Source organism: Diadema setosum, chromosome 6 (genome assembly GCF_964275005.1).
Source record: "Diadema setosum chromosome 6, eeDiaSeto1, whole genome shotgun sequence".
Lineage (NCBI taxonomy): Eukaryota > Metazoa > Echinodermata > Echinoidea > Diadematoida > Diadematidae > Diadema > Diadema setosum.
Genome location: NC_092690.1, coordinates 5,052,147 through 5,196,325, shown reverse-complemented (window position 1 = coordinate 5,196,325; position 144,179 = coordinate 5,052,147). Strand labels below are relative to the sequence as shown.

The window sequence follows — 144,179 nt, the reverse complement described above, 5'->3', positions numbered from 1 at the left end:
TTCTATTGACATTCTGTACCTGAGGGGCCCACATTCTACAAGCATTGCCTTTTTAGTGGATCACTCCATTTTTCGATATTTTGTGTAATGTTATATCGTCTATATCACTTCAATCAATTTTCATTACAACATAATTATTTGTTACACCAAGGTTCCACAATTATGTTTTCTCAATTACTTTGGTTTGATTATATGTAACCTTATTCTGTTTCCAAAGAAAGTGAAATGTTTATGTTCTTTTCGAAAAATGAAATGAAGTTTGAATTGAATTGAATTGAATTAAATATGTCTCACTTTCGAGAAAAAAAAAAGATCCCTCGTGTGGGAGAGGAGTATCCCTCCTCCATGTACCAATAACTATGCGTGCCATATTCTCTGATTTCTATCTATTATATAATTTTACCTAATCTACACGAAGTGAATAAGATAATTTAGAAACTCTACACTGTAAAAACATCGGTGTTAGATTTAACACCACGGGTGTTAAATCTAACACCGATCAAACTTCAATAAAGGACCACACCCACAGGTGTTAAAAATGCACTGTGATGGTGTTGAAAAGTGTTCACCTGACACTTCGTGGTGTTAATTTGACACTGTACCTGGTGTTATTTTGACACTGTACTGGTGTTAATTCAAAAATGACACTACATGGTGTCGATTTGATATTTGCTGGTGTTAATATCAATGGTTTAACACCCGTCCAGCTTCAATAAGGGACCACACCAGCTGGTGTTACTTTGGTGTAAATTCATTTTCACATTTTTTCAAAAATCTAGTATTTTAATGTAAAATTCTTGATCGTCTTGTTTAAATTAAAAATCAACAAGAAGTGCAGTTACTAAGAAACTCTTCAAAAAACAGTTTAAAATTTGGAAATGACACCCGTAGGTGTTAATTTAACACCATAAATGAGCACCGAAAATTTAACACCAGCTCGGTGTTCACTATTTAACACCGGACTTTTTGCAGTGTATGTTTAGGTGGAGCAATATGGTGCATCAAAGAAATTCACTGTCATGTGATGAACTACACATTATTTTGTAGCACATGTAGATGAAGAGTCGTAATCACTTACCAAGGAATAATTGACATTTTTAACTGGAACTCACCTCATGGTAGTCATCAAATGCGTTGGTAATTAAAAGGGGCTAGCACTAAATTTTTTATCTCATGTGCTTGAGGTAACGAAAATAGACCATGTGGCAAAAAGATACAGATTGCCTCCTAGTAGCCTCTCTGTTTAGCAACAAATCTGATGGTGAAATGTTTCTCTCGTAACAATGACACACTCCCTGAGCTTATCACCCAAATGTTTTATTTGTATACTTTTATACAATTTTTTACTATTCTGACATTTATTTACATGATTGTGAGAAAAAATTATGACTGCCGGCCATTTTGCACGCCATTTTGCATTTTAGGAAGAGCTCGAGAGGTTTAGTCGGTATATGCGTGCGTCAAAATCTCTTAATATGTATTTTATTGAGTTTTCATGTTTCGAAACATTAGACTCTTAAATTGTGTGTTGGGTTTCCTAGTTGGAAGGTTATAAAGATATCAGAAAATGGCGGCCAATTTGGACGCCATCTTGGATTTTGGAACTTGTGTACGTCAAAATCTCTTAATAATTATGTATTTTACTGAGTTCTTCATCCTTCAAAACATTGGACATTTAAATTTTGTATTTTGGTTCTCTAGTTAAAAAGTTGTAAGAATTTCTGGAAACAGCGGCCATTTTTGGACGCCATCTTGGATTGCAGAAAACACTCATAGAGGATTTATTACCACTTTTAGTATGTTTTCTATACATTTTTCTGGACCTATCCTGAAAAAAAATCAGCTTGTTACCAAAAATGTCCAGGTTTAAGCCTTTTTTGACCTAATGCTCTTGGACTAGAATGAATATGTTTGGACTTCACACTTTGCCGATATAAGTTTTTCTCAAGCGAATTCGACTATAAAGCGTATGCTTCATGTTACTATCGATTCATAAAAAGTGTATACTTTCAATGATTATTGTTAGTATTGTAAGCTACATGTATGTATTGATGTATTGTAGTAATGTTACGTAAGTGAGGGGACTACACTATACAAGTTCTCTCTTTAGCAGCCCCTCAAAACATGGATGAATGAATGAATTAATACGTTGTTCACTTTATTGTAGTACATGTATAATTTACATTGATTTGATTACTGCATCACACCAAGGAGGTATGAGGCCAGGCTCGCCTATAGTACTTACACTATACTCATACGATCACACCAAACATAATAATAATCGTTTCATAACGGTAGACTTATTCTATTCAAAACACCAGTATTCATGTCGGCCATAAGGGGGGGGGGAATGGGGCTTCCAAAATAACAACAACAAATGATTCAATGGGATATGCAATGAATCAGGCGTATTTTAATGCCGCAGTGCATAAAACATTGTTGGCATAATGACACTGACTCACCCCCCCCCTTATGTCTGAAATAGACATTGAAAAAAAAAAAGAAGAAGAAGAAAAAAACTGCAGCCAAACCGAACAGCTCTACACACTCCACCCTGTACTCCGGCTCCGCGCTGTGGTACATGACATACGCGGAACGTAATTAATGAATTTGTTAATTAGTGTTCTGTCAAGAGGCGTTGTGATTGATTCACAAAATTCTAGCAACCTAATCAGCCTCTTTTCGTTACCTCAATCACTGGTATACCGAGACCATGAATCCGCTCATCTGTATATTCCACAGCCAAGCTCAATGATAGTCACTTCATTCGCTCGATGATGATTTCTTGCAAACCATAGCACTAGATTGACTGGCTTCGGAAGAGGCTTTGCCAGAACTATTAAATAAAAACAATTTGGACGTGAGAAAAACCGGTCTTCAAGACGAGAATAAAGAAGCAGACAGGATTATGTGTGTCTTTGGATCTTGGTAATAGAGTTTCGTTTGGATGCATCTTCAGTTCGTTTTTGGTCCAGTCGGAAAGTGTGGTGAATCACAAAAATGTTGTTTTCCGAATCATATTTGTAATCGGAAGAGCCTGAATAAACAAGCTCTTGTAACTCATGGAAGGGTGTATACATGGATTAAGTGAACAGAAAGTGGAACTATCACCAGTCACCTTCCCAAGCGATTGTTCGTATAATGTCGGGTATCCATACACATCATCAACTCTAACAAACAGGTTTGTTTGGTAGAAGGCAAACGTTTGTTCAGAACAGAAGCTGGCAAGTCTGCATGTAAGACGAACAAACAAACAAACAAGCAAACAAAACACTCTTTCTAATGGCGCAGTTATTTTTGCTACCAGTATACTTCAAAGGAACTTTGAGACAGAATCCAGAGTTACGATAGTTCTTAAGTTTACTGAGAACACAATATGGAATTTTCTAACACCTCTAGCTTCCACAGGAAATACATTCCAACCTGATAGAAACTCCCCTACATCGATCTCTGATGATTGTCGCTTTCACACCTCTCGCCATCGTAATCGTAATCGGCAACGCTCTAGTCATGCTCGCCATACGAAGGGAACCGATGCTGAGGGAACCAAGCTACCTTCTCTTGGCTTGTCTGGCCCTAGCGGATCTCCTGACGGGTCTGGTTGCCATACCTGTAGAAGTCTTCAAAAGACTTGTTCGAACCCACGCTACTTGCACTGTGGAAACGGAAGTATATTTCACAATGTGGTCCTACATCTTCACATGGGTATCATATGTGGTCATCGTACTAGTGAATGTAGACAGATATGTCGCCATAACTCGACCCCTGCGGTACGTCTCCATGGTGACATCCAGACGGGTGGTCATAGTGATTGTTGGGGTGTGGGTGGCTTGTTTGACGAATGGTTTCACGTTTCTTTATTTCACCGAGGACCAATCCGTAGTTGAGTATTGCGACGCAGAGCCGAACAGGATGTTGTCCGGCAGAGCTCATGGCCTCATCATCAGTGGTATGATCGTCGTGTTCAGCGTCGTCGTCATTTGTAGCAACCTCCGGATTCTGTCCATCGCCAAATCCCAGGCTCGCCGCATTCAGATGGCGGCTCCTCACCCACCCATGGGTATCCCTCCTCCGGGACAAAAGCTCAAGCAAGAGGTGAAAGCAATACGCGCTATCCTACTCCTGGTGGTAATCTTCTGCGTCAGCTTATTCCCGACATGCGTTTGGTTCGCTGTCAAATATTTCTTTGAAGTAAGTTGTCTTGCTTTTGTACTCACAAATGACATCAGATTTTTCTTCCTTAAAATCAGTTCTGCAGCGAACCCCATCATCTACAGCACTAAAAATCCTTTCTTCATGAAGGCGTTTAGAAAGATGTTCCCCTCCTTGTGGATCAATGGTAACAAAATCAACGTCGATCTTGAGCAGAATGATCAAAATCTACATTGATTGAGCTTGAAGAAAAATTGTGATGTGTCAGCATCATTAAATGATGGGGTGGGGGGGGGGGGGGGCTCTCGGCCACAAAGGGTTTGAAATCACATTTTGGGTTGTTTTTTTTTTCCTGATATTATCTACCTGAGTGCATCACGTCATTTTGATTGTCTGTTTCAGCGGGTCATGGTGCTGCTATAATTTGCTTGATTTGTTTCTATTCTGATAGACTGATTTATTAATTGTGTTTTTTTAATCATTTTGATTATCTGCTCAGTGTGTTATGGCGTATATATTTCAGCGCACAACATACCCACATAAAATGCATTCAAATACACACAAACACTCTAAACACACTGAAACTAAAAATCCTAGCTCATTACTGGATAATAATCTTACAGTAAAACTTATTACCGATAATGATAATAACCATGATAAAGGCAGTGATACTTTTTCTCACATTATTACACCTTTCTGCTTTCTATTTGATACACAAATTATTTATATGTAATCATTTTATTCCTACAATAGTAGCCTTAGTTTCAATTAACATAACTGTAGAAACAATAATCAACGGTAATAAAAATCGTATGTTGTAAAAAAAAAAATCATTTTGACCATTAATATAAACTTGTTAATCCGCTCTGTATACGGGAACCTTGTGGCCTGCGTATTTATCATCAAAGTCTATGGGTATATGGAACGGGTTAATGATGAAGTCATAGACTTTCCATGATTATTTACATCATTGCAACACGTTTGAAATCACAATGCATTACAAAGATGAATATGCACGCATCTGTATATCTTGCTTCCATACAGGTTTGCGTTTGTATCATTTCATAAACTTACATGAACGGTATACTATGTATACGTTCATGTTTCTTTCTATCTTATGTGCTGAACTCCTGGATACTATTAACTATTAAACTTGCTATGATCAAATATTTCCCCTGAAATCAACATTTGAATGGGATTTATGAGAAATTTAATCAATTTAATCAGTATAATTTGCTTATAATGACTTGACACTTAAACTTTTTCTTGCTCCCTCTTGTCAAGGTCCGACAGGACAAATAGGCACCATACATCCATTTCTTCTTTCCCCCTCATGTTCCCATGCTCTCTTTGTAAATACCCCCCCCCCTCCCCCATTCCTATCAAGTATCATTTAAACTATTTGCAAGCATAGATAGATTGTGTGCACGGGGGTTGCAACGATTTTCAAGCTTTAAGCTTATGTTGCAATTCCTTTGCGTGTTCGTTACCTTGAATAATGTAGCTCTCTTAGTGGAGTTGTATACTATCTTGTAACTGCTTCTTATCAAATGTATACTTATTGTATATTATATTCTGTCTTGGCTATATGAGATGTACTTGCATACATTTGTATGCATTCCTATTTTGTGAACACGCATGAAATCTTGAATAAATAAATAAATGAATAAATAAACAGCAATTAAATGAATACATACTGGAAAATAAGTATAAGAACAAACTTTACCTATACTAATATCCTTAATACACAAAATATAATATATTGTTCAAAACGCATGTCTGACCGAACAACGTAGTTGATATCAAAACAATTTAGACGTTGGCACAATTTGTGTGTACATCGAGATGGGGAAAAATAAATTTTGTCTGACAAATGAGTCTGTGTCACTGTAACCAAGAGGATGATAATTTTCGGTTAAAGGAAGGACCCCCCCCAAAAAAAAAAAAAAAAAAATGAACTGAATAGAAAGACAGAGAGAGAGAGAGAGAACTTAAATTTTTGCAGATAAAATTTTGCAATTCATTTTGTTTACATGCTATATAACTGCATAATAATGTCATTACATGAATTTCTACTTTGAGGAGAAAGGAGAAATCGAAGGATTATTGTATATGTTATCTAGATATCAAAAGAGTGAATTACATCAGATTCTCTGATCACGATCGACAGTTGAATTTATACAGCACGAAAACAAGTAACTAGAATTGAATGATAATAAAGTAAATCATCGTAGAATACACCGTGGCCCTCTTGTTTCATGTTCTTATGGTACAGAAAGCTTCTCCTCAATTCTCTGCTGTATTATTTCATTTTAACTTGCCATATTCATCCTTACCGAACCAGAAACGCTGATATTTTTTTTCACATGCCCAGAGCAAGAACATCATTATAAAAAAATAAAAATAAAAGAAATCTGTGTTATATCTACGTCCGCTTATGAAATATGGAATTCAATACCAGACGATATTCCTAAAGCTAACTCTTTCAATGTATTCAAACATAAACTTAAGGAGAATTTTATACAAAATCATCATTCATCACTTCTCAATATGCTTGGATGGCATTATTTCATCTAACGGGTGTGTTTCCAGAACAAATGAAAGTAGCTAAAGTTATTCCTATATATAAGAATGGAGATAAGTTAGATATAAGTAATTATAGGCCTATTTCTTTATTATCTTGTTTGTCCAAGATTTTAGAGAAAATTATATATAAAAGAACGTTGAATTTTTTGAAAATGTATGGTGTTTTTACAAATTCGCAGTTTGGGTTCCGAGAAAAGCATAGCACCTGTCATGCTTTGTTAAATTTTGTTGATAAAGTAGCACATGCTTTAGATAATCACTCTCATATGATTGGTATCTTCCTGGACTTCTCCAAGGCCTTTGAAACTATAAATCATGATATTTTACTATACAAGTTGTCTCACTATGGTATACGTGGGAAGGCCTTGGAGTGGTTCAGGAGTTATTTAACTGATCGCAAACAATATGTTTTTTGAATAATCATAACTCTGATATGAGAGAATTTAAGTGTGGCGTCCCACAAGGTAGTTTGTTGGGCCCGCTGTTGTTTATTGTTTACATTAATGATTTTTGTGTTTCTTCCGATGTTTTATCTTTCATACTTTTTGCCGACGATTCAAATGTATTTTATTCGCATGAAGACCCAAAAACCCTTGTGCAGACAGTTAATTCTGAGTTAAATAAAGTATGTGAGTGGATACGAGCAAATAAGTTGTCTTTAAATATCAAAAAAACTAAATATATGCTTTTCAGTAATACTTTAGATAATTTGAATATGGATATTTGTTTTGGTGATGCTGTTTTAGAAAGTGTTTCCCATATTAAGTTTCTCGGAATTACAGTCGATAATAAACTCTCTTGGAAATTTCATATTGATAATGTCTGTAAGAAAATTTCACGTAACATAGGTGTTATCAATAGACTAAAATTTTCTATTCCTCAACATTCGTTGTTTACATTGTATTCATCTTTGATATTACCCTATTTGAATTATGGAATTTTAGTGTGGGGAAACACTCATCAAATATTATTGGATAGGGTTTTACTGCTACAAAAGAAGGCTCTTCGCATTATTTGTAACACCGTTCCATATTCTCATACAGATCCTTTGTTTTTTCATAATAAGATTCTGAAAATTAAAGATTTGTTTTTGTTTCAACTCGGGCAATTTATGTATACTTATAATAATAACTGTCTTCCGTCTATCTTTAACTCCATGTTCATGCGCAACCGGACATATCATGGATATCCAACCAGACAGTCAAATGAATTTCATTTACCTTTATTAAGAACCGTGCTTGCTCAACAAACTTATTTATGTAGGTCCAAGATTCTGGAACTCCCTTCCCATGGACATACAAAATGCACCGTCATTGAATTCTTTTAAAAAGAGATTGAAGAGTTTTCTTTTGAAGTCTTATAATGCAACCGAATAAATATAATTCTGTAATGTATTTTCTTTCACTATAGGCAGCATTCTCTTGAGGCATCGACCACTTTTTTACCGCGTTTAGTATTTTTGTATTCTTCACGTGCCCTCACGGTTGCAGTCTGTTCCGCTGGAAAGCAGCTCAAGACTGTTTCACTCTCGAAAACGCGTGGCTATTTGTCTCTGTGGGCTTCGCCCCTTTGTGTATGCATCAAAATAATTTAGGTTTTTTCTCTCTCTTTCTCTCTCTTCTCCCCATTTTCTGTTCCCTATTTTCACACTTTTGCTTTCTTTTTCTTCTTTCTTTCTTTCTTTCTTTTTTCTATTCCCGACTTTCCCAGTTTCCCGCAATCTTTATAGTTGTAAGTTTTTCACCCCCTTTACTTCCCCTCTTTCCCACTTTTCCCTCAGAGGTGCCCACATGTTACAAGCATAGTCTTTTGAGTGGGTACCTCCACTTTTTTTTCACAGAATGTATGAATAGAGTGTATGTTTCTTTTTGTACCAAACATAAGGACATGAGCATGTTGTTATCCCTGTCTGACTATTATGTATGTATATAATCAACGACTCGCATGCCAAATGTATCATATTGTTTTTTTGTACATTCTGTTGGAAAAAGAGTGAAAAAATAAAGTTTGAAAGTTTTGAAAGTTTGATTATAATTCACTTTGGTTTTTTTTTTTTACTTTCTCTGTAATGTAAATGTATAGTGTTCGAGTATCATTGCCGTAGATTTTTTTCTTTTTTATTCTCTTCTTACATCTGTATAATTACTCATCACTTTAAAAAAAAAAAAGAATATGAAAATGATTACCACAAAGACATTTTTTTTTCATTGTTTACGTGTGTCGGCTAGATTTTAAGGAAACTTTTAATTCGTCGTTGGCTGCTTCCCTTAGCAGATATTATGTATTCCATAGATCCGCCTTTACTCTGTGCTTTGTCATTATTGGTTATCATTGTCATGATTGCTTATCATTGCCATTCTTTGATAATTTTTTGTGCTGATCAAATAAATTCAATTCAATTCAATATCAATACCTCTCAACGCTATCCAGGGTAATAATATTGGTAGAGCCTTCTGGCAATACAGTGTCAACACTGAAAAATCTACCCTGAATAAAGAAGACCATAATTACTATTATATCCGTTATCGTTTTCATGATGATGATTATTATCGTTATCATTATCATCATTGTTGTTCCAACAGCATTAATACTAGGTGTTTCAAAAAACATTTCCCACTTTTTATCATTAATAGCTCAAAAAGTATTCATCCGATAAAACTGTCATTGACATAAATAATAGCTGAATAATGTACAATTTGGTTGAAGGTAATTTGAATGTGAAAGCAGAAATCAGTTTCATTAAATCTAAGATTGATTTTGATGTAAGGTTTCAGATTTTGGTCAAATTTTAACCCTCTGTACAAAAATTGAACCTTGCACAGGAACCAATGATGTGTATGTGAGTGTGTGCTGACAATGGCCCTGAACAATGGACATGCCTGAACCACCTGTTGACTATAGGCGTGAGTCTCGTGCTCCCAGGCACATGAATGCTTAATCAATAATAATATTCATGTGGATTGCCCTGGGCACTGCTAGTCTGGATTCATGCACGGTAAAGGGTAAACTGCATGCACATGGAAAAAGGAAGCACACGTTTCCATGTGCTTGCAAACACCACATTCCATTCCAGCTGGCAATCATTTTCAATTTTTGCTTCACATGTCACTAAATTTGGGATATAAATAAGCATTAATGATCTGAAGTTCCTCATTTTAATACAACTGTCTACTAATTAAATAGTATGACAAATTTTTCGCTTTTTGATAACAAGAAATCATTTTTGGTAAAGAGTTCAGCAGCATTTATCATTGGGGCGATATGTTTCACAGTAGATTTATTCAAGGCTCCATTTACACAAGTGTATACTCTAATTGATTTTCTTTGCTTCCTGTCACCATGTTTACGATAGAACAGAAGGTATTCATTGTAATTTCGTTTTTCAGAAGTAGACTGGAGAGCACTGTCGAGACCCAACGACAGTATCGGCAGGCGTTTGACTTTACACAGATACTGCCAGAGGCTGAATAAAGACTAGTAGTGATAGTGGAATTTCTCATGAATAAATAATGAAGCATTCAAACCCTAACCATTGTTTAGGACCATTGTCAGGGTGTTAACCACACACTCCCATACACACTCATTGACCCCTGTGCAAAGTGATATTTTGTACAGAGGGTTGAAAATAGAGCAAAATCTGGAACCTAACTGTGAAAGTAATCATGGATTTCATGAAATTGATTTATGTTTTCATATTTAAACCACCTTCAACCAAATTGTACACTATTCAGCTATTACTCACATCAATGACAGTGTTATCTGATATATAGTTTATGAATTATTAAGAATCAAAAGTGGGAAATGTTTTTTGAAACACCTAGTATTATTGTTAACATTGATATCAATATTACCATTCATATTAATGCTGTTATTGTTATCACTATTACTATTACAACTACAACTTCTATCCCTTGGAGCATAACACCTGGATTAATACATTAAAAAAAAAGAAACAAAATGAAGTCAGAAATTGGAGGGAAAATTGTTGATAAGTTTCCATAAAAGTGAAGTAAATGATATGACATACGTGGGAGCTAGATGCAATAAATCGGATTCTAATGCCTCGACGAGTTAACGCTGTAGATACTGATTTTTCATTATTTCGTCTCTATCCATGCTCCGTGATGTAAACATTTAATGAAATCCATGACATGTGGAATTAATACAGGCATGAGCAGGAAAAGAACGAAACTAACAGGCTGTTTATATGCTAATAGCAAACAGCTAGGCTCTGCCTTCATCTGCTGGAGTGAATTGCTGCTGAATTATAAATCTATAGTTTATAATTGTGGCAAAGACATAAAACATAAACAATCCCTGTTCCCTCCTGTTGATGGAATACCGTGAATCCGAATGTGCAACGCATTTATCGACATTCATTCATGATTCATTCATACATTTCAACGCGGGAAAGTGTCACTCTGCATAAGCTGTTTCCCACGGTTCCGTGCATAGAAATTATAACGATTAAAGATTCAAAAGTACAAACGAAACAACAGAAATAGTAAAGTTAAAAGTAAAAATATATATATACAGCACAACAATGCAATCATAAACACAAAATAATAAAAACAATATGCAAGTATTATAGATTGGGTTGAAAATGAATGTCAAAAAGGAAAACAACGAAGAATAATGTTATGACGGAACATCATAATTAATACAAATCGCGAAACACTCAAGATTCGTTAGCAAGTACCAGCACAAATAGATATTCATTATATCAGTGTATATTCCAGGTAGAGAGTAAACAATTATTAAGGAGAATCATGTGATACACAACATGTGATAATTCATTTCATACATGATCACATGCATGTAATGATACATAATTTTCGTATGCATAGAGTTACATGTATATAATTAAAAACACTTAGATCTAAGATTATTTTTTCGGAAAATATTATTTATAAGATTAAGATAACACATTAGTTTCAAGTTAATCGGTAACGAATTTCGAACATGGACCCACGGTAAGAACGGCTTCTGGGCATACACTCCTGCAATTGTTCACACGCATCGCTTGAACCTCTTCTCTGCTGAACGGCTGTTAACATGCACAAGTTGATCGTCTTGCTAAACAATCAGGCTTAGATTCTGAATTATTGAGAAGCTATACAGACCAACAACAAGGCTTCCAAAGTTTAACGTAGAGCGAGCACGTGCCAATCAAATACCAAATCAATCAAATCAGTCAAATCACGCATACCTGGAATCAAATGAGTTGTGCATTGTTGAGACAGGCATGATAATACGCATTTACAATGACCTAAGGTACTTCTTGCTACGGACAGGGGTCAAGAGAAAGTATATGTAGGTGCAAATATTTGTATACAGTGTATTATCTAAATGAAAACCTTTTTTTTTTTTATTTCAACACCTTTTGGCATTTTTTCATCACACTCTACAGTGTGAAGTGAAACAGATATAGTAGATTATTTGTTGGAAAATATGCATGATCAGGAATATCTTATAGGGGCAATTTTGCTTGACCTAAGGAAAAAAAAAGGCGATCGATGTTATTACTCACAATTGGATACCTAAAGAAATACAATATTTGGAATTTCAAGTTGTGAGTATGATTGATTTATATGCGGTATCATTTTTTATGAAAGAATACAGTGTGTGTCTTTCAATCAAAATACGGATCACATGTTGTTATGAAATCTGGGGTTTCCCAATGGTCCATTCTGGACCCTCTGATTTCTTGAAAAATTTCAAACGTGATATTTTATTCTCTTACGAAAGTGTCGTTACATGCGGATGATACATTAACTGCAAGCGCCTTGAGCAACCATGAGTGGATATATTCCGCGTTAATGTCTAACATTTTTATTATCATTATCATTACTACAACACGTTGTACTATTTTTAGAGAAAACTTGAGTGAATGGATAAACAAATCGACCATAGTCAATGATCGTTGGCATTTATACTGTAGCTTCAATTATATCTGAAATAGACCTTAACATAAAGTGAAAAATCATGTCTATTTTAGACATAACTGAGTGTGCCGTATGTATGCAAACAATGGTTGATGAAAAAACAACAACACCCAAACAGAACAGGTCTATTTACATGCTCTGCCTATTCTGATTGGTTTATTCAATTCGAGCAATCTAATCAACCCCTTTTCGTTACCTTATGAATGCACTTCAGTGAACAGAGTCCTTTCATTACGTATGCTCCATGGTCTCGCCAGCTCAAGGATTTTAATTAAACTAGCTAGACGATTATTCTTGTCGGAGTGCAACTATGTCATCATGCAAAGACTACTGATCAGTTGGTTTCGCCATGCAGAGGCTTTACCCTCAGAGGCTTCGCCAGAATAAATTTCATGGAAACAATCTTGGTGTGAGAGATCGAGTCATTCTTCCAAACGGCTTTCAAACTACTGGATCACTTCTGTATTATGGCAAGCAATGGCAGCATACTCTTTTGATCCCGACGTCGCGAACAAACTGATATATTTACTGTTAAATTGCGAGAATCAATAAGTACGAGAGATTCTTTAATATACGTGGCTTTGGACCTCTGTGATAAGTTTTCGTTTGACTGCCTCTTCCGTTTGTTTTTGCTCTGTCAGTGGAGTAAGTGGTGTGACTCGCAGATGTATTATTCAGAGGAATCATATTCGTAATCGGATGAGCCTATATCAACCATTCTTGTGATTCTTGGATGTCCAGGATCCAACAAGACAACTCTTGAGAGCAAAGATGCTGTTCGCTTTCTTGTATGGCAGATGGTGTACACTGGTAAAAAGTCTTAATGTGCTGCATGAGAACCACGAGGTAGAACTATAGGCCACCTTCACAAACAATAATTGTTCTTATGATGTCGGGTATGATATCTTCGCTGTTAAGTGTTACAAAATAAAAAGATTGGATTAGCAATATCATGAATATGCAAGCAGATGGCAAGAGCAGAAACCGGAAAATCTGATAAGAAAAAAAAGACACCAATATTATTGTATGAGGCCTGAACAGCGCGAATATTTTTCCAGTATAGGCCCTACATAATGTACGCCTCCTCCAAAGGAACTTGAGGCAGAGTGATAGATAGCAAATAGTCATTGTGTTTACTGGTACCATACAAGACAACAGAAAATGGAATTTTCTAACAACTCAAGCTTACCACAGCACATAGATTTCGTCTTTATGGAAACTCCTCTCCATCGGTCTCTGATGATTGTCGCATTCGCACCTCTCGCTATCGTCATCGTTATCGGCAACGCTCTCGTCATGCTCGCTGTACGGAGGGAACCGACGCTGAGGGAACCAAGCCACCTTCTCTTGGCTTGTCTGGCCCTAGCGGATCTCTTGACGGGTCTAGTTGCCATACCTGTAGAAGTCTTCAGCAGAATTGTGCGAAGTCACGTTACATGCACTTTGGGAACTGCAGTATATTTCACAATGTGGTCCCCCATCTTCTCCGGGGTATCTTATGTGGTCATCGTACTGGTGAATGTAGACAGATATGTCGCCATAAGTCGACCCTTGCGATACGTCTCAATGGTTACCTCTAGACGGGTGGTCATGGTGATTGTTGCTGTGTGGGTGATTAATTTGATGCACGGTTTCATGTTTGCCCTTTGGTTCAGCGGGGACCAATTCGTAATTAAGTATTGCACTCTAGGCACGCTAGAGCCAACAGGAAGAGAGAACATGGAGATCAGGCAGTTACCCCGCAAATTTGTCGACGTCCTCACCACCATCGGCACTGTCATTGCCATGATTAGCCTCGTCGTCATCTGCAGCTGCAACCTCCGCATCCTCACAATCGCCAAAGCCCAGGCGCGGCGAATCCAGATGGCGGCTCGTGACCACCCCATGGGCTTCCCTCCTCCGGGACCAAAGCTCAAGAAAGAGGTGAAAGCAATACGCGCCATCCTACTCATTCTTTTCATCTTCTGCATCACCTCATCCCCTTCATGGATTTGGGGCGTAGTCGAATATTTCTTTGACGTGAGTTATCTTGCTTCCTTTCTCGCAAGCAATATCAACTTTTTCCTCCAAAGCATCAGTTCAGCAGCGAACCCCTTCATCTACTGCGTTAAAAATCCCTTCTTCCGAAAGGCGTTGAGAAAGATGTTGACCTCCTTGTTCAGGTGGCTCGATGGTAACAAAGTCAACGTCGATCTGGAGCAGAGTAGTCAAAATCTACGTTAAATGAGCTTGAAAAAAAGTGTAACAGCGCTGGGGGGGGGGGGGGGCTTATTGAAGGTAAAATAGACATTGCAAACAGAGGGATTCAAATCAAGCAGGGTTGATTAAAGGCCGTGTTACACCTTTTCGAGCAAGCTACGCGGGCTTGTTGAGAATAGGGATTTTCCAGCACGCAGGAGAATTTTCCACGGGCGGTCAAGAAGGTTTGCAAGTTTCGCACTGTGTCTTACCTGCTAGACGCGTGCTACTTACCTTCTACTTGCGTGTATTCCATGTGACCTGCGTGAGAGCTTTGAAACCGACCCGTTTTCTGTTACGAGCGACTTACAGGTACTGCGAAGTACCTGCGTTCGAGTAGCCTGCGTGGTGCTTCCGGTAAGGGTGTCCTACTGGTGTTCTGCGTGTACCTCTGCGAGCGAACCCCCACGATTAACTCGGAACAAGTTTTGAGCATGCTCAAGGCCTTTTCATACCTTATCTGGGGAAGTTTTGTGGATTGACTTGCGAAGAAACAAATTAAGAAGGTTTGCAAGTTTCGCACTGTGTCTTACCTGCTAGACGCGTGCTACTTACCTTCTACTTGCGTGTATTCCATGTGACCTGCGTGAGAGCTTTGAAACCGACCCGTTTTCTGTTACGAGCGACTTACAGGTACTGCGAAGTACCTGCGTTCGAGTAGCCTGCGTGGTGCTTCCGGTAAGGGTGTCCTACTGGTGTTCTGCGTGTACCTCTGCGAGCGAACCCCCACGATTAACTCGGAACAAGTTTTGAGCATGCTCAAGGCCTTTTCATACCTTATCTGGGGAAGTTTTGTGGATTGACTTGCGAAGAAACAAATTTGCTACCCGAAGCTCTCCGCAGCTGGTCCGCACCTGACAGTACCTAGCGCGTATCTCGCCCGTAGTTGCCCGGAGGTGCGCACACAAGTCCTATTTACCCGCAGCCAAGTTTTGAGCATGACCAAAACTTTTTCCGGGTGAGTCGCGGGGAATGCCCGCAGAGGTTCAAGCAGAACGCCAGCAGGAGGCCCTTAGCGGCAGCACCTCGCAGGCAACTCCCACGCAGGTACTTCGCAATCCCCGTATGTGGCCAAGATAATGACATTCTGTGGGACTTCTGCCATTCCTTCAGAGGAATTCCTTCACTGAGTTGTCAGCCCCCGCGCGCCTGGCACACAGGTCACACAGTATACCCGCGAGTAGAACTTAAGTAGAACGCGTCCAGCAAGTCAGACACATGCACCGACTCGCCCAAATCCTTGTCCGACCTCAGAAATTGTCCGGTATGCTGGAAAATCCCCACACGCAACAAGCCCGCGTATCTTGCCTGGAAAGGTGTGACAGGGTTGCGGGTAAAAAGATTTGCGTGCGCCCCTCCGGGCGACTACGGATGAGTTACGTGCTATGCACTGTCATGTGCAGGTTATCTGCGGGGACCTCCGGGTCGTTAAAATTGTTTTCCGCAAGTCGCACGCAAGTCTTGCCCGGAAAGGTGTGACACGGCCTTTACAAAATTTGTAATGGCGAATTATAAATGGCGAATTAAAGCGAGTTTCCTGAAAAAGGCACTCGCCATAACTCGCATAAACCTCTTCATGTAACTCGGGATAACTCGCGACAACTCAACATAGATCGGTGTGTATGGGTATAAATTTGTTTGAAGTCTCATGCACGTCCTTAATTTTTCAACATGTTTAATATGCTAAAAAAATACTTACTCGTTGCAGCTCACCACAACTCGTGCTAAACTCGCAGTACAGTCGCATTATACTCGTAACAAGCTGGCGATGGACTCTATATTTTTTTATAGCTCGTATTAACTCGCCACCTGACGTATATCCGAGTGCTATACGAGATTCAAACAGCGGAGTTTCCATTGAATGCTATCGGACCTACTATTGCTTCAACCAATCCTCAGACACATATTGCAGATTACAAACCGAAATCACGTGATCTCACGCGAGTTCAAAGGGGATGGCTAGTAACTGATCAGTGGGAATCAGTGGGAAAGCTAGGGGATGATTGTTCCAATCCTTGTGGGATTCATTTAAGAGTACATTACACATCTACTGTTGTGTGAAAATTATTTGCTTCAGAATGGTCTCATATTCAAGTAATGTGCAGTTAATCGTTAACGATCGCCTCGTCACTGTACAGGCATCCTAACCTGGAAACATTAAAATATCATACTCTTCTACCGCGAGTTCTGACCATTAATAGGGGTTCTTCATACAGTGCCATAATAACCCCCTTGTTCATGTTCTGTGATGTGAAAACTCAAGAATATAGATTAAAGAAGAAATAATTTGCACCCGAGAAAAACGAAACTGACCTGCTCCAGACTGATTCTCTGTTGACTGAACAAAACTATTATGCGCTTTGCCTTCATGTACTTAAGTGAATTGCTGTTGAATCATAAATCTATGATCAGTGAGGTACACCAACTGCTGCCGCTTTTCCGACATCAAGGAGTATCTCGCGCGGAATAGCGGGATTTGCACAGTCATGAACCAATTCCGTTGCGGCACGGTTCGGTGCGTCTCTCTCCCTCTCTCTCTCTCTCTCTCTCTCTCTCCTGTACAAGGTGAATAGGTTTGTCCCTCCTCTTCGAAACATATCGCTGTAAAATGATCACCCCCCCCCAAAAAAAAAAAAACAACAACAACAACAACAACAACAAACAAACAAATCAAAAACATAAATAAAAACCCTGGGTAGACAATTCTAATTATTACATTATTATGTGTAAATACATAAGCACTTAGGTCCCTGCTTAACGAGGGTTGTTTGTTTGTTTGTTTGTTTGTTTTTGTTTTTTTGCGATTCTGACCTTGCGCGATTTTGATGGTGAATGAGTAAACACAAACATTGTTCAAATTAGGCTGTTGCTGGCCTCGTTTCAGGAGCATTAAATTTGCGATCATCCAAGATGCCATACACACCCCTCATGCGAGCATACAGTTCAGCTCAGTTCAAGTTTGCGTTGATATTGTGCGTTCGCTCAATATCAACTTAAGAATGAAAGTATTGTGCAAATTTGAATTCACATAACTTTCTTTGTTGTCGATCAAATTTAATTAAAATTAAGATTCTGTCTGTCTGTTGTTACTCGACTTTTTTTTATTTAAACTTAATCTGGATGTCGAATGCACTTCAGTAGTTGTAGTATTTGAAGATTTTGATCGCTAACTAAAAAGCTAGTCCATCATCAGATAGAGCAGAATAAAACCTTTCAAGTGATGTCTCACTTCTTACATAACACGGAATGTTTTTAAAGCTGTAATATATTCCATAATTATGTTCCATATTTTCTTATTGATTGATTTATTTCTTGATTTGCTTTTTGGTCAACAATGGAGATTTTCATTCTTCACTGATAAGTGAAGATCAGAAAAGGTTTTTATCAGGTAGATTTAGCGGAGAGAATATTCGCCGTTTATATAATTTGATTTTATACACAGATGTCAAGCAATGTCAAGGTTATTCCACCATTGTTATTGTTGATTGATTTTGAAAAAGCTTTTTTTTTTTTATTTGGTCTCTAGATAATTTGTTGGATAAATATTTTTTTTTTTTATGCCGATGCTTTGTCGTCTGCTCAGATTAATAATGATAATAATGATAATGATAATAATGATAATAATGATAATAATAACAATCAGAATAAGAATAAAAATAAGAATAAGAAAAAGAATATATGAAGAACTTGCTTCCAAAAGGCGCTAAATTCATCATTTTTCATTGGATTTAGCGCCTTTTGGTTGCAAGTTCTTGATATATGTTAATATATTTATTAACTTGTTTATTTTTACTGACAGATTAAGGACAAAAGGGGTTGCAGGCAAGGCGACCCCCTTTCTCCAATTTCTTTTGGTGTGTGTAGTGAAGTATTACATTTGATGACTTCCGGACCTAATTCATTTGAAGGGATGAAAATGATTTATGTTTCATAGACTTGTTCGATGTGCAGATGATACAGTGTTGACATTGAATGGTAGAGAGAAGGATTTATTCAACTGCAATGAATATTGTTGATAGATTTGCAAATATGTCTAATTTAAGAATTCATGAACTGATGAAAATGAAACAAAAGTTATATGGAAAGGGAAATGTAAGAAAAGAGAAGATAAATTGCTGCCTAAAAGGAACTCAATATTCAGTGGGTTTATGAAGGAGGCTTTAAGTATTCAGGTATACATTTTTGTTGTCGTTGATTTAGAGAAAACTTGTCAGTATAATTGATATGAAAAATGGAAGTGATTAGGAAACAATGAGCTCTGGCGTAAACGCTCTTTAACAGTTGTACATGTAGTAATAAAGTCATTGTTGTAATACATATTTTTTCTTTTAGTCTTTGCCAAGTCCTAAAGGTAATTCTTTAATGAGATAAATGATGTTTTGTAGCTTTATATAAACAAGGAAGCTTGATAAAATACACAAAATGCAAATGTCTCCGACATTATGCACAAGAAGGAGTGACAATTATTAATATTTACGCACAGGTTACAGGATTAAAGATATGGACTAGATGATTGTTATTTACCAAAGATAAATGGTCAGAAAAAATTATTAAATCTATTTTTACCCCAGACCCATCACTTAGCTATAGCCTCAAAAATGATTTCTTATCTGAGCAAGCCTCGTATACCTGTAATCCTTTTTGGAAAGACGTATGTTCACAGCTCATGGTGACTTACTTTCGATTTTATTGTAGTCATTTCCAGTGTCAACCTTTGTGGAAAAATGATTTCATTACTGTAGGGAATGCGTCGGTATTGAAATGAATGTGGTATAAAAAAAGGAATTGTTTTTTTTAATGCTTTGTTAGACTGAAAGGGAATTGCGTCATTCATTTCTTTGGAGAGGAAATATGATGTTGATGTTATTTTTTTAGATTATTTTGAAATGTGTCAAACGATAAAAAAAGGCAGGTTGTGATAGAGGTGTTAGTAAGATGGACAGGTTTTGTGCTTCGAGGGCGGGCGACAATTTGTGCCGTCAGCCCTCATCACAAATTGTCGCCAGACGACAATTTGTGACGGGGCCACAGTTTGTGCCGCAAACTCCGTCACAAATTGTCGCCCCGAGCCGGGGGCGATAATTTTTGACGGGGCGACAATTTGTGTCGCAACAACATTTTTCTGAACATTTTGTGCGTGTGTGTGTGTGATATTACATATATTCGTCGGCTGAGAGTGATAAGGGCGTTAAGTTGCCACTAAACCCATAGTGTTCACGACCACTTAACGGCCTTCTCATTCTCAACAGACGTATTATGCTATACGTGTCACATTGAATACTGTCATGTTCATAGTGTATGTATATGTACTTTGAATTAATTTGTAAGACAGTATGCTACTTTATGCGTCGTGTAATGTTATTTTCTAAATGTATCTATTCTTTTATGTGTGATTTGGAAAAAGGCAGAAATAAAACAAAACTTGAACCCCCCCCCCCAAAAAAAAAAAAGAAGAGAGTCTTACATACAAATGATAATGTTGAAGAGGAGAATTGGCGTGATTGAAAGAAAAGAATGTTTGTTTTGTAATGCGTACGTTGAAATTGTATTACACTTGTTGAGTGTCAAAATGTTGATAGATTGTGGGTTGAAGTAACAGAATAAATTAATGTTAATGCTGGGTTACAGATAACATTAACGATGAAATATATTTCCGTGTGTGAGAGCGTCACAACTCATGCACGTATTAAAGACCCCACTTCATTCATTTTGTTTGATTTGTTTGATAGATACTTTATTTTCTGCAAATCAATATACATAAGTTACATAATTATGAACATGTGGGAAATATACAAAGTAAAAAACAGAGTCGTTTGACTTGCATAAACAACGATATAATAGGAAATAATATGATATAATATACAGTATGCATGTCTATACAGCAGAGATTACAATAACATTGCAGTTAAGAAGCGATTATACAGAGGGCCGCCATTGTAAGCATTGCTTGAAAAGATGGCCGGCCCGAGGAAAAGGTAGGGACGTACTAGATCCGTAACAATACAAATTCTGCTGCGAAGATAGCAGGGTAAAATAAATTCCGACGTGTGATGGTGGTGAATATGCGTGCAAGTGCTTGAAAGTGCACAAGGGCAGATAGGCTGGAATTTAGAATAATAGAATTGGTTTGCTGGAAGAGGGAACGATATGCGATGTTGTTGTCGGGAGACCAACATTAGTCATATAAATTATTTGTTTTTAATTCGTATTTAAAGTATACTGTAATAAAATGTGCTTCTTTAAGTTTGCTTTGAATGAAAACAAGGAGGCACACTGTTTCAACTCCTCAGGAAGAGTGTTCCATGTATCCGGACCGCGATGTCTGATCGACTTTTGAGCAAGTAAAAGCTTCGGATTGCTTAAATGAAAATCATGGGAACGACGGGTAGGGTATGAGTGAATATGGTCATTGGTTACTAGGCCATTATAAAAAATGTCAATATTCAATGAAAATTTGTTACTTCTAAACCATTTCGAGATATTGCTTAATTCCATATTTAGTGTATCAACCAGTGTTACAACGTCCTTGTGGGAATAAAAAACGTTGGTATATCGTCTTCAAATAAGATGAAGTTTAAACGAGGAGAGGAATTGTTAAATATCAGTAATGTAAATCAAAAAAAGCCGGGGCCCGAGGATAGATCCCTGAGGGAAACCACATGCCACGTTAGAATATGATGAGTGACTAGATTTAAATGCAACATATTGTTTTCGATGACTGAGATAACTTCTGAACCACGACAAAGTAATCCCTCTCACGCCATAGTTTTGTAATTTTTCAAGTAAAATGTCATGATCGATAGTGTCAAATGCTTGACTAAGATCCATAAAGACTTTAATTATGTGCTCCTTTTTCGTAAGCGCATCAATGATATTGTCGACAGATTTGATTATAGCATAATCGGTAGAAAATCCTTTCCTAAAACCAAACTGATTCGCATCTAATATTTCATTTTCAATCATGAACGAGTAGAGACGCTTGTAAACTACTTTTTCTAGAATTGTCGATATTGCAGGTAACAATGAGATGGGTCTATAATTTTTCACCATTGATGGATCTTCTCTTTTATAGATGGGGATAACTTTGGCGATTTTGAAGGAGTCTGGATACTTACCGTTAAGTGGGGATAGATTGAATATATGGGTGAGAGGGGCTGCTAGGGGGTAAATTATTTTTTTCAACAAATTCACCCTTAAGTTATCAGGCCCACAGGATTTACTACATTTCAGAGATCGAACAGTATCAATAATATCCGATCCATTAATTGGAGTAAAAAACAAAGAATTTTGATTACTTTCAGGTAAAGTAATCTTTATTATTTTTAATATCATTTATGGGAATAGATGCTGCTAGAGAAGGCCCAGAAACATTGACAAAGAAATTGTTAAAAATATTTGCAATTTGGTCAGGATTGATAACAACATTATCATTATAAGTAATGCTATCAAGCTATTCCGTAGGTTTCTTTTTGACTATTTCATTAACAGTCCGCCAAAGAGCACTTTTATCGTCCTTATCAGATTCGAGTTTATTTGAAATATATGATTTACGTGAAACTCGAATCAAGGTAGTTAATTTGTTTCTATATGTTTTATACCTTTTCACGTTTTCAGGAGTAGGTTTTCTCAGAGATATTTTATAAAGACGGTTTCGAGTAGGAATGGAATGTATAAGACCTTGAGTAATCCAGGGTTGCCGAGCTCTTTTATTTCCATTTGTTTTTGGAGTTCATCGCAAAGAGCAGGGTGTGTATTAAACCCGGTGAATTGGTCAAGCCTCACATCCAGCTGGACCCCATTGAAGACCAGCTTAGCGTAGCTGAATATGGGATATCCAGCCATCTTATCAGATGGAAATGAACAAACAAACAACAATCAATTATATATATATATATATATATATATATATATATATATATATATATATATATATTGGGAGGGGGTGTTCAGCAATTCGGCATTGAATTGTATTATCATGCTTGTGAGATATGACATTGGAACTGGAGTAAAATAAAAAGGAATACTTCCTCGTTTTATTCTATGTAGAGAGCATAAAGGAATATTAGAATACGGAAAATTTTGTTGCGACAAAATTAATAGTCATAAGCTGCACGTCTTTCAGAAAAATGGTGGCTGTTGAGACACCTGTTCTCTTGGGGAATGTGTGATATGATGGTCTGAGTCACGTTACTTCATTGCCTGTTTTTTTAATTACTTTGTTTGAAATATTATATTTCATTAGACTGATGTTTAAAATATTATATTTCATTACACTGATGTTTAAATGAATACATGTTTGATGTGCTCTCTAAAAAAAAGTCGAGTGAAAACGTTCACTCCTGAAGGAGTGAATAACAGAAAAGAGTGAATTCAGAGTGAAATTGGAGGGAATTTTGAGTGAAAATGTTCATTTTCACTCGACTTTTTTAGAGAGTAGAATAATGAATATCCCAGTGGGGGAAAAAGATGCAGATGTCCACTTTAAAAAAAAAAAATGTTGATTCTTGATAATTTGGATATTACAACTATATATCAAAAGCATTCAAACACACAGAAAAACATTATACAATCTGTAGGCTTACAAACAAATAAACAATACGCTTACACAGAGTTTGATGTTTGTTATTCCAAAGGGTAGAAAGCGAACATGAAACAAGGTTCGTGCATACGAAAATGAAATAAGGCTCCTAATCGTAATTACTCATTGATGTATTGCTTATACGTTTTGCTGTACATTGTAAGGCAATGAAGAAAAAATATTCTGTTAACAACTTATGTTTACGTATGCATTAATACATGTACATGTGCATGTACAATGATAATACAGAAACTAATAAATCAAATCAAATCAAATCCTAAAATACGTAGAGATAGAGGTGCATATCAAGAACCTTTAAAATTACAAACCTTATTTCATTTCTGGATTAACGCATCTTCCAATATTGGCATATCAGGAACTTTTTTTTTTCATTATCGATTAACGAATCTCCGAAATGCCTAACCTTCTTTCATTTTCAAATTAACGAACCTTCTTCAATAACTACACGTGCACTTAAATGTCACTATCACTCAAGATGCCATTTCTAATAATGGATACATACATAATGACACATAGCCTTCCTTTGGAAACCAATACCTCGGTGAAAACAAGAAATCAAGACTATCGTTTTGTGAAATCGTTATTATTATCGTTATTTTTTGTTTGCTCACGAGAAAAAGAAATCATCATTATGCTTCTTTGACAGGCCTTTAAATGGTGATGTATCAGCAAATTTAGTAATCACAATGCATGACAAAGATGAACAATCATCAAATTGTAACTCTTGATATTTTATGTGTTTGTATCATTTCGTAAACATGAGCTGATCGGTAACATTTTATTTCGCATGTATTATAGGCTCATATTCTTTTCTATATTATATTCTAGGTCATACTTTGATATCAGCAAATATCGATTATTGCAATAATTATTGTACGAGGTTTTACTTTTCTAATGAGAATTTTGATCGAATACATAAATTACAAAAACAAGGAGCAAGTATAATAATCAATTCAACTTATGTTTTCCTAAGTTTGCCGCTGTTCTTGGAAATACAGATAATGCCTGTTCAAGATTTAATTTCATTAAGAGTCAGCAATGTCTATGTACAAACGTGATCAAATAATATTGATATCAATATCAATATTTGTAAAAATGAACCTGATGTGCAGAAACTAGTAGAAATAATAAGGAAAAACATTAGTGATGCTGTGTTAATGCTAGGTTTAAACTTAAACTTTGTCAAAAATTGCACACTCTATTCCTTTCATAATTCAAACTCTTATAAATTCCAACTTGTGTTATGAAGACATATTTCCATATTTCAATTGGGATGATCCCCAAATTGTGACCTAAGTAAGCATGTCATGAAGCATTTGCCCATATATATAAAAACTTAATACAACAATCTAGTTACTATAGGGATAGGATTAGGCTAAGGTTAGATTCCAAAGGTACAGTACCTGCAAGATGCCCGTAGCTTCGTTAGATCTTGTAATGATATGCTAATTAATTTGTCTCGGCTTAAAAGAGGTGTCAAACTGACGTCAATTTTCTTTGCTTATTTTCGTCAAAAAATTGATGGCTGTAAAACGTATTTCTTTTTTTCGGTGTCATTATACGAATCTCCGGAATCTCGCCATCGCCAAATCCCAGGTGCGCCGCATCCAGATGGCCGCGCTCCTCACCCGCCCCCCCCCCCCCCGCCCATTGGCGTCCCTCCTCCGGGACGAAAGCTCAAGCAAGAGGTGAAAGTAATACGTGCTATCCTAATTCTCTTGCGTCAGGTTATTCCCAGACATGATTTTGTAATTCAATTGTTTCTCAGTGAATAGTAATGATAACCCATGAATTTTTGCACTGAGGAGAAAGGAGAATTCGAATGAAAACACTTATATTTCGAATATGGAAAGAGTGAGTTAATCATTACATTCTCTGATCACGACCGACAATTCAGTTTACAGCACAAAGAAAAGTAACTCGATGTAGATACATTAAATCACCCCAGAATACACCCTGGCCCTCTCGACTGAATAATAATAAGAGTAATGATAATAATGACAGGACCATCTGAACAGTAGTAGCACTGAAAAAGCTATGGAATAAATTACAATTATTATACTGTTATTATAGTGTTATTATCAATATTAACATCATCGTTATATTATTGTTGTTATTATTCTCAGTACTATTATTATAATAATTATCATTATTGTATTCATTGATATACATTATCCTCGGAGCATAACACGAAGACAATGCACCACATATGAAAACAAAAACTAAATGAAGTCAGAAATACAATCGTATAATTATATAGGAAAAATGTCTATATTATAGAGAAATTAATTAAAAGTGAAGAAGGGAATGGTATTGCCTATGTGGGATCTAGCATATGAATCTGATTCTATAATGTCTTGAGTTTAGACTATAAACACGGTTCTTCATAATGTTGTCCCTGTTCATGCACCGTGATGCACAAGTTTAATGAAATTGTTGGCACATACAGGAGAAGAACGAACCCAACAGACCGATTCTCTGCTGACAGTTAACAGCTACGCTCTGCCTTCATCTGCTAAAGTGAATTGCTGCTGAATTATAAATCAGGGCCGACAGAGCGTTTTCAAGGAAAGGGCCTTCAGGGCAACTGGGTTACTGGCAAGCAATTAAAAAAAAAAAAAAAAAAGGTCTTCAGCGCAAAAACATAACTTCACCGCGCTTACACTTCAAGGTCTCTATACTCAGTATCTATTTCTTTTTAGAACCACTTACGCACTTCCGGGGTGATAAAGAAAGTGTGAGGAGGGAGGAAGGGGGACCCAAAGTGGTGACACCTTATGTATTCCTTTGACTTGCGGAAAGAAAGTGGGGGGGGGGGGCTCGCCCCCCCCCCCCCCTCCAGTTCCGCCGGCCATGTAAATATTATGTGGCCCTCTATAACAAAAAGATACAAAGTCGGGGAGGACAATTTTCTTAAAATGACATGACATTATTCCCTTACTCTTCCACTTTAATTTCATATATAACACGACTCATAAAAGTATTTGGTTGCGGAGATATCGATGATCTCATTAGCGCATGTCGAGTGGCATAGCAAATTAGCATTTCGGGAAAACCGCCTTCAAAGCTTTCCTTCAGATGCCATCATGATCAAGGGGTGGCAAGACAGTTTCTACCTCTGGCAATAGAAAGTCTGCTCCTATAGCAACCTCCGCAATTTTCATTCAAGCTTAGCACCAGCTGCGGTCTACGCACGACCAATCAGTAACCAGGATGCCACGTACTGACCAACAAGATCACTCCCTCGTTGCTAGGAGCAGAGTCTAGCTGCGGTGCTAAATCCAAATATTCGGACACATACATTATCTGTGCATTCATTCATTTCATTTTAATTCATTTCCGGCCAAAGTATGCAATATTACATATAAACAAAGTAAAGTACAATGTAACTTTTACATATCCAAATGAATTTTAAATGCACGTCATTTGTTTACAATGAAACAATAAACATACTTTAGATGAAGAAATACATGGACAAAAATAATGTGACTGAATCACAACAAAGAAAAAGTCGGAAATGGAGGAGACTGCTATAAAAAGCCAAGCTTGTAGAATGCATTCCCCTCGTGACTAGTAAAAAGTGTCGTAATAATGAAACGAGACAATTAGACATATTCCTCGGGAAGCAGAACATAAAAAAACAAGTACGCACACAAAGGAACACACAGACAGGAATAAAGCAGCTCTCTTACATACGCGTGGAAAGAATGAACAGGAGGTCAAAGGTCAGAAAAGGGACAGGAAGTGGACAGAGGAAGGAGCAAAGGAGGAAGAGTTCAAAGGTCGATGCTAAGACATATGAAACTTTGGTCTTACCGAGAAGTGGACTATATATGAATAATGTATTATAACGGTTATGAAATAACAAAGTTAAAGACATTAGCAGCAAAGAAATCAATTAGCAGCTTTCAAAAATGCAAATCCCCAGTGATATAAGAATTAATAAGTTTTCTTTAATTTCAGAGTAAAAGTGTTGAAACTTCAAGATTCTTTTATGCTGCTGTCAAGGGAATTCCAGAATTTAGGTCCAGCGAAAGAGAATATAGTTTTGCAAAAATCGTCCTTAACAGCGGTAAATTAAATTCATTGGTTTGTCTAGTGGGCTTTGAATGTAAAGATCTTTTTTGAATAAACATGGACTCAAACACAAAACGAAGGAAAGAATACAAATCCTTGATTTCTGAAATATTATTTTGATCAAAAAAGTCATTAGTATGACATCTGCACGATTCTTTACAAATAATACGAAGAGGTTTTTTTTTTCTGCAATAATAATATTCTTTCTAGATACGAGGAATAGGACCCTAAGTGTTACTCTAGGCAAGAATGCCATTACTCAGATATGGTAAAATTACAAATGAATATAACACTAATAAAACATTTTTGGGAAAATAAGATTAAACTTTATTGATAATGCTGATATTTCTAGACATTGTACGGCAAAAAGAAAAATGAATCGATATGCGAATCCTCGGCGAGCTTATTATCAAAATCAAACCTAAAAATCTAATTGAGGACACTTCTACGGCTATATTATCCAAGAAAATGTTCTGAGGTAATTTTTCCAAAGAATTACTGAAAGGCATACAATTGGGGTTTTTTAAAATTAATTGACAATTTCTTAGCTCTTATCCAGTAAAGTAACTATTTTTTGACCCGATATTCGAAGTATCAATCAAAAACTCAGGATCAGAACTAGAAAAAAAAAACCGCATTTAAATCATCAGCAAATAATGAAAAGGAAAGAATACTTGATGAATTTTCAATATCATTGATATAAAGAACAAACAAAAGTGGACCAAGAAAACTTCCTTGCGGTACAGCATAAACAATATCATGCATAACAGATGATATGACCATTAATATAAACAAATTGTTTACGATTTATTCCTCAACCACTCCAAGGCCTTGCCTCGAATACCATAATGGAATAATTTGTAAAGAAATATTTTGGGGTCAATTTTATCGGAGGCCTTGGAAAAGTCCAGGAACACACCTATAGTATGATAAAATTCATCAATGGCTGTAGAGACTTTATCTAGGAAAGTAACGACAGCATGAGATGTGTTGTGCTCTTGCCAAAAACCAAACTGATTATCAGAAAATAATATAATGTTTATTAAGAAAATCCAAAAGTATAAAGTAAAACACATTTCAAGTAATATAGAGATGGTATGGATAACAAAGATGTTGGTTTATGATTACAGTCGTCTTCCCTATCCCCTTTCTTAAAAGTTGGAATAACCTTAGATACTTTCATAGCATCGGGGACAATACCATTACTTAGAGACAAATTAAACACATGAACCAAAGGATCGGCAATAAAATGTATGTTTTTTAAAAGAACATTTTAAATATTATCATAACCAACATTTCTTTTCCACTCTTTAAATTCCAAACTATATCAATTACTTGTTAATGTGAGTGGGAGCAAAAAAAAAAAAAAAAAAAAAAAAACAGGAGCTAGAATTACGAGTTTGCAAAAAAAAATAATCAACAAATAACTTTTGGGACTTAGGAATCTTTAAAGCAAGATTATTTCCTATTTGTGAGAAATATTGATTAAAGACATCAGCTATAGACCTTGGATCAGCAAATTGTAAGATCATTATGTTTTGATTTTAGTTATACGGAATGTTTCTTTGTTTCTATTAATGGCTGAATAAATAACTTTTCAAGTATTTTGGATATCATGTTTAAAGTAATATATCTGATCACTGAAACATTTTCGCTTTGCACAACGCAAAATTTTAGTAAGAACATTCTTTTATGAAATACATTCATGACAACATTCCTCAGTACGTTTAATTTTATAAGCATAATACTAATTACTTTTCTGTTAATTGATCTCATCAAGGACTTCGATATTCCCGGGAATCTAGGGGATCTTTTGTAATCACTAGTATATGTCTTAACTAAAAGAAACATACTTATCCAAAAATAATTTCAATTTTCTCATGAATAGTCATAATTAGGGTCCTCAGCATCATATAACTCAGACCAATCCACTTCATTAAAAGCATTTTGCAACCTAGCTACATTATCGGGTGTAACTTTTCGAAAATACACTGCAGAGGAACTCAAATTACGTTTGCGATTAAAAGAAATATGGTTAAATATGGGGTAATGGTCGGACAAATCCAATAAAACAACTCCAGAAAAAGATAAAGGGTTAACATTGCAGAATATACTGTAGATAAGAGTTGATGAATAATTAGTTTGATTTGGCTTGGTTATAAGGGGTAAAAATGATGAGGACATCATAGTTTGTTTGTTTGTTTGTTTGTTTTTTTATTGTTCCATATTCCACATTTCCACAAATACATAAAACATAAACATCACAATGCAAAAGCCTGGATGAATTGTCAAGTACAGCTTATAAGACAATAAAACATGTGAAATATGAGGAATCTACATAGAAGCATTGCTTGTAGGGTGTAGATTCCCAGATGCGGATGTGAGATTATTTCTTACTTGGTTATGTAATTAAAGGAATGACAATTTGTGAATTGGAGAAATATAAACGCCAAAAAGTAAAAAGAAAAAAAAAAAACAAAGAAAACAATGTCCGATAGTATCTGATAAATAACGAGCGGTATTTAATGACTGAAACGTAGATAAACCTTTTACATGTACATTAAAATTTCCCACAAATTTAACAATCTTTATTGTTAAAAATTGGTTTTTACAATAACGATTGCAAATTATAATGAAAAAAACCCAACTTGAACATCAGAATTTGGAGGTCGGTACATGACTATAATACAAGTATATTCTTAGAACAAGGCACGTTAATTTCAATAAAGAGTGATTCAAAAGCTTCACTCATGCAGTTCAATCCACTGTGAATGATAATAATCAAGGTTCTTCTTTACATACAGGGCAACTCCTCTGCCTTTCTTGTGCTGACGACTGTTCTGTTATGTTGAAAGTTGGAAAATCATGGCCCAGAAAAACACCGATTTCTTGCCTTTTCTTTGATTATTTAGCTTCATAATTTCGACAGAGGATAGACGATACATTAGACTACAAAATTATGCCAAAAACAGAAATCCGATCGTTTTGACCGGTCTTGATGATTTGACTGCAAACATGATTTTCTCGGCTCAGCCGTCAGCGACTTCAGGATACTTTTGTTGTGGCGAGTTACATAACTTACAATTCTGGCAACGGCGGAAAAAATCCTTGTTCCCTCCTGTTGATGGAATACCTAGAATCCGAATGTGCGATTCATTTATCGACATTCATTCATTCATGCATGTATTCATTCATTCATTCATTCATTCATTCATTCAATAAACAATTTGATAATTCATTTCAACACGGGAAGTGTCACTCAGTATAAGCGGTTTTTAATGGTACCTTGCATATAATAGAAATCAAAACAATTAAATATTCATAAGTACAGACGAAACAAGACAAAGAAAAAAAATAGAAAAATATATACAGCGCAACAATCCTCCCCCTCAAAAAAAGGACATAATGCAATCATAAACATAAAAATAATGATAACAATATACAGATAATTATTGGCTAGAAAATAAATAAAAGGAAAAGAGCGAAGAATAATGTTACAACGGGCAATCATACTTAACCCGTTCCATACGGGATTCTGGTGGCCTATGAATTAAATCTATGGGGATTTCAGAACTTAGTATTGAAGGGGTTAAAACAAAACACGAATCAATCAAGATTCGCTAGCAAGAACAAGTACAAGTAATCGTACATTACATCAGCAGTGGCAGATCCAGATTTGGTAAAACAAAAGAAATAGAATTTAAAAAAAAAATGAGATGAAACCCGGAAGTAGCATAAAAATTGTTCTTTACGCACCCCCTCCCCCTTTAAGAAATTCCTGGATCCGCCCCTGCATCAGTGTATATTGCAAGGTAGGGAGTAACAATTCTATTACGTAGAAGTGCCTTTGATTGGTTTCAGTCTTTGCAACCGAACTCAAAGTGTGTCAACCAATGACACTGCATCTTAGTGGTTTAAGAGACTCTGAGGGTTCAGTGAAGGGACCACGTGTGTTTCGAAATGCAGGCGAATACTATATAGCTCCATTAGAGATAATGTAATAGAGAAGTGTGGCATAAGTAAAAATATGTATATGCTGATGATACTTAGATTTATGTTTTCATGCCAAAAAGTACAACTTCTGCTGCATTGATTGTTAAAGTTAAATCGTGCTTTCATAATATATGAAAAAATGGTCTTTGCAAAATATTTAATTGAATCTTCAAAAGAAAAATAAAGTTTTGCACGTGAAATCTCGTAACAAATTCTAGTCATTGTGTTCGTCAATGTTTGTGATGTTCCAGGTAGTAAATTTGATCTAAGGCATTGGACTCGGGTATAAAATCATACACGTCTTGGACAAAGACTCCAGGAAAAAGGCGTAGGACGCCACAAATTTCAGTCAAATAAACGTTAATTTTGTTGGCTAAAAACGAGTTATCATGTTTTTTATTGTATTTCTTTGTAGATCCTATACGGGAAATCTCAAAATGTATATTTACATAGAACCGACAATTTTCATTCTTAATCGTTCATCCTCTGAAAATATCTCAAATTGCAACAGATTTAAAAAAGCTCAAATATAACCAACGTAAAAAGATGAAAAATATGCATTTCTTTTTAATAATATCAGTAAATCAATTACAAAGAAAATCTCAGGAAAGAAGTATACATAAACATTCGTATTTAGTGTCGTATCTAAATTATTTTTTTTTCAAAAGAGATTGGCATATCAGTGCAAAGTAGAACAGATATAGAAGATTATCTGTTGGAAAATATGCATGATAAGGAATATCTAATAAGGGCAATTTTCCTTCAAAATTAGATTCCTAAGAATGGAATATTGGAATAAAGTTATGAGTATAATAATTTAGATATTATTTTCATGAAAGAATTCAGTATGTATCTTTCAATCAAAATACGAATCACATGAAATCAGGGGTCTCCCAAGGGTCTACTGGACCCTCTGATTTCTTGATTCTTCAATGTTATCTTGAAATTGAACATTTCCAAACGTAAAATGTAATTCTCTTATGAAATCGTTCTTATATGCGGATGATACAGCATTGCTTACAAATGAACTCATTTGGGAAAAAATCCAATGAAATCGTCAGTTATTTTGATGTGATTAAAAGATGCATGATTAAAAAGATATGTTTTTTTTTTTTGTATTCTGAGTACACTAACACTGGTAACGTTTAGGTCGAAAACGAAAAATGTAAAAAACGTATCAATAATAATGTACAACGATATGTTAGAAAGTACTGATTCTGTTAAATACCATTGGTATCATGTTCACAACCACTGAAGAACAATGATATACACGTGGAATAAGATATCTCGAGCAATCGAACGTTAAATTCGCCATATTACAGATCACTACAACAACAACAAAAACACCGTGTAGATCAATTTTTACTTTGCTCTCCTATTACGCAACATGCAAAACATTCAAAATATGCAGCACAAGTGTACCTGATTAGTACTGGTCCTTGGTTGTCATTAATACACCCCATGGTTCTTTGCTTGGAATATTAATTTGGTGACACTCTGTTTAAGAAGAAAAAATATCAATCAAATTACGATGGTCAGTGTTCCAGGTAATCTGGTTTTAGACCATTTCATTCCACATCAACTGCTCTGGCAAAACTTGTGAACCAATGGTCTTTGAATATAGATAATAATCAAATTTCTGGAGTTGCCTTCATAGATCTTCGGAAGGCATTTGACACTGTAGATCTTGACCTACTTTTGCATAAATTAAAGTGTATAGGATGTAGCAAGACGACTGTAGATTGCCATCAAATCCTATTTAAGTGACAGACAGCAAGTGACGCAATTCAAAGGAGCCAAGTCCCACCCTTCAACTATCAAATTAGGCGTACTTCAAGGGTTAATTCTTGGTCCCCTTTTATTTTCAATTTATGTCAACAGTCTACCCGAGTGTACTTCAGAAGGTGTTATAGATATGTACGCTGACGATACGACCCTCACTGTCAGTGCTAATGGTGTTAATAATGACGGGGTACCGTTGTAAAACAGCAAACTTAATATTGTGCCTGCCCTCTGACGCAGCTATATGTATAGGCCTACTGACAAATTGTGTTTTTTATGAACATTAACTGCGAGCGCCTTGAGCACCCATAAGTGGATGGGTACCGCGTTAATGTCTCTATTATGATTACTATAATTACCATAACGATTACAATAATGACATGACAATGATAATGATTATTATCAATTTCATTAGTGGTATTATCATCATCATCATTATCAACTACTACCGGTATTCTTGAAGAAAAACATGAGCAAATGAATAAAGGTAATTAATCAACCATTGTTGGCATGTATAGGACCCTACTGGAGCCGCAATTTTGTCTGAAATGTACATTAAAGTAAAATAAGCAAATCACAATGTCTATTTCAGACAAGGCTGAGGGTGCAGTTTACATAAAAGTCTAACTATGGTTAATAAAAAAAGATCACCCAAACCGAACAGGTCTATTTACATGCTCTGCGTTGTGGTTTTTATAATGCGGGACGAGTTCAAGGAAATGAATATTTAGCATTCTGCCAGGAGGTATTCTGATTGGTTTATTCAATTCGAGCAATCAAATCAACCCCTTTTCATTACCCTATGAATGCTCTTCAGTGACAAGAGTCCCTTCGTTATATGCTCCATGGTTCGGCCAGTTCAAGGATTTTAATTTCACTGGCTCGACGAGTATTCGTGTCGGAGTGCAACAATGTCACCATGCCATGACTACTGATCAGTTAGTTTCGCCATGCAGAGGCTCTACCATCAGAGGCTTCGCCAGAATAAATAAATTTCATGGAAACAATTTGGATGTGAGAGATCGAGTCATTCTTCCAAACGGCTTTGAAACTTCCGGATCACTTTTGTATTACGGCAAGCAATGTCTGCATACTCTTTTGACCTCGACGGCGCGAACAATCTGATATATTGTTACAGTTTTATGCGAGAATCAGTAAGTACGAGGGATTCTTCAATATATGTGCCTTTGGACCTATGTGATAAACTTTCGTTTGACTGCATCTTAAGCTTGTTTTTGGTCTATCAGTGGGGTAAGTGGTATGACTCCCCAGTGTTTTATTCAGAGGAATCATATTCGTAATCGGATGAGCCTTTATCAACAATTCTTGTGACTCTTGGATGTCCAGGATCTCTAAGAGGACAGCTCTTGAGAGCAAAGTATGTTGTTCGCTTTCTTGTTTGTCAGATGGTGTACACTGGTAGAAAGTCATAATGTGCTGCATGAGAACCAAGAGGCAGACTGTTAGACCACCTTCACAAACAATTGTTCTTGTGATGTCGGATATGACATATCTTAAATATCAACTGTTACAATGTTAAAAAAGTTTGGATTAGCAATATGCAAGCGGATGGTAAGAGCAGAAATGTGAAAATCTCATAAGAAAAAAAAAATTGTACGAGGATATTTTTCCAGTATATAGGCCCTATAGGCCTCCTCCAAAGGAACTTTGAGGCAGAGTGATACACAGCAAAATAGTCATTGTGTTTACTGGTACTATTCAAGACAACAATGGAATTTTCTAACAACTCAAGCTCACCACAGGACACAGATTTCGTCTTTATGGAATCTCATCTCCATCAGTCTCTGATGATTGTCGCTTTCACACCTCTCGCCATTGTCATCGTAATCGGCAACGCTCTAGTCATGCTCGCCATACGGAGGGAACCGACGCTGGGGGAACCAAGCTACCTTCTCTTGGCTTGTCTGGCCCTAGCGGATCTCTTGGCGGGTCTAGTTGCCATACCTGTAGAAGTCTTCAGCAGAATTGTTCGAAGTCACGCTACGTGCACTTTGGCACCGTCAGTGTATTTCTCAGTCTGGGCCTTTGTCTTCACTTCCGTGTCTTCTGTGATCATCGTACTGGTGAATGCAGACAGGTATGTGCAATAACTCGACCCTTGCGGTACGTCTCAATGGTTACCTCCAGACGAGTGGTCATTGTGATTGTTGGGGTGTGGGTGGTTTGTTTGACATATGGTTTCATGTTTGCTCATGGCTCTAGCGATGACCAATCTGTGATTGAGTATTGTACTGCGGAGCCAAATAGAAGCTGGTCCAGCAAATATCACCACGTCGTCACCAGCGCTTTCATCGTCGTGTTCAGCATCGTCGTCATCGGCAGCAACCTACGGATTCTTGCCATCGCCAAATCCCAGGCACGGCGCATCAAGATGGCAGCTCCTCACCCGCCCATGCTCATCCCTCCTCCGGGACCAAAGCTCAAGCAAGAGGTGAAAGCAATACGCGCCATCCTGCTATTGGTAGTCATCTTTTGCATCAGTTTATTCCCGACATGTGTTTGGTTTACCTTCAGATATTTCGTTGGCGTAAGTAATCTTGCTTACGTCCTCGCAAGCGACGTGAGCTTTTTCTTCCTGAACATCAGTTCAGCAGCGAACTCCTTCATCTACAGCACTAAAAACCCCTTCTTCCGGAAGGCGTTTAGGAAGATGGTCTCCTCCTTGTTCAGGTGGCTCGATGGTAACAAAGTCAATGTCGATCTGGAGCAGAATAATCACAATCTACATTGACTGAGCTTGAAGAAAATTTGATGTGTAACAGAGCCATAGAGGGACGGTTGTTGGAGAAAGTTTTTCTTAGAAGACCGCTTGGCAAAATTCCTGCAATGGGTGAGATTCAAGTTACGCTTTTTCTCCCAAGTTTATCTTCATCTTCATGAGTCTATCACGAAATTGTGATTTTCGGTTAATTCATTGGATTATATTGTTTATATACATTTATATACTTATACATATTATATATATATTATGTATGCATAAACATAATTGCTTCGTCTGTTTCTCTTCTTACACAAAAATAATGTCGCATTGATTGACTGATTGATTGACTGCTTTCTTTGATTGTCCACCATACCATTGGATTTTTATTTCGTTATATGTTGAATTAAATGTCTGCAATAAGATATCAAAATTTAAAAAAAAATGATTATAGGAAGAGATGCAAAAACTGGAACTGAAACTGCCTCATTACCGAGTAACAAGCAGGCCTATACAGATAATGATAATAATCATGATAAAATAATTACATCGAGTGTAATTCCTAGAATACTGATAGAGTTCTCTTATCAATAAGTACATTTTGCTTTTTTTTACTCAAAATATAATTTCTCATATGTGTTTTCCATTATTGATGTACAAAATTATTCCGATGTTCTTATAAAATATAGGGCTATAACGTATGATTCAATAGTACAGTTAGAAAGATAGATGACAAATTTCTTTGGAAAAAAATCATCTCTTTTACCAAAAGCATTGTTTTGTAAAATTATTATTTTCTGCTTAATTTAGATCACTGGAACTTTGACAATGGCAATGCATTCCAAAGATGAATAATCATACAGATTATATCCTACTCCTTATAGTTACTTATAATTGTGCTTGTGTCATTCCGTGACACCTAATCGGTATATGTGGTAGGCTCCTGTTCGTTTGTAAGATATTTTATATCTATCTATGATTAAAATAGATAATGCAAAATGAGTGTTAGAACAAACTTACTAACTAATTGATGTGCTGAATTACATCACTTGGTTCGAAACGCGTGTCTAACCTAATTATTAGTTAATGATGTGATAACAATTTACACAATATTGGTTTGGTACATTGAGATTAAAGAATATATTTTGTTTGACAAATAAGTCTGAGGCAGTGTACTTGAAAAGCTATGTTTTTGCTTTAATGACAAAGTGTGTGTGTGTGTGTATGTGAGAGAGAGGGGGGGGGGGAGAGAGAGAGAGAGAACCTAAACTTTGCGTTCAATTTGCAAAAAAAACAAACAAACAAACAAACGTACAACTGTATTATTTTATGTACAAGTGCACCACTTTGTTTGTCTTCTAACTCACCGCGTTAGGTTCTATCCAACTAAGGGAATGGAATGGAATGGTTGAAATATCGAATATGGAAAAAGTGGATAAAATTGTTAGAGTTTCTGATCAAGATCGACGGTTGAATCAAAAGCATGAAGAAAAGTAACTCGAAATGAATGCAATACATTATTTTGTAAACATAGTTATACGTGCTTTAAGTTTCATGAAATCCTTAAGAAGTCAGAAAGTGAAGGGTAAAATGTAGAAAATTAATTAAAAGTGAAATAAATGATATTAATTGTATACCTAAGAAAAGCAATAAACCAAATATCAGATTCTACTGCCTCGAGTTATAGATGACTATGAATACGGGCTATTCATATACAATTTCGTCCCTCTTTGTGTTTCGCGATGTGAAAATCATTGAAATTCGTAACATATGGCAGACTTTGAATTGCCTATAACAAAAAATATGAAAGAATTTAATTCACACAGGAGAAGAACATGAAAGTTTCATTCTCTGCTGACCGCAAACGCTAGCTACACGTTCGGCGTTCATCTAAATGTGAATTACTGTTGAAATATGCATTTCCAATTTACAACATCTTATTATGGTATAAAAAACCAATAATCCGTGTTCCTTCCTGTTTATGGCATATCTGGAATCCGACGGTGCAATGCAGACATTGGCATTGCCATTTAGTGTTAAATAAAACAAATAAGTCATCCATGGTTGAGGTAGTTGGAGAATATCTTTATTTAAGGATAAAATAGATATTTCGTTGATGGGGGCATGTTTTTCACATTGCGATAAGGCTGATGAATATTATTTTGTAATGGCTATCCTCTGAGTAACGTTGTGTATCCAATCCATAAATTGCATTTCATTATAACCTAGGTTTTCACGGTCAATTTCATATTGGCCTACTTTTCTCATTCGAATTCATGAATAGGCATTCAAATTCACACAGCTCATGCACCCAAAAATATTCGGGCATTAAAATTCAGTATCCGGTGGATCAATTCGATTAATGAGAGCTCTCTTCCTTCTGTCCAATCAAATTAACACACATACCGAGTTGATATCAGCGAGTCCACTCCACACATGAATATTAACACTGCAAACGCCGAATATTTCGCGAGGATTTTATTTTTGCGAATTTCGCGAGTCAGGTGCTATTCGCGAAATTAAAGATAAGCGAAAATAGTGAACCCGGTATGACTGTGACGCACACATAAACATTTCTCCGTTTAGTACAGTACGATCGCAAATTAAACCACTCCCGAAATTTTCGGTATGTCGCGATTCGCGAAACTTTAGATCCGGTAAACATAATTATGACGTAGGCCTACTTCTAGTATACAGTACACAGTTCACACACCTGTCGTCGAGGGCGTTGTCCAGATTGTCAATCGGGCTGGCAAGGAAAGTATTCTCCCTCGATTTTCACCTCAATCCCTTTCTCCTCATTTTCTATTTTCTCCATCTTTATTTCTACCTTCTTCTTCTTCCTCCTCTTCTTCTAGTCTTTCTTTGTCCATGCCCTTCTCCCCTTCTCTTTTTCTTCTACTTCTTGATTCTTTTTGTGTGTATTCTTCTTCTCTTCTCTTACTTTGTTCAACTGCCTCTATTAAGAGATGAGTTTCCATCAATCATTTTTACTTTGTAAGAGAGGGGGATTGTGTCAATCCAAACTGCATCGTTGGAATAACAGAAATTACACATTTACCATTCCTAGTTATTTGCATGGCAAACAAATTATTTCACGTAATTGTATGTAAATAGTGACTATGATTTTGTCAAATTTTTGCTGCTTTGAATCAAGAAAGACTTTCTTAGTTTTTTTATAAAATGAAGCAATAGATTTCAAACGCGCGAAATTATTTTCGCGTATACGCTAGGCTTTCTAGACAAGTGCATGGTTCGGTAGATGGAACAAAACAATTTAAAAACTGCTTATTTTCGTGTAATTATATTAAACAAAATAGAATGACTGAGAGAGGGCTCAATTCTAAGAATTCTTTCTCTTCCATCTCTCTATACCCCTCTCTCCCTATCCTTTCTCTCCCTCTTTCTCCCCTCTCTCTCTAAACACACATAATGTATACATTCTTGTCGCCATTCATTATTATTTCATTCAGTAATGCAACAGCAACAATGAATAAATCATTATACAAATATACATTCTTTTCCGTACTTTAACTTCCGATACACGATGAATTATAAATCCTTGGGGAGGATCTTTTCGGTTTTGATTTATGTGATTTTTCTCACGGGAATTCAACTTATGCGGAATTCAGTTACTGTAATCATGATAATTTGTATACATCAGTATAAATTATAGTTGCTATTATGCCTCGCAACATCAACCATACTGATATCTTCTGACAAAATAATAGTACTGTCCTAAATTGCTTGTGGTTCGGGGGACGCGTTCTAGAAAATACATTAGATAATGAGGGTCTCTGATAGGAGTATTCTGATAGGTTGATGACGATTACAGACAAGAGCCAGCGTGGTCAATGTCAGATCATAAAATTTGATCGACCTCCTTTCGTTACAATGTCCCTTAGCCGTTAACGATGAACAACACTATGCAAATAAAAGCTTATGACCACAGACTGATGAATAATGGTTTCGCCAGAATATTATTTCCTGGAAAGATGTCAGGCATGATAGGAGCCGGTCATCTTTTCATTCTTATTTTCATATTATTACACTTCTACACTTTGCCAAAAGCGATGACCCAGCAGTTATAAAATGGTATTTCTACTGACCGACGGCGCAAACGTGACCATTCTATTCACAGCTTCAGATTAAAATCCATAAAATGCCATTTGTCGGCCGGATTGTTTCAGACGTACACGAGGCTTTGGACCTCAGTTTTGCACGGACTTTTCGTTCGAATACATCTCACATGTTCAGTTTGTTTTGCTCCAATCGGACAATAGGGTTATTTCGAGACCTTTTTTTATTATCATTTGAAATAACTTTGTTATACATGGAATAGGCCTGTATAGGCCCATCAACTTCAGCGCTTGTCTAGAGGCGTGACTTGTGAATAACATTGTGCCAATAGATATGATAGAGGAAATATCTTGGAAACATAATTATCAACGGTTGACAGCTGGTTGATCTCTTTCTTGTTTGTCAGAGTGTGTATAAAGGGCCCACATGCACTGAGAGATATTTTGAATGTCCTTTTCTACAAGGCAGATAATAATAACCACCACAATATACTGTAGATGTTGGTTAAATCACAACATCACTCTTTATTGACAAAAAGTTTGGATTGGCAAAAGGTTAAGGGTTAAAAGAGCGAGCAAACCAGTAAATTTGATTTTAGACAAAAGCAGCATTTCTAGATCAGTTCTTATTTTGCTGCCAGCAATACCAAAAAAAAAAAAAAAAGAAAAGAAAGAGGGAACACCGGCCGATAAAGTCCTGAATCGCGTAAAGCTGTTGTGTTCGCTGGTACTACAATAATCAAGGAGGTAACAAAATATGGATTCTTCTAACACCACAAGAGTACCAGTGCTATTAGAATCTGCCCTGATCGAAAGCCACCTCCATCGGTCGTTGATGATTATCGCTTTCACACCTCTCGCCATCGTCATTGTAATCGGCAACGCTCTGGTCATGACCGCCATACGGAGGGAACCGACGCTGAGGGAACCAAGCTACCTTCTCTTGGCTTGTCTGGCCCCAGCGGATCTGCTGGCGGGTCTGGTTGCCATACCTGTAGAAGTCTACAGCAGAATTTTTCTAAATCAAGCAACTTGCACCGTGGAAACGGCAGTGTATTTCTCAATATGGCCCTACATCTGCAGTTGGGTATCTTCTGTGGTCATCGTGTTGGTGAATGTAGACAGATATGTCGCCATAACTCGACCCTTGCGATACGCCTCCATGGTTACCTCCAGACGGGTGGTTGTGGTAATTGTTGGGGTGTGGGTGATCGGTTTGACGTACGGTTTCATGTTTGCTTATGGCGCTAGCGAGAACCAGTCCGTAAATGAGTATTGCGCTACTGAGCCGAACAGGAGGTCGTCCGGCAAAGTTCATGACCTCGTCACCAGTGGTTTCATTGTCGTGTTTAGCGTCGTAGTCATCGGTAGCAACCTCCGAATTCTCGCCATCGCCAAATCCCAGGCACGCCGTATCCAGATGGCCGCTCCTCATCCGCCCATGGGCATCCCTCCTCCGGGACAAAAGCTCAAGCAAGAGGTGAAAGCAATACGCGCTATCCTAATACTTGTAGTCATCTTCTGCGGCAGCTTATTCCCGACATGCATTTGGCTTACAGTGAGATATTTCTTTGGCCCAAGTTATCTTGCTTACGTACTCGCAAGCGACGTAAGCTTTTTCGTCCTGAACATCAGCTCGGCAGCGAACCCCTTCATCTACAGCGTTCACAACCCCTTATTCCGAAAGGCGTTCAGGAAGATGTTCCCTTCCTTGTACAGGTGGCTCGATGGTGGCAGAGTTAATGCAGCAGATCTGGAGCAGAACAATCACACTTTACATTGACCCTATTTGAACAAGATTTTGGAGTGGAACGACGCCACATTAACACCGACTGTGTCAGGAACTTTGCAAAGTGTGAAGCCAACAATGGCATGATGCTATACAGTCGTGGCAGTGCGGGGTTTCTGTGCCAATCAGCACGCAGAACACACAAAGGGTCTGTACCATAGAGGTCTGGGAGGAAGGACGACCTTTTGGTCACAAGGAATTCAAAGTTACTTTTTTCCTAGTTTCCGGTTATTTTCCTGGAAGTTCATCAGATCATTTTGATTGTCGGTTTAATAGATTTGAATTTGAATTTTGAATTTTTCGAAGTTGAATTTGAATTTGAATTTTGAACTTTAACTTGAATTTGAATTTTTTAATGATGGGTTTTGCATGCATGGTGTTACTGTGAGTTTGCATGGTCATGAGGCCTAACCACATGACAACCAATAATAGTAGTAATAACCAGGGTGATCCTTATCAGTTGGTACATTTTGCTATCATTTCTGTCCACAATCGGTCATGTCATTTGTTGGATATGCTTATTCATATCATTTGGTATATAAATTATCCAAATATGAAATAATATAGGCATAACACAGCCTCACTGTGAATCCACATAAATGCCAAATGCATATACAGTAGGAAAAAAAAATCAAGAGTCATCTCTGTATCTAAGAGTATAATATTTTGATTCTTTGAAAAAGTAGTTTGTGACTTTTTGATTATGTTATTGTCTATTTCAGTTAACACGATACTATGATGACTGATATGCTTATAGGGATATCCGATGAGGTTATAGACCGTCCATGTTATCATGACTTGCAGTACACATAACAAAAGAGTAACTCCTAAATCAAAAATAGAGTGTAACATTATTACTTTGTAACGTTTATATAGTTTTTAGCAAAATAAGTAAGAATGTGTTACTAGGAGAAATTTATAAGCCACCGAACTGTAATCATTCTGATTTTATGTCAATCCTTGAATTTATTTTAGATTCGCATTATCTCCGCAACAAACACAGTTATATAATGGGCGACTTTAATTTAGACTTATTTGATTATGAAAAGCCGCAAACACGTGTTTTTCTAAATACCATGGTATCATCCTTTTTCACTCCTTGTATTACCAAGCCAACAAGATTATGTGGAGCTTCCGCAACACTGATTGATAATGTATTCTCAAACAATCACACAATGTTGATCAATGTATTGTTGTAACAGACATATCAGATCATTTTCCCGTTATAGTTTCTACCAATCCTGTTATACCTGAATCACAGAAACAAAAGATGTGTAATAATTCATCGCAAACAAGAATATTTTCTTATTATAATATTCAGCTGTTTAAACATAGTTTATCCTCAATGGAATTGAATGAAGTTTTTGATTCCATTGACCCGAACAATGCGTATGATAGATTTATGAACACTTTGTTACCCTTATTTCACTCACATTTTCCACTGAGAAATCAAAGAGGAAATTATAAAACAGTTCCACGTTCACCTTGGATAACTAAAGCCTTACTCAGATCCATAAACAAGAAAAATACTCTGTTTTACAGATACAAATCACATAGCACAGCTTTGAATAAATCAAAGTACATCAAGTATCGGAATACCCTTACATCCCTGTTACGTAAAGCGAAAAAGGATTATTTTTGTTCCTTGTTTGAACAGCATAAGTCAGATGTAAAATCTACTTGGTGTATAATTAATAATGTAATTCATAAACATGAAAATAAAAGTGTGATTGATAAGATTGTCTGTGAAGGCAAGAATATAACAGATGATGGAGAAATTGCGGAAGTATTCAATTCTTCTTCTTTTTTTTGGTTAATATTGGTCCAAATTTGGCACGCAACATTTCATCTGCACACAGACCTTTCCACTCATATCTACTAAATTCCAATCCTCAGTCTCTATTTTTTTCTCCCTGAACTTGAAGCAGAGGTCTTAGATATTGTTAATTCCCTTTCCCCCAAGAAGAGTGCAGGTCACGATGGATTTTTCTAATCATCTCATAAAATGTATTATGAATGAAATTCTTTCACCATTAGTCCACATTTTGAATCTGTCTTTACTTACTGGCATTGTGCCCACTCAAATGAAAATTGCCAAAGTTCTACCAATCTATAAGAAAGGTAGAGAGGATGAGTTGGGAAATTATCGACCAATATCATTATTGTCTTCCTTTTCTGAAATACTTGAGAAGGTGGTTTATAATCGTTTACTTAAATTTTTGAATGAATGTGATATTTTAGCTGATAATCAATTCGGATTCCGGAAAAAAACATGCAACCACTCATGCTATATTATTACTTGTAGAGAAAGTTGCGAAAGCTATAGACTCAAAGTCGCATACAGTCGGCTTGTTTCTGGACTACTCCAAGGCCTTTGACACAATAGACCACGAAATAGTCTTGTACATATTAAATCATTACGGCATTCGTGGAAAGGCCTTGGAGTTACCGAAAGAACTCAGTTTGTTACTGTGAATAACCATGACTCAGAAATAGGTTCGATTTGCTGTGGCGTTCCACAGGGCTCCCTCTTAGGTCCTCTTTTATTTATTCTTTATATTAATGACTTCCGTCTTTTTTATTCTCACTCAGATCCTTATGTGTTGCTTGATTCTGTGAATAACGAACTGCAACTGGTATTTGAATGGATACAGGCGAATAAATTATCGCTCAATATAAACAAGTGTAATTATACTCTAAAAAAAATCGAGTGAAAATTTTCACTCTAAAAAGAGTGAATACAAAAAAGAGTGAATTTCGAGTGAAATTAGAGTGAATGTTGAGTGAAAATGCTCATTTTCACTCATTTTGGAGTGACGTCAGGGATCACTCGAAGATTTTGGAGTGATCCCTGACGTCACTCCAAAATGAGTGAAAATGAACATTTTCACTCAAAATTCACTCCAATTTCACTCGAAATTCACTCTTTTTTGTATTCACTCTTTTTAGAGTGAATATTTTCACTCGAGTTTTTTTTTAGAGAGTATGGTCTTTAGTAATACAATAAAGTTTCTTTCAGGTCCAATATTAGTGAATGGTTTGCAGTTAAATCAAATAGATTCAACAAAATTTTTAGGTATCTATATTGATAGTAATCTTTCTTGGAAGGTTCATGTTGACTTTTTATGTAAGTTGTTATGTAAAAACGTTCGAGTTATTCACAAATTGAAGTACCTTTTCCCCAAGCCAATATTGTATTCCCTCTATTCAACTCTATTATTACCTTACTTAGATTACGGAATATTGGCCTGGGGGAATTGCTCTAAGACTAAAATCGATTCGTTATTTTTGATTCAGAAAAAGGCCTTGCGGATTATAAATCGTGCACATTTTTTGGATCATACAGATGAATTGTTTGTTTCCAGTAAATTACTAAAGGTTTCTGATTTGTATTTGTATCACGTTGGAATTTTTATGTATAATTTGAGCATTGGCGATCTTCTCAGTTTATTTTCCTCAATGTTTGTTAAAAACAGTGAAATTCATAGTTACCCTATGCCTAATACAAGACAAAGTGGATCATATCACTTTTCCCCCGTTCGTACAGTTCTAGCCCTTAAGACAATTACTTCTACCGGTCCTTCTTTCTGGAATGAGTTAGATTCTGTTCGGCTGCAATCAAGTTCTCCAAGTTCCTTTAAGCAAAATCTAAAAGCGATTTTTTATTTAATTCTTATGTATAGTTACTTGCTGTGACTATTTGATATATCTGTTCATATTCGCAATGATGCCTCGCTCGGGTGACATCATTTGACCACATATCTTTGACCAACAGTGCAATTGTATGTAGTATTGAATCCCTGAGTTTTACCTTGAACATCATAAACTATTTTGTACATTCCGTAGAGTTTATTATAATCTCGACATACCGATTTTCGCTTGTATTTCGTCATCTTTCGTAATTAGCATGTAGTACTAAACGCTTATATTATTTCTTTGGAACCTACATCCTACAAACATTGCTTTTTAGTAGGTTCCTCATATTTACACATAATTTTATTACATGTCCTTATACATTTGTGAAATTATGTCTAAAATTGAATGTTGTGTTATACATAATATTCTATTTTACTCCGAAATCAAATGGAATATGAAACCTGAATATGGAATGTGGAATATGGAACTTGAATTTAAAAAAAAAAAAAGTTAAAAGGGGCATTCCTACACTTATTAGCTAACTTTTCTGTGAAAAGGGGAGTGATCTGTTCAGTCATGTATCACTGAACACACATAAAGGCAAGATTGTCACTTTGTAAAATGCTTACAAGTCTTTATTTGAGGGGTCTGTGAAATATGTTGTTTCATGTGAACAGTTGGTGAATGTTCTTTAATCATCTGCGGCTGCAACAACATTGTATTTAACATCTCTCGCTCCACGAGTGTATACAATGTGCTCACTAAGCCTCAACAGTCCTTGGTCCTATAGTTCCTCTTATGTTCACACAACATGTGGTGGATGATGATGGAATACCTGATGCCATTTTGTTCAATAAAATGAATGGTTTTTGAAGCTAAAGGAGGGTTGAACAAAGCCGCTTCACCTCTAAGATTATGCACATCTAACAATAAAGAAAAAATTAATGCAGTCAGGATAGATAGGGGGAAAGTCATGAATGGATAATAAATCAACAACAGCACTAAAACATTCAATGGAAATAGAATACTGTATACCAGTCCGAAAAAAATAGGCTCTTGAGACTTTAGAAAAGTGACCATTTTGTCTGTAAAGTATTCTCGCATGCATGTCTGAACAAAATCATTCTCATTTTACACAGAAATGTGTCAGTGCCAAGACTTTGGGCAGGACGATTGAAAATGAATGATGAAAAATGAGATATTTTATCAGAACAAACTGGGGTGTCAATATCTTGGATTATGCCTCTTCGAAACAATATGCTTGACTGAACAGTTAGTTGATATGACAATTGATATTTAGACACACTTTGTTAAAGATGTATACAAGAGGGGGAAAAACAACATACGCAATAATGTTCCTTGACAAGTCTGTTGCCGTATGAGTGGAATGATTATTATTTGCTTGAAACAGAAAATAACAGTGATTTATAGCTTTGCCTTCGATTTGTCAGACATTACTATTTTGTAGGCATTATATAATGCGTTTATTACGATATGATTTATTGTTTGTCTTTTATCTCATTGTTGATACCTAATCTACTTTGAGGAAAAAGGGGAAATGGAATGAAAGTATTGTGTTTTGAAAAAAAAAAAAAAAGAAGAAAAGTAGATCACATCATTAAATTCTCTGATCACTAATCCACAAATGAATCATATACAGCGCGGCGATGAGATGATCATGAATGTATGGGAAATTAACATATCCCTGCGGGGCGCACATATCGCATAATACATATAAAATTTAATGTTAACACGGGCTTGATCAATGGGCCGTGCAAAATTACGTCATGACGGTCAGAAATTGTAGAATATTCTCTCAAAGGGATCGTATAGTTTTTGTTTAGACCTAATTTCAGGTTTATAACATTTTTTGGTGAGATGATGAGAAACCTCTTATGAAATATGAAAGAGCATGTAATTCTGTGATGAATTCCACGTTTATTTGATGAAAATTGGTTTTGAAATGGCTGAGATTTCCAAAAAAAAAAGAGTGATTCTAATAAAGTGTAGGACCCACTTTTTATTAGGATCGCTTTGTTTTACTTTGTTTTTGGATGTTTCAGTCACTCCAAACCAGATTTTCATCAAATCAACTTAGAATTCCTCTTTAAATGATGTGCTCTGTACTATAGATAAGTGTTTTCTTGGTATCTCGCAAAAAGTGAAAAGCCCAATTCTCATCTCCACCAATAACTGTATCATCACTTTAAATTAAATGAAGGGTTTGTTTGCAAAAACCGATAAGTCCATATTTGCTAAATGGAGATATTTGCAATTAAAGGTCAAGAAAAATAAAGAGAATAATAAGAAAAATTTTGCTTCTTTTGACCATAACTTCAAAAATGTACCTTTGTATGTAGTGACCAATATATCATTTAAAAGGTATTATTTTGTACTTTATCACAGAGACCGTACTTCAAAATCTTCAAAAATGGACTTATCGGTTTTTGCAAACAAACTCTTCAAATATATATATTATAACATATTACTACATAGTGGAGAAGCGGTAAAAAATATTGGTAATAGAAGTAGGTATCAGATTCTATTATACTGGTCAACTACCCGGCAGTCGTCAGCCTCAAGTTATGAATATAAAACCAGTACATGTACTTCAAAATTTCACCTCTGCGCCATGATCAGAAAAATTCATGAGATTCCTATTGTGACCCTGCATCACAAAACAAACAAAAAGTCGCCAGACATGAAATTTTAGTTAAGAACATATTCTGAAAGAGCAGACTTTACGCTTTAAAATAATGTATAACTCAATTCAAATGAACTCTCCTAACCTATCTAAATATTGGAAAGAGAGCACACACTCAGGAAAAGTGTGAACTGAGATAAGAGGCTCTTGAAGTATAGTGTCTATTCAAGCGCTTAATCTTTACCAAGCCGCGCTGGCTGTGCGATGAATGGGACAAAAGCGGGATGTAAACCACTGGAGTAACAACAATGAAGGGATTATTAGATTGAACTGAAATTGAGCATGCCTTTTTAACACATTCTGTCCATAACTGATGGCAACTTTAAAAGCAGTAGCATTAACCTGTCAAAAGCTATGAGAGTTGAAAGTGAAGAGTGTGTACAAGGTCTTTAAGAAATGAAAAGGGGACTCTAAAGACACACCTAATCACACTATTCTACCAAAAAATGTTCAAGAGAAAATGCTAAAACGCACACTTTCCTGCCCGTTTTATGATCCCATTATTTTAGCATAATGTAGAAGACTAATATTTGCTCTTTCAGAAAATAATACTATGGAAAAGTCAAGATCGGCTAAGTTGACCCATTTCACCTATTTTCAGTCCTCACACAAAATCAGTATGTGCGACTTTTTGTTCGTTTTGTGATGCACGGTCACGAAAAGATTATAATATGGAAGCATATTATACTGATTCCATGTTGACAACAAAAACCATACTAATACGACCTGCATTCATCTACTAAGTGAACCACTGCACTGCAGATTATTTATAGATTTACAATATTCATTATGACGAGGTATTGACGGAGTAAACAGTGATCCTTCTTCCTCCGGGAAATACCTAGAATTCGAAAGTGCAGTGACTCGCATTGCAATTGCAATTTTACGATATAGTGTTGAATAAAACATGTCTATGTCCTCCATGATAATGATATTTGAAGGTTTGCATGGTGGTGAGTAACTGGGAAAGGTTTGCGGTATAACGCGTGACTTAAAGTCCTGAAAAGCTAGAGGTAAGTAGAGATTGGGGAGGTAAAAAGAAAAAAAAATGTGAAGACGGGAGAGTATAGTCTTCTTGTGCTGTAAAACGGTGTGATGTGAAGGTGAAATGGCCGTGTGGATAGTCTTAAAGGCCTCGAACACTTTTAGTCGCACAAGATTTTGGATCCGAAATGAAAAACAATATATAGCCTTAATAGAATAATTATACTTGTTTGTTTCAAAGCCAAAGTCGCTTAGTCGTGCGGCTGAAAGTCATATAGTGTGCGGTGGCCTCACAGCTCCTTACTTTTGCTTAGTATTATTTGGTGGAGAGATTAAAGCATAAAGGACATTAATTCACCTTCATTGTGGACTGAGTGAATGCAGCAATTTGGTAGAACACAATCAATAAATGAGAGTTTGAGAAAAATCAGACAATCCGCTCAAAAGTTATGAAATTTTGAAGTTTCTGTTCAGTCACTGCTGGACGAGAAGACCACTATTTAATCTGTGATGTCACATGTGTAGAACGATAATCAGGAAATATAAAGAAAATTCATCATATTTGATAATTATTTTCACTTTTCTCACATAATAAACGAACACTTGTCTTACCTCTTTCAGAAGGCAGGGGGAATAATATTACCTGCATGGTGACAAGTCGAGGAAATAGGGCCTATATGCACACAGAAAAAAGATTTTGTGAAATTCCTCATTATTTACCTTATCGTTCTTTTATGTGAGATCATACACTGTAGTTACAGTAGTCTTCTCATCCAGCAGTGACTGCGCAGATATCTAAAAAAAAAAATCGTAACTTCTGAACGGGTTGTCCGATTATTTCCCAAACTTTCACTGATAATGTTCTGCTAATATTGCTGCATTTACTCAATCCACCCATTGAAATGAAGGTGGACTTGTCCTTTGGCGTAGGAAGAGGTTTGCTTGCAGTTAACACCATGGTGGGTATAGTTCCATCATGGCCGGTGCCAAGTTTTCAAAATGGGGGGGGGGGGGGGGGGGCATTTCCGGACTTCGGTGCATCTCTCTCACTCCACTTCCGGGTTTCTTCAGCTGCCAAGCGAAAAAAAAAAAGTCCTCAGTGCAAAAACATCGGCCTTACCGCGCTCAAGGTTTCATTCTAGATTTTTTTTTTTTAAACTGCCACTTCCGGGGTTAAAAAAAAACAAAAACAAAAACAAAAACAAAGAGTGGGGGTCCAAAACGGTGGCATTATTCCTATGTATAGGGTGCAAAAAGTGTGTGTGTGGGGGGGGGGTGGACTGAGACCCCCCCCCCCCCCTCCCCGTTCCGCCGGCCCTGACTTCTAAAAAGGACTGCGGAGAGAGTCAAGAGACGAGCAAAGTGAACAGAAAAGAGGACGTGGTGGAGAAGAGTATAGTTGTGAGTGTGGAAGTGGAATGACAAAATGGATAATCCTAGAAAAAAAAAAAAGTACTGGACATTCTACTTTTGATACGAAGTGCGAAATCCTGGAGGGGAGGATCATCGAGTACAGTAGATTATGCCCTGAAGAACGTGGTTAATCAGGCCCTATGTTATTAGGTCATTGATAAATCAGGGCTGCCCACACCGTGGTCTGTCATCTCAGGTCACTACAGTTCCTTCCATTAACCTGGCAATCATAACTTTTTTTTTTCTTTTTTCTTTTTTTTTTTGGGGGGGGGGGAGGGGGATGGGTTGATATTTGCCTGATTATCGACCGAAATTAATACTAATAGGCCTACTATACTTTCAGTGATATTATTTAACTGAGTTTGAATCAATGGTAGATTACCATTTTTGAGTGATGGAGGAATACATAATATAAGAAGTGAAAATATAATTACTATTGGAAAATGGTGATCGCAATAATACCTCTTCAAGTTTGCGTCAATATAGAACATATGGCACTACATGTGCTTTTTAATTCATCTCATATTTCCCCCCCCCCCCCCCAGTAGATCAAACTCAAGAGTTTGTTTGCAAAAACCGATAAGTCCATTACGGTTCCATTCGTTTGATAGGCCTAAAAATAGTTCTATGCATTGTACGTTGCATCAAACTTGATCACGATGTTGACTGCACTTCTCAATTACCTTAAAATTAATCTCAACAGTTGCAGGAAAACAACTTCAGGTCAAATAAATATAGTGTTAGTAATTTAAAGAAGAATGAGAATTAGTTTTTGAAAGATCCCCCCCCCCCCCCCCCCCGCCTTCCGAGGACGACAAGCTGGCGGCTGAGCATACACATTCCCAAGCCCATAAAAAAAATAATGTACAGCAATTAAAAATGTCGCCCTCTATCAGTAAACCCTAAATAACTTCGCGCTCGCGCCAATCTCGAACACAAGATTGTGACTGTGCATGCTGTATGCAATGGTACGTGTACCATACCGGTACCGGTACACGTACAGCTCACGCTGCCTAGTAAGAGAAGTGAAACAGACAACAAACTTTTACATCGTGTCGATCGATCAGACAGATATTTGACAAAAGACGTGTCTCCCTCAAGCTGATGAGATGAACATTTCTCAGTATTCCTGCTGGTGTTTCCCATTCGCATAGAATTCTAGCTGTGCAATTCTGAGCTGAAATCAAGAAGCGGAAGTGTAGAAAGAATTAGCGATGGTTCTGCAGAACAGCGGGAAGTATCGACCGGATCGTAGCGACAGCAGTGCCCGTGGCTCTGGCGGAAGGTACGTCAGTATATGTTGATGGGGTCTCAGAATGGTGACGTGTAGCAGAAGTAGGGTCTACTATAGATCTAGGCCTAGATTTAATGTACGTAATGTTGAGTCTTGAGAACGTGTCTAACAAATAGACCCCCAACTATGGAAATGTGGTCGCAGTTGCTAAAAAAACACATTTGTGAGATTGAGTACCAGCGGCAGTGCGGTAGGCCTACTGTCTGTGACTGTGCCGTTTGAGGGCGTCTGTGGCTGTATATTTTGAAGAGATCTGTAACGTTAGTGTGACTGCACTGTGTCTGTGGTATAGAAATCTACTGCTTCATAGATTCTAAATGAAATTAAACTTTAGTTTAACAGTTAACACTAAAAACAGGTAAGTTTACTTGTCCGTGTACAAATGAAATGGTGGAGTAGATCTATTCTAATTTCTAGCGCTCTTGTATTTAATAACTGTTAGTATTAACGTGATTAACGTTATCACTTTATCAGAGTAGATTTGTCTATCTTCTGATCTTGGTTTATTTAGAATGTCTAGACTCTCAATGAAAAGTTTAATGTGCTTTCCATCATGTCTGTGTGCTTGCGACATAGACACACCTAAGATCTATAGGGCCTATGATACACCCTAGTAAACTTTTAATGCATTCTATGGAACTCGATCGTACCATTGTGTATCCATGGAAAGTGGATCATGATACAGAAACATGTAGGGATGTAAAGTTAGATGTCTCCATGGCAAATATTGTAAAGAGTCTAACAAGTTAGACGATAGATCTAGTCTAGCTGAATTATCCAAACTATCATCTAATTATCCAAAATGTCATGCACTTTCCACTACACCATACACTGTAGTTACTGCTCTTTCCTTTTTTATTCATATTTATGTATTTATTAATGTTTTAAATTAGTTGATCAATTGAATTAATTAATCAATTTATTTATTAAGAATCTTTTTTTTCTAATTTATGTGTAAATAAATTTGACATTTGAATCAAGACAGACATGATTTAACCACCATCACTTCCTTTATGACAGATCTGAAGACTCCTCGGAAGCCCGCCTCCAGCGATCCATCATCAATGATGAGTTGGACTCTCTCTACGGCTTCGATCGCTACAAGGAGCCAGCTGAGAGGGTGGGCTGGCTCATCAACATGCATCCCGTGAGTAAAAAACCAAACATGGTGTCTAGCGCTGCGAAATACTTTGATACAGTGCACTCCCATTATAACAAACACGGTTATAAAACAAAATTCCGGTTACAGCGACATTAAAATGTCCCTACTTGCCATAAAGTACGCGTATGTGCATAGTATAGCCTATGCTTAATACAGTAGTTGCCCGAGGAATACACATGAACACTCTACTAGACATGACTTTAAAACTCTGAGCCGGGAAGCAAAATTAAGATTGTCGTATTACGGAGAAGGGAGGAAATTTATTGCATTTTAATCTGTCTTCTCCGTTATTTGTCTGCCTGTAAAACTGTTAAAGCAGTCATGGCTGCTTGTTTTATTTCATATGTGACTTGAAGCATAAACCATTACTATTTTCGTCATGCAATTTCAGCAGGATCCAATGGACTTTGCAGTGTTGAGAGGATTACACAAGTGTTTGTAATCAGTAATTATAATTAGTATTGCTCATGTTAAAGGGATGGTATAGGATTGGTGGAGATGAGGATTGGGCATTTATGTTTTTGAGAGATATACTGAGAAACCACTTTAATATGATATAGAACAGAGCATACCAAGTACCATTCTAAGAGGATTTCAAAGTTTATTTGATGAATGTTGGTTTTGGAATGGCTGAGACGTCCAAAAACGAAGTAAAACAAAGCAATTATAATAAAGGATGGATCCCACCTTTTATTAGGATCACTCCGTTTTGGATATCTCAGCCATTTCAAATCAATATTCATCAAATAAACATCGAATTCCTCTTGGAATTGCATATTTTTTCACATTTCATAAGAGGCTTCTCATTATCTCACCAAAAAATGTTAGAAACCTGAAGTTTGGTCTCAATCACAACTACATGTATATGATCTCGTTATCTTACAATCAGACCTCGGTTCAAGACAGTTGTTAGGGAGATGACACCCATGCCAGCACCAGCACTGAATTATACCCATTGTCATTTTAGTTTATGATCGTGCGAGGGTTTTTAACCTGTCATGCGTTAAAGGTAGGGGATACCTTTTACAGACCTCCCAAAATGCAGCAAAACATTAAATATGAACCTCAGGGGACTTGTTTAGGCCACTGCTGAGAAATTTGGAAGTCAACAGTTATCTACAATTTGAATAATGCACAAAACTCAACTACTCAGTAGTTCTGTGTGTCAGCCACACTTAAGCCTTTTTGTTGCAGTCTTCTGTATTCTTTTATCTATAAACACAAATCTAAAAGTATAAGAGCTGATGTAATAACATAATATAGAGTGTGTGGCAAGAATGTATATAGAAATGTTTGTAAGTTTTGATGAACTTTCTTCACAAAATATACATGATGGACACACATGCAGTGCATGGGTCTGCAAAGGTAGCCTAGTAATGTACTGGAATTTACGGTGAGCCCCGAAAAAAATTCAATTCAAAATCTAACGGTCAATAAAAATGTACTAAAGTATGTTACCTTCCACTTTCAATACTTTATGGGAGTTTCTAAAATGATATTCTCTTCAACATACCACTGTATTTATACAACTCTTCATTTAAGGCATGCAAATGGGATTCCCTACCTTTAAGGACAGGCTGATTTTGCTACAACATGCATTCCCAACTAATGCCTCTCCCATAACTTTCCCATATCTGCATCTTACAGGCCGACATCCTGGATGAGAGCAAGAAACTCATTAGTGCCGTGGACTACTACTTCCTCCAAGACGATGGCAGCAGATTTAAGGTAGGGGCCTACACAAAGGATGACTCGTATGATGAAGCTGTGTGCAAACATGAATACCCATGTATGGAACTACACGAGTAGTTGACACATTTGTGGTGTGCATTTTGCTTCTATCCAAATGAAACAAAATAATGTCAAACGGCGTTGAGATGTCAAAACAACGTATGTCGAAAATTCATAGAATTGACTTAGTCACATATTTCAGCTTATTTTAGTATAATCTAACTCTTGACCAAATCTTGAAGTCTGAGATATGACTCTCCCTCCCAGTGGGAATTGTTCAAATTTTGTTTGAAAAAACAATGTAAGCAGAGATACATTTGCCCCTGCTCAACACACGTTGGGCTTGGACTTAGCAAAACAACGTATCTACATGCAATACGCTGTTTTGCCATCTACATGTGTACCTGTACGTGTGGTTTGCAAAACTTCAAACTCGATTTACTGAAAATGATGTTGGATGTAAGATACGTCGTTATGCCATCTCAAGGCTTCAAAGTGTTGCCTGTACTATGGCTTTCATGGCAGTTTCACCCTTGGGTTTTTGTTGTTGTTTTGTTTTTTGTTTTTTTTTTTGGGGGGGGGGGGAGGGGGGAGGGGCATAATAGTGTAAAGCCAGCATAAATTTATGCATACATGAGTGGCTACAGAGTGACTCTGGCACAATGTAAATTCATATTATTATTATTATCATTACTACTCACTGCCTGTCCCAGGTTTCGCTGCCATTCAAGCCCTACTTCTACATCGTCACCAAGAAGGACTGTGAGCGTGAGGTGTCCGCCTACCTCAACAGGAAGTACGCCGGAACCGTGTCATCAGTGGAGACCGTCTACAAAGAGGACCTTGATTTGGTAATGTTCCATTACGCAAAGCTTCACATTGGTGTTGGTCCGACTGTCCCTGACCAGCAAAAATCTTTGTCGGACCAGTAACTTTTTCTGGAATGGACCAGTAAAAAATTGAAAAACTGGGTACATACATGTACTAGTCCAACAGAAAAGTCAGACCAGTAGAAAAAATATATGTTAGTCTGCAGCCTAGCTGCATTATGATGCTGTGTAATCTGTTAGTGTTGTGTGAAAGAGGGACAGTGAATGTGAGTTGTGGCGTTTTTCTGATGGTCAAGTGAGCAGAATGGCTTAATCCTCTGTGTGCTTTGCATGCTGGTTGGCTCAGAAAAGCCCATAGCGTTGTACACCCTGTGTAAACTGACTGGCACAAAAAGGGTTAAATGTCTTCAATGCAGTCAATGTTTCTTTCAGAAATCACCCTAGAGTTGTGTGATCTTCCCTTTGTTCTACACGTACATGAATGAATAAATAGAATGCATCTTTGGTAGGAATGCTGCTGTAGTTTATAGTTTAAATGGAAAGAGCATAATGTCAAAACTGGTAACTTGTGATTAATAGCAACAATTGCTTTGATAACTATCACTTGATATCAAATTATGTAATTGTACTTCATCAGTTGGGCTGTTCCATTGGATGCAGAGGAGGTAAATGAGAAGTGCAGAAAGGATGGACAAAAAGAGTGAGGAGAGGGAAAAGGGAATACATGTACTAAAAAGAGAAGAAACTAACAACACATAAAGTCATTAATATATTTTACAATCTTGCATCCACTGCATTCTATTCCCTACAGCCAAACTACTTTGTGGAACTAATGAGTGTTAATGTTGCTACCAACAGAAAATCCACTTACTGAGACTGAGGATTATTAGGTTTTTATCTTGGTTTGTCCCCTACAGCCAAACCACTTGGTGGGACTAAAGAGGAGCTGCCTGAAGCTGAGTTTCTCCTCCACCCAGGACCTGATGAAGGTGAGGCGGGACATCATGCCGAGAGTCCGCAAGAATCGCGAGCAGATGAAGTCGTCTTCGGCCTACACAAACCTACTAGCAAGGTTTGCCGTGTCAGATAAGACTAGGGTCATTCTCAGTACATTTTTCTTTTCTTTATGCTGCTTCAAAAATGTTTGTTGAATTGTAATTAACTCAAACATTTAGAGATTATTCCTTTTTTATTGACCCCCCCCCCCCAAAAAAAAAAACAAAAAAAAAACACACACACACACACACATACAACAACAACAACAAAAACAAAGCAAACCTGGTATATCACTATTGTTTATATTTTCATTTTAAGAGAATTCAAAAGATTAAACTTGGAAATGCAGAAAAAAAAAAATCAATTTTCTACCTCACATGGTCAAGTTTTAAAAGAGGGTTCTCCTGTATACTGACTATTTGGAAGTGTTTTTGTTTTTGCCTTGGTAAGCAGATTTGATTTGATTTGATTTGTTGTTGTGGTGCAGAAGCCAAAATGGTATCCCCTAGTGTATTTGCTCAAATTATGGTCAATTTGAATGTTTTAATGAATTTTTAATGATATGAAAAAATATATCAGAACATAATTATCAATGAACACACATAGACTCACAAGTGCCCTCTTGGTAGAGCCTGGAAGAAAGTGTCATCTTACAATGTAGTTTTCCATTCTGTTCGTTTTTGTTCAGCCATCTTGGAGGAGATGAAAGCACCAGCGGTCCTGCAGGGGGCAAGAAAATCTCGGACCAGATGGACAACATTGTGGACATCCGGGAGTACGATGTCCCCTACCACGTCCGGGTGGCCATTGACAGGAAAATCCATGTGGTAATGATGACAAAAACTCTAAACAATTACAATGATACATATGACTACTTATGAAAGAATTAAAACAAAGGATGATTTTTATATTGACTATACCTTGATAATGTGCTCAAAAGTGCTGTGCATGCAATTAGCCTTGACTCATGCAGTGGGTTTTGCCACTTTCATTTATATGATGATATTTTAGTAACACGTTGATCCTTTTTTTGCACAGGGCCACTGGTATTCAGTCCAAGGGCGGGGCTCAATGGCCCCCATCATCACACAGCGAGATGACCTGTTGGACAGACCGGTGAGTTTTCACCATGGCAACCATGTACATCATGGTGATGAGAGTTATGCTGGTAATGGTGATAGTCATTATGATGATGATGACAATGATGGTCACATTGATGTTTTTGATAATGATTTTAATGATGATGATGATGGTGATGATGATGGTGATGGTGATGGTGATGGCGATGGCGATGGCGATGGCGATGGCGATGAAGACCTTGAAGATGATGGTAGTAGTTCTGAAGATGGTTACAATGCTGATGATGATGAAGGTAACTATGATGTTGATAATAATGAGAACCAATACAAAGGATAAACACCTCGAACAGTCACTTAAAACATGATCATTGAGATTTTAATTGTCATTGTGATTCCAGGATCCGGTGGTGCTTGCATTTGACATCGAAACGACCAAGCTCCCCCTCAAGTTTCCTGATGCAGAGACAGACAGTGTCATGATGATCTCTTACATGATTGATGGACAGGTATGATTGTTTGACATCTATCCTCCACTGATTGTGTGTCCGTCTATTTCTTTGATGGTGTTTTTGTGTGTATGTTTTGTCTAAATCAGGGATGTAAGAGCTCAGAGTTTAATCTGATTTCAGATATTTTTTTTTTTACTCTGTCCAAAACCCACTTTCCAAATATTTTAGCAATTCAAGTGCATTGAAGTGTTCACGGTTTGATAATCTCCAGATTTTCTTATTCATACATTTCAGATTTTTGTCCACATTTTTTTCAAATTTTTTTCTTTCTGCAAGTATGCATTGTCATATTAGCAGGATTCATCATGATGGAATGTGTTTATCGGTGTGTGTTTTTAGCATTGACTATTATTTCACTGCATTCTTCTTAAATGCCGTCAATATAACACATGTAGTATATATTATATATATTATATATATATATATATATATATATATTTTTTTTTTTTTTTTTTAATTTTGAAAATACGATAAGTTGATAGAAAAGAAAATCATGTTTAAGCAAGTTTTTCATATTTCATAGCAGTGCAAGTGCTTTATAATGCTCAATTTATCCAGAGGAGGAAAAAAAAATCATGCACGATTATATTTTCACCCCAATTTATGTTGCAGACAATATCCTTTGAAATTGTTGCATTGTATGTTATTCTTTTCGAAGATTACTTCAAACTGAGGCAGTATCTTTTTCAGATACATGTATGCACACTCCCTGTTATGGCAAAATTTTTCTACACATAGCTGATTTTTTGTCATTCTTAAGGTAGATAATCTTAAAAACCACTGCATAATTTCTGGAAAAAAATGCTATGTTGTGGTCAAGATAAGTCACAAAAGTTTAATTACACTTTATCTGATTTACCTACATAGGGATTCCTCATCACAAACCGTGAGATCGTCTCCGAGGACGTGGAGGACTTTGAGTACACTCCAAAGCCGGAGTTTGAGGGTCCCTTTACCGTCTTCAACGAGGAGAACGAGGTGGCCATGCTGCAGAAGTTCATCGACCACGTCCAGGAGGTGAAGCCGAACATCATCGTGACCTACAACGGAGATATGTTTGACTGGTGAGTCGAGATTCCCTTTAAAGAGGAATTCCGGATCAGTTCTGAGTTAGTCTGAAAAGAAAGAGGGAAGTTTTACAAGCACAGCCTTTTTAACATTTGATGTTGCCTTATCTTTCCTGTTGGAATTAGGCTCATTGCTACATCTGAGAGGGTTTGCGAATTTTACACCTAGTTAAAGTTTGAATGGATTTGGAATACTGAATGCCGATAAAAAAAAAGCATGGCAAACTACTCTAACGCCAAATATTTCGCGAGGTTTTTATTTTCCTAACACGAATGTGACGTGTACACATGCATTTCTCCTTTCAGTATTACACTCCACAATCCAAAATTTAATTGCTTGTGAAATTGTTTTGAGTTGCAATTCACAAAAAAAAAAAAAAAAATTATAGACAAGCTAAATATATGACGTACTATGTATACAGTAAGCTTAGAGCCTTGGCATGTAGAGGATTGAAATAACAGTCTGATTTCAGGGAAATTCTCGGTTTTGCCAATACCTTGGTGCCGTGCGCAGAGTGGCGTTTTAGATGCGTTATGGGATAGCTCAGGGGACAAACTTGCCCTGGTTTTGGCTGCATATGCACTCGGGTCACGTTCTGTCTTTATCAAGGGATATATTTTGTTGAAGATTTCTTCGCTTTCCATTATGTGACCAGCACATTGAAGCCTTGCAGTAGTGAACTATGACTCTAGTGACCGCAAATCAGTAAAATTCAGAAACTTTAAGTATGGGAACTGGGACGCGCGCGAGACAATGGCACCGAGGAATCCCACAGTGCATCTGTGACAGGGCTCTTCAGCGTGCGCAGAAGTTTTGTGCGCATTGGCGATATCTAGAATTTCTGTTGTCTCTCTGTACCCGCCCCTCCAGGCCCTTCATCGAGACACGCTACAAACATTACGGCATCGACATGTACCGGGAGATAGGCTTCCAGAAGGATGCAGCGGGCGAATACAAGTGCAGGAGCTGCATTCATATGGATGCCTTCAGGTATGTTGAAGAAAATAGTTGGGTATCATGCATTTGTGTGTGTGCTACGTATTCCAGATTACAAATCGTCGCTGGGGCGACAAGACCTCGTATCTCAAAAATGTCAAATGTTCAGGAGAGCCAAAAAACATGGCGGCCAAAGCACTATACTGAATGGGATAGCCGTTCCTTTGACATGCCGTGGTGGCTTCATTTTTGGGGTAAGACAGCTGGGATTTGGACAGGACATCACTTAACCGATTACTTGACCACTAATGCAAAAACCTCATTTTCACCAAAATTTGAGATACAAGGTCTTGTCACCCCAGCGACGAAATGCAAGGGTACAACTATCAAGCCTTAGTCATTAGGTGTGAGTCTCGTGTCTATCTTACGTTGTACGCTTACACACCGAACAAGCTTTCTCTCATGCTTGCCGAAGAACCTAAAGCATGAATTTCCAATCGCCAAAGAGTAATGTTTTAGGAAATTGGAAAAAAAAAGAAGACTACATGATTCACAACTTAAAGATGCTAAACTCTTTACGGTTGGAGGGGAGGAGACTCCCCTGAAAATCAGACTATCCTCGACGGGTTAAAGGGACATTTGATTGGAGATAGAATTCATTTGATTGGTGTATCAGTGTTCATTATCAATGCAATTCTGACCCAGACTTTGTCTACACTGCAGAAAGATTACTTTGCAGATATCAGAGGTATCTTGTGAGCCTACTGTCTAGGGATAAACAAACAGAGGGGGGATTAGATCACATTCATTCTATGTATGCAGTTTTAGGCAGACTTAAAAAGTGTAGATTATACTGCTTTATATGGAACACAGCAGAATGTTCTATGAAGCTTTGATCTATGCTGAAACACATACAATGCATGAAGTAGTTTGTGAGACCGCAAATGATGGCATCTCAAAGGAATTGTAATTTGAGTGATGCGGTTTGGCAACAGGTGGGTGAAGCGCGACAGCTACCTGCCGGTCGGATCGCAGAATCTGAAGGCCGCCACCAAGGCCAAGCTGCGCTACGATCCCATCGAGCTCGACCCCGAGGACATGTGCCGCATGGCGAGCGAGCAGCCGCAGACGCTCTCCAACTACTCCGTCTCCGATGCCGTGGCAACGTACTACCTGTACATGAAGTACGTCCACCCATTCATCTTTGCCCTCTGCACCATCATCCCCATGGAACCTGACGAGGTGAGAGCATTTGTTACAGGTATTCGTTCTGGGAAGGGCAGGGTTGGGGTCAACTTGGGGGGGGGGGGAATATTGGTTGTCGTATCATGAGTTTAAAGGCATAGTTTACCATTTGCAGATGAAACAAAAACCCAGCATTAGTGCTTCAAAATGGTTCTAAAATGTGAGTTAGGGATAGAAACAACCACTGGAAGAGTTTGCATCCGTATAATCGATGTCAAGTATTGTTAAATACACAAAATGTGAACAAATAGTTGTAATAAAAATGTTTCCAGACTAAACCGTATACAGTTATGGTTTATTGAGAAAAATACTGATATCTCTTTATATTTTAGGCTTTATTTTGAAAGTTTTATATGGTAGTATGTTTTGTGATACAACAGACCTACACATATACATCATATGTGATATCTTGAAAAATTTTTAAATCACTGCTCCCGAAGGTAAACTGGATCTTTAAAGTTCTTTACCAGTCAATATGGCTTTTGAGCTGCCAAGTCACTCTCAATTTGCAGGAGGCTGATTCTGCAGGAGCTGATGGACGATTTGGGTGGTGGTCAAAATGATGGCAATGGTGATGATGAAGATGATGGCTGTAATAGTAATAGTGATGATAATGATAATGGTAGTGATCATGATGAAGATGATATACAAAAGGGAATGTGGGAACAATTGCATTATTTAAAATAAAAAAGAATATTCTTTTCATAAGAATCACTGCACCAGAAGATATACAAAAGGTGTCTCAATCAAGTTTATAATTAATTCAGTCCATCTGTAATATTTCGCACACTTGTATATACTTTAACCTATAGAATTGAAAAACAAACAAACAAACAGAAGAGGCCAATAGTAGTTGGTAACTTCTGATCATGAAATTTTGAGTTGTAAAGACATGAAAAGACAAGAAGTGCATTGCTCCTCATGAAAGATGCATTGATGTTTTTTGTTGCTGTCCATTCATTCTACGACAGGTTCTGAGAAAGGGGTCGGGCACCCTCTGCGAGGCGCTGCTGATGGTGCAGGCGTTCCACGCCAACATCGTCTTCCCCAACAAGCAGGAGCAGGCTTTCAATCAGCTGACGCGAGACGGCCACGTCCTGGAGACAGAGACGTACGTCGGCGGCCACGTGGAGGCGCTGGAGTCCGGCGTCTTCCGCAGCGACCTGCCCTGCCGCTTCCGAATGGTGCGTCCTCGGCATTTCTTGAGTTTCATTCGTCTGTTGTGAATTTTATTTCCTCATGAGATATTGTAATGGTTTGTTAGTGTTTAATTTTTCCAACTTCATGAAATTAGATCAAATTCTAATCCAGAAATTGATATTAAAATGTTGTGTCCTCTATTTTGTCAGGATTTATGTGCTTCTCATTTGTTCTATGTTTACATCTGAGGAGACTCGTTTTCCATGCAAAAAAAAATGTACACTGGAGTTGAGGACCTTTACCCTTTAGAGGATATTTGTCTTTAGTAGCATGCTTATTCTTGAATTGCACGGTTGCTGTCTATTTTATTCAGTTTGGTTCCGATTCATTTGAGAGAGAATAATTATGCCAGCTCCAACAATACAATGTGAAAAAGAGAATGCTTTGCTAGCTTTGCCGTGCAGTGTTTGATATTTTCCCAATGTGTTATGTTGTGAACACTGCACCAACCTCCACTGCAGGTACCTGAGGCATTCCAGGGGCTAATTGACGATGTGGAAAGGACCATGAAGCACGCCATCGAGGTTGAAGAGAAGATACCCATCAACACCGTCACTAACTTTGAGGAAGTGAGTTAAAAAAAAAAAGAAAAAAAAAATGATGGTTCTCTTTTAACCTTATCATTGTCAGTGTCTGTACTCCATTTCATTGTCCCTTCTTCTTGTGCATGAAGGACCCTTGATTTCGAAGGCCATATCGTCATTATTATTATTATAGAAAGTTAGTTGTGCCATTATTCCGTCAGTATACCTTTGGAAAAAGTACTTGTGCCATAAGTGCCATAAGTGGGTATTTCATATTTAAGGTAACTTCATTTGCTGATTACTTAAAAAGGAAAAAAAAATCCCCTTCTCTGTTTACTGTCATATCTTGCATCGAACATCTACAAGCGAATCTATAAACAGTATCCAATTCTTTACTTTAATGTTATTCTTTCTTTCTTTTTAGATTATGTACTTTAGAACCTGAAGCAGCCCTTTCATGAGTAGCATTGCACTTCTTGCCTTCTCATATCGGTACAACTGTACATGATCAAAAATTACCCACAATATATTTGCCTCTTCTGTTGTTTGTTTTCTTTCAATTCTACATCGACTACATATGTACTAAGTAACAGAGATGAATTACTGGGTATGTCTATTATATATTCATGATACATGTTCTGGCATAGTGATTCTTATACAGAGGATTTTATTTTTTCTTCTGCCCTTCCTTCTACATCATCTTCATCATGAATATCACTACAAACATTACTATCATTACCATTATCATTGCCTTGTCTTCATCATCATCATCTTCTTCATCACCATCACTGACCACCACCACCACCACCTCCGTCATCATCATCGTTGCAATGATCTTCATGTCCATCACCATTATCATTCGCATTCTCCTCCTCCTCCACCTCGTCATCATCGTCATCATTGTCATCATCATCATCATCATCATCCCACCATTATTATCGTCATCATCATCATCATCATCATCATCATCATCATCATTATCATCATTGACCGCCACTACCACCACCGCCATCATCATGTCCATCACCATTATCATTCGCATTCTTCTCTTCCACCTCCTTCTCATCACCACCATCATTGTCATCATCATCATCATCCTCATCATCATCCTCGTCGTCATCATCATCGTCGTCGTCATCATGGTCAGGTCTGTGAAGAGATCAAGGAGAAGCTAGCGGCTCTCCGCGACACTCCCGCCCGGCTGGAGAACCCGGTCATCTACCATCTCGACGTCGGTGCAATGTACCCCAACATCATTCTCACTAACAGGCTTCAGGTAAGGCAGAAATCCCTTCTCTTTCTTCTAGTCTCTCTCATCGATTCTGGTTAGTGTGAAAGTCATATAACACAATCACCTGTGTTGTCAAACTTGTCAAATTAATATTTTTTCTTGCATTCAAGAAATTGTTGGCTTTCTTAAGTAATCTATCAATAATGAACAGCAATATGAAACTAGTCAAGCTAACTGGATAAGACTCATGAAATGCAGTAGAGTCAGTGGTATGTTATCTCATTGTAAACTAGTGTACAGAGGAATTTAACAAGTACAGTATGTGTGTTAGTGACTGTATTTACATATTTGACATGATCACTGGTATTTCATACAGAGTGATAAATTTTATTGTTGGCTTGGTCAATCCGGCATTAAATCAACAGAATATCTATGGCATGGCATAGTGGATGCTTGTTAGAATGAAAGAACTCGACTGAACTTGTAGACACAAAGGCCCGAATTCACGAAGGTGGTACAAATGAAACCATGATTTAAACCATGGACAAAAACCATGGAATGCCAAGTGTCGCATGGAATATTTCATTATGAAATGGGTCATTTCGTCGACAAAATGACTGTTTCGTTAACGAAATTATCATTCCGTGGACGAAATGTTCATTAAGTTACAAAATTTTGTTATTTCGTTACAAAATAATCATTTCATCAACGAAATGACTGATTTCGTAACGACATATTCTATGCGACACTTGGCGCACCATGGTTTTTGTCCATGGTTTAAACCATGGTTTCATTTGTACCACCTTCGTGAATTAGGGCCATAGATACAAACTTGGTCAAATTTGATTCACTCTCAGAGAAAAACAAACTTGACCCATTCAGGACAACCTAATTTTGCAATAGCACTAAACTTGTTTCCCATAGACACCTAGCAGAGCATACTTGGGACTTGTTGCCGACAGCTTAAATTTGTCACCAAAGGCTACATATTACCCTATTGGTGCGAAAATATGGTTACCTTAGCATCAGTCTTTTATAGCATATCATATACTGTAAAACGAATGTTCTCGTGCATTTTAATTTCGCGAATTTCGCGAGCACCAAGATTCGCGAAAATAAAATGCCCGCGAAAGTTCTTGTCTACACTGTATGCATTGCACACCTGTGGCACTTCGCGAAAATTTCATGCCACAAAAGAGGCCGTCAGCTCCAATTCCCGAAAATTTCATGCCACGAATATATCATGTTTTACAGTACCTAGGTACCTGATTTAGGGAAAGCAGTTGTTTGATCATGGTGTATATTGAAGACAGGCATCAACCTTATATGTCTTCATACACTTTTCTTTTCGTGCTTCTGTTTTTAAGAAGAATGAGATATTATTTCTCACTTACCTGTAATTTGCTTGCATTTCAGCCATCAGCAATGGTAGACGAGGCAGTGTGTGCAGCCTGCGACTTCAACAAGCCCGGGGCGCGATGCCAGCGAAAGATGTCTTGGATGTGGCGTGGCGACTACAGTATGATTTCTGCCTTTAGATTTATTTGGTTCAAGGAGAATGTGGCCTATTTTAGGTTTGATTTTATAGCAGCAGGGCCTTGAATTAAATATCTAGGCCCCATTTCATAAAAAGTTGATATAAAAGCTGCTCTTACTGGAATGGCAGTTGTCATAGTAACGACAAAAATCCAGCTTCCTGGATTGGCTGTTGCTATGGGAAGTTGCCATTCCAGCAAGAGTTACTATTCTAACATCTTTTATGAAATAGGGCCCTGGAGTGCTCTTTTACCCTTTATGGACAAATGCTCTCATCTGCTACTTGCAAAGCTGTCTATACTAGACATTTAGTTCCTTTACCCAAAAGGTTTGGCTGTAACATATGTACATAACAGAACCTTTCAGTACATTGTAACAGCCCCACTATAAGGCCCTTTGATATAATATGGATTAATCATTTCCCGTTGCTCCTTACTGATAGTAGTCTCTGCTGATTGGGAAGAAAACATGTCAGCAGATGTATAAGTTGGTAAAAAAGAAGTAGCGTTATATTCAAAGTTTTGTCATCATTCCATCATTTACACAATCCCCAAAATGTGTCTCTTTGTACAGCATCAAATTCTGTAATCATTGTGCTGTTTCAATTATGTAATCATAGTCACCCCTTCTTTGCCTCCAACTGACTTTGAATTTTTTTATTTGATCCATGACAGTGCCAGCAAGCAGGGGGGAGTACCACAGAATTCAACAGCAGCTAGAGATAGAGAAGATTCCACCGGCCAATCCCGGCGAGCCTCACCGGGTCTTCCATGAACTGAGCAGAGAGGAGCAAGCCACGCTGGAAAAGAAACGCTTGCAAGGTATTCAGACTGGCCGCCATGTTTGCTTATTTTTTTTTCTTTGAGTCGTTTTTGTCTTCTTTATATTCTCTCGAACTATGTAGTCGCCACCCCCATTCTACTAAATTTTACCAATTGCACCACATCTACTGACTGTCTGTGTGCATGCCTGTTGCCATTTTTTTTTTTCAAAATAATGATCCTTGCGTCGAGTTGTTTCCATCAAAAGTGATCGAGAATTCAATATCTCTTCCTATTTTGCCAAAAGGACATAAAAACCTTTCCAATTCAAAAATTAATTTTTGCCAGTTGAGATGTGTAAAGTGCAAAAGTATCTCTATTATTGCTCCTTGTAATCTCCTAGATTTTGATGAGTCAATGGGGACAACTCTGACAATGAGTCACTCAATTTTTATCCTTTAGTCAGTCAAATTAGTAATCAAGTCTTAGGAGAGTTATGAATGCCAGGGGATCATTTTAGACTGCTTCTTGTGTGTTTGTTAACCCGTTGAGGACGGTTTGATTTTGCTACAACACACGTTTCCCGAGTATACTTGGGACTCGTCCTCAACGGGTTAAACTTGCATCTTGGTTAGATGTGGATTTGATGTTACCTGCAGCAGGATTCCTCACTTAATTGTTTTGAAGAAATTGATGAATTTTTTTTCTTGGTCATGTATTATGCTGAAAAAAAGCAAACAAATTCATTTTCAAACAACACGGCACAATTTCATAAAAAGTCGCACTCTCCAGGGAATGACAATTGTCATTTTAACAACAAGAATCCAGCTTGATCTTGATTGGCTGTTGCTATGGGAAGTTGCTATTTCAGCAAGAGTTGCCATGCTAACATCTTTTATGAAATGGGACCCTGGTTTAGTGGGACTGGAGTATATCCAACAAAACATCCCGGGAGATGGTCTAGGAACTAACACGGTACATCCTGTGGTGTGTGTTTGGTCCAGATTACTGTCGCAAGGCGTACAAGAAGACCAAGGTGACGCGGCAGGAGGAAAGGGAGACCACCATCTGCCAGCGAGAGAACTCCTTCTACGTCGACACCGTGAGGGCGTTCCGTGACAGGAGATACGAGTTCAAGGGACTTCTGAAGGTAATAGCATCTCTTTGTAACAGGGAGACCTTAGTGTCTTTCACTTGTCTGAATAATAATAATAATATGGAAAATTTATAGAGCGCTGAAAGGGATGGTTTAGTATTGGTGGAGATGAGGATTAGGCTTTTAACTTTTTGCGAGGTACCAAGAAACCACTTATAAAATAATGCAGAGCATACCATTCTAAGAGGAATTCAAAGTGTATTAGATGAAAATCGGTTTTGGAATGGCTGAGACATCACAAAACAAAGTAAAACAATGCGATCCTAAGGTGGGTCCCATCTTTTATTAAAATTGCTCTGTATTGGATATCTCAGTCATTTTTTAACCAATTTTCATCAAAGAAATGTTGAATCCCTCATGGAATTACATGCTCCTTCATATTTCATAAGAGGTCTCTCATTATCTCACCAAAGGATATTAGAAACCAGAAGTTAGGTCTCAACCAAAACTATATGATCCCTTTAGAACAAAAATGTTTCAAAACGCTGTACACTTTTAGCAAAGGAAAACAAACATGTAAATCGACTACAAATACAAATAATCAACAATTACATAGTCATCGGTTTTGTTCTTGAAATGAATGGCTTTTGAGTTTCTTTTTGAAGGGCTTTCATTGCAATGCTTTAAAAAAACAAGAAGGACTGATTTTTACATTGCAATCATGAGAATTTGCAATAATTCTTCACTATTTTTTGTTGCAAAATTCAAGTTTCATCGATGGTTGATTTTGGATGTGTATGAATGCAGCTATAGAAACAAGTTTTCAATCAAATCCTGCAGGTTTGGAAGAAGAAGGTATCAGCTGCTGTGGAGAAGGGAGATGCCGCTGAGATCAAGAGTGCCATGAATAAGGAGATTCTCTACGACTCGCTTCAGCTGGCCCACAAGTGCATCCTGAACTCGTTCTACGGCTACGTCATGAGGAAAGGGTGAGGAAGGGGAAGGGAGCCCTCTAGAGTTGGTAGAAAAAGCGGTTTGTGTCAGTGAATGGTAGTCACTTATGACCAAACATTCATGTACTTGATACTTCAAATCAAGCTATCATTGGTATCCTGTTCCTATTCATCGGTATTGTGTTTTCTGTGGGAAATTTTATTTTGTTTGTATGTTGGTTGTACATTAGGTTTTGTTGTTGTTGTTGTTGTTTTTTTTTGTGTGTGTGTTATAGTACTCCAGTAGCATTCTTGGTCTCTTTGCATCAGTTAATCCTTTCCTCACCCAGTGTCACCCAGTACTAGTTTACTGTTTTGGTAATAGCTTTATCTCAGGGGCAAAAGATTGACTATCCATTAGCAAGTGCTTGTGGGACCATTGAGAGTGAGATAACAGTCTCTTGTACACATTGTACCTGTTACCTTATGTACTCGTGAGTAAATTTGATGCTACCAGTACACATCTCATGTGTCTTTTGTACACATTACTTTTAATCAATTTATCTTTGTTGAACTACATGTATACAATGTGGGTAAAGTGTCATCCCTAAAGGTCTTTACTACTTGTATAGCTGCCAAGGACCTGAACTTGGTACCGTACAATTTTGAGTCTTTAGTCTTTACCGCTCATCCACAACAGCTCCTCATGTTTTTCCATGTCACTTGTCACACTTATACTCGCTCCTCCTCCTCAGAGCTCGCTGGTACTCCATGGAGATGGCAGGCATCGTCTGCTACACGGGAGCTGGTATCATCACCAGGGCCAGGGAGCTGGTAGAACAGATTGGGTGAGTTGGTGTGTCTGTTTGCAAGTGTGTTTGTGTGTGTTTATTTCTCTGTCTGTCTGCCTGTCTGATGATGATAATTCACAGCATTTGCATGGCGCTATATACATGTTTTACAACATTTATACAAAAAGGAAAGAAAAGAAAACATTAGAAATTCTGTCTTTCCATTTATCAATGTCTGTCTCAGCAGTCAATCTGTTAGTCTGAGAGTTTTTGTGTTCATCTGTTCTTATCGCTTTCTAGTCTGTCTCTCTATCTGTCTGTCTGTCAGTCCATCTGTTGTTGTTTTTTCCATGTCTCTCGGGCGCTTTACAGTGTGTGCATTTCTGTGTCTGTATATTTTCCTGCTACCTTTCCATCTGTTCTTCCATTGCTCTCCCTGTCTTTATGAAACAAACAAAATAAAAAGAGATTATGTTTTGTCTCTAGAAAGAGACTGTAATCTCACTGTCTTCTCTCTTCCTGCGTTATTTTCACTGAGGTAATATTCATGTGCATTACATGCACTCTGAAAATGATGTTTATTACCTCCGCCGAGGGAGGAGGTTATGTTTTCATCGGCATTGGTTTGTCCATGTGCAAAATAACTCAATAAGTTGTGAACGGATTTGGATGCAACTTACGGGAAAGGTTGAGAAATGACACAGGTAACAGATGATTAAATTTTGTTAGTGATTTTTTGTGGATTTTATGAAGGATTTTTGATATTTTGGCAGGTTGGGTCAATGAACTTGGGAGTTCAAGCTGCATATTTTTGAAGTTTTCATACGTGCACTAAAGTGTGTGCTCTAGTTTCTGCTAGGGCAAGGCACGCCACGCAGCTGGAAGTTGATGACGTAGCAAAAGGCTTCTGTATTGGGAGAGTGGGCTATTTTCAGCGTGCATGTACAGGTGTATGAGTGGAAATCACTGATCTCTATGGAAGAACAAGATCTGTGGTGGAAAATTCTGCTTGGCAGAGGTCTGCACTCTCAGAGATCTTCTCTGGTTTCCTTCTTTATTCTTTTTTTTTTAATCTATAAAAATTAAATATGTCATGATTTCTTGGCAGGCGCCCTCTGGAGTTGGACACTGATGGAATCTGGTGTGTGCTCCCAGCCAGCTTCCCAGAGAACTTCAATGTGAAGACGACCAACCCCAAGAAGCCCAAAGTGGCCATCTCCTACCCCGGGGCAATGCTCAACATCATGGTTCGGGTGAGTTTCTGCCTCTTTGTGGAAGATGTTGTATCTTTCCAAAATGTGGGCTTTTAGTTTGTGACATTGAAGTTGACTATGCATCTAGACAGTTTATTTAATTCTTCTGTCTTGTTTTGTATTTTTCTCTACTCTTTATGAATGTCCTCTCCTCTCCTAGTTGCAAACAAGATATCTTCGAGCATACTGTAAAACAATGTATATTCGTGCCATGAAATTTTAACGAATTTGAGCCGACGGCCTTTTTTTTTTTTGTGGCTTGAACTTTGCGCAAACTGCCACAGGCATTCAATGCATATAGTGTAGGCAAGAACTTTCATGTGCATCTAAATCTCACGAATCTTGGCTCGCGCGAATTTCACAAAATTAAAATGCACAAAAACATTGCTCATTTTACAGTATTACAGATACTGTAATGAAGGAGGGGGGGGGGGGAAGGTGTTTGTCTGTTGATAGATGTTTTGAGATCTGTCTGTAAACCCTCTGCAACCTGCCCCCCTTTTCTCTCCAGGACTACAACACCAACGATCAATACCAGGAACTGGTGGACCCCATGAACCTGACGTACGAGGTGCGGAGCGAGAACTCCATCTTCTTTGAGGTGGACGGCCCCTACCTGGCCATGATCCTACCTGCGTCCAAAGAAGAGGGGAAGAAACTCAAGAAGAGGTAATTTTTGTTTTTCTTACGTTGAATGTGCTTCCCTTCATCCAGCCATCTTTTTATTCAGCCATTGTACAATCCATCCATCTACTGCACATGCCAAATATTTCGTGAGTTTTTTATTTTTGTGAATTTTACAAGTCAGGTGCTATTCACAAAATTAAAGACACGCGAAAATATTGACTCTGATCCCGATATGAATGTGACGTACACGTGTACACTTCTCCGTTCAGTACAGGACTTCACGATCGCGAATTTAACCACTCGCGAAATCGTCAGGAATTCCCGATTTGCAAAAATATATGGCGTATACAGTATTTGTCTTGTAAGCTGAATGTAGTCATTGTCCATTTATTCGTCTGATCTATCCCTGCATTCATCATGCTGTTTCACCATTCATTCATTCATTCATTCATTCATTCATTCATTCATTCTTTCATTCTTTCATTCATTCATTCATTCATTCATTCATTCATCCATTCATTCATTCATTCATTCATTCATTCATTCATTCATTCATTCATTCTTTCATTCATTCATTCATTCATTCATTCATTCATTCATTCATTCATTCATTCATTCATTCATTCTTTCATTCATTTACCCATTCATTCATCTGCGTGTCCACCGCCTGTGTTCATTCAACCAGTTTGCTTTACCCCTTATCTGTTTCTCTAAAATTGCATTGTTTATCACACATAAAACTATCCATCCCTCACTCTTCCTATCTCTCTATCCATGTGTCTATCTATCCGTCAATCAGTCCACCTACTTATCTATACTTTCAGAGCTTCCAAGTCCCTGTTATTTTGCAAGAGGCTCCCTGAAAACTTTAAGATATCTTTTCATGGCCTAATATGAGAAAATAAAAGAAAAATCCTTATTTGATAATCATTGTTTCCCTATCAGCTACATGCAACCCACAAATATCTCATTGGAATCACCCTGATTTTAGTGTGTGAATCTTGGTAGCTTCATGCATCCCTTGCTTATAGAGACAAACCTGCATTCCCTTGTCTTTGTGACCCTACAGGTATGCTGTCTTCAACTTTGATGGCTCGCTAGCGGAGCTGAAGGGCTTCGAGGTGAAGCGCAATGGAGAACTGCAGCTGATCAAAATCTTCCAAGCCTCCGTCTTCGAAGCCTTCCTAAAGGGGGCCACGTTGGACGAGTGCTACGCAGCGGTCGCCAAGGTAGCGGACTACTGGCTGGATGTTCTCTACAGCAAGGTGGGCCGATGAGACAATCTGTCTTCCATAAACAAAAACTGTCGATAGCGTCAATGTTTATTTATTTATTTTTTAAATTTATGTATTTATTTATTTATTATTTTTTTTTGTGGGATGGGTGTGTACTGTAAAACCAGAAATATTCACAGTATGAAACTTTCACGAATCGCCACTGGCATTCTTGTGGAGACAAACACTTTCATGTGCAGTAAACTTCACGAATCTTGCCTCCTCGTGTAATTTGCAAGTTTCATGCACGTGAAAATTTTTGGTTTTACAATATAAAAACCTTTGCAGATGTGGAAGATTTCATGATGTGAAATTTTTTGCAGATTTTTTGCTCTAATGAATTAATGTGAAAATTGAACACAAGTATTCTTGTTAGATACATGTACAGAAATGTTCTCATCTGTGAAATGGTAAATCAAAGTTTTTGACTTAGTTTCTCCACAAAACGGCTTGCAAATCCTTGATGCCATATGTCAAAGTCAAAGTGAATTCAAATAACAAATGAATAAGTAAAGTTCACTATAGTCAGGTTGTCACAAACTTTACCATGAAAGTCCTCCATAGCATACGTTATCAGTAATTATGTGTTTTCCTCTTGCAGGCTGTCGACATGCCAGATTCTGAGCTCTTTGATCTGATCTCAGAGAACCGCAGCATGTCACGTAAGCTGGAGGATTACGGAGAACAGAAGTCCACGTCCATTAGCACAGCTAAACGACTAGCTGAGGTAATGGTGCATTGCAAAGGGATATCTATCAATACGTTGGATGTGGCAGATGTGATTGTGTTTGTGTGTGTGTGTGTGATTGTGTTCATGTCTTTCTGAATTACTAATATTTGAGTAAATCTTGCTCATTTGTTTTTTTCAAATTGAACAATATATTCACCATGAAGATGTTTACAACTGAAAAAAAGAAAGAAATAAGTGTATATTTTTAGTCATTGCAGATGAGGAAAGATATTTGTATAGTCCAAAGAATCAAATTTGATACCAAGACCACTCCTACTATTTAGAGCCTAATATTTATCTATGTGTACAAATGTACATACACCTTAGAAAAAATTTAATTTGCTAATGTTTTGCCATGGAAACATCATTACCAGTAATGACCATACAAAGAAAAAAACAACACCACATGTAAGTTGTTAGAGGCAGAGAGTCAAACCCCAGTGTACCTCTTACTCCTGTAAAAGCAGAAATTTTCACACGAGTCATTTTTCACATTTGGCAGAGTAAGACGAAGTTGCTAGTGGTCACGACAATATAACAAGCACTTCAAACAGCTCACTGCTGCCGCAGTGGTTTTTGGGCTTTGGCAGCACATACTGCCATAGAAGGCAACTGGTCTGCAGTACGACAGCAAATTCACACAACCCTACAAGACTTGGAAACATGAAAAAAAAAATAACATTAACATATATACCCCTACAATATGTCTAACTTGAAGTCAAAGATGTAGAATGAAGTTTTATAATGTGATATGTGACAAGCAAAAAATAAATGAATAAATGAATAAAAATTGTGTATATGTGCACAAGTTTCATGTTGCTGTAGTTGTGGAAAATGTCCACACTGCAAAAATGTTCACTTTCAATGGTAGAGGCTTCAATTTTCTATTTTCTTTCATCAACAGTTTCTGGGAGACCAGATGGTGAAGGACAAGGGACTCGCCTGCAAGTTTATCATCGCTCGGAAGCCAGAGGGTGCCCCGGTGACAGAGCGCGCCATCCCGCTGGCTATCTTCCAGGCAGAGCCGAGCATCAAGAAGCACTACCTCAAGAAATGGCTCAAGTTCCAGGGCATGATGGACTATGACATCAGGAATGTGAGTCTGACCCTCAAGCACTTGAAAGTTTCATTGACAGTCACTAGATATTGATACAGCTGTAGGTGTCTTTGAGTCACTTTAATCCTGTGTGTTATGCATTTGCACGCCCGACTTCAGTTTTGCTAACTATACACAGCCCAGTCGCTGTATAAATAGTGACAGGGCTGTACCGGCACTACCCACAACACAAAGAGAGCTCAGCGATCGCTTTACGATCATTTTTTTGTCACCTCAAACTCATTAAATGTAATCTTCATTAATGACACTACATAGCTATGTTATCGATATTGACATACACATTTCACAACTTACCGAAAATAAAGATTATATGCAGAATATGCGAACGGTACATTTGATAATCGGGAGTTCACGCGATTGGACCGTGCGTGCTGCTACAGTGTACTAAAGAGCGCACACACGCAGTATATAGATCGCTACACTTCCAGCCAGTGCGGTATATACGGCACTGCTTCCAGCCATGCACGCGCACGCATAATTTGTATTTGCTGAGTGGTCAGCGCGCCATTTTGAATTCTGCAGCAATGAACCCCGATGGTTGGGGGTTGCGCTAGAAAGTGCCATTATTTTTTGTTCAGTGGACTTATCTTGAGGGCTCTCTATTGGACTTTCTAATATGTAACTTCTGTAATATAATTATGCACTTTAATACGTGAGTAACATACAAATATCTATAAGTAATGTATAAATTGGTATAAGTTTTGTAGTTGTGTTGTGGTTCCTCACTTTGATGGCGAGGCTCGGTTAGTTTTGCCAGCTTTACATACACAGTATTTTGCTTGAATGCACTACGCTGCACAAACTGATCAATAAATTGCAATACGCGTATGTCACAAATTTACATCCACACCAAAGCTTGCAGATTTCTCTACAACTTTGCTATAAAGCTGTATTTCCAGTGTAAATGCTTGCATAAAACTTTAATACATGGCTTTGAAAAACAGAATGTTTTCCAAAAGCATTCAGCGTTGCAGTCCCAGAATAATGTTGGACACTGGCTGTTATTGGTGTAGTGAAATTTAAAATCCAAGTACATAACATTGTTTATTCATGAATGGTTCCATGTTCATGAGATTCTCTATGGTTCTTTGCCTCCTGTCTACAGATCCTTGACTGGAATTACTACATTGAGAGATTGGGTAGCTGCATTCAGAAGATCATTACTATCCCTGCTGCTCTTCAACAGGTAGGAAACAATTGTTGCCTATATGAAGCTGCCAACTTGTATTTGTTTTAATGATTTCAAGGTATTTTTTTTTTTTTTTATGGACAAATGCAAAAATCTGCTTTTGAAATGAAAAATATATTTCTTCTGAAATTTGGTTAACTACGCTTTAGTACATGCAGTTTTTCCTTCTTTTTTAAACACTTTTGCGGTCTAGGATATTTTGCCTTCAAACTTGAATGATTATGTAGTTGACTACATTTCTTTGTTTCCCACCTGAGTTGGTGGCATGTAGTTAAGGATAATTCATGAAAATTGGTCCCTGTTTTGGGAGATACCTTGTAATGGATCATTTGACACTATGCTTTGTGGTATGGAATTCACATTTCCAATTGATTAATTTCTTTCCTTACATGAAATCTGGGTAGAGTTTTAATGTCGATGTCTGCTGTTCCACCAAAACAGGTTTCGAATCCCGTTCCCAGGGTGGCCCACCCCGACTGGTTGCACAAGAAGCTGTGTGAAAAGAAAGATGTCTTCAAGCAACAGAAGATCAGTGAGATGTTCATCAGGAAACCCAAACAGGTGGGAAGCCACGCCCAGAACTCTGCTGATTGGCAGACACCTTCCTCTTCACTGACCAATCACGCCTTTCGAATGGGAATTGTAGTCCTTAAAGTAGCTGGCTGTAAATAATGATATTGTCAGTAGGGTGTTAAATAGTAAGACAACATAATGGAATATGTCACGCATGCCAGTCTATAGAGTATCAAAGTGTGATGTCATAGCCATTCTTTGCCATGGAATCTGGTTTTATCAACCTCACGTATATTGCATATCTGCAAACAGAACAATTGCTATTACAATGCTCTTCATACCTGGTTCCAGCCTGTTGTCTGAAACCTTGTGCAAGGATATCTTGTTTGGAACAAGCACTATTCAATTTATAATGAAAGATACTCTAAAGCAAGATGTTTTTGAAGCGTGAAATTTTCACGAATTGTCATTGACATTCAACCCATATACAGTAGTGTAGATAAGAACTTTTTGCATGCATTTAAATTTCGCAGATCTTGGCTCTCTCTCAAAATTTGCAAAATTAAGATGCATGTGAACATTCCTCGTTTTACAGTATATGAAATCATCACTTTGGGACTCTATCCTAACATAGGCAACATGGCTAATATTAGGTTTAAAACTTTTTACTCCTGTCACAGAGCCGACCCGAGCCAGACTCGGAGCCAGTCTCATCCACGGTCGACGAAGTACCAGAGGCCAGCGTAGCCGACATGGAGGATTTTGGGAGGCCCTCCGGTGCCAAGAAGTCTCCCAAGGGTGTTGCCATAGCAACCAAGAGGAAACGGGAGGACGGAGGGAAAGGGCGTATCGATAGTGCAGAGGCCCTCACAGAGTCATGGGAGGATGTTTTGGGTCCTGCTCCTTCCATGGGGAGAAAGAGGGTGAAAATATCAATGTTGCTTTTTGTTTGTTTAATTTTTGTTTTGTTTCATTTCGTTTTGTTACTCCCATTTAAAAAAAAAAAAGAAAATGCAACAAATACAATGCATACAATACACTTAATCATCTCTTTGTTATAATCTGAAATTACGCCTTTGTTTAAGTCGAAGTGAAATGTGAAATAAACAGAGAACTTGAAAAAAAAAAAGGCTCAGAGTCCTAGTTGGGGAGAAAGTCCTGTAGACAGCATAATATAGGCACAATCAACAAATGACATACAGAACACACATGGTATCATAAACAAATGGAGGTAATGGTGGAGACATTTAGATGATCAGTATCTGAGCAGGAGAGAGTATTTGAGAGACTTTTTGAATAACCGTAAGTTTGAGCGTGAACGTATCTCACTTGGTATGGAATTCCAAACAATACTTGGTACAATACTTCCATACTTGGTATGGAATTCGAAAAAAATTAATTGCCCAATTTTGTAGGCAATTAATTTAAAGCACTTCATCCCATTAACCCGTTGAGGATTAGTTCCGAGTATATTCGGGCAAGTGTCTATGGGAAATGCATGTTGTAGCAAAATCAGCCCATCCTTTATGGGTTAAAAGACCATTTGCGAGTACGCTCAAGCAGGTTTATAGGAAAAACATGTTAAGGCAAATCAGCTTGTCCTCAACAGACTATTCACCATTCATAATGTATAAATAAGATATTATCCTGAGATGTGATCCTGTTTGTAGGTTGATTCAGAATAAAAAAAGTCAACATTTCTGAATGGTTGCTCAGCCACATAATTTCTGTAGAATATTTGTACAAATTCCATACTCCTAGAGCAGTTGTCCTTTCTTGTTTGTATTAATCTGTTCTGCAAAGGTATGCTTTTTGTAAGATGAATTAATACCTAGTACTAATTGCACAATGGTACTGCATAAAAGATAGGAAAACAAAATTGTTATGTAGTTCATAATTTCTGGCAAAAGGACTCAAGTCCTTATGAAGGCCTTTTAGATGGATTTACAATATATTTTCAGTTATGTTCTATAATGATAACCCTCAAAATGAAGTTTGTAGCTATTTCCTAATATCAAAAAATTATCAACAATATATGGAAACAGAGAACAGATACTGATATATTAGAGTGAAATAAGTCTTTTACTTGGCCGTAAAAAAAAAAAAAGAAAAAAAAAAGACACTTTATGCATCTCTCTTCCTGAAATCTGCAGAAGCACATCCAGAACTGGGTGTCGTACCACAAGCAGAAGTGGGCGCTGCAGGCCAGACAGAGGCGCGAGCGCAAGCGCCGACGAGTGGACTCCGGCAGGATGGACGTTGGTGGCGGAGTCGTGAGGGCACTGTCCAGCACGGGGCTGGGCAGCTTCTTCCGCCGCACTGCCAAGACCATGCTTGACCAGCCGTGGCAGATCATTCAGGTAAGTGACCGACTGGTGGTTGTGCCACCACGCTGAAAATTTATACCAGCTTTGTTTTATGCTGAGCATTGTCGCAAAAATAAAATGTGTTGAATTTGATTAAACCCATTTCTCAGCAGATTTTTCTAGCATTACTCGTTATTGGACTAGCTCAGTTCAAAAAGTGATACTGCATTTCATACATGTGTTTCTGTTTCTATGTGTATTTCTAGTTCTTTGTCATGTACGTAAGTGACACGGCTATTCCTCCAGCTCTGTTGACCTGTTCTTTACAAGAACCTGGTCTACATACCAGGTTCCTGTGGCGTCAATCCATATACGGGAACCTGCTATACCAGGTCTTTTCAAAATGTAGACAAGAGTGTCTGCATTCGTGACTTGAATTCATGTGTAGTTGTGTTACGTATGCTAACCAAAAAAAAAAAAAAATACTTTTGATTGATAGATTAAGAGTTTCTTCTATCAGTGTCTGTTCTTTTTCTATATCAAAACTGCATTTATTTTTTGTCTTGGTGTGCTTGTTTTGCAATAAGACTCGTATGAAGACATACGTAGCCGTCTAGGCTGAGTTCACTAGATTTTGACTTTCACTGACCTCATTCAGATGTCCTCATTGTGTATAACAAAAGAAGTCATGAGCCCATCAACGCACGCTCTATTCATACCTCATGTCTGATCGATATTTTGCATAATTTGATGGCACATGCAGTTCATCATAGAAAGGGGTTACATGCAAAGCTTGACTGGTTCGCACTGGCTGGTAAACCAATATGTCTGTTCTCTGTTGACAAGAAAAAAGAATCTCGTTTTGGGGCAGTGAAGGCTCTCAAAGAAACGGGTTAATAATGTGTGTCATGTGTTCTTTGATTGACTGTTTGTCTTTCTGTTTTGCTGCTGCCAACAGATCATGGAGACGAGTCATCCTGGCCTCTTCAAACTCTGGGCCCTGATTGGTTCGGACCTCCACCACGTCAAGCTGATGGTCCCGCGCATCTTTTACGTCAATCAGAAGACGCCAAAGGACAGCAACGAGGGCGCAAGTGAGAATACGGAAACAAGTTTATAGCCACTTGTCATGATTAATGTGATGATTAAATTTTGCCGTATGCATTTCTTAACAAAGAGAGAGTGTTTGTTCTGTTGAAAACCAAGCACAGCAGTGAAGAAATTTTTACTTTCTTTTCCCACCTGATGTGGCAATGCTACAGTGTAGTTTTCAAATAATGTGTTACCACTGATGTTTAACAATCATTATCCTGTGGTAGTACCTATAGTCATCTCCGTAAGATTTGAGAGAATGTGGATGCAACTTTCTGTTGTCATAGTCTAAAATATGCCAACAGAATTACTTTGCAAAACTAAGAGCATTGATTTTTGTTGAGGTATTACATTTATAAATTGGTTAAATTTCTGACATGTTAAATCAGCCAGTATTACTTGACTATATTTCTGTTTTCCTCAAATGAATTCTCTTTCTTTGTTGAGTGTGAAAATGAATCGTGATATCGGTTAGTCCAAATGATAAGTGTCAAACAATAATATTCTTATCGTCGCTGGGGCGACAAGACCTCGTATCTACAAAATGTCAAATGTTCAGGAGAGCCAAAAAACATGGCTGCCACAGCACTATAGCAAATGGGATAGCCTTTCCTTTGACATGCCATGTTGGCTTCATTTTTGGAGTAAGACAGTTGGGATTCGGACAGGACATCACTCAATCCATTATTTGACCATTAATTTCACCAAAATTGCAGATAGAAGGTCTTGTCACCCCAGCTACGTTATATACCTGTTAGGTTTCCAACAGATATTAAACATAACGTGAGGAAGCATTTAAATGTACGGCTGTAGTACTGACTATTCAAAAAAATACTCATTACTGATTCACATGCCATTCTCAATAAGCATTCAAGACTGAATGCAACAGTACGAAGAGAAAATGTTGCATGATGGACATGTAAACACTAGCAATTACCCTATTTAATATTATTTTCTTTTGTTTTGTTTTTTGTCTTAAGTGTGGAAGAAAGTGACCCGCACTCTACCTAGATCCAACCCAGTCCTCAACCTCTACCAGTACACCGTGCCGGAGGACCTCTATCGTCAACACGCAAAGTGAGTCTCTTGTCTGTTTGCTTTTACAGAATTTAAGAGACGCTCAATTCCGTTTGATGGTTTCTTGAAGATGACAACCTCTTTAAGACCCTCTGCATGAAAAAGAAAACAGGAACAACAACACATAAAACTTACAACAAAAAAACTTTACATCACTTCTTGCAGAGTGAGAGAAAAAAATCTGGTGCTAGTAGTCCCTTTTACCGACTCATATTCTTGACAAAGAGGAAACAATTACAAATCCATCATAGCCCAAGCCACAGAAATACTTTGATGCCAAGTTCACATTATGTTCCTGGTGGCCATGGCAGGGCCGTTGGATTTCGACTGTGCTTTCTCTGTGTTTATATTTTTGGCCTTCGTTCTTCACAGCTTGGTCTTTTGTAACGTCTTTGCAGATACAGTAATGTGTCACTCACTCTGTCTTAGTTAGACCTACAAGGTTTATCATCTGCAATGTGCTTGCCTCAGCAATTTTTTTTTTTGAAGTCTGGCCAGGCAGTCATGGCTTGTCACATTTGTCCATCCTGTCCTCTGCATTGTCTCACATTCATCCCATTTTGTCCACACCGGCCTGACCATGATTGCCTTTGCCTTTGAGAACATAACATGAACCTACGATAACACTCCAGTAATACTCAGCATATGGGAACAATTAGGCGAGTTTATCTGCATGAAAGGAAAAACAAACAAAAAGAAGGACTGTGCCAGATATTGTGTCAAGATGGATCCGTCCCTTTCTCTCCTTCCAGTGAGCTGACAGCGGACCTGGCAGCCCCGGACATTGAGGGGGTGTATGAGACGCAGGTCCCCCTGGAGTTCAGGGCCCTCATGAAGCTCGGCTGCATCTGTACAGTGAACCGGCAGTACGCCAAGTACCTCCTGGGAGGGGTAAGATCACTTAAAGCTCTTTGGTATATTGCCCTCTAGCTAGCCTGGAAGGCAATGTACAATTTCATTGGTTGTAGGTGACAGATAGTTCACTATGCTGTTTTAAGGGTGACGGTGGTGCGTATAATGTCTGCATTTGTATGGTAAACGGGCAGTACCTCATTAGAGGGATGCTAAAGGTTACAGAAACTATTTGGCACTCGCATTTGTCACCAGGGCAATATACAGAATTCTTACTCACATACAGGTACATGTATTTCAAAGTGTGGTTTTTGGGAGTCATTACAATGAAAATATTGCCTCCTGCTGTTAAGGAGGGCAATATAAATGCATGTATTGCCTTCCCCTTCTTTTCCTGGCTCTCATTGGACAGGAATAAGAAAAAGGCAATATTTGTCCCCACCGAACGAGTTCGAGCAGGGGACTATGAAACGGGCTCCGTACGTGTGTGTGTCCGTGTGTCCGTGTGTGCGTCCGTGTGTGATCAAAATCTTCAATTTGCAACTTCTCTGTCATTTATGAGCCAATTTTGATTCTGTTTGCTTTATATGATAACACTACATGGGAGCTTTGAAACTTCTACACAGAATTTCAGTCGTGACCTTTGACCTTGACCTTTGACCTATATTGTACATTTTGCTACAAAATGCTACTCCTTCGCCATTTCTAACCCGATTTCGATTCCATTTGCTTTATGTGATGGCACTAGGTGAGGGCTTCAAAACTTCTACACAGAATTTTGACCTTTGACTTCTTTGACCTTTGACCTTGATTTTTTACCTGTATTGTACATTTTGCTACAAAATGCTACTCCTTCGCCATTTCTTACCCGATTTCGATTCCGTTTGCTTTATGTGATGGCACTAGGTGAGGGCTTCAAAACTTCTACACAGAATTTTGTCCTTTGACTTCTTTGACCTTTGACCTTGATTTTTGACCCATATTGTACATTGGCTACAAAATGCTACTCCTTCGCCATTTCTAACCCGATTTCGATTCCATTTGCTTTATGTGATGGCACTAGGTGAGGGCTTTAATACTTCTACACAGAATTTTGACCTTTGACTTCTTTGACCTTTGACCTTGATTTTTTACCTGTATTGTACATTTTGCTACAAAATGCTACTCCTTCGCCATTTCTTACCCGATTTCGATTCTGTTTGATTTATGTGATGGCACTAGGTGAGGGCTTCAAAACTTCTACACAGAATTTTGACCTTTGACTTCTTTGACCTTAATTTTTGACCTACATTTTGTTGTACATTTTGCTACAAAATGCTACTCCTTCGCCATTTCTAACCCGATTTCGATTCTGTTTGCTTTATGTGATGGCACCAGGTGAGCGCTTCAAAACTTCTACATAGAATTTTGACCTTTGACTTCTTTGACCTTGATTTTTGACCTATATGTACATTTTGCTACAAAATGCTACTTTAGGCGGGGACATATATCACGCACCGCGTAATTTCTACTTTTCCTTGTTGTGATTGTCCTAATGTTGACTGGCGCTTGGCTTTGGGATGATTTTGAAGGTATCATACCGCAGGAGTCATATTGCTGTTGTCTGTTGTTATCAATCACACAAAGTTATCCAGACTATGTATGTGAATGTTTGTCGTAGTATGACACATGCAAACGAAATGAATCACTCGTACTTTTGTCTGCCCCAGGACATGGAGACCTTTGACCTCAGTCAGCTGGAGTTCAAGACACTCGCCCAGTTTCAGTACCTGCCTGTTGGAAGTCTGCGACGGATCTATTTCTACCACAATGTTGTGTAAGTTATTCTCCTTTAATCTTCTCTTCTCCATTTTTTTTTTTGGGTCCTTCTTCTTTTCCTTCTTCCTCCTCTTTTTCTCTGTCTTCCCCTTCTTTCGTCTTCTTCTTCTTCTCCTCCTCCTCCTCCTCCTCCTCCTCCTCCTCATCTTCCTCCTTTCCATTTTAATCTGGGTGTGAAAAAGACTTTCCGGCAAAGGTGTTGTAATGAATATTGCATGGCACTCTTGAAGGACAGTGCTTACTATGAAGAGGCATCATTTGGTAAATAAGACTATATACTGTAAATGCATACATTTTTTTCGCGGTACATTCATTTTTGCGTTTTTCGCGCTATTTCTGGCTAGTGCGAATTCTAAAATCTGTGTAAGCATCTTCACAATTTCCTCTGCACATTTTAAATGGATTGACAATCGTGCAGCGCTATTTCAAGAACCAGCGAATATGTTATTTTAGCCACTCAGTGCGAAAAATTAAGCGTGCAAAAATATGGCATTTACAGTATCCAATTACAGCAGGAAATATATCTTATAATCCCGATGGACAGTATAAAGTTTTGATGTTGCTCAGCATGGAATAGGTGTCTAAAGTCTTGTCTGTGTTTTTTTCTACCATTGTGTGGATTCTGCAGGGGTTCCAAGTGCATGATGGGATTGTTCTTCTCCACCTCACCCAAGGCGACGGTGATCGCAGTGGATACGGTGCGCACCAACCAGATGCCCAACCTAAACACCATGTACCAGAATGAGCGACAAGCAAAGTAAGTCTACATTTCGCTCGTTAAGTGTCATATCATAGTATGGGATTGTTTTGTAACAACGCAAATTAGTCCTACTCTGTAATTTTGCGAAGTCAGTGTCAGAAGGGGGCATCGCACGTTTTAAGGGTGTAGCTTATCACTATCGCTATAGTGAACTTTGCTTTTCATAATCTTCTCAATGAAGGCTAATTGCAGCCACTTTCTGTCTAAAGTTCGGAATTCCATGAGGCGTTTAAGAACAGTGTACAAGATTTGATACAATGTCTTGTTTCTAGAGGAAGGCAATGATGTAATCTTCATTCTCGAGACTGTAAAAGTTGGTACTCTCAGTGTATTTGGCTGTTTACCATACCTGTAATTCTCATAAAGCTTACAATCAGATGCAACTCTGCATTGTGTGGTGCCAAGATGTGCCTATAAAATGAGTGAAGTACATTTATGACCTATACAATGTGAGTGTAGCAAAAGACTAAAAGCTCTTATGACTGTGTTTTTTTATGCCCCGCCAACGAAGTGGCCGGAGGCATTATGTTTTCGGGTCGTCCGTCCGTCCGTCCGTCCATCCGTCCGTCCCGTTTTGTTTTTGTCGATATCTCAAGAACCGTGTGGTGGTTTTGCATCAAACTTGGTATGAGGGTATATCCTGGGGGGATGATACTTTGTTTGGATTTTAGGGTCACGGAGTCAAAGGTCAAAGGTCACAGGTTATTTTGTGAAAAAAAGGTTGAAATTTCATGTTTTTCTCCATATCTCGCAAATGGTTCAATGTATCTTCATGGAACTTAGTATATATGCATGTACCGATGGGCAGTGATTATCTAGGGAAGTTGGGGGTCATGGGTCAAAGGTCAGGGGTCAAAGGTCAAGGTCAACTCCTCAAAATATCACTACTTTCCTTATATTTATGCAATGCCTGAAGGATTTTTTTTTTTTACTTGATGTATGCATGTATAACCCAATATATATTCTGTGGGAAGTTTCTTGCCAAAAGGTCAAAGGTCAAAAGGTCAAAGGTCAAGTGAAAGTGCTAAATTGCACTTCTTCTTCCATATCTCAAAAGTAACTCAAGGTATTATCATGAAACTTACATATTTATGCATGTTCTACCTAACAGTGATTTTCTTTGGAACTGTGAGGTCAAAGGTCAAAGGCCAGGTTTAGATAATAACATTTTACCGTTTGATACTGAAATTAAACTTTTTCTCAATACCTTGAAAAGTACTCAATGCATAAACTTATAAAAGGGTCAAAAGTCAAGTAAAAATCATCAGTTCCCCCAAATACCTGCACTCTGACGTTTTAATCATTCATCCAATTGAACCTAGTTCTACGAAAGTGAACATTCAGCACATTTGTGGCAAACCTGTCATTTTAATATTTTGCTAGTTGTGTGAAACTCATCACACATTGTCAAGACATTGTACTATAGACCTACGACGGTGTATTAGGAGAACCATGCATTATGGCGGAGGTATACACCAGTCGCCGTAGCGACATTTCTAGTTTCCATTATTATTTTTACAAGCACATCAGGGAAGATTATACATAATGATTGTACAAACTGGAGTTCTTTTCTTCATTTTTTTTGTATTTTTTTTTTTTGTAATTGACGTGATTGTGTATTTTGATGGTATCTTTATTTCCTCCATTCATTCATCATAGCCTGAGGCTGAATTACAAATGATTCTACAAAGTGTGTATACAGTATTGAATGAAGCTACAGAACACTGACTGAGTGCGATGAGGTCAAAGGTCACAATTCTACTCTTGTTTACCTTCACAGGGCTGAAAGAGGCAACGAGACTGAACTCCTTCCTCCAGAGGAACATACGTTTGATGTGATGGTGGAGAAGGACATGAAAAAGGTTTCCAGTCTTTGTGTCTACTTTTTCTCTCCTTTCCCCCCCCCCCCCCCTCTCTTTTTCTCTATCTGCATATTTGATTAGAGCATGAGAAGTGGGACAAGAATTTAAAGTAGGAAACATAGGGCAAAGAAGGTTTGGAAACGAGCAGAGGATGCTTGTAACACAAGTATAGAAACAAACAAACAAACAAATCTACCTGGGGCCCGTTTCATAAAACTTGTCATCAGTGACAAGTTGTCATAGACGTGACAAGCTACTGAAATCCTTGCATCTGATTGGCTGAGAACAAATTTGTCATAGAAATGTGGCAGTTGTCACTGATGACAAGTTTTATGAAACAGGGCCCCAGATCCCTCCTTATCTCAAAGGTATCAAGGCAAATTTCTTTACAAGATTACATTGTGTAATCTTATTCTTTATAATAGAGCATGTGATGTTTCAGTGCATGTTTGAAACAAGTCTAAAGAGATATAAATCTGACAAGAGGCCCATGGTGGTTATGAATTTGTCTAATGACAATATTTCAATCTTGGACTTTGGTACTCGGCTTTGATATATCTCATATGAAATACTGTTTGGAAAACTATCTTTTTTTCTTTTTTTTTCATTAAGTTATTTTTTTTTCTGTCATATGCTGACTTTGACAATCGGTTTAACAGCAAAGAAAAAAAAATTATCTGATTGTAAATTACTCCTATTTCACACAACACATGCTCAAATTTTCATGAGAAATTTATATCCATTATTTATCTCAATAACATTGATACTGGTTGAGATTTTATTGAAATCAGTGATGATGTACATATCCTGAATTTTATGTACCATACAATGTACGTTTGTTATTATTTTTACCAATTTGACTCTTGTGACAGGCGTATCGAATCATCCACCGTCTGCTACTGGCTTTCAAGGATGAGAAGAGGGGCCCAACGTTCATTGCTGTCCAGTCATCATCAAGTAGGTTTCCAGATTCTTTTTTTTCGCTTCAGTATTTCAGTTTGGATGTGTCTATAGGCAATTACAGTTGAATTAGCATTAGCACAAAATTTTAAAAATATTTTGCAGTGTTTACTCCACACAAATTTTGCAGTTAAAGGTATTAGCCCACATTTGTAAACCTGCAGCAATTGGTCTCATAGTTAGCATGGAGTTTGGGTATGATTGCAGTAACACCTGTGCAAAATTTCGTTCCAATTAGTCCATTACTTTCATAAAAATAAATGAAAATGCACCGTAATCCGTATGCATGCGTATAACGCTCGCTAGCTCCGGTCCACGTAGGTGTTACATGTACAATGTACGTAGCTATAGCCCGCGCTCGTAATTCGATTTTGGGTCGGGTTGACCCGGTTTGAAAATTGATTTTAAAACGATGATTTTCTCTCTTTTATCGAATGGTATAGACAAAGAGCGACAGGTGAGGTATGTTACTGTTATAACTTGTACTTGAAGTCATATTGGACCTGTTTTATGCAGTTTTGATTTTCGTGGGTTTGCAAATGTGGGCTAATACCTTTAAGGTGATGATTATGTTTTTCTACCAAAAAACACCTTTTCAGCCCTCAAAATACTGCAATGTTGTTTACAAGGTTTGTAGCATTCCAGTATACTCCATTTTTTATATATATATTTTTTTTAACATCACTTTTCAGGCAATGGGGAGTTGGTGCGAAGTATCCCTGCCCTCGATGACTTCCCACTGGTCAGGCTTCACGTCGCCGAGAGCGACAGCGTGTACAGCGTGCTGGACTGGCAGCGGCAGGGTTCACGTCGTCTGCTGCAGCACTACCTCAACGCAGACTTTCTCCTCCTGGTACGCTCGATTTTCCTCTTAGACGAGAGAAAGTTTCAATATTTCCAAAGTTTTCGAAGCAGTTAGCCCTTTTACATGCCCAGGCACTCAAAGTGTACAATTGTAGCTTCATTTGCAAAGTTCTTTAAGCAGCTTTTAGTAATACGTCCAAACTGCACCTAGACTTTGTAATGTTAGCAAGCCCACTGAGGCTTGGCAATGTGCCTCATTCTAGCAGGACGGCCATGCTGACACAATAGGGATTTAGGGGATTAGGTAATAATTCTGTTTTCATTGACAACTGGGGTCCGTTGCATAAAAGTTACTATTATGGTAACTTTGCCATCCATGGTAACTTCCATGAAATTCTTGATTTTGATTGGCTGTTGAGTATTGTTGCCATGGTAGTTACCATTGGATGGCAAAGTTACCATAATAGTAACTTTTATGCAATGGGCCCCTGGTTTCCAGACATCATTCTGTGTCAATCAGCAAAGGAAACACTCTGGTATGCAACCATGCTGCCATTCTGCGAACAAGTAATAATAATAATGATTATGATGATGATGATAATTGTAGTAGTAGTAGTAGTAGTAGTAGTAGTAGTAGTAGTAGTAGTAGTAGTAGTAGTAGTAGTAGTAGTAGTAGTAGTAGTAGTCGTAGTAGTAGTAGTAGTAGTGATGATGATGATGATGATGATAATAATAATAATAATAACAAAAATAATGATAATGAAAGTAATGATAAGGATGATAATGATAAGAAGGAAAAGAAGAATTAAAATGATGTATAGATTAGTGGTGTCTTCTTTGACAAATTGGCAATAAAGTCCATAAGAATATTACCCCCATGAAAAAATTTGCCTTCTGTTTTTCACATTGCCATCTGTCTTGTTTGAATGCAGAGTTACTTGGAGCAGAGCCGATACTTCCATATCCCAGTGGGGAACCTCCCAGAGGATGCTGGGATAGCCGGTGCGGATCTCTTCTTCGCCCGTCACCTCAACAAGCACGGTCACGTGATGTGGGCGTCGCCAACCAACCGGCCAGATCTTGGTGGGAAGGAGGCTGATGACAACAGGTACACCTGTGTGGTCACAGTAATACTGCAAGGATGAAAAGCAGGAATATATTTTGGACTCGTTTAGTTCTCTGCTCATGTCATCTTTGTAACAATATTTTTTTTTTTTTCCATTTTGTGAAATCATGTAAGCCCAGTGAATTGTCTGCAAAATTAGACTTCAAATGGCATCTGCTGAATATTAAGAATGAGTGAAGTTTTGCCAAAATATAGGAAAGCGAACTGAAATATGAGTCCACGGTTTTGATTCTAAACAGGATTGTGTGACAAAGAATGTAAAAGTGAATGCAGTGTCAAAAAGAAATCAGTACAAACTTTTGACATCAATGTCAAGACAATTTAATGCGTTGAGGACGGGCTGATTTTGCTACAACACGCAATTCCCGTAGACAGTTGCCCGAGTACACTCAGGACTCATCCTCAATGGGTTAAACTTTAGAGCAGCCACGAAATGTAACATGAAGTGTGGGTTAATTATTGTGAAAGCAGTTTGTGGCTGCAAATGGCAATGTGTTTAACAAAAAAAAAAAAAAAAAAAGAGATAGTGGAAGTTGTGATTGTTATTCCCAAGGCATTCCTCATACATGTATATTTGACTGTCGAGAAGAGAAACTTCTTAATTTTAATCTTGTCTGTCCTCATGACCGTAACCCTGAAAATATCAGACCTTCTAATCTGTGCATCCTCACACCTTTTTCTCTCTTAACTTTCTCTCTTGTTGCACAGGCTTGTGACAGAGTTTGATGAGTCTGGAGGCGTCGAGCTGAACCAGAGTGGGTGCTACCAGACAGTGTGTGTGGAGCTGGACATGGCCAGTCTAGCGGTCAACACTCTCCTTCAGGTGAGCGGTCAAAGCCAGTGAATGGGTTCCAATGGGACTGCTGCCAAGTTTCCCCAACTTTGGTGAAGGAAACATGAGAAGGGAAATTTCTCCTTGTAAACTGACAATATAATATAAAATTATCAATGATTAGGGTATTATTTTGGTATGATGAGTTGCATGTACTGCACAAGTATCTTTCTATTTGCTTTTTGGAACCTCCCTGTAATGAGTTGTAAGCAGAAATCAAGCTTCCCATCATTAAAAATACAGGGATTGATTCAAAACTATTTTGATAAGTGTTGTCCATGCAACAATGAATTGGTTGATATCAATTTCTTGTTCTTCTTGTTTATTTTTCCCTCTTTGGAGACAGTTACTCATCTATCCATTCATTCATTTCATATTTTGTCTATATGTATTGGTCAACTGGCTTTTGATGGGACACTACACTGTATCTTATATTAAATGTATGTGTAAAGAACATCATATGTGCATATAAAATTTACACATCTAAGGTGATACAGATGACTTAATGATAATAAAATATTTAACAAACCCATATGCCCTTACATTTGTAGATACAAGCTGTCAGAAGAAAAAGAAGTGCATGCTTATGCATAGATACATGTAATTGAAACTGCCTTTTTACCAGTATAATCTGCTGTTAGAATGTTTTGTCTGTTGATGAAAAGTGGTTACTATGGCAACCAGTGAATACTCTGACATACCCCTTTTCCCTGTGTATTTTTTCTGTAGTCCCACCATGTCAGTGAGCTGGAAGGAGGAGCAGGTAGTATCGCCTTTGATGCCATCCAGCAGACTTCCCTGGAGGAGATGGTATCCGGGCAACCAGGAGCAGCAGCATCCCTGGCCAGCTACGACGAGACAGCCCTATGCACTGTGGCTTTCAGGTACTTAAGCTCCTCTACATGCAAGTTTTGGTTTTTGCTTGATTGTACAGTTTGTAGTACATATATAATGTAGGTATTGTCTTTTCAACCAACATGATGTTTAAAGATAATAAAAAGTTTTGGTACCTCAAAAGTTTCCCTGAATTTCCTTGTCTTGGTTTGTGTTTCAGGTTAAAGTACGTTGTCTGTGAGAATTACTCGCCCCAAAGTGCTCTCATGTCTTAGTAATCATGCAATAATGGTTTCATACCAGAGCCGTTGTGGTACCGTGGCGAAAATTATAGTACAATGTATGTGTATTGTACGAAACCACCGACTGCAACCAGCACCGTGCAGCCCCATACGCATAGCTAACAGCGACCAGCAGCCCCATACGCATAGCGTAATGGGGCTTTGCATTGTAGCATTCAGGATCATGAAAGAATTAGTATCGCGGGTAACAGTCAATTTAAAATCCAAAAATTTCTTCAATTTGAAGACTTACCAACTAAACTGAAGTATTGAAAACAGGCTTCGGACAACGTTTGGTTCTGCCAATAGTCCCTTTCTGTTCGAATTGGTGACTGAATGTGACTCGGTCGAGAGGACCTTGGGAGAGCTACATACATTGAATACTACGGCAAGCGCATGCGCACACAAACATCTTCTCCGTTCATGGATTTGAAATCTGTGTGCATGCATGTGATGTGTTCTCATGCACTGGCTGTAGTATTCAGTGTACGTAGTTTTCCCAAGGTCCTCTCGACCGAGTCACATTCAGTCATCAATTTGAACAGAAAGGGACTATTGGCAGAACCAAATGTTGCCCTAAGCCTTTTTTCAATACTTCAACTTAATTGGTAAGTCTTCAAATTGAAGAAATTTTGGGATTTTAACTTGACATATACCCGCGATACTAAATCTGTCATGATCTTGGATGCTACAATGCGAAGCCCGATTACTCTATGCATATGGGGCTGCTGGTAGCAGTTAATTGCATGATTACTAAGACAAGAGAGCACTTTGGGGCGAGTAAGTCTCACAGTGTTAGTTATATGAAAGGCACTTTAACCTGAAACACAAACTAAGACAAGGAAATTCAGGGAAACTTTTGAGGTACCAAAACTTTTTATTATCTTTAATGCATGGGACTAAGAAGACTGTCTGCTTGATCAATAGTGGAAGAAAATTTGAAGTATGAATGTTGCTGCAATGTTACTTTCCTGTAAAGAACTGAATTTCTTTAGCAGTCAAAATGATTCAAGTCTTGGATGACTTTCTAAAGCATGGTTGTCTAAATCCATTTCCCTTGTTTAACATTAACTCCTACCTTTTTGTAGATATGATATGGTTTAGTATTGCAGAGAATATGTTTAGGCAGGAAACTGTATTACTTGTAAATTACCACGGTGCATGTATTTACATGCAGTTATATTGGTTTGTGGTCACATTTGCCATTAATTATTAGTCTCGTCATGTGTATTTTAGAGTCAAAATAACAATCATACTAACCACTCGCAAATGAATTTAGTGAGCATAATTTGTATTTGGAGCCTACTCTGAATAATACGTGAAAATTACCCCACTGCCTATTTTCAGTTGTTTTGTGTAGTTATGAGATGCTGTGAGAAAAGGAAAAACTAGGCAATCTACTCCTCAACTTATGCATGTTTTGTAAGTCCCCCTCTTGATTTTGTTATTTTGTCTGTCTAAACCAGGATAATGAAGAGCATGGTACATGGATGGTTGAGAGACGTGACGACGTACAGCAACGTCTTTGCAGATTATCAGATCATGCACTTTTACAGGTGAGTTTAGCCCTATTGAATGCACCCAGGCACTTAGCTTTACTTTGCCAAGCTTTTTCATCAGCATTTGATAATCTGTCCAAACTTAAAAGACCTACAACTGTATAGTCATAAAATTAGCAAGCCTGTTCACTCAGGTGTAGCAATGCACCTCAGTCCATCAGGGAGGCCATGGTTACATAATAGGGATTAGGGGGATTAAGTAATCTCTATTTATTGGTAGTCAGTTGCAAGACGTCCCTGCCAATCACTGCAGAAAGTACTCTCGCGTGGGTGCCAAGTAGCAAACAGAATGTTAAAGGGTTAATGAATTGTCAATGCCAAAACAAAATGCTACATATTGGATGGGACGGAACGGAGAATGCACTGATGTTTATGCAGTGCTTTGAGAAAATGAGATATTTAGGCAAGATTCACAACAGCAAAATATAGTAAATAGAAGTTGAGTGTAAAAATACAGTCATTTACTTCCTGAATCCTCGTACTGTGTTTAATGGAGAAGTTGGTTCTATGCAAAGCATTTAAAATTACTATAAATATTTCCAGAAATGCTCCTATTTATTTGTTGTACAAAGTTATACTGCATTGGTACAACTTGATTGAATTCGAACGAACAGGGTGGACCACGTGAAGGTTGCCATCTCCAAAACCAAGTGATGCTGCCCTGGACTGGATCTGCGACTTGGATATGAACCTATGAGGGTATGAACTCCCGTTAGTATTGCATCATACAACAAAAGAAGATATAATTTGTTATCCACCCTTGCCACCCTTCAGATGGATCCGATCCCCGTCTGCCCTGCTCTACGACCCCGCCCTGCGGCGCTCCCTCAATGGGCTGATGAAGAAACTTTTCCTCCAACTGATGTCAGAGTTCAAGCGGCTTGGGGCGGTCATCGTCCACGCCAACTACAACCAGATTGTCCTGTGCACCAAGAAGCGGCGGGTGGTGGACGCCCTGACCTACGTGGACTACGTCACCAACACCATCAAGTCTAGCGATCTGTTCCACGGCATCGACCTCACCTACAAGCAGTGCTGGCACTTTCTCATGTGGCTTGACACCGTGAGTGATATGGGGTTGACTATTTTAGATGGGCACTCTTCTTTTCTTCTTTTGCATGGTGTGCCGTCCGAGGTGGATTGTGGTTTGCACACTGTTGCTAGTCACTTATGTAGAGGGAACGTCAAGGGATAAACTGGGATGTGAAATGTACGTGTACTTGTTGCCTTTAGATAGAGCAGTGGTTTAAAAGATTTATATGATGCTTCAAAGAAAAGTATGTCATGTTTGAGGAAAGAGGCATTTTGAATCACGAAGATCAGAGATTTTGGTATGCAATATGTCTGCAGTTGGTAAGATTGCAGTTTACTATTCTAATGCAAAGTAGTCTCAGCCTAGAATGACTACAAAATGTTACATTATAAAATGCACATTGTAATCTCTTCCTTAAAATTCTAACTTCCCTCAGACTTTGTATAAAACAAACAAAATTCTTTTAGGCTGTAGGGCAAAAGTGGATAGTTGCAGGAAATGGGTCCCCACATGGATTTGACCCATTTACTCTCATTGCCGAGCACATTTCATCTTCCTCTTTCCTCAATTATTTTTACGAGAAAAAATCCCACAACTGCCTCCTCACCTTATCCTTCAGACAGTCTAAGGGTCAAAGTTTGTAGTTCAGAGTTCAAAGTTCAAAAGTTTGGTCATGTTTCTCCTGTTCACCCATCCCCCAGGCCAACCATGGAGGAGTGAAGGGCAGGATACCATCTTCTCTCACTGGAGAGAATGGGGAGGAGTCAGAGGAGGATGTTGTCATGGCAACTCCACCCAATCAGACAGATGATGGAGAAGAGGTGAGAAAAGAATTCCTCTTGTTTTCTTGATATCAACATTCACTTGATATGAGTTTCATGTTTTATCACTTTCAGTAAGAATAAGCCATATCAGGCTTTGCTTGCATCTAATACCCCCATACCACAGAGTTTTTTTTTTCTTGTCCGTCATTCATCGGAAGCAAAGTTTGTTGCTTCTGGTCACCCACCGAAGTGTATTGGATCACAGTCCGATAAATCCAACTTGGTTGGCCAACTATCAGGTGAGTGTCAGACATGTCGTGCTCGATCTTCATCAGATGATCGTGCCTCATCGGATCACCGCCCGACATGTCTGACGCAGACCTAATAGTTCACCAACACAAGTCAGATCCATCAGACTGTGATCTGTTGCACCTCGATGGGTGACCAGAAGAAGTAAACTTTACTTCCGCTGAGTGACTGATGATAGAATATCTCTGTTGAATGGGGGTCTAAGATATAGGTTACGAGTGGATGAAATTGGGTACACCACAATAACATTTCAGTTTAGACTGCATATAATATTGTTTCCAATCCCCCTGCCACTCTTGATAAATAAATTCCCACATCAAATTGGTTACTGTAAAACAATATTTTCGCGGCATGAAATGTTCATGATTAGGAGCCAACGTCCTTATTCGCAGCCTCTAAAATTCGATGCATAGTGTAGACAAGATCTTTAGCGTGCATTTTAATTTTGCAAAAGTCTGCTCTTGCAAAATTCGCAAAATTGAAATGCACACAAACATTCCTCGTTTTACAGAATACAAAATTTTCCCAAAGGCAGAGTCTCTGTATCATTTGCAACGTGTGTGTGATTCATGTTTCCTTTTCCTGTCTTTTCTCCATGTTGTATCCAAACAGGAGGAAGTGGAGATGAACTGGAATATCATGCACTATCTTCCAACAGCAGGAGCCTGCCAGACAACATTCAATGTGAGTTCAGTCTTTAGGTATTTAACCCATTCCATATGGGAAACTGGTGGCCTGTGTACTAAGTCTATGGGGATATCAGAATTCAGTATGGAACAGGTTAAAGTGAAAACTGTTGATAACAGCCAACCAAGGGAGACGAAAAGAGTGGCCATTATAAACAGACGGCCGCTATAAAAAGATTGTAATTTATTAGTGGAAAAATGAGCAAAGAAAAAAGGATTCCTCTGGGATTCGAACCTGATACCCTGATGCCCTGATGCACTACCAAATGAGGTATAGAAAGCCCTAGTTCAGTGTTCATCCCAGAAACCCCAAATTCTCAATGCTCGAATGGTCAGAAGCTATAGCACTTGGCAGCGTGTTTGTGTGTGAAACACATGCACACACTTAAACCTGGCATAATCTTCTGTGACATTTCGTTTGTGTTACATACCATGTACGTGTACTTCCATGTTTGTAAAGTATGCACATGTTTCATGCATTGAACAGTGCCTTACATTGATTGCACTATTGCACACTAGTGTGCAATAATATGCCTAAATGATGGGTGAATGCAGTGACAATTAGTTGGCCATGTATGACCGGCATGGTTGCAAAGCAGAAAAAGATGATGAACTAGAGAAGCACTCTAAGAGCACAGACCTCCGCCAAAGCAGTAGGCCTAGTTATTTCTACTTGATCTTGTTCTTCCATAGAGATCAGTGATTTCCACCCATTGGTATGCATACTGAAAATTGCCCGATTTCCCAATATTGAAGCCTTTTGTTACGTCATCAACTTCCAGCTGCGGGGCGCGCCTTACCCTCTTAGAAACTAGAGTACGCACTTATGTGTGCGTGTGAAAACCTCAAAAATGCGCCGCTTGAACTCGTAAGTTCATTGACCCTACCTGCCAAATTATTGAAAATCCTTCATAAAATCCATAAAAATTTCTGGATCACTACCAAAATTTAATCATCTGTTCCTTGTGTCATTCTCAACCTTTCCTGTAAGTTTCATCCAAAACCGTTCACAACTTATTGAGTCATTTTGCACACGGACAAACAAACGGTAATGAAAACATAACCTCCATAATTATTGGCTCAACTACAGCTCCATATGGTTCTGTAGCCGCAATGTACATTTAAACACATTTTATTTCTCTTTCCATGTACGCAGATGATCATTGCTGGTTACATCCTGGCCATCCACAAGCACATCCAGGAGGAGCAGGAGAGGATGAACCCCGGGGACACGCCCATCCGTCGCCGCAGCAACCAGAGCCAGCCCACCCAGCAGCAGCAGCACGGCGACCTGACGACCACGCCCAGTCTGGTCAGCTACTCCCAGGGGCTGGTGGAGGAGGAGCTGTCTCAGAGGATGTTTGCGTGAGTCGGAATGCACATTAGAATCCTGCTGACCTTTACATATATTGCCTTTTTAGAGGTGCAATACTGTAAAACATGATATTTTAGCAACATGACATTTTTGCGATTTAGAGCCTCTGTCATTCAATGCATATAGGGTAGACAAGAACTTTCGCATGCATTTTAATTTCGCGAGTCTTGGCTCTCGCGAAATTTGCAAAATTAAAGTGCACGTGAACATTCCCCTGTTTTACAGCATACAATGTAACACTGACATGCCAGCAGAAGTTATATTTTCCCCAAATGCGAAGTGCTTGAGAAAAATATTGCCTCAAGGGGAAAATATACCTCCCAAAGGGATTTTCTTTCCCCAATAGACTGTATTTTCCCAGTGTGTGAAGAAGCGCTGAGGGAAAATATTGTTGGTTTTTTTTTGGGGGGTAATATAACTCCCTATGTACTGTCTAAGTCTTTGGACCCTAACTGTATTACTATGATAGACAAGACAATATTTATGCCTCCGCCACGAAGTGTTGCCGGAGGCATTATGTTTTCGGGTTGTCCGTCCGTCCGTCCGTCCTTCCGTCCGTCCGTCCTTCCGTCCGTCCGTAATGAATTTTGTGGACAAGGTAACTATCAAAACCTGTTGAGGTATCCTAATGAAACTTGGCATGTATGTGTATTAGGGGGTGAAGTTGTGCCTGTCAACTTTTGGGTGCACATGCTCAAGGTCAAAGGTCAAAAGGTCAAGGTCAAATACGTAAAATTTCACTATTTCCACCATATCTATTGAATGCCTGAAGATATTTTCTTGAAACTTAGTGTATACATGTATTACCCAATTAAGATTCTCTGGTGAAAGTTTGGGTCATGAGATCAAAGGTCAAAGGTCAAAAGGTCAGGGTCAAATACATAAAATTTCACTATTTCCACCATATCTATTGAATGCCTGAAGATATTTTCTTGAAACTTAGTGTATACATGTATTACCCAATTAAAATTCTCTGGTGAAAGTTTGGGTCATGAGGTCAAAGGTCAAAAGGTCAAGTAAAAATATTAAAACTTCTTTTTTTTCTCCATACCTTGGAAAATTGTTCAAGGTATCTTCATGGAACATAGTATATACATATGCTGACTGGAAGTGATTATCTAGAAAATGTAGGGTTCATTGGGTCAAAGGTCAGGGGTCAAAGGTCAAGTGCAACACTTTAAGATTTTACTATTTCCCTCCTATCATGCAATTTCAACAGGGTTATTTTTTTTTTACACTTGGTGTATGCATACATGTGTAACCTAATAGAAATTCTCTGGAAAGTTTTTTTTTTCTTCTTTTTTTGCCTCAAAGGTCAAAAGGTCAAAGATCAAGTGAAAGTGCTGAACTAACTTTTTCCTCCATATCTCGGAAGTGGCTCAAGTATCTTGAAACATAGTACATATTATGCATGTCCTACCTGAAAGTGATTATCTTATGAGTTTTAGGGTCAAGGGCCAGATGAAAATGGTAACAATTTACTATTCAATTCAGAAATTGCACTTTTTCTCCACACCTGTACCTTGAAAATTACTCAATGCCTAAATGTGTGAATGGGTCAAAGTTGAGTTAAAGTCCTTAAATCCCTAGATACATGCTCTCCTATTCATCCAATTAAACCTAGGTCAAGGAAGGTGAACATTCAACACATTTGTGACAAACTTGTCATTTCAATATTTTGCCAATTTTGTGAAAATGTAATCACACATTGTCCACATGTACTATCTAGACCTATTGGGAAAATCATGCATTATGGCGGAGGCATACCAGTCGCCAAAGCGACATTTCTAGTTGTTATATTGTATGGTCTACATAAATATGCAACATTTCATTCCAGCCAGTTAAATTCTGGTAGTATATTACCTGACAGGTTATACCTGGCATGATGTCACTGCTCACAATGTAATGGTTTCGATCTTCATATGAAAGTCACATTAAGACATTTATCAAATTACCAACCAGTACTTACATGTACATTTGTACATAGACCAATTGATATTACTCACATTACACATTGGAGGCAATTGAGGCTGGTTGACATGAAAGAAGGAGATGAAGAAAAGAACGAGGGAGGGGAAGGCAAAAAATAGAAGATGTTAACAAGGAGAAGAAGAATGAGCAAAATAAGAACAAGGAGATTTTGATAGCAAAAACAAAAAACAAAATAAAAAATGAAACAGGATTAAGTGTTAGACCCCGTAAGTGTTGGACCCCGTTTACAGTGAGTGAAATGGCCGGGCTCGACCGCGGCCGAGCCAGGCCTTCATTTCACTGTAAACGCGCAAAAGGCCAAATGCGGTATGAAAATCAGCCACTCATTTGGCCAAGCTCTGGAGCCCGGCCTTTTCTCACTGTAAACGCAAACTGAGCCAAATGCGGTACCAAATTTAGTCTAGCTTCCAGACCCTCTGCCCATACTATTTCGCTATTCAGGATATTAACGCCCTCAATGTCGAAAACTAGTATAGTTTGAGGTGGTTTTATCCTGCAGAGGTCTTTGCCTTCGGCAATGGCGGCGACTTTGTTTCCGCGGAGTCCAGTTAGCAAAAGGTCTGGAAACCAGACTATACCACATTGCGACTGAAGCCCTCCCAATAATAGTGTTTGTTTACAAGCAGAGCGCCACTACGACAAAATATTGAAAGGTTTGAATTGAAAGCCCGGGCCGAGCCTGGCATTGTAAACGGACAAAATTGCAGGGCCGAGTACCGCAATTGAGGCCGGGCTCAACCACGGCTCGGCCCAACCCTGCAGTGTAAACGGGGTCTGAGAGAATAAAGAAGAAACTAGAGCAAAGATTATAGCAGAAATTGAACAACAAGATAATGAAGAACCAAATTAAATAGTGGAAGAATAAGAAGAACGAACAAGAAGAAAAACTTGTAGCAGAAGACGGAAAAGAAAGGAGGCTACATAACTTTCCGATTCATCACACTTGGTGTAATACGAAGTTTAAGTTTCAACAGTTGCAAAATCCACAATTATCTAGTTTAATCTAAACCACAAGAATACTTGCAAGTTAAGCTCTATGTTTTTGATTGAACCTATGTCATCATTTTTGTCCGCTTTTCTTGCACAGAATCACACAGAAGATTCAGATGAAGTTGTCTGGAAACAGACGCTCTCGTCAGGAGGCGTCGGCCGAATTTCCACAGCTCCCCGGATCCCACCTCCCCCTCAACAACCCCGCCCTGGAGTTTGTCAAAGCTATCACCAAGGTGAGAACATGATGATGATGATGGTGATGATGATAATGACAGTGAAAATGACAATGGCGATGACGGTGAACGTGGTGGTGGTGTTTGTAATGGTGATAATGGCGATGTTGATGATGATGATGATGATGAAGATGATGGTGCTGGTGCAGGTGGTAATGATGGTGATGATGATGTGTTGTAGTGATGGTGTCTATAATGATAATGATGATGGTGATGAGGATGATCGTGATGAAGATGATTATGATGATGATTGCAGTATTGTTTGTGGTAGTGATGATGATGATGATGATGATGATGATGATGATGATGATAATGGACAGCATTTGTGTGGAGCCAAAAAAAAAAAAAAAAAAAATCAGCATCCCCGAAGTTGTGCAACTGGAGCATTATCATGCAAATTTCTAGGAGCGGTGCTGCAATTCTAAGATGATTACAGATATTAACTAGAAAAGCACTCGGAGAGCACAGACTCCGCCAAGCAGCTCATTTCCACGAAAACATGCATGCTAAAAATCGCCCAATTTCCCAGTATTGCTATCGTTTATTGCTTATGTCATCGGCTTCCAGCTGCTTGGTGCCTCTCCCAAGCAGAGCATCCACTTTGAAGCGCGTATGCAAACCTCAAATACGCGCAGCTTGAACACCCAAGTTTATTGCCCCTATCTGCCAAAACATAAATATTCGTTTAAAAATCCATAAAAATTCCCAGATTTTGTGTTCATTTTGTCATTATCAACTTTTCCCACAAGCTTCATTCATATCTGTTCACAATTTTTAGTTATTTAGCAAACAGACAAACAAACAAACCAACACCAATGAAAACATAGCCTCCTTCTTAGGCAGAGGTAATTACAATATATTAGTTCCGTGGCCACTGACTATAGATACCTTCCATATACCTTCCGATGTCTATTTGTACTGCAGAGAATACAGGAAATAAATCATGGGACATTTGAGGCATCTTATCAACAAGCCATCACTATGCTTTCGGTTTTGTGGTATGCAGTATTAAAGGGTGTGTACAGTTCTGGTCGAGGTGAAGATTTAGCTTTTAACGTTTTGTGAGATATCCAGAAACCACTTTTATGAGATGTCAAAGAGCATGCGGTTCTAAGGGGTGTCAAAAGTTTATTCGATGAAAATCGGTTTTGAAATGGCTGAGATATCCAAAAACAAGGTGAAACAAAGAGATGCTAATAAAGTTGGGGCATGTCGCCTTTTATTATTAGCATTTTTTTTTGGATATCTCAGCCATTTGAAAACCAATTTTCATCAAATAAACATTGAATCCTTCTTAAAATTACATGCTCTTTCATATTTCATAAGAGGCTTTTCATTATCTCTCTTAGGAATGTTCAAAACATGAATCCCTACCTCAACCAGTACTGTACAGTCCCTTTAAACACATCCTGTCCATTACTTTCCCCTACTTTCAAAGCTTGTTTGATGTTTGCATTTAGATGAAGGAAGAGTGTGAGGTCAGGTGTATCTTGCATCGTGTAGATATCGGAAGCTGTGGATAATGCAAACAGTAATGCCATATTTGATGCCTGTCTCCAAAAGGTTCTGATCTGGGGACTGTTTCATAAAGAGTTGTGATTGATTTCACGCGCGATCTATTGAGCGTAACTTGTTGAATCAGGCGTAAGTTCAATATTGAACGTAAGTCCTGTTTCATAAAGACACTCGCGCTTGATTTCAAGAAAAATCAAGTGAAACTTTCGGTAGATTGAGCATTACTTGCGATCAATGGCAAAGTTGTTTATGAAAGGCAATTTGTGCTGTTTATTAAATTCTCTTATTAGTACATCTATGGACTTGAAAGTCACACTATATTTTGAAGTTTATGTAAAGGATAAATGAGCTAAGAGGAATCTGTGTATGACTGTGTGTTATAATTTATGAGTATGTACAGCTTATTTTGTACATAGAATACTATGGGGCATACAGATCATAATTACACAGTTTGTAGAAACGAAAGGCGTGAATTGGCAACATATACCATTCAATGTCTCTTTTCCTCAAGTTATTTCTTTTTAGCATCTCTTTACATATATCAACATTCATCAACATTCTGACATATTCAACAGAATTGGGAAATGTTTGTAATTTTTTATTTTTGTATTTCTTTTTCTCTTCGCAAACACCATTTCCATATTGTAGCATGATTGTTTTGTTTGTTTGTTTTTTGGCTGTTGTTTTTGCGTTTGTTCACATCTTCTCACTGCAAACAACCCTGGTATTAAGTGTGTACAGTTTTGGTTGAGGTAAGGATTTAGCTTTTAACATTTTATGATATATTCAGAAACCACTCTATGAGATGTCAAAGAGCATGCAATTCAAAGGGGTATCAAAAGTTTATTTGATGAAAATCGGTTTTGAAATGGCTGAGATATCCAAAAACACGGTGAAACAAAGAGATCCTAATATAAGGCGTGGCCTGTCACCTTTTATTATTATCACATTTTTGGATATCTCAGCCATTTGAAAACCAATTTTCATCAAATGAATGTTGAATCCTTCTTAAAATTACATACTCTTTCATATTTCATAAGAGGTTTCTCATTATCTCATTTAGGAATGTTCAAAACATGAATCCCCACCTCAACCGGTACTGTACAGTTCCTTTAACCCATTGAGGACTGACTGATTTTGCTACAACACGCATTTCCCATAGACACCTGCCCAAGTACACTCGGGACTCGGCCTCAACGGGTTAAAGCGGAATGGTTTTCAGCACACTCCATTAGACCCACTCATTTTCTTTATGTCTTCTTCCCGTCACCTAGGTACTCTCACTCGACACCAACATCGCCAGTCAGGTGACCAAGATGAAACGCAACCTCCTGCGCCTCATCGGCGTGGGCGAGTTCTCGGACGACGCAGACTGGCGCGACCCCTGCCTGTCCTACGTCCTGCCCGAGGTCATCTGCCGGGTCTGCAACCACTGCCGGGACCTGGACCTCTGTCGGGACCCGATGCTGGTCCAAGATGGCTCCTCAGCGTGAGTCAAACGCATCATTGCCATGATGTGTGTGGTTGCATTCATTATATATTGTAGACTGAGGCAGGAGTCATCAGTCCATTACTGTAAAAAATGGAAATGTTCGCAGTGTTGAAACTTTCACGCATTTCGCGCAACCAGAAACTAGTGCAAAAATAAAAGTACACAAATATTTTTGCTTGCCATATATTCCGGTAGTTGATGTCTTGATTCTGCGGAATTAAAAACACGCAAAACTCCACTTACCCTGCCGAGCGTAAAAAATTAGTCGCTCGAAAATATCCACTTTTACAGTAAAACATAAATGATGCACAGGACAGAGTGGATTGGTGAGAACTGGATGTGCAAGTTTAACTGTGAAACTGAAAATCAGTGAGCACAGTGAGTGGCTTTTAGACTGTTTCCAAAGTTAAATGAGAGTATCCAGTTCTCACCGATCCACGAAATAGGCCTGTGTATAATTCATTTTATAAGATGGGCCCGTAAATTCATGAAATTCAACCTTTTTCCCCATCATGCGTCCGGTATTTCCTACAATACTATACAGACTTGAGCCATACGTTAGAATTTTACCGGACGCATGACTCTGTGGATCAGTAAAAATCAATGCATGATAATTGACCAATCAGATTGCAGAGATTCTAAAGCCCATCTTACAGCACTTTTTATGACCATACATCATGCACTCCTCCAAACTTTACCTAATTGTGTATGTTTATCACCTCACCTTGGTATTACAATGTGCCTCAGTGCAACACACACACACGCAAAAAAAAATTGAGTTGACTGTTTGCCTTTCTCCCTAACCTCTCTAACCTCTCAAACTTTGCATAATTTTGATATAAAATGTCTGATTTTTGTCAGTCATTCAAAGATTTGCTTCTCTGATCTGATATGTTTATTTTCATACAAAGCAGCACAACACCAGTGCCCCATTTCATAAAAAAAAAATGATATGACAACAACTCTTGCTGGAATGGCAGTTGTCATTGTAATGACAAGAATGCAGCTTCCTGATTGGCTGTTGCTATTGAAAGTTGTTATTCCAGCAAGAGTTTACATCTTTACATCTTTTATGAAACGGGCCCCGGGTTCGGCTTCCCCTTCCACTGCCAACAAAAAGACTTTCCTATATGGACAATAAATGAATCTGAATCTGAAACTGATTGTGGGTCATTGTCCGTTATTCTAAGAATGATGCATCGATTCAGATGTCTTTTGGAAGCTTTGGAACTGTGTTGGAGAAAGAAAGACAGAAAGAAAGAAAGACCAAATTGTAGCTGCCTGAACAAAAGGGAACAAGCTGAAGCTCCGGTAGTGTGGGGAAACATGGATGGTCAGATTGAATTTGCTGCCCACCGCGGGCATTCAGAAACCACGACTAGGGCCCACCAGCCCATCAAGAAAAATGTGCATTAAAGGGTATATTCATTGGTAACAGTAAACTCTAGTTGAGATTCTTTGACTGTGTGTGTACTTGCATAGAGATCAGTGATAATGCTGTATGTAATTCTCCAAAAAATTTGAGCGGGGCGAGTCTTTCCACTCCATAGACTCCCCAAACTACCAGGGGGTGTTTCATAAAGCTCTTCTTAAAGTTAACGAACGACTTTACGAATGACTTACATGTAAATATGACAAACCAAGTGGGTTTCTTCGTCAGTGTTCATTTCAATTGCTAAAGTTGAAATTTGCTCATGATAATGATTATTCTTACATGTTAACACACAGATTTTAGTTGAAAGTGTATTTTTGCCCCAAAATAGATGCAATATTGACATACAGTTGTAATTTGTTAAAACGTAAGGGAAAAAAAAAAAAAAAACATTCATTTTGGCACTTCATATTCAAGTCATTCGTAAATTCATGGGCAACTTTACGAACAGCTTTATGAAATAGGGCCCAGGTCTTTAAAATTCATTGCAGGGATTCTCCAATATATCCAAACTGGACCACCCTTTCCCATCCATGGTATCCCCCACCCTACCAGATCTAAGATGACTTTTAAAAAATAATGTTTTCTTTTTCATCTTTTCCGTAGGGCCATCTGGCAGTGTGGTCAGTGTCAGAGTGAGTACGATGTGTCGGCCATCGAGGAGAGTCTGGTAGAGGCCATCAAGAAGGCGTCAATGGCATACACCTTACAAGACCTCACCTGCACCAAGTGTCATCAGGTATGGCGTTGTGTTAAATAGATTGGTGTTACGTGTATGTGACGAGACCATGTGAAACATAGTGTGGTGTAGTGTAGGAGGCCATCAAGAAAGCATCGATGGCGTACACCTTACAAGACCTCACCTGCACCAAGTGTCATCAGGTATGGTGTTGTGTTTAATAGATTGTGTTATGTGATGAGTCAAAGTGTAGCATAGTGTGGTGTGTGGTGTAGTGTAACAAACGGGAATACAAAATGGTACAACAGGGTGGTACAATCACATGGCATAGCGTGTCATCAAAGACACATTGCAATGCAATGCCACGCAATGCAACACAACATGACACAGTGCAAAACAACATAACACCTTGCCACATCACATCACACAATTCAACCTCACCGCCTGTCTGTAGCTGCCACTTGTTGTATGTGGCAACAATTAATCCCCCCCCCCCCCCTGGTGGGAAGAAATTTGAACAACCCTGTCTAAAGCAGCCATCCAAGAGAGACAAAAAAGTGACCATAATAGACAGGTGGCTGCTTTAGACAGGGTTGTGCGACTTCAGGCCAAGTGTTGGTATACTACATAAAGAGTCCTTATTTTTCATAGTCACACTAAAAGCAGACAAAGGATCATTAGTCGCTATTGCCTGGCCTTTTATTGATACCAGATTTATTCATAAGAAAGTTGGCATGTGATGATCAGCCTATCATCAGCTGGACTTGGTATTAATGAGCACTTCTGCAAACCCATCTTCCTCAAAACTACTTTTACCAAAATAACTTATCTAGTAATTATGATTCTTCTTCTTTTTTTTTTTTTTTGTATCTGAGTGTTGCATGTGTATTATTCTCATCAACTCCCTTAAAGAATTTGTCTTGAGTATTCCTACTCTATATTTACCATCGTTCTGTTATCCAGTACACTGACACATTTTGAATTGGGACTTTGAATTCGAAAACTAAAGTTTTAATGAGAATCTGAATATTCCACTCGAAGTCAGAGTTGGCACATACGACACCGTTCCATCTACGTCGATGAAGGGTAATTTGTCAACGAGTTGCAATGAAAGACGACTTGATGCAAGAAGTATTCATTTCAATAAATGTGAAGTACCTACTCCTGTATTGCATGTAAGTTGCATTGAAAAACTTTCTACATTACTGTCCCACTTATTTGCCACATTAAATGTGGCAAGTAGCGGTTTCGCTTCGAAACACAATGAACACGTGCTCAAATCTCATAAATGGACTAGTGACGCCGCTTTGTATGCGAATTAATCAAGATATCTGACATGAAGATTCTTCGAGAGCTCCTTAATCCTGTGTGAGTAGGTTTCACCCTGTATTTGTTTGCTCCTGTGTAGACAGATTGTTCTAGAGTTTCCATCACGGGGCAGAAAGTGTGAGCAGTCTGAAGTGTAGCTGATTTCGACTTCACATTCATATGATTGATCACAGCGTAGTTCAAGGAGACCTCCAGATGATGTTTAGGCTTTTGCATTTGAGCACCCAATACTGGGTACATAATTTCAGAAATTACAGTGATTGGGATGAGGAATAAGAATGTTCTCAAAAGTTATAAAACAAACCCTAATGAACAAGACTGATGATGTAGCAGCTTCACATTAGAAGGCATGATTTGGGGCTCAAGGGAGCAGAACAAAAGAAGAAGGCATGCATAGATTTCACACAGGTGAACTTTGTTAAAGCAAATGGTATTTTCATGGAATTACATTGCTACAATGTACTGAAATGTGTTAGCCTCTGTGTATGTCATCATCCTTGTGTATTATTGTCGTGTTTTTTTACAGGATTGATTTATCTGCTCAGAGATGTAAATTCCCACATATATATATATACATGGCATTTATGGTCCATTTATGGACTACGTGAGCTGATGTGTAACTAAATATAAATTGTCTGGAATGCCTCTTTAACCTGTTCAAGACTAGTCCCGAGTAGTACTTGTATCAAAATCAGCTCATCCTCGTGGGTTAAGATCCATTGCAAACATCCTGATTGAGGATGAAAGAGGAGGGCAGGCTTTCCGTACATGACTTCATAGCATACCAAAGTGTGACATCATAGCCATTCATTGTCATTGAAACTTGTTCTAAGGAATTACCTCAAGTGGTCCAAATATATTTGAAGGCAGCAGTTGCCGACAAGGCTTGTACCCAGTTCCAACCCACTGACTCCCAAGAGCCTGTTGCAAGGATATCTTATGTAGAACCAGCACTGAGCTACTGTAAAGGTGGATATTTTCACCCTAGTAATTTTGAATTCTGTGGAATCAAGACATTTTATTCTGGAAGGTATTGACCGATTCTGTGACGCGCTATGTGTATTTTTGGCATGGACAGCGCCATTACTGTGGTGTCTCAGCCGACCCCCCCCCCTTCCCTCTCCCCACCCCTCTCACGCGCGCTTAATGAGAAACTGATGCATGGTTGTTTTAGCCAATGGGCGTCTCGTGCTGAGTGCGCGAATGCTTGCTTAGTGCGCGAACCTTTGTTACAAGTGCGCGATAAACATGTTGCCCGTGGGGTGGGGGAGAGCAGGGGGGGTCGGCTGAGACACCGCAATTTGAGCTCATGGCTGCGCCCAGTGCCATAAAATGTCTGCTGCCCTCAACGAACCCGAATCGGTCAATAGCAAGTAAAATATTTGCATCCTTTTTCAGTAATTGTTTTTGGTCGCGTGAAATGTGGTAAATTTCCACATCACACAAATTTCCACTTTTACAGTTTAAAGATAATAAAGAGTTTTGGTACCTCAAAAGTTTCCCTGAAGTTCCGTGTTTCAGGTTAAAGTATCTATCATATAACTAACACTGTGAGACTTACTCGCCCCAAAGTGCTCTCATTTCTTAGTAATCATGCAATTAACTGCGACCAGCAGCCCCATACGCATAGCGTAATGGGGCTTCGCATTGTAACATCCAGGATCATGACAGATTTAGTATCGCGGGCAAATATCAACTTAAAATCCACAAAATTCTTCAATTTGAAGACTTACCAATTAAGTTGAAGTCTTGAAAACAGGCTTTGGGCAACGTTTGGTTCTGCCAATAGTCCCTTTCTGTTCGAATTGATGACTGAATGTGACTCGGTCGAGAGGACCTTGGGAGAGCTACATACACTGATTACTACGGCCAGCGCATACGCACACATCACATGCGAACAAATTTCAAATCCATGAACGGATAAGATGTTTGTGTGCGCATGCGCTGGCCGTCAATTCAGTGTAGCTCTCCCAAGGTCCTCTCGACCGAGTCACATTCAGTCATCAATTTGAACAGAAAGGGACTATTGGCAAAACCAAACGTTTCCCAAAGCCTGTTTTCAATACTTCAACTTATCTGGTAAGTGTTTGAATTGAAGACATTTTTGGATTTTAAGTTGATATTTACCCGCGATACTAAATCTGTCATGATCCTGTAAGCTACAATGCGAAGCCCCATTTAGCTATGCGTATGGGGCTGCTGGTCGCAGTTAGCTACACAGTATGCGTATGGGGCTGCACGCTGCTGGTCGCAGTGATATTCGCACAATACGTGTGCTACCTCGCCGCCGCCGTACGGCGGTGGCTCTGGTACGAAACCATTATTGCATGATTACTAAGACATGAGAGCACTTTGGGGCGAGTAAGTCTCACAGTGTTAGTTATATGAAAGGTACTTTCACCTGAAACACAAACTAAGACAAGGAAATTCAGGGAAACTTCTGAGGTAATACCAAAACTTTATATTATCTTTAAGAAAAGACTGTGAAGTCTCCACTTTAGTACTCTGTGGCTTTTATTGTTCAAGAACTTGTCTCTATCTCGGAAGACCACTGTCATAGTTTCTTGTTTAAAAGGCCAGACAACCACTGGGAAGTTCCAAGATCACTCGTAACTCTTCAACAACACTTCAAAATGAAAAGAATCATTCATCGGGAACCTCCCTTTTTACAGCAGCGTTGCTTGTTGCCAATTGAATTATAGGTCGCTTTCTGTTCTCATATCACTTTATGAAAGCTCACATAACAAGACCCTTCAAACATTTCCAAGTACCAGATCAAAATTTGTGGTCACAACAGAGAAATCTACTTCTATGCTCTGGTTTTGAGCACAAAGTTTCACAGAGAGCAAGGTCAAAGGTCACAACATGTTTAGATAAAATATCATTCCCAGTCATTGGTGCAATCAGACATATGCAGTGATGATGTTTGTTGGCAGACAAGGTAGAAATTAATGTTACATGATTATTTGCATTCAAATTGATAGTGTTGATACAGCAAAGATCAAGTTCAAAGCTTATTGCACTTTGGTTAAGAATTTCATTCTTCAACACAAGCTTCAGCTACTGATATCCATTGGCAGTATTGTGTGTTGAAGGGATAGATATGAATGGCCATTTACATGTAGTTGCCTTAAATTACACCAATTAAAAGGTCAAGGTCAAAGGTTATGTCATGTAGCCAAAGTAAAATTCTCTGGATGTGAATTCAAGTAGATCAAGTTATGAAATCTTTGAAGGTTTCCCTCGCGGTAGAACATTAACCCTAACTAGGCCGGGCCAGTGCCGTATATTAAGAGAGTCTGACCAACTCGGTTTTCGGCTTAGGTGTTTTGAAGCCTGTGATTGGTCAAAAGCTGGTCCCGTGACCTACAGGCGCCATGTCGTTACCAAAGTCAATCACGCGGGCGCGAGCAGAGCTCATACGCAGTGCCCATTGTTCATTACGCGCAGCTACGCGCTAATATTGCTTGCCTTGGGGACTTCCCCTGAATATCAGTCATGGTGCAGTGGGGATATGTCATTGCCGTAAGGTTGTCAACTTTATTGAAGTAGAAGGTACAACGCGAAAGATATTTTGATATCTTATTGCCATAAACTGAAGATCCGTCATGCCTTCCTGAGCAGCATGGCGTTCCGCGAACCGACCTGGCTCTTTAAGTAGTGTAATGATGCACCGCTTTCCGACAGATCCAAAACAAAGGAAAAAGCGGGAAATCAGAGTGCGACGGGAAAATATATATCTGATTTGTTTTCTTTGGATTCCTCGCGGTGTCTTTCAGACTATCCAAGTTTTGATTCACATTTGTATGTCTCCGCCATAACATACAAAAGTGTCACCTGAGGCATTTGTTTTGGTCGTCCGTCCGTCCTTCTGTCTGTCCTTCATATCGCAATCAATATTGTGGACACTGTTTGAGGTAATGAAACTTGACATGTTTGCTTGTGTGAGTGGACAAAGTTTTGTTTTTAGCTTATAGGGCCTAAACTTTTGTGTAAACACGCTCCAAGTGAAAGGTCAAAATCATGTATATAATGGTTTAATTCTTAAAATATCACTATTTCCCCCATATTTATGCAATATCTGGAGGTATAAGTACAGGTATTTCGAAACGAAACTTACTGCCTGACCGTGATTTTCTCGTGATTTTTTTTTTTTTTTTCTTTTGGGGGGAAGGGGTGGGGGTATGGGAGGGGGGTAAGGGTCAAGGATCAATGTCAGGTAAAATGTAATGTTAAAATTCTACTCTCTATTGTTGAAATACTATTACCCATGCAGTTCCTAAATACCTTGGAAATTACCCAATTCACAAACTTAAAACCAAATATGGTACACGTATTTGCATGCCATCATTACTACACAATGACGCGTGATAGGGAAAGATTTTGGCCATGATGGTCAAAGGTAGGTGAAAATACTGAAATGACAGCATTTTCTGTATATTTTTAAAATAACCGTTGAAAGTATTGCCATGAAAATAGTAGTAAGTAAAAAGTAGTGAGAAGAAATAAGCAAAAGTAAAAATGCTCAAATTCCTTAATACTTGCTCTCTTAAACAATAAAAGACATCCATTCATACCTAGTTCAAGGAAAGTAAACATTCGACGCATTAAATTTAGTGACAAATTTGCCATTTTTTCTGCCAATTATGTGAAACTGTCGTATAACATTGTCAAGACGTACTCTACACCTGCTAAGAGAACAATGCAATATGGCGGAGGAATACTGGTCGCCATTAGGACATCTTTATTGGTGTGTTTTTTTTTATTATTATTGTTTGGTACAGATGTCACTGAGGATATCCTTCATATTATGTTATCCAGGTAAAGTACTTGTGCTTTTGTTCAACATGTCTTTTTTAAATATTATTTTTAAACAATTTTAGATCATTTGACATACCTTAAAGGTAGGGGATACCTTTTACAGACCTCCCAAAATGCAGCAAAACATTAAATATGAATGTCAGGGGACTTGTTTAGGCCACTGCTGAGAAATTTGGAAGTCAACAGTTATCTGCAATTTGAATAATGCACAAAACTCAACTACTCAGTAGTTCTGTGTGTCAGCCACACTTAAGCCTTTTTGTTGCAGTCTTCTGTATTTTTTATCTATAAACACAAATCTAAAAGTACAAGAGCTGATGAAATAACATATAGAGTGTGTGGCAAGAATGTATATAAAAATGTTTGTAAGTTTTGATGAACTTTCTTCACAAAATATACATGATGGACACACATGCAGTGCATGGGTCTGCAAAGGTAGCCTAGTAATGTACTGGAATTTACGGTAAGCCCCGAAAAAAATTCAATTCAAAATCTAACTGTCAATAAAAATGTACTAAATGTTACCTTCCACTTTCAATACTTAATGGGAGTTTCTAAAATGATACTCTCTTCAACATACCACTGTATTTATACAACTCTTCATTTAAAGCATGCAAATGGGATTCCCTACCTTTAATACTGGTGACATCACTCTTTCATGTTGTACATTGTACATAGGTGTATTCCTTTTGAATTACATACTAATCGGCCTTCATGTCAGTTTCATACATATATGAGACTAAATAGGATGGTATTGATGATTACAATGTATTTACGTGCGAAACAGTAATAACTGTGGAATTTGTCTATCCTCTGCACAGCTAGAATTGTAAATTTATATATCATGTTGTTATACAATATTCTTGTTCCCTGAACAACTTGACAATATACATAGCATACAGTCTAGTGAAAGTTTACGATACGACTTACTGTGAATTCTTCTTTTATTTTCACAGCAATAATTCATCATATATTCAGGAATTATGTCCTTTAGACAGCTTCCCTATTATTTATACGGTATACCTGTGTGCTTGTGTCTATTTGAAGGTGTAAAAATGATTGATTGTTGGCTTTGTTCAACATGGATGGAATGAAAGAATGTCCCTCCCTCAACCTACCCCCTTTCTCTCCCCCCCCCCCTCTCTCTCTCTCTCTCTCTCTCTAAGAGAAAGAAAAGTCAAGTAACACCGCGCCTTTAGGACGCCTGCGCGTACACACTTAACCCTCCAAGCGCACACGCTTAAACCATAAGCGCATAGTACGCTGGGTAACGACATGGCGTCCAATTTATGAGTTGGCCAGACTCTCTTAATATACGGCACTGGGCCAGGCTATTTAGGTCGATGATAGAGTGCGGGGTTCCTCCCAGGCCCCCCTCCAGATCTCGGCTGTCGACCGCGCGATTGCAACGAAAATTGGCACACACATTGCCTATGACGTAATCTAATGCTAAATTATGCTAATTTATGCATAATGATGCATAAATTATGCTGATTTATGCATAATGATGCATGAAATCAGACAATTTGGTATAAATCACTAAATAAAGATCAAAACAGGCACATTTTTGTGTAAATATTCCTTTTAGTGTCCTTAGGAAATGTAGGAGAAAAAAATTCTGCAATTACAAAAAATTTCTTAAGTATTTCATTGTTTTTTAAATTTCTTATTTATTTCTTTGTTTTTTCGACTTTATGTTTTCCATTTTTTTTTTGATGAAATTTGTTCGCGACATTGTTCTGAACAAGAAAATATGTTATTAATTGATTTTAATCAATAAAACCCCCAAATAATCATGCTTTTATGAACTTTGCCTGTAAACACAGTTTGCATTGAAATTGTACGCGAATGCACGTTTTTGAGCAATTTTTGGTCTGACATGCACGTACATATTTATGCGCAACTTCGGAACTGCACGTCCGGGCATCGTAAATTTGGTGTCAAAAGATGAGGGAGACTCAAAAGAAAAAAGTAATGAAGCGTTGCGGCGATAGCTTTTCGCGTTAGCGATACATCGCGCGAAACGTTGAGGGGGGGCCTCGGAGCACCCCCCCCCCCGGCCTAGTTAGGGTTAAGTGGTAGAAGATGTAACCAATGCCCCACATTTTCTTTCTAGGGAATGCATGCTGGTAAAGCCAATTATAAATTTGTTTAGTGTAATGGATAGAAATAGATTGAAAAGCAAAGATTTTTATGTAGGAAGATTAAGGATAGTCTGGTAAATGGTCAAATAAGACCAATGAGCTTCAGATTAGTGTACAAGTGAAGCCCACATACTCACTGCAGATACACATTGTACAGTGATTGCATGAGAAGTGAGGACTTCCCAATTGATTGTGTAGTACTTTAAAGTAAGATATTTTTGCGCCGTGAAATTCTTGGGAATCGGAGCCAACGGTCTTTTTCGTAGTACAAAATTTTCACAATTTTCCACTGGTATTCAATGCATGTTTTGTGTAGACAAGAACTTTTGTGTGCATTTTAATTTTGCAAATCGTGGCTATCTCAATATTTGTGAGATAAAAATGCACGCAAACATTTCTGCCTTTCAAGTAATAGTCAAATTGCTTTTGTCACACAACACAAGGCTGCACACTGGCACTGTTCCGACGGTCCCTAACCAGTAAAGATCACTGTCAGACCAGTATCTTTTTCAGGAATTGAGCGGTAAAAGATGGAAAAACTGGGCACCTACTGGTCTGACAGACAGGTTGGACCAGTAGGAAAAATAGGTTAGTGTGCAGGCCTGCACAACATAAGATATTAGGGGAAGTGTATTACAGGAAAAATATTTGCAAGGTTTACGTAATATCTGTCAGAATGCTGACATGTGCATCATAAATCCTGGTTTGCAAATCGCTCTCGTCACACAATATAAAGATGCCAGGGTGACATGTTGAAAAGTGCAATTCATTCATTGATAAAAATCATTGCTAAACAGTGCTTTGAAGGGCTGCTATTAATGGCTAATTACTTTATGTATGTGACTGTTCATTGTTATCAAGATTGAGTGACCTTGAACATAATTATGCTAGACATAACCATGTGAAAGGTATTTTTTACATGGATTGTACATGTATGTCGGTCAGACAGTCGATCCTTGTATCAAAGAACAATGGCAGGAGAGACTTGAATGCCTTCTTTACTTCTCCGTGATCTAGTTTAGATTATCAGTTTCATATTGATCACATTAAACGTGTCTCTCTGATCATCAAGTAATCAGATTTCAATTGAAGTGAAACTGTCCCGCGAGCAGGGCTGTTAATTTGGAAATTAATGAGCACATTTTTAATGAAGGTGACATAATTCACCTCATAAACATAATGAAATTTTGAGTATCTGTGGCATACTTTCGAATTGTGTGTTGGCTTTGCTTCATATGTCAAAATTAACAACCCTGATTGCGTTGGGCTGATAATGGCAACTTTTTCTGTAATATCCCGATACTTTTTCCATTGGGTTAACCACGAGTTGACCACAAGATTTTTTTGTAGCAAGAGGTGTCAAATTTACTGTAACTCAAAGCTGGGTAACTGCAGGAACATTTACTCAGTCCCTGACTTGAAGTGTAAATCACTTAGGCTCGATTACAGTATCATCGAAATAAGCCACAGTCTTCCAAATTGACTTCAAATTAACTCATTCAGTGCGCAGACACTTTGCTGCTAATTCATCAAGTTTTTTCATCAGCTTTCAGACATGACCTAATACTGTCAACCTCGCTTAACCCTAACTTACCTGGGCTATTTAGCGAGCTTGAATTCCGGGGGGGGGGCATTATGGCCCCCCCCCCCTTCAGATCTCGGCCGTTGATCGCGCGATCGCCACAAAATTGCATGAATATAAAGCCGGATGTAATCTACAAGACTCTTAAGTAAAATTTTCACAAAATTTGCATTTTCTATTTTAAATCAATTAATTATGCAAATATATGCAAAAAAACTCATTTTCGTCTGTAATTGGCTTATAAAAGCTTATGGAATGCTGAATTTTGGTGTAAATATTCCTAGTGACATTCCGAACATTTGTGGGTAAAAAAATTTCAGTATCAAAATTAATTTCTTATGTTTTTTATTGTTTTATCAATTCTTTATGTATTTCTTTGTTTTTTCGAACTTTTGTTTTTGTTGCTTTTTAGCAGAATTTGTCACACACATTTTTTGAAGCATAATTATACTAAAATAAATTGATTTCAGCGATTAAAATGAAAAATATGAATCATAATATGAATTAATTGAAAAAACACAATTTGTATTGACTTTGTACACAAAATCATGTTTTTGAGCAATTTTGGGGTTGACGAAAGTTTTTTGAAGGGGCGTGGCTTCGAAACGGTATGCCCGGGCGCAATAAATTTGGTCTCAAAAGTTGTGCGAACGGCGTGGTCAAAAAAATTTTGCCCGCCGGAATGGTCGCAGAATTCTTCGAGGGGGGGGGGGGGGCATTATGCCCTCCCCCCCCCCCCCCCCCCGGTAAGTTAGGGTTAAGAATAAAGTCAACCCCGCATTAGTCAAATAACCGCCTAAGCTGAAAGTACTTTTCAAGTCCTTTTCTCTTTATAATCTACTGATTTTATTCCCTCATCAGTTGCATTTTCTCTAAGTTGAGGCTATGTTTTCAGTCCAAAAATATTCGACTTTATTAGGGGAGGGTGATTGTAATTAGGCATTAGCCATCTTACTGGGATGCAACTATGTGCCTCAGTCCAACAGGAAAATACATGATGCCACTCTAGGGATTAAGGGGATTAGGTAATCTCTATTCATTCACGATTCGTTTCCAGACATCTTTGCCAATCAGGACTCCAGCAGACATGCTGATCAGCTAACAGAGAAAAGCCTATTCATTGTGAACATATTCTTAACACACTGTTTTCTTTCCTTTTTTATTACTTTACCTTCTGTAGTCACCCTTTCATTAAGCAATTACAGTTGGAAAAAAAATCTTAGACTTGCAATGAGAGAACCTTTCGTAGAGTTAAAGGATGGTTTAGAACACAAAAAATGAGGAAGACTTTATGAAGATGAATAGATATAAGACAGTGTAGAGTGCATTTTTGTGGGGGGGGGGGGATCTGCTAAGATAATAACTGTAGTCACACTTTCAATTGGCAATTAGAGTAATGAAATAAAACAAAGCAAAACAAAAACGAATTGCCCTTGTCTTGCGTTCAGGGTACATATTTCTAAGAGTTTAAAACTAAGGACAGTTTTGTGTGATTTTTTTTTCTTATTCTTTTTAGAATTTATTCTCTTTGGGGGGATGTATTTCCACTTAAAGCGTGAGAATGATACCAAGTGAATCACTGCGGTATTCATTAATGTAGCGTTTTGCCAATAAAAACAGTGCCGACCAATTAGTGTTGTTCTTGATACCATTGTAATTTTTATGAGAATTCATCCATTTAATGACATAAATCTGTTATTATGTACTTGGGACATGAGACAATGTATTCAGAACTTTTTATACCCCCGCCAAACGAAGTTTGAAGGGGGTATATAGGAATCAGCGGACGGTCGGGCGGTCGGTCGGGCGGTCGGGCAGTCGGTCAGGCGGTCGGTCCGTTGCAAATCTTGCGTCGCGAACTACTTCCTCAGTTTTCAACCGATTCCCATAAAACTTGGCACAGATGTGTGCCTTGGGTTGTAGATGTGCAAGATGTATTTTTTGACAGTACCCAAAAGTACGTTGCCATGGTAACGGCATATTATGGGCAAAAATGGGTACAAATCTTGCGTCGCGAACTCCTCCCACAGTTTTTGATCAATTTTTATGAAATTAGGTACAGATGTTCATCTGAATATGTTAATGTGCAAGACACATATTTCCGCAGTGGCAAAAAGTGCGTTGCCATGGTAACGGCATGTTATTGGTAAAATATAGGGCAAAATGCTTCATGGCAAAACTGCTTCATCAGTGTTCTTCCAATTCTCATGGAATTCATATTGAATGTTTGTCTTAGGATATAGGTCAGCATGACACATTTCTTGACAGTGACAAAAAGTATGTTGCCATGGTAACAGCTCACATATTATGAGCCAAAATGATGGAAAATTTTGTGTTGCAAACTACTTCCTCAGTTTTTGCCCAATTTCCATGAAACTTGATACAGATGTGTGCCTTTGGTTGTAGATGTGCAAGACGCATTTTTCGACAGTACCTGAAAGTACGTTGCCATGGTAACGGCATATTAATGGCTGAAGATCAAGGAAAGATCTTGCAGATTTAACTACTTCCTCAGTTTTTTTGACCAAAGCTTATGAAATGTTGTTTTGACCAAAGCTTATGAAATGTTGTTTGGCGGGGGTATAACCAGTAGCTGTAGCGACATTTCTAGTTTTGTTTTGTTTTTGGTAACGATTTGACAGAAATGACATACTGGTACTGTAGAGATTCAATATTTGATCTTGCATCACCGACCCAAGAAAATGTTGCAAAAGATAAGAAAATTCTTTAGAAAATCCATAAAAATTCCCGGGTCACTACCAAAATTAAATCATCTCTTTCTTGTGTCATTATCAACTTTCCCTGCAAGTTTCGTTCAAATCTGTTCACAACTTTTTGAGTTATTTTGCAAACAGACAAACCAACGCCAATGATCACTTAAGCTCCTCCTTCCTTTGCGGAGGCAGTAAAGATAAAAAAGTCCCAAATTACAGTCATAGCTTATATTTATTACTCCCCAGTATGCACATTCGTCTGTAAGTTGAATATTGCCGATGTTGATGCGTTTTCCTCAGTTCTGTGAAAATCACCTTATGCTGTGTGGGCTGTACAGACGGACCTCAATTATCTGGCCATGTCAGGACCAGTGGTCATCTGGATAATCGATTCAGCCAGATAAGAGAGATACAATGGATGCCAAAGTACAGCACTTTCTAGCATATCATGATGGGGTATACAAATGCTATAACCAGTTCACTATTAAATACACTGTATTATGATTATCTGCTTAGCATTGTCCCGTTTCATACATTGTACTTCATATGATACGGTAATAAAACAAATTATAAGTAAATTATCCCTTCATGTAATGTTTGTTTGATATTCACCGACAATGAGATTGATATTGCAACTTGTCGAATATTGCCGCAGCATTGTACTGTAACCACTGCTGTGCACTCAGTGCCAGTTGCAAGCACGGCACCAGTCCTTGACATCATCTCACAAACTGTCTTAAAGTTTCAGTCCGCTGCGATGATGAGAATATGTCCCATCATGTATTAATACAATAATGGTTGAACGTTTGTTTGTTTGTTTGAGTGACATTTGGCACTGAAAATACATAAAAACAGTAAAAGAATGTCAACCAGTCAACATCCGGATAACAGAGAATCTGGATAATCGATGGCCGGATAATTGAGGTTCGACTGTATTTCTTTTGTCAAAACTGACAATGTTGATGACAAGGAAAATTGAGCAGGTAGTGCATGTCATAGTAATGTTGTCATTTAATGTACTTGTGTTTGTATTGTCTCATTGTTTTGCCACTTTCTGTCCCAGAGCTTGTGAAAGTGATTATGATAACCCTAATAAAGAGTTTGAATAACAATCACCAATGACACCAATGACACTGAAGTAAGTTTGAAAAGAATGTTGACAACCCTTTGTGTGAGCACTGTGAATTGGCAAGTGATGCAGAAACTGTGTTGTATGCACCATTTAATGTCCCTGGCACAATACACAAATGTCTCACAGGTTTTGTGTACACAAAGCATACTTGCCAACAGTCCCCATTTGATAGGGACTGTCCCTTGATTCACTCAAGGAAAAAAGAGAAAATGACTGTAGCCATTTTATCATGTGTCCCAATTGATGTGAAAATCTGGGTGTAGTAATGTATGGGAAGCATGTCCTTATTTCTAAGGTATTCCCCTCAAAATTTAGAAATGTCTATATTTTTGACCCGTTGAGGACGAGTCCCGAGATTATACTAAGGCAAGTGTCTATGGGGAATGTGTGTTGTAGCAAAATCAGCCCCTCCTCAATTGGTTAAGTTATTCCCCTTATTTTTCCCTATTTCTTGGGTTTCAGGGTTGGCAGGTAAAACAAACTACTTATAAATCATTAGGACCCATTGAAGCTATGGATATTTCAGAGGTGTGCTGTGTGTATATGATTTGTATTCACCCACATAAAAAAAAAAAAGAGTTATCTGTTTTATGAAATGGGTAAACAATTCCAAAAATCTTTGCTGAACTTTATGCTGATTGTGGTTTACCAGATGCATGGAAAATTATTGTCGTTCTTCTTATTACCTTTATTATCATCATGATTATTATTGACCAGGTGAAACTGAGCAATATGGCCACGTACTGTGAGTGTGCAGGCAACTTCAAGACGGTCATTGCTCACGAGACGTTCATCAGGAAAGTGAAAACATTCAGCAACCTCGCAAAGTGAGTCACAGAAATTGAATAGATGAGAAAACTGCCGCAAACCTCATACACGTCTTAAACCGAATCAATCCAGTAGCACCAACCTTTGTACATGTTGAATGATGTAATATGCAAATGATGATAGTTTTCTATCACAATACATTTCCACCATGTAGCAGTGTTCAAATAGTTTTACAATATGTCTATCATTTGTTTTTCCTGGATGCGAAGAACATGAAATAAATCATAGGTCACCTCGGCTTTCATACAAGATACTTGTGATTATGTAATCATCCTGATAAAGCAGTTCTCATTTTCAAGACTCTGCTGGTCAAATGGTGGTTTAACTTTTAACCATTGATGTAAATACTCACTTTTGAATAGTTGATGAGATATGATTGTCCCTCCATTCAGTGCTGACGAATATTGTGTGTCAGTGGTTCAACCGATGGCAGTTTTTCATTACAAATCTATATTACGTTTTACCCCCAGTACAATTTGAAAGCTCCCTCAAAGGGAAATTCCGGACCAGTTGAAAGTTAGTCTGAAAAGGAGTAAAATTTTCTAAGCTGAAGAATACAAATTTGATTAATATTGGATGAAAATGAAGGAAGTGATGAGATTATAAAGTTTTGCTCATATTTCATAGAATAGTTCTTGAACAGTCAATATAAATATGCAAAGAGTGAAGTAATGATGACATCCCCTCACAACTTGCCATATATATGGTTTGTACATAACATTGTGACATTTCTAGTTTTTTGTTCAAACACAATTATGTCCCAGTCTCCAAACTTGATAAAACGAACTGATCATGATTTTGAAGTTACAGATCCAGGAACAACATTGTATTTCACATGTTCATTACAGATTTTTTTTGTTTTTATGTGTGTGTAAACAATTGTGATGGGGTGAGATCATCAGTGCACTCATTTACATATAATTCATATTTAATGTTTGAGAAATGTTATGCAAAAGTTAGTGAATCTGTGATATTTCATCACTTCTTGTACGATTGATCTGATTTTGACAAAATTTTACTGTAGTGCTTGTCATATGTTATTCTTTCTGTTCGTATTGCCTTTAAACTTGCCTGACATTCCCCTTCAAGGTCAAAGGTCATTCATGTCAGTCTTCACTATGTGCCCTCCTCCCACTCCATTTCTTTCCAGACACTACAACATGACTCTACTTCAGGAGACAGTCGACTTCATCCTACGCATGAACCCAGACCTGCAGACCTGAAAGAAGTGCCCTGCAAAAGATGGTGGTGTGTTTGCTTGCTTACCATGATCGGCCAGTTCACTCAAAGTTGGCAACGGTCTCCAATAAGCTCTGAACCTCAGACTTTTCAAGACATTTGATGGATCATTTAAGTGGAAGAGCAGTTGAAAACACCCAAGCAGAAAGTGTGGATATACCTGTAAGTGTTGCATGAATGGCTTTTGCTTTTAGTTGGTTGAAAATAATCAAACATTCACATACATGTACATTCTCATACAAACCTAATTCATACGTGAATTGTCATAACATATCTTTTATTTGAAAAATATAGGTTTCAAGTCAATAAACCAGTTTGCTAACATATTAACATTTTATGCATGCCATTCTGACAGTGGTTTTTCTAATTTGAAAGCTGACCCAACATATCGATGACTGTTGAAAAGAATGTACAGAATAGTTTGTTGATGTGTCATGATAGAAGAAACATTCAAAAAATTTAATATGTTAGTAAACTGGACAATTTCAAGAGAAAGTCTGCAATACCCTGTGTCTGCAGATGTTCAGATTGTATCAGTGATCTGGATTGTAGACCAGTTTACCAACATATTCCTATTCCAACGCTGGCACACTGGCACTGGTCTGATGGTCCCTGTCCAGTAAAAATCATTGTTGAACGAGTACCCTTTTCAGGAATTCACCAGTAAAAACTGGGTACCCACAACTGGTCCGACACACTGGTCAGGCAAATAGAAAAAATGGGTTAATGTGCAGCCCTACCTATTCATGCAAACCTTTCTGAGAAAGGTTGTTCTTGACAACTACAAAGCTTGCTGGAGCTTTTCCCTGATGAAGCAATCACCGATGCATGCGAAATGGTTCCAAGCATTAGAATGTATTGAGTATGTAAGATGCACTGAATGTCCGTGCATTATTATGTATACAGTAAACTGTCCTATTCTGTCTATTATAATGTAATGAATGTTGATATAATGATCTTATTTGTACATTTTAATTCTCATGTGTATACCCCAAGAATTGTATGTGTCATTTTTAGATTCCATGTAAATTGTTCATTTTCCTATCTTTAATACATAGGCTTGTTACACATCATGTTCAAGTTAAAGCCACATCAAGCAAGCCTGAAAGGGGGAGTCCCCCTGAAAATTAGTTTGTGTGAATAGAAGCAGAAAATTTTCAGGGGACCGCACAGGACATTCAAGGGTTTGAGCGATTGTGATGAAAACTATGGAAGTTATAATATTTTGAAGTTGTGATCAACATAGAACAAATTGGCAACTACAATGTACATAATGTAGCATGCAAGCTCCCCTTCGCTTTGTGCCTAAAATCCCATAAAATCTGTCTCTTTTCATTATTGAAGACTGAATATAATTTTTACATGCAGGGGTAGCATTAAAAATATATTTACAATGACTGTTTCGAGGGTGCTGTGCTCTATCGGGGCTCCTTCTCCCCACCACCATTTTGAGATGCGCATAGACAGGCGGAATCAACAGAACAAAATGTGATTATGAATTCAATGGTATCATTATTCCCTGTGTCCATAAGTTGTTGTCTTGTTTGAGTCTTCTTGAAATTAAAATGCCCAGGTAATAGTTATTTCCATAATGATACTTTATTAACAATTGTGTATTTTTTGTATGTAGATACAGTATTACAGCATGTGAGATCTACCAAATTCAGTGTTGAAGCCACTGGGATGGCAACAATCCATGGTTGCACCTGTCAATAGTGAAATGTTAAAAAAATCATTTCAAATGTCGAGACCGATTGTGTAGCAGTTGCTAGTCATTTTAAAAGATGAAAGAAGTGTACACTGTACAATATTTATAGACTTTTCATTGTTATGAAGATTACTGCTCAGATGTTTTGTGAAAGGAGTGTCGATGTGCGAACATTCTTTTGTTGAATAAAAGTGCTGATATTTTATGAGACTCTGAGACTTGTTGATGTCATTTCCTTCCACATCTCTTCAAACAATGTGAACCATTAAGACTTGTTAAGATGTAGACACTAACACACAAATAATAGTATGTGTAGGCTACATTGTATTAACCGTGAAAGAAAAAAAAAGTAAAAAGCACATTTAATATATGTTCATACATATTATATTTACCGTGAGAACTTGTAACAAGCTACCTGCGACCACTGGTATTTCGTTAAAGCATGGGTAACTTGACTTCAGGGAATAACAGCAAAAGAGAACAAAAAGGAATGGGACATTCACAAGCCATATGCAAACTTCTCTCTGTAGATCAGGTATATCACTACATGTATATCTTAGCTCGTTATGAATTATATATATATACATATGTATTATATTCATATATACAAATATATATATATATATATATATATATATATATATATACATATGCGATGTATTATATTCATATATACAAATATATATATATATATATGTGTGTATATATATATATATATATACATTGTATGTGCCTGTGTATGTGTGTGTGTGTGTTGTGTATGCTGTAGGAGAGAGAGAGCAAGAGCAGTGTAAGAAGTGAAACATGCAACACACACGTGCAAGAAAATCTAACGGGGAATTTGCCCTCGTACTTGAAGTAATCATTAACAATCAATGGCTGCCAATTATTCATCTAACCTGACATCTGACAAGCAGATGAAGCCTAGTTTTGCTTGTACATCATAGCATTAACTTGTTAGTGTCAGCTCTCGATTGAAGCCCCAGATTAATTACAATCAGTTATTGCACATCAATGAGAGGAATTGACCAAAGTGTGTAGCTCACCTTAAAGCAAAGGGCTCCAGCATACTGTTGTGATCGCGTCTCTTGTGTCTGTCGTTATGAATCTTCAGCCTCCCCGTATAGTGTGGTTGACTAAAGTAAGATTTTGTGCCTAAACTTGCATTTTTGTTTGTCCGGTGTTTTTTGATTGTTTTTACCCTCTATTTTGATGGTGCTGCAACTCTTGCACCCCCGAGGGTTTTGAGAAAAGTATTTCTATATAGAACAGGAAAATCATTGAAATAAATTGATGGTTTTACCCTTTCGTAGGGTGTGGAATCTGAACTTTTGCACCCTTGAGGATTGTGAGATATTCAAGACTGCCTCCAAAACAAGACACTTTAATTTAAAGGTACAGTTTACCTTTGGGAGCAGTGATTTAAAAAATGGTCGAGATATCACATTTGATGCATATGTGCAGGTCAGCTGTATCACATTAACATCCTACAACGTGAAAGTTTTGCAATAAACCTAAAATATAAGGAGACAACACTATTTTTCTCAAACCATAACTGTGGACGGTTTGGTCTAAAAACATTTTTATTATAACCTTTGTTCACATTTTGTATATTTAAACATACTTAACATTAATTTTACTAATTCACTCAAATTCTTACATGTGTTGGTTCTATCCCTAACTCACGTCTTAGAACTATTTTGAAGCACTAAAGCGGGATTTTTGTTTCATCTGCAAATGGTAAATTATGTCTAAGTATTCATTTATAAATGGTGAATAAATTGAATGTTTTGAGATATTCAAGATTATTGGTTGCCATTTCAGCGACCATCTTGAATATCCCATAATGCTCTCGGATGCAAGATTTGCATCAACCAGATTCAGATTTAGTGCCCTCGAAATAGGATATAAGGAAAAAAAAAAACACTTTATTATCCATAGGGATATGCCATCTCCAAGGAAACAGTACTCATTTTAAGATTTCAACTTTTGCAGCCAGTTTGGATATCTCAAAGCCCTGAGGGATGCAAGAGTTGCCACATCCAGATTCGGATTCAGCATCCTCGTCGAATTAGTTTGAAATAATCATTTCCCCAACTTTCACCATATATGTGGAAATATGGAAATTGCGATTCTTGACGGTCGTCTTGAAATATCTCAAAATCCTTAAGGAAGCAAAAGTTGCATCATTTAGATTCGGATTCAGCAGCCTTGAAATAAAGTAAAATCTTCATTTTTGTTTCCAATTTTTTGCCACGTATAGTGGAAATGTCTAGAAATTTCAGATTTCGGCAGCCATTTTGGTGGCAATTTTGAACATCTCCAAAAAAAATAAGGACTCAAGAGTTGCATCATCCAGATTCGGATTCAGCCTTCTCGAAAAAGGGTAAAACCATCTGGCAAACATATGGACGGAGGGTGTTTAAAACAAGGTTCAATTTCGCACCTAAACTACCAGTGTAACCCAAGGTGCACATTTTAACCAAACTAAGAAGGGGCCATTCCTGGGGGTACGGTCACAAATTAAATCGTTCATGCAGGACAGGTGGTCTGTGGAGGGAACCAAGATGGGGCAAGACAGATAATGTCCAGAGTGGTTCCACTTTGAAATCCCTATGTAGTACATATACAACCTAAATATAACACTGACGATTTTTATAGTTAAAGAACATGTGAAGGTAGTTGTTTTTTGAGAGCGACAGTTGCGGCCCGATCAGCCGGGTTCCAAGTGGGGCACATGTACAATGTTCCAGATTTAAATGAGAATGCCCTGAGAGATGAAATTAGTATTTCCATCTCCTTTTAAATGTCCAATATATTGGCTTACTAAAGAAACATGACCCGAAAGCAATGACCTATCACATTCATCACTCACTCACACACACACACACACACACACGCACGCAATCTTCACGAGTATCGATTCCGTTTATGATTTTTGCACTTGAGTATGTTTCTATTAGACGCTGCTTATCCTCCGCACATCGCTAATTATTCATATTAGTTGGCCGTGAGTTATGCGTTGATTGTTGTTGGCCTACCGGTACTGGTAGACATAATGCCGCTAATATGTTCCTGTCAAAACTAGAGGAGTTGTCAAACAGTGAACTAGCTTTTAATCAAACTTGTTGAAGAGAGTGTAGGACTTGATAGACACATTCTTAAGTAGGTTCTGTGTACGTACGGAAAACGAAGTGTTATATAGGGAAATAGATGGTGTACCAATTTTGGGGGTCTTTCCTACTGCACTTCTTGTTTGTTTTACCCTTTACCGCCTATCTTCTGTTCTTTTTCTTTGTTTTCATCCCGCATAATTACGGTCACTTCTTCTGCTTGTGAATACGTGGCATAACGCTGTTTGTTGCTCATCATGTTAAAGATCACACATTCCTATCGAGGTCATGTTGGTGATAAAGCAATGCGTAGGAAAGTGTGTTTGTGTGCGTTCTGGAGCAACGAACGCGCAACTTCAACCCAAATCCAGGTAGAGGCGAACTGGAGACGCTCACATGTAATGGCATTTGGATTTTAATACGGTCAGTGGTCCCTAGACGGTTACATATCAACTGTATAGACCCAGTTTCAACCAACCTGTTTCATCTTAGTAACTACGTCATTCTTGTAGGTACCGGTAGACGGATATTCACATCTCAACATAAATTGCAAGGTATGAGTTCCTAAACGGCTTTACTGAATAAAAGGAGAACAGTCGTCTGCCCCGTCTGTCACCACAAGTAGGCCTATAGGACGGATTTCGAAAAAAAAAAAAATTACCATGACGTTCTGCCAACCTATGAACATTACCATGTTCCACAGTCACCTCGTCGGGTTGAACGCCCTATCAATCTCAGTCTACGTGCAGCTCTTCCTCACGGTAGCCTTCAACGGATTTGCCCTAGCCGTCCTTCGGAAGACCAACGCCAACCTGGATGAGGTATCTCACTTCCTACTGCGCGCACTCGCGACCCTCAGTTGTCTCTTTGGTGCCTTCTGCGTGACCACGCGGGTCTGCCAGTCAATAATGCCCCAGCGAAATATCGTGATGGGTACCGCCTTCGTGGAGATTGCGTTTATGCTTAATACCCAAGGAGTGTTTCTCTTGATCAATCTGAATAGGTACCTGATGGTCGTCCGCCCTCTAAGATACCGAGCGCTTGTCACACCATGCAGGACAAAAGTAGCCTTTGGCATGGGCTGTTGTTCCTCTCTGACAACTTCCTTCATTAATATGCCATTCCCAAATTCGCTTTTCGAAGAAGCCCTCAGAGCGTTCGTCACCTGCGACGCAGAGGCCCTGCACACCGTACTGCACTCAATAAGATTACCCATGTACGTGCTTGTCGGGATGTCCTTCGGTCTCCTTGCGATGATTACCTTCGCAAATCTGCACACATTCGTCATCGCCCGGCGCCTCTCTTGCAGAGCGTCCAAGTTTCTGACCGTAGCGGGATTGGCAAGCGCGCCCTCCAACTTCCAGTCAGGACCCGACATCCTCAACGAAGTCCGAGAGGGAGGGTCTCACCCGGTGCGCGCCAAGACCGTCTCGCCGCAGTCAGCGTACAGGATGAGGAAGTGTTTCAAGACTACCGTCACCCTAACTCTCATTACGAGCTCGTTCTACCTCCAGTGGGTACCCAAGATAGTTACCCTGATAGCCGAAACCGCCGGGATCTTCCTACCGATGCGCTGGATGAACATTTTAGGCGCCATGACGTACAGTAGCGCATGGTGGAACGTGGCCATTCTCTTCGCCACAGACCGAAAGTTCAAGAGGATCGCAATGGGTTTGGCTGGATGCGGCCGTTAGGGACACCAAAAATAATGTGCTGTTTATCATGCCTAATATTTTCTTCGTCGTATTGCATGCTGTGCGCTTTTCAAACATGACTCAAGGTGTAAACTAGCGTTAAAGAAGGTTTTTAGGTAGGACAACGAACATGTATTAATACTTTCATCAACCCCATTGCCAACCAGGCAGAGACGTTTCCATACCAATCGAATTGGTCGATGCAGTTGTCACTATTCTAGCAGGTCTACGGAGGCTGCACAAGCTCTTATTCCAAATCTGTTGCACTATCCCGGGTTCTTTTCATGGCAATATTGTAAGGCCCACGGGGTTATCCTTCTCGCGCGCTACAATATTATAAGAAAGCCAAACTGCTTAGAGTAGCCTACATGTACACACACGTGAGCATATGAACCGAAAAGATTGCAGTTTAGGCGCTACTATTTGCTGTTTACTGTTTGCCGTTCAACACTTGAAAAGGTTAGAGCAACGTCGATCTGGCGCTGCTCAGTGGCTGCCAGGCCCACGATCAATTGGGCAAAATGAATTTCCATTCTTGGACAATAAAATTATTATCAATTATCATTATCAATTATTGTGTTAGAGCTGCTCCAGACGCAGGCATTGTTGAATTTGAATTTGCGCCCAGGACTTTGCAAACGTTCTATTGTTGAATAAAATGTATTACTTGGTATTTGACGACACTTGGAGATTGTCGTGTCTCATTATTGCCCTCGTATCAAGTAGATCTGAAAACATGGATGGACACACACACACACACACGCGCGCACGCACACACACACACACACACACACACACACATTCATACATGGATACATTATAGTACCAGTTGTAACGGTGATAGAACAACGTATTCAGGGACCTCCCTGGTATTACAAGTATCATAAAAGGCATACACCTTAATTCTTACTATGTACATGTATAATTTATATCTATACAATTCCGGAAATCACCATATACAACCATTCCAGATAGTGTTTTTTTTTTTCCATCGGTCACTCGTCGGAAGTGAATATTATTGCTCCAGATCCTGCACCCACCAAAGTTGGATCGCAGTTTGAGGAATCCCACTGGTGTTTAGACAACTATCACGTCAGTGTCAGACATGTGCGTTATCTTCATCGGACGACTTTGCCTCATCGGATTACGTCCGGCATGTCTGACACCGATCTGATAGTCGATCAACACAAGTCTGAATCACCAGACTGCGAACCAATACAGTGTACATTTCCATTGGTGGCCGCATGCAAAACGTTTGCTGCCAACTTTATAGTAACCGATGAGAAAAACAACTCTAAATGGAATGAGTTATAAGAGAGACACTTCATAATTACACTGAGGAGGCACTTGACTCCAAAGAGACATTATTTGTGTCAATGTGAAATACTCTACACATATTCCACACTGTTTCCCTCATGACCTCATTCCACAAAGATTTTTTTTTTTTTCGTATTGGTCTCTAATCGAAAGCGAAGCTTGCTACTTGCTGCTCCACCCATCGAAGTGTATCCAATCGCATTCTGATGAATCCGACCCGGATAGTCGAGTATTCAGGTGATTGCCAGACGTACATGTCGCGCGTGATCCTCATCGAACGATCTTGCCTCATCGAACCATCGCCCGACATGCTTGACTTTGACCTAATAGTCGACCTACATATTACAGTAGGATCCATCAGACTGCGATTCAATAGGCCTACACTTTACTCTCTTTGCTCTCATACAATTGTTAAAAGTTTCACTCAGTGATTACTACACATACTCTCTCACTTTAGGTGGGGCCTGGAAGAGATAAACTCGGCTTTCGACTAGTGTAATGTCCAAGGAGAGAAAATCTCCGTGGAATGGAGGTTTGACGAAATTAAGATCCGTTGCAAAATTCTTCTCCAGCTCATGACGCTGTGTAGTACATGTGCAACCTGAAAAACAAAAATTAATGCAAATGCCCCGTAACGGACCATAGACCGCAGGGTATCACGCAGAGAGGGCAAGAGTAAAATTGTCACCTCCTATTTTAAGACTCAACACGGACAGTCCCCGATTAGCTTCCGATTAATCTGGGGATAAATATTGGCCTTGACTTTCCAGAGTAGACTCGGGATAGCCTCCTGAGAACATCCGGGTAAGTGTTGAGACGTCTGCCAGGTAGATCTTACCTGGAGAGATCAGATGACGTCACCTTTGCCGGAAGTCATGTGACAAGTGCTGCCGACGGTGTGACATACTGGCGACAAAGTATACGTATACACAATTTGTATATCAGCAAAAAGTTTGCGCCAGGGACGGTCGAGGTTACCATAGTATGTACACGGCAAGATCTTCAAGCAACGCCTGTTAAGATACTGTCAGAAGTATAATAATTAACTTATATGTGACAGCAATAACAGCAGTGACCCAATAAGGTCCTTACGGGATTAACATTTGGGGAAGAGTGAGAGTTGTTGGAATTGACATGATCACACTCACACACACATACATACATACACACACACACACACACACACACACACAAGAGCTTCAGTTGTGATCTTTGGTCGTGGAAAGGAGCATACTTCCGGTGGACACTAATAACAACTCCGTTCACTGCTCATTATTCATTGAATGTTATCGGCCGATATAAACGCCAGTAATCTGTCGGTGTCAAAACTAGAGAAGTAGTCAAACAATGCACCAACTGATGCTGATAATTACACTTGTTGTAATGGGTGAATGCGTTCTGTACGTGATTACCAAAGGGCTAAGTGGCAGATAAAAATATATGTGCCAAATCATTTGGTCGTTGCAGCTACTATACGTATTGTTTATTATTCCCTCTACAGTGTACATTTTGTGGCTTTTTTTCAATTCCTTTTTGTTTTCGTACGTCCATCGATTTAGTGAAAACGTGGCACTGCGCAGCGTCTACGTTTGAGCAACAAGCATTTAAATCCTGATTGGGCGAACGCGAGACGCTCACATGTAAAACAGGAATGGTATTTTAAGACCGTGGATCTTAAAACGATTGGGTCTCAAGTTGACCCAGTTCTAACCCATCTCCCGATTCATTTCAGCAACCGCGCTAGGTTCTTATACGATGTCAGTTATTCACATCTTTAACTAGTCAACACATGATGTAAGGCATAGGACTGCAGAGGCGGGAACGACTAAATTGAATGCAGACAACAGCAACATCTTGCGTCTGCAGGACTGATCTTTCAAAACACAGTGTGAACGGTAAAATAGTTGGCCATGGCGTCTTGTCACCATATGAACATTACCGCAATACATAGTCGCCTTGTCGGGTTGAACGCCGTGTCAATTTCTGTGTACGCGCATCTCACCCTCGCAGTTATCTTCAACGGATTTGCTCTTGCCGTCCTACGGAAGACCAGCGCCAGTCTGGATGATATATCTCACTTCCTTCTACGCGCACTCGCAACCCTCAGTTGTCTCTATGGCGCTTTCTGTCTGACTACGCGGATCTGCCAGGCAATAATGCTGGAGAGGTATATCGTGATGGGTACTGCGTTCGTAGAGGTTGCGTTTATGATAACCACCCAGGGACTGTTTCTCTTGATCAATCTGAATAGGTACGTGATGGTCGTCAGTCCGTTGAAATACCGAACAATCGTCACACTTTACAGGGTAAAAGTAGCCTTTTGCGTGGCATGTTGTTTTTCTCTTACATCCCTCATTTACATGCCGCTCCCGAATTCGCTATCCGAAAAGGTATTTAAGGCATTCGTCACATGCGACGAAGAGACATTACCCAAGGTATTGTACTCAATAAGAGCACCCTTATACATGCTGGTTTTCCTGTCAATCGGTTTGCTAGCGACGATAACTTTCGTGAATCTGCACACTTTTGTCATCGCCAGGCGCCTCGTTCACAGAGTGACCAAGTATCAGAGAGTACCGGGGTTGGCGAGCGTGTCTTCCAACTCCCAGTCAAGTCCGGACGTTCTCCAAGGAGTCCGAGATTTAGGGTCTTACTCGCACTCCAAAACCTTTTCACCACAGTCAGCATGCAGGATGAGGAAGTGTTTCAAGACCACCGTCACACTAACTCTTATCTGTGGTTCGTTCTACCTCCAGTGGGTGCCCAAGATAGCCATCTTGTTAGCCCAGTCCACCGGGATCTTCCTGCCGATGCGCTGTATGGAGATCATAGGGAGCATGACGTACTGTAGTATCTGGTGGAACGTCGTCATTCTCTTTGCCACAGACCGGAAGTTCAAGAGGACCGCAATGGGTATGGCTGGATGCAGCCGTTACAGACACTAGTGAACAAACTGACGTTTTATTTTGCTTGATGGCTAACTCTCCTCTTCATCATATTCATACCGTATAATCATTGATATGATATATCATGATTGATATATCGCATAGATTTCAGCGGAACCCCAGTGTTGATGAGTATACAGTATATTACATATCTCACAATACTGAGTGTCGATTATATTAAAATTACTAGCATGCATCGCATGGACCATAGTTGAAGCGCATTGAAAAAAAATAAAAAATCCGGAAGCGATAAACTTAGCTTCCGATGAGTAACCAGTGAGAGAAAAATCTTTATGGAATGGAGGCATCAAGATGGATGAATTGCCAAATTCTTCTCCAGCTTATGACGCTGTGTAGCACATGTGCAACCAGAAAAATTTAACACAAATGACCCGTAACAGACCATAGACGCAAGAGTAAAATTGTCACCTCATTTCTGTAAACATCCCATTTTAAGGCGCAACACTGACAGCCTCTGAGTAGCCCCCAGGTAGCCCCCTGAGGATAAATCTTTGCCGTGACTGTCCAGAGTAGGCTCGTGGTAGCCTCCTGAGAACACCCGGGTAAGCTGTCTGTTGAGACGTCTGCCAGGTAGATCTATACCCGGAGAGGTCAAACGACGTCATCTTTGCCGGAACTCATATAAGCTGTGACATATTGGCGACAAAGTATACGTACACTCAATTTGTACATTAGCAAGAAGCTGGTGCCAGGGACAGCCGAGGTTACCATGGTATGTACCCGGCAAAGGTCTTCAAACAACGCTTGTTAAATAAATATTATCTCAGGAGTATGATAATTAACTTGTCTGTGACAGTAACAACAATGACCCAATAAGGTCCATACGGGGTTAACATTTTTGGGAAGAGGGAAAGTTGTTATGATTGACATATTTGTCTGACGCGAAGAGCAAGATGATGAGAAATGATCAGGTAGGAACATCCTTAAGTGTGAGACCATCTGCGCATGAAGTTATTTGAATCATACATGGTGTTTCTTACGTATTGGCCGAGAAAGTTGGCCTCAAATTAGTTCCTAAGACACATACACACACTCACACACATGCCCATATACACACACACTCACAAGCTTCAGTTCTGATCTTTGGTTGTGGAAAGGAGCATACTCCCGTTGGACTCTGATAACTCCTTTCACTGCTCATTATTCATTGAGTGTAATCGGTTGATATAAACGGCAGTAATCTGTCAGTGTCAAAACTAGAGAAGTGGTCAAACAATGCACCAACTAATGGCGAAATAATTGCACTTATTGTAACGGATGTATGCGTTCTGTACGTGATTATTAAAAGGTAAAGTGTCAGATGAAAATATACGCTGTATGTGCCAAATCAGTTGGTCGTTTCAGCTACTGTAGGTACCGGTACTGTTTGTTGTTCCTTCTACAGGGTACATCTTGTCATTTTTTTCATTTCATTTTTGCTTTCGTATATCCATTTATTTGGTGAAATTGTGGCTTTGCGCAGGTGGAGCGAACGCGAGACGCTCACATGTAATACAGCAATGGTATTTTAAGACTGTGGATTTTAAGACGATTAGGTCTCAACTAGACCCAATTCTAAGTACTCCCAGCATCTAAACTTCAGTGCGGACAAGAGTATCTTGCGTCCGCAGGACTGATCTTTCAAAACACAGTTTGCACGGTAAAATAATTTACCATGGCGTCTTGTCACCATATGAACATCACCGCAATACATAGTCACCTTGTCGGGTTGAACGCCGTTTCAATTTCTGTGTACGCGCATCTCGCCCTCGCAGTTATCTTCAACGGATTTGCCCTTGCCGTCCTACGGAAGACCAGCGCCAGTCTGGATGATATATCTCACTTCCTTCTACGCGCACTCGCAACCCTCAGTTGTAATCTGCCAGGCAATAATGCTGGAGAGATATATCGTGATGGGTACCGCGTTCGTAGAGGTTGCGTTTATGATAACCACCCAGGGATTGTTTCTCTTGATCAATCTGAATAGGAACGTGATGGTCGTCAATCCGCTGAAATATCCAACAATCGTCACACTCTACAGGGCAAAATTATCCTTTTGCGTACGTGGCATGTTGTTTTTCTCTTCCGTCCCTCATTTAAATGCCGCTCCCGAATTCGCTGTCCGAAAAGGCATTTAAGGCATTCGTCACATGCGACGAAGAGACATTACCCAAGGTATTGCACTCAATAAGAGTACCTTTGTACATGCTGGTTGTCCTGTCCATCGGGTTGCTGGCGGTGATAACCTTCGTGAATCTGCATACATTTTTCATCGCTAGACGCCTAGTTCACAGAATGACCAAGTATTAGAGAGTAGCGGGGTTGGCGAGCGTGTCCTCCAACTCCCAGTCACATCCGGACGTTCTCGAAGGAGTCCGAGATTCAGGGTCTCATCCGCACTCCAAAACCTTTTCTCCGCAGAGTCTTAGACCACCGTCACCCTGACTCTTATCTGTGGGTCATTCTACCTCCAGTGGGTGCCAAAGGTAGCCATGTTGCTAGCGCACTCCACCGGGATCTCCCTGCCGATGCGCTGTATGGAGATCATAGGGAGCATGACGTACAGTAGCATCTGGTGGAACGTCGTCATTCTCTTTGCCACAGACCGGAAGTTTAAGAGGACCGCAATGGGTATGGCTGAATGCAGCCGTTATAAACACTAGTGAACAAACCGATGTTTTAATTGCTTAATGCCGAACTCTTCTCTTCATCATATTCATGTTATATAATCATTAATATGGTATGTGATGATTAATATATCGCGTAGATCACAGCGGAAACTCAGTGTTGACGAGAATACAGTATATTACCTCTCCCACAATACTTAGTGTCTGTAATATCAATATGACTAGTATGCATCGCATAGACCACAGTTGAATTTCATTGAAAAAAATCCTGGAAGCGATAAACTTAGCTTCCGATTAGTGACCAGGGAGAGAAAATCTCAGTGGAATACAGGTATCAAGTTGGGTCAATTGCAATAACAGCTCATAACGCTGTGTAGTACATGTGCAGCCAGATAAATATAACACAAATGCCCCGTAAAAGACCATAGAACGCAGGGTATCACCGAGAGAACGGAAGAGTAAAATTGTCTCCTCGTGTCTGTTAACATCCCATTTTAAGACGCAACACGGACATCCTCTGAGTAGCTTCCGATTAACCTGTCAATAAATCTTGGCCTGGACCGTCCAGAATACACTCGGGGTAGGCTCCTGCGAGCATCCGGGTAAGTGTTGAGACGTCTACCAGGTAGATCTTACCTGGAGAGGTCAGATGACGGCACTTTTGCCTCGGGTCATTCCACAAGTGTTGCCAACGTTGTGCCATAGGGCCTACTGGCGACAAAGTATACGTACACACAATTTGAGTATCAGCAGCAAGCTGGCGCCAGGGACGATCGAGGTTACGATGGTATGTACCCGGGAAATGTCTTCAAACAACACCTGTTAAGATACTGTCGTAAGTATAATAATTAACTTGTCTGTGACAATAACAGCACTGACCCAATAAACTCCATACCGGATCAACATTTGGGGAAAAGGGAAAGTTATTAGAATTGACATATTCGTCTGAAGCAAAAAGCAAAATGATGAGAAATGATCTGGTAGGAACATCCTCAAGTGTGAGACTACCACGCATAAAGCTATTTGAATCATACATGATGTCTCTGACGTATTGGCAGAGAAAGTTGGCTTCAAATCAGTTTGCTGAGACCCATACACACACTCACAGACACACACACACACACACACACATTCACATTCACAAACACGCTCACACCCAAGCTTCAGTTTGTGATCTTTGGTCGCGGAAAGGAGCATACTCCCTTTGGACATTGATGATATATAACTCCGTTCACTGCTCGTTATTCATCGAGTGTTATCGATTGATATAAACACCGGTAATCTGTCTGTGTCAAAACTAGAGAAGTGGTCAAACAACGCACCAACTGATGGTGAAATAATTGCACTTGTTGTAATGGGTGTATACGTTCTGTAAGTGATCAAATGAGATTATGAAAAGGCAAAGTGGCAGATGGAAATATATGTGCCAAATCATTCGGCCGTCGCAGCTACTGTAGGTACTGTTTATTATTCCCTCTGCAGTATACATCTTGTCATTTTTTCACTTCCTTTTGGCTTTCGTATAATCCATTTATTTGGTGAAAACGTGGCATTGCGCAGCGTCTGCGTTTGTGTATTAAGGATCTAAATCCTTGTGGAGCATACGTGAGAAGCTCACATGTAATACTGTCATGGTATTTTAAGACTGTAGATCTTGACGATTAGGTCTCAACTAGACCAAATTCTAATCCGTCGCCAACTTCATTTTAGCAACCAGGCTAGCTTCTTACACGATTACGATTATTCACACCTCGATCAACAGAAGCTCAGATTCGCCGAAGCTGGAGCATCTAAACTTCAGTACGGACAACAGTATCTTACGTCTGCAGGACTGATCTTTCAAAACACAGTTTGCACGGTAAAATAATTTACCATGGCTTCTTGTTACTATATGAACATCACCGTTATACATAGTCGCCTTGTCGGGTTAAACGCCGTTTCAATTTCTGTATACGCGCATCTCGCCCTCGCAGTTATCTTCAACGGATTTGCCCTTGCCGTCCTTCGGAAGACCATCGCCAATCTGGATGATGTATCTCACTTCCTTCTACGCGCACTCGCAACCCTCAGTTGTCTCTATGGCGCTTTTTGCCTGATTACGCGGATCTGCCAGGCAATAATGCTGGAGAGGTATATCGTGATGGGTACCGCGTTCGTAGAGGTGGCGTTTATGATAACCACCCAGGGATTGTTTCTCTTGATCAATCTGAATAGGTACGTGATGGTCGTCAGTCCGTTGAAATATCCAACAATCGTCACACTCTACAGGGCAAAAGTAGCATTTTCCGTGGCATGTTGTTTTTCTCTTGTATCCCTCATAAACATGCCGCTCCCGAATTCGCTATCCGAAAAAGCATTTAAGGCATTCGTCACATGCGACGAAGAGACACTACACGACGTATTGCACTCAGTAATAGTACCCATGTATATACTGGTTGCCCTGTCCATCGGGTTGCTGGCGGTGATAACGTTCGTGAATCTGCACACATTCGTCATCGCCAGGCGCCTAGTTCACAGAGTGACCAAGTATCAGAGAGTATCGGGATTGGCGAGCGTGTCCTCCAACTCCCAGTCACGTCCGGACGTTCTCGAAGGAGTGCGAGATTCAGGGTCTCATCCGCACTCCAAAACCTTTTCTCCGCAGTCGGCGTGCAGGATGAGGAAGTGTTTCAAGACCACCGTCACCCTGACTCTTATCTGTGGTTCGTTCTACCTCCAGTGGGTGCCAAAGGTAGTCATCATGTTAGCCGAATCCACCGGGATCTTCCTGCCGATGCGCTGTATGGAGATCATAGGAAGCATGACGTACAGTAGCATCTGGTGGAACGTCGTCATTCTCTTCGTCACCGACCGCAAGTTCAAGAGGACCGCAATGGGTATGGCTGGATGCAGCCGTTATAGACACTAGTGAACAAACTGGTCTTTTATTTTGCTTGATGGCTAACTCTCCTCTTCATCATAATTATTCATATTGAGTAATCATATGCTATAATTATGGTTAACATATCGCATAGACCATAGCGGAAACTCGGTGCTGATGAGTATTCAGTATATTACCTAGCATGGGCGTAAATCCCGGGGGGGGATGGGGGGGATATATCCCCCCCCCTGAAATGGAGGAGGGGGGGATGGCCTGTACAATCATCCCCCCCCCCCCTGAATTTTGAGGGGAAAAAATGGAGGAAGCAGAAATGTGATTGTATCAATTTTGGCATATTGCATGACGTTTGTACGCCGGTCTTCAGACAGGTAACAGAGCTGAACAGTATTCTATCTTGTAGGAAAATGTATAATTTTCTCAAGCGCTCGCTCGCTTCGCTCGCTCGCGAAGAAAGTCACTGTAATCGACATACACTGTAAGGTATGGCTCGGTCAGGCGTTGACAACGTCAAATAGTGTAGGTCTACATGTAAACATGCTATGACGCGAGTAACTGGGGACCATCTGCAAAATATGTACGAAAACATACAAACAAACAATAACAACAACTTTATAGCCATAATTGAATCCCCTCCATTTCCTGAATCATTCCTGAGAAACGACAGTGACTGATGACTCAGTCAGGATACATCTATGGGCATACCGAGGGAAGATCAGGGACGTCGAATCTATGGGGGACAAAGGGGCATTTGCCCCGCCCCAAAGGAAGTGTTTAGACAGACAAATCATTTATCCCCCAAGCAATTCCCGAGACGAGGACAAATCTCGAACTTTCTTAATGGAAAATTGTCCAAATATCGCCAGAACTATGCACCAGATCGTTGTATTGCAATCATGAACATGCAAAAGGTCCGCTATACAGGATAAGGGATAAACTTTGTACACTTTTGACATAGACGTATATTCCCTAATTTATCAGAGTGTGCAGCAGATCTTTCACTTAACAAAAGCAACCTAATATGTATAGAGGCGTCGATGGGGGGGGGGGGTGGTTCTCAAATAAAAGTGGGACAAACAAAAGCGAAAAATATAGCTACAAACGGCAGTTTTTGGAGTGTAAAATTTTAAAATTTTAAAGCTCGCTCGCTCCGCTCGCTCGCATTTAACCGCTATGCCATTCTCCTGATGTTGCTGCCAGTGATTGACAGCAGGTGCACCCGGTGCGCCCCCCTTAATTTCCAAAGCGAAAATATAGCTACAAACGACAGTTTTTAGGACTGGAAAATGTCAAAATTTTCAAGCTCACTCGCTTCCCTCGCTAGCATTTAATCAGTATGCCATTCTCCTGATGTTGCTGCCAGTAATTGCCGGCAGTTGCGCCCGGTGTGCCCCCTTAATTTCCAAAGCGAAAAAATACAGCCACAAACGGCAGTCTTTGGACTGTAAAATGTCAAAATTTTCAAACTCGCTCGCTCCGCTCGCTCGCATTTAACCGCTATGCCATTCTCCTGATGTTGCTGCCAGTAATTGCCGGCAGTTGCACTCGGTGTGCCCCCTAAATTTCCAAAGCGAAAAAGTATACAAACGGCAGTTTTTAGACTGTAGACCATGTCAACATTTTCAAGCTCGCTCGCATTTAATCGCTATGCCATTCTCCTGATGTTGCTGCCAGTGACTGTGAGCAGGTGCGCCCCCCTTAATTTCCAAAGCGAAAAATATAGCTACAAACGGCAGTTTGGGGACTGTAAAATGTAAAATTTTTGAAGCTCGCTCGCTTCGCTCGCTCGCATTTGATTATTATTCCATTCTCCTGATGTTGCTGCCAGTAATTGCCAGCAGTTTTCGCCCGGTGCGCCCCCTTAACTTCCAAAGCGAAAAATATAGCTATAAACGGCAGTTTTTGGACTGTCAAATGTCAAAATTTTGAAGCTCGCTCGCATTTAATCATTATGCCATTCTCCTCATGTTGCTGCCAGTAATTGCCAACAGTTTTTGCCCGGTGCGCCCCCTTAATTTCCAAAGCGAAAAAATACAGCCAGAAACGACAGTTTTTGGGACTGGAAAATGTCAAAATTTTCAAGCTCATTCGCTTCGCTCGCTCGCATTTAATCATTATGCCATTCTCCTGATGTTGCTGCCAGTAATTGCCAGCAGTTTTCGCCCAGTGCGCCCCCCCCCCCTTAATTTCCAAAGCGAAAAAATACTAGTACAGCCACAAAGGACATGTGGGACTGTAAAATATCAAAATTTTCAAGCTCAATCGCTTCGCTCACTCGCATTTAATCGTTATGCCATTCTGATATTGCTGCCCGATTGCCGGCAGTTGCGCCCGGTGTGCCCCATAATTTCCAAAGCGAAAAAATACAGTCACAAACGGCAGTCTTTGGACTGTAAAATGTCAAAATTTTCAAGCTCGCTCGCCCCGCTCGCTCGCATTTAACTGCTATGCCATTCTCCTGATGTTGCTGCCAGTAATTGCCAGCAGTTGCGCCTGATGCGGCCCCCCTTAATTTCCAAAGCGAAAAAGTATAGCTACAAACGGCAGTTTTTAGACTGTAAAATATTAAAATTTTCATGCTCGCTCGCTCCGCTCGCATTTAATCGCTATGCCATTCTCCTGATGTTGCTGCCAGTAATTGACAGCAGTTAGCGCCTGGTGTGCCCCCCTTAATAACCGAAGTGAAAAAATACAGCCACAAACGGCAATCTTTGGACTGTAAAATGTCAAAATTTTCAAGCTCGCTCGCCCCGCTCGCTCGCATTTAACTGCTATGCCATTCTCCTGATGTTGCTGCCAGTAATTGCCAGCAGTTGCGCCTGATGCGGCCCCCCTTAATTTCCAAAGTGAAAAAATACAGTCACAAACGGCAGTCTTTGGACTGTAAAATGTCAAAATTTTCAAGCTCGCTCGCCCCGCTCGCTCGCATTTAACTGCTATGCCATTCTCCTGATGTTGCTGCCAGTAATTGCCAGCAGTTGCGCCTGATGCGGCCCCCCTTAATTTCCAAAGCGAAAAAGTATAGCTACAAACGGCAGTTTTTAGACTGTAAAATGTTAAAATTTTCATGCTCGCTCGCTCCGCTCGCTCGCATTTAATCGCTATGCCATTCTCCTGATGTTGCTGCCAGTAATTGACAGCAGTTAGCGCCTGGTGTGCCCCCCTTAATAACCAAAGTGAAAAAATACAGCCACAAACGGCAATCTTTGGACTGTAAAATGTCAAAATTTTCAAGCTCGCTCGCCCCGCTCGCTCGCATTTAATCGCTATGCCATTCTCCTGATGTTGCTGCCAGTGATTGACAGCAGTTGCGCCTGGTGTGCCCCCCTTAATTTCCAAAGCGAAGAATATAGCTACAAACGGCAGTTTTTGGACTGAAAAATGTCAAAATTTTCAACGCAAAGAGATTTCACCGTAGGAGGGGGAAACCCCCCTACCATACCCTCCCCCCTCGCTTGATTCGTTCCCTCACATAACCGCTCCTCCTAAGATCAAATCCTGTCTACGCCGATGATAGGCCCCATAAGGCCTTCACAGTGATGTCGCACAGCAAGAGCTAAATTACCACGATTTTGTCATTCAATATATTGTGAATATTTCATTTTCTTATTGTTTTTTTTAAGAAAAAGAAAAGAAAATTTTCACCACAAGTGAGCACCAGATCGCTGAATTTCAGGTCTGAAAATGCAAAATCTTCCTCGTGTGGGAGAGGGATACCCCCCCCCCCCCCCCCCCCATACACACCCTTCCCCCGTTCGGTCGTTCCGCTCCCTCTCACAGATATTTCCACCAAAAAAAAAAAAAAAATGTTTTCATACTTTTAAGGTCTGATTTTCCGCCGAAAGTCGTCTGACAAGCCAAGAAAAAAAAAGAAGCAACAAGAACAAAAAGTCTTTCTGTTGTTGCTGCCACTTTTCTCCCACTTTATATTTCATGCAAAAGAGTGGGGCATCCGATCCCTGTAAAGTGTGTGTGGGGGGGGGGAGGGGGCACAAAGCTTCTCCCCCCCCCCCCCCCCCCCAAAAAAAAAAAGGGCTGCGCCGGTCCGGTTATGGGCTTGTAATCGTGGTGAATGAATGATTACCAAATTTAAGTTCAAGTTTACAATCACAGATAATTTATACAATCATTGAGGATACAATAATAATAATAATACAATTAACAGGAATACAAGACATGAGAGTATAGAATCAAACTTATCAACAGTATGAATATGAAAGTACAAACATATTTACAAATTTGGTAAAAGGGTCTTTACGTTTTCTTAATATTGTTGTCCACACATACGTCATAACCTCTAGTAGTCTCCTCATCCAGCGGTTCCAACACCAAAACTTTAAAGAATTCATAAATTTTGCATCGATTGCCCGTCGTTGTTTTTCTCAAACTTTCACTGATGTGTTTTACTAATGCTGCTACTTTGATGCATTCTACATTGTTCTTTGGGGTTGGGTTTCCTTGAGGATGAGTTTGCATCGCACAGATCACAGTTGAAGCTCGGTGTAAAGAAGTTCTTGAGACCAGGAAAACTTTTTATGATGTCAACCATGGTGACAACCATTTGCGTGTATACGCCAACTCGCCTCTTTAGAGTGGATATCCTTAACTTGATGGTTTTTGTATACAACCTGTGATGACATTTCGTATCATGTATTTGCTCTGTATTTGCCAAGGATTTTGGACCGCGTGTATAACGCTTTCGGGCTTTTTGTGCCTACCGGCACGCATAACTCACAAAGGATTTAGGGACCCTTCAATGAAGGAACCTCAATAAAAAGACATTTCTGCATTTTACGATGTTAAGCCTGAAACTGGGTACCTAATACCTTCATCCATTACAAAGTGTCAACCACAACACGGTAAAATGGCTTGCAGTCATCTAAAATTTACTTACATTTTTTTAATTGTATACTGGGGGTCTTGCGGGATCACCGCTACATATACAGCGCACAACTTTCAATGCCTTTCATAACTCGTGCAGGTAGTTTTACAGACATGCTCTTTCTTGAGTGAGGGAGAAAGGCGAGAGAGAGAGAGAGAGAGAGAGACGGAGAGAGCTAGAGAGAGAGAGAGAGAGATGGAGAGAGAGGGAGCGTGAGAGATGCATTCGCCCTTTAGACAGTATAAAATTTTCTCGTGTATTCACAATTGTTATCTCCATTAAAAAAAAAAAAAATCTTGATTGCAATCAAGATACTTTTTTTGGTTAAGCATGGTTCTTAAAATTTTATTTGGAAATCGGGGTCTGAAGGTAGGCCTACTTCAAATCCAGATTTTATCGATTCGTGATGTGCATTTATACCGTCTGAACGACCTATCAACCTCTAAAACACGGTTTGGGAGGTGGAGTTTACTTAGCTCGACTTTGCATTTACATCCAACCATACATAGACCGAGTAAAATGTAATGCAGTCTGCTTGCCATACACTAGCTAAAGCGCGCTCTTTGCGAGTTTTGACCGACAGGTCAGTAGGTGCGTGCCTCCAAACCTCAAATTTAGACTAATCAAGATTTGTAAAGATGATTACACGATGTATATTTCATAGTTGTCTGAAAGAGCTCAGAGAGAGAGAGATGAACTTGAACTTTTTGAACATGAACTTAAACTTTATTCTGTTTCATTTTAGATAAAAACAAAGCTTTTGTACAATAACAAACAGCAGACAGTGAACCAGTACACCAACATGCAATAGGCCTACATAACATGTAATAATTATAACTGAAACATGGAAACTGCTAACGACCAGGGGTCTTAGAATAGTTAATTCTCAACAAAAAGAAGAACATAAAACAATATTGTTTTACAATCACAACATCAAAAAATGAAAATATAACAAAAACAGATACAAAAGTAAAAATGTTATTAATAGTGATTAATCATTTAAAACTACAAAATTATTTAAAATCATCATGTATTCCACAATGGGAAATCTTACCATCTAACAAAATATCTTTTAAGATTCTTCTTGTTATAATATGTTTGTAGTGAGAGAATTTGTAATTGTATCTGGTAAAGAATGTAAAGAGAGAATATATCTTAACAATAGATTGCACATATTATCATAAGCTGTACATGGTGTCAAGTTGATTTTTTTTTCACACTAGAGCAACAAAACAGCAAAATGATTGCCATATCTTTTTTTTTTAAGTTGGTGATTGATTCTGTGCGACATGGTGTGATACCTTTAATAGCAGTGCTTTGCCACAACGTGTATAAAGAGAGCATAATCAGTCAAACAGAATACTAAAAAGTTTCATCGTAATCGGGTTTAGAATATAAGGTATGACATGATTACAATTTAACATAATATCCTTAACAGTTAATGTTGGTTCAACCACGTTATGCAACTTAGTTATTGCAAGGTGATTATCATCAAACCTTCTGTATCCAGTCGGTTTGTGCACAAAGTATAATCACAAATATCACGTTTTTTAAAGCAATGATTTAGTAATAACAACCCATTTTCCTATAGTTATCATTGCTCTGCAAAGACTACTGCAACACAAAATCATTTGACGTGAATGACACATTCGTTCTGATTTCAGATTAAGAAGGGATTTTCAATGAAAAATATTTTTGAGTAAATTGGAGATACATCCGGCCATTAATATTGTTATTCTGAAAATGGCAGCAAGATTTACAAAACTTTCCAATAGGCCTACTTTAGAGCTTCTTTTTCATTCATATAAATCAATCATCATATTACTCTGCTATTAAAGTTCGATATATACATTTTCTTTAAAGTGAACCAATCAAAAAATGTTAGTGCCTAATTTTTTACTTTTTATTTATCAAATAGAAGTAAAAATATCCATACAACAGAATATGAAATGACAACGATGTTGCACTAGTACAGCAAGTATGTGTAAAGAGGGAAATATATTCCTATATGATTAATTAAACTAATAATTCAATGATCATTAATGTACATAGAAACCCCATAGATAACATAATGAGCTATCTCAATAATACTTCGTCATTTTATTTACAATTATGTCACAGTGGCTACATTCATTCCTTTGTGAAACCACGCAAACCCTGACAATTTTCCAATACTCTTATATTTGTCTTGTTTAAAAGAAACACATATTTCACTGTTATTTGAAAAAAAAATCTCGTTT

General features: G+C 38.7%; 3 protein-coding genes across 3 annotated transcripts; all 3 read left to right on the top strand.

The window, feature by feature from the left end:
- The first annotated feature begins 13,895 nt into the window (after nt 1-13,895).
- Nucleotides 13,896-14,906, top strand: LOC140230177 (adenosine receptor A1-like). Its single transcript, XM_072310361.1, has one exon. The coding sequence runs from the start codon at nt 13,896-13,898 to the stop codon at nt 14,904-14,906; it is 1,011 nt and encodes a 336-aa protein (XP_072166462.1).
- A 26,021-nt stretch (nt 14,907-40,927) lies between these two features.
- Nucleotides 40,928-41,953, top strand: LOC140230176 (trace amine-associated receptor 7f-like). Its single transcript, XM_072310360.1, has one exon. It carries the CDS (start codon nt 40,928-40,930, stop codon nt 41,951-41,953), a length of 1,026 nt encoding a protein of 341 aa, XP_072166461.1.
- A 9,861-nt stretch (nt 41,954-51,814) lies between these two features.
- LOC140229915 (DNA polymerase epsilon catalytic subunit A-like) lies at nt 51,815-122,693 on the top strand. The gene is made up of 49 exons (XM_072310114.1): nt 51,815-51,981; nt 53,011-53,137; nt 54,800-54,880; nt 55,597-55,734; nt 56,631-56,785; nt 57,398-57,536; nt 57,748-57,825; nt 58,187-58,294; nt 59,165-59,361; nt 60,236-60,355; nt 61,297-61,543; nt 62,518-62,730; nt 63,208-63,315; nt 64,418-64,546; nt 65,918-66,020; nt 66,712-66,858; nt 67,803-67,948; nt 68,735-68,883; nt 69,582-69,674; nt 70,726-70,870; nt 71,382-71,539; nt 72,567-72,762; nt 73,373-73,498; nt 74,406-74,597; nt 75,724-75,804; nt 76,249-76,368; nt 77,013-77,243; nt 78,474-78,680; nt 79,585-79,720; nt 80,699-80,795; nt 81,548-81,686; nt 83,357-83,463; nt 84,094-84,222; nt 86,006-86,087; nt 86,960-87,044; nt 87,740-87,900; nt 88,784-88,959; nt 89,686-89,800; nt 90,539-90,693; nt 92,391-92,480; nt 93,258-93,546; nt 94,218-94,337; nt 95,205-95,273; nt 96,432-96,640; nt 99,730-99,868; nt 102,658-102,872; nt 104,914-105,046; nt 119,426-119,535; nt 120,687-122,693. The coding sequence occupies exons 1-49, from the start codon at nt 51,911-51,913 to the stop codon at nt 120,757-120,759; spliced, it is 6,834 nt and encodes a 2,277-aa protein (XP_072166215.1). The 5' UTR covers nt 51,815-51,910; the 3' UTR covers nt 120,760-122,693.
- The last annotated feature ends 21,486 nt before the right edge of the window (nt 122,694-144,179 follow it).

Bases quoted from the DNA above. Each gene is read 5' to 3' on its own strand.
- LOC140229915 (XM_072310114.1), top strand. From the start codon at position 51,911: ATGGTTCTGCAGAACAGCGGGAAGTATCGACCGGATCGTAGCGACAGC. The intron at 96,641-99,729 runs GTGAGTCGGAAT...TTTCTTGCACAG, and splicing joins CTGTCTCAGAGGATGTTTGC to AATCACACAGAAGATTCAGA. The intron at 102,873-104,913 runs GTGAGTCAAACG...TCTTTTCCGTAG, and splicing joins GTCCAAGATGGCTCCTCAGC to GGCCATCTGGCAGTGTGGTC.
- LOC140230176 (XM_072310360.1), top strand. From the start codon at position 40,928: ATGGATTCTTCTAACACCACAAGAGTACCAGTGCTATTAGAATCTGCC.
- LOC140230177 (XM_072310361.1), top strand. From the start codon at position 13,896: ATGGAAACTCCTCTCCATCGGTCTCTGATGATTGTCGCATTCGCACCT.